The sequence below is a fragment of the Rhynchophorus ferrugineus genome, unplaced genomic scaffold, assembly GCF_030347505.1.
Source record: "Rhynchophorus ferrugineus isolate W39M unplaced genomic scaffold, kcgeb_rfMv2 rfM30, whole genome shotgun sequence".
NCBI classification, from domain to species: Eukaryota; Metazoa; Arthropoda; class Insecta; order Coleoptera; family Curculionidae; genus Rhynchophorus; species Rhynchophorus ferrugineus.
In genome coordinates, this window is record NW_027472609.1 from 638,924 (window position 1) to 782,382 (window position 143,459).

The 143,459-nt window shown below is 35.1% G+C and overlaps 6 protein-coding genes and 3 long non-coding RNA genes across 17 annotated transcripts; 1 reads left to right on the forward strand and 8 right to left on the reverse strand.

Moving 5' to 3' along the window:
• Positions 1-6,201: 6,201 nt before the first annotated feature.
• LOC143205881 (uncharacterized) lies at positions 6,202-75,322 on the reverse strand. 4 transcript variants are annotated; one of them, XR_013007952.1, is made up of 7 exons: positions 13,567-13,704; positions 10,584-10,685; positions 10,499-10,523; positions 10,219-10,429; positions 6,911-7,028; positions 6,509-6,848; positions 6,202-6,425 (listed from the first exon to the last, which is right to left on the reverse strand). XR_013007952.1 is itself a non-coding variant. In XM_076418921.1 (3 exons), the coding sequence occupies exons 1-3, from the start codon at positions 75,213-75,215 to the stop codon at positions 72,177-72,179; spliced, it is 333 nt and encodes a 110-aa protein (XP_076275036.1). In that variant the 5' UTR covers positions 75,216-75,322; the 3' UTR covers positions 71,370-72,176. The 4 variants fall into 4 exon arrangements, 1 of the variants encoding a protein (XP_076275036.1); XR_013007951.1 differs by having other exon boundaries at positions 10,499-10,532; XM_076418921.1 differs by lacking the exons at positions 6,202-6,425; positions 6,509-6,848; positions 6,911-7,028; ... (2 more) ...; positions 10,584-10,685; positions 13,567-13,704 and adding exons at positions 71,370-72,295; positions 74,514-74,676; positions 75,165-75,322.
• LOC143205880 (uncharacterized) lies at positions 10,739-11,413 on the forward strand. 2 transcript variants are annotated; one of them, XM_076418919.1, is made up of 3 exons: positions 10,739-10,959; positions 11,011-11,171; positions 11,226-11,413. In XM_076418919.1, the coding sequence occupies exons 1-3, from the start codon at positions 10,839-10,841 to the stop codon at positions 11,274-11,276; spliced, it is 333 nt and encodes a 110-aa protein (XP_076275034.1). In that variant the 5' UTR covers positions 10,739-10,838; the 3' UTR covers positions 11,277-11,413. The 2 variants fall into 2 exon arrangements, with proteins under 2 accessions (XP_076275034.1, XP_076275035.1); XM_076418920.1 differs by having other exon boundaries at positions 10,768-10,959; positions 11,029-11,171.
• LOC143205888 (uncharacterized) lies at positions 17,552-18,705 on the reverse strand. Its single transcript, XR_013007963.1, has 3 exons — positions 18,451-18,705; positions 18,051-18,209; positions 17,552-17,824 (listed from the first exon to the last, which is right to left on the reverse strand). It is a non-coding gene; the product is annotated as an uncharacterized LOC143205888 (long non-coding RNA).
• On the reverse strand, positions 40,702-57,452 carry LOC143205885 (uncharacterized). Of its 5 annotated transcripts, none has more exons than XR_013007955.1 (12): positions 57,261-57,452; positions 53,228-53,415; positions 52,838-52,986; positions 52,184-52,611; positions 48,617-48,820; positions 48,353-48,547; positions 45,231-45,415; positions 44,970-45,167; positions 41,688-41,805; positions 41,286-41,625; positions 41,001-41,204; positions 40,702-40,890 (listed from the first exon to the last, which is right to left on the reverse strand). It is a non-coding gene; the product is annotated as an uncharacterized LOC143205885 (long non-coding RNA). The 5 variants fall into 5 exon arrangements; XR_013007957.1 differs by lacking the exon at positions 40,702-40,890 and having other exon boundaries at positions 40,980-41,204; positions 41,286-41,568; positions 45,231-45,264; positions 45,316-45,415; XR_013007956.1 differs by lacking the exon at positions 40,702-40,890 and having other exon boundaries at positions 40,980-41,204; positions 41,286-41,568.
• Positions 61,449-63,497, reverse strand: LOC143205883 (homogentisate 1,2-dioxygenase-like). Its single transcript, XM_076418923.1, has 3 exons — positions 63,330-63,497; positions 63,036-63,264; positions 61,449-61,585 (listed from the first exon to the last, which is right to left on the reverse strand). Coding segments are annotated over exons 1-3 (276 nt in total). The 5' UTR covers positions 63,376-63,497; the 3' UTR covers positions 61,449-61,584.
• On the reverse strand, positions 67,880-70,766 carry LOC143205877 (histone-binding protein RBBP4-like). The gene is made up of 8 exons (XM_076418915.1): positions 70,652-70,766; positions 70,276-70,483; positions 70,028-70,224; positions 69,464-69,685; positions 69,199-69,399; positions 68,964-69,140; positions 68,206-68,289; positions 67,880-68,149 (listed from the first exon to the last, which is right to left on the reverse strand). Exons 1-8 carry the CDS (start codon positions 70,680-70,682, stop codon positions 68,049-68,051), a joined length of 1,221 nt encoding a protein of 406 aa, XP_076275030.1. The 5' UTR covers positions 70,683-70,766; the 3' UTR covers positions 67,880-68,048.
• A 14,953-nt stretch (positions 75,323-90,275) lies between the features above and the next one.
• LOC143205909 (uncharacterized) lies at positions 90,276-93,050 on the reverse strand. Its single transcript, XM_076418931.1, has 5 exons — positions 92,979-93,050; positions 92,810-92,912; positions 91,008-91,105; positions 90,462-90,596; positions 90,276-90,403 (listed from the first exon to the last, which is right to left on the reverse strand). The coding sequence occupies exons 1-5, from the start codon at positions 93,048-93,050 to the stop codon at positions 90,302-90,304; spliced, it is 510 nt and encodes a 169-aa protein (XP_076275046.1). The 3' UTR covers positions 90,276-90,301.
• Positions 93,051-93,909: 859 nt separating this feature from the next.
• Positions 93,910-96,701, reverse strand: LOC143205874 (chromatin assembly factor 1 p55 subunit-like). The gene is made up of 8 exons (XM_076418913.1): positions 96,539-96,701; positions 96,229-96,460; positions 95,981-96,177; positions 95,418-95,639; positions 95,153-95,353; positions 94,918-95,094; positions 94,209-94,292; positions 93,910-94,152 (listed from the first exon to the last, which is right to left on the reverse strand). The coding sequence occupies exons 1-8, from the start codon at positions 96,567-96,569 to the stop codon at positions 94,052-94,054; spliced, it is 1,245 nt and encodes a 414-aa protein (XP_076275028.1). The 5' UTR covers positions 96,570-96,701; the 3' UTR covers positions 93,910-94,051.
• A 19,956-nt stretch (positions 96,702-116,657) lies between these two features.
• Positions 116,658-126,349, reverse strand: LOC143205895 (uncharacterized). The gene is made up of 3 exons (XR_013007970.1): positions 126,303-126,349; positions 126,159-126,207; positions 116,658-116,774 (listed from the first exon to the last, which is right to left on the reverse strand). It is a non-coding gene; the product is annotated as an uncharacterized LOC143205895 (long non-coding RNA).
• Positions 126,350-143,459: the final 17,110 nt, after the last annotated feature.

Below are 143,459 nucleotides of genomic sequence, written 5' to 3' on the forward strand. Positions count from 1 at the left end.
ATAAACAGAAAATTGGCACAAATACAGCACGAAACAGACAAGAGAATAAAAATAATAGAATCCCTGTTGCAAGACAGGGAGTATTCTCCAGCAGCCCTTGCCAGGCCAGTGATGATGGATGTAAGCACGCCGACCGACATCAGCAAAAGAATCGAGATGACTACCATGGAGGTACAGACAGAAAATACATACAATATGATCTGTACGTACAATGAGGTCGCGGCAACAAAAAAAGAATAATGAAAATAAAACACTGTGAAACCACAAAAAGCCCAGTCAAAGGCACCGAAATCCACCAAACCTAATCTAGAATGGCAACCTCCGAAACAGATTCATAATAGATACGAAATTAAAATCAGAAAGGAAGAAGCAAGTGGCGCGGAGACATTAGCCGCCATCAGAGGCAAGCTAACCCATAAAGAGTTAGCAGGAGATGGTCTCAAACACGTAAGAGTACACAGACATGGACTCTCGAAAAGTCGTTGCAGAATGAGAAGCTCAGTAAAATCTAAATTGAATAACTTAGATGCTATACTGGAATTACAAAACAAGTAGATTTCACTGCCAGAGTGAGAAGCTCAGTATAATCTACTGTGACTTGTTACGTCGATATACTGTCTTAAATGTAAAACATACAGATTCATATAGACAGACAAAACCTGGATCCAAAATCTATTGATGAAGACCAATAACGGGGCCTGCCACCGGGATATAAATTGATTCCCTAATTATACTAGACACTATATGCATACTACTAACAGTATGCAGACGGATTAAAGGCCTCAATAATGGTGCAAGAGTATGTCAGTGATCGGGTACCAGGCGCAACTGTTAACTACACTGGCCTCGAACCTCACATGAGAAAAATTATGTACTAGCATACAAGGATGCTATGTTTACATTTAAATACTTTAACGAATGACACTTTAGCCATAGATTAAAGTCTGTAATTAATCCAGCAATAAAATTAAAAATAATTTAATCCCAGTTCTACATCTTATTCTCAACATGTTCATGGCGAATAGAGCTCTGGCAGACAATCTTCAACCAAGAACCGCCTTTAAACTACAAGCTTAAACGATGAAAAACAAACAGTTTTTGCGAACTTTTAACTATGAAAGTACCAGAGCAACCAATAAACAAGGATCCAAACGCTCAACCCAAATCTTATATCAACTTAGAGATCGATCAATAAACGTATAGAGACCAGAAATCATATATTAACACTTATCGAAAAATAATACTTTTAGGTATCAAGTACTATATATAATTTAAAACCAATACAGCACATTCCATTAACATAATATGACGTAGAATCTTCCCAAAAGTATAACACAAATTTACGGTTGTAGAACAAGAATTGTTTTTATGCGTCTAGTACTAATCCACAATTAATAAAGAGACAGTGCCAATTGACAAACTTTAACGATAAAATGTGAAGCAGACACAGCTGCAGCACACAATTTATCAGATATATTTATTTGTATGCAACTGGCATCGTATTAAAAGTGAAAAGCAGAATAATACCACCCGATGTTAACATAGAACTCTCTAAATTACCTTTAATAAAAATATCGAACCAAAACGAAAACCAATAAAAAAATAACCATCCAACGCCCCGACCCTGCATTCCAGCACAACTTTTCGGTTGCGGACGTGTCTGCGTTGGCTCCTCAAACTTCGCCCGAAATCCTAGAAAATCATGAAATTCCACGGTTTTCGCATCGAAAATAAACTAATTGTGCTGTTATCAGTGCTCCCTGCGATTCGCTAGTGTCCAGCTGGTGAAATTTCCCTTGAAAATCTTGTGAAAACCAAGAAAAGTGGTGCGTGCCTTATCATCGAGACAAGGTAGGGTTTCAATTTCCGTTATTACTGGTCTGAATTCAAAATAAATTTAAAATTCCCTTGACATAGCAACGGGCAGAATAGGTAGAATAATTCGTGAAATTCCTAGTTCTTTATAAGGAGTAGTTTTCAAAGTAATCGTGAAAACTCATAAAAACCGTTACATCAATAGGGGCGATAAACGCTGACTTCCTAACGGCTGTTTTTTGAGCGTGAAATATTCGGGAATATAATATATTTTGAATTCACAATAAAACACAATATATTCAGGGTGTATTTCTTTAACCTTAGAACAGATCTTCTGAATATATTTAGTATATATTCCAGTTATTTTAAATCTCCTTATTAGTAATTAGTAAGGTCATTCCCACAAATATATTGAATTAATTATTATCTCGATACAATTCCCATTAAAAAATTGTCCATATCTGTATATTGTCTAATAGGCATCTAATAATTATAATAGATAAATCTCTTAAATCGTCATCCAAAATAAATATCGACATTAGTAGCGAGAGCGGGTTGGGAACCACTGTGGCTGCTGAGGGAGCTCAAAAAGCTCTGTGGAATCTAGAAACAGCGTTCTAGATACTATAACGGAGAATATTAAAACAGTAGAGGCACATAGTACCATTGACTTCGAATTCTACAGACGAGGACTGTGCTGATTGAGTGCAACTGAATTGGTTGACGTCATGAAAGATCTGACTGAGCAAGTCAGACTCGCAATCAGGAGATATTGTCTAAAATATATTACATTTCGGTTCATCTCCACAGACATAACCCGCGTCGCGAATATTCAAAGAAAATAGACATAGTAGCAGAAGAGACGCTGAAAGCCAAATCCGCAGTCGTGATGACAAATACCACACAAGTCGAGAGCATCACGAATGAGGAAGCAATGGTGGAGGAGATAATAAACAGAAAATTGGCACAAATACAGCACGAAACAAACAAAAGAATACAAAGAACAGAATCTCTGTTGCAAGACAGGGAGTATTCTCCAGCAGTCTTCGCCAGGCCAGTGATGATGGATGTAAGCACGCGAACCGATATCTGCAGAAGAATCGAGATGACTACCGGGGAGGTAGAGATCGAAAATACATTCAATACGATCTGTACGTACAATGAGGTCGCGGCAACAAAAAAGAGCAATGAAAATAAAACACTGTCAAACCACAAAAAGCACAGTCAAAGGCACCGAAATCCACCAAACCTAATCTAGAATGGCACATCGACGAAAAAGTTGGGTTATCACAAACAAAACATGGATCCAATATCTATTGATAAAGATAGACATAGCGACTAAATGCCAAACAATCGGCAACTTCTAATACTTATTATTAGTATTAAATAAAAATATATATAATGGATAAATCCCTTAAATCGTCAATCAAAATAAATATCGACAATATGGTCGCAAATACTCGACAGCTCAGATCAAGGAGCATATCCATTAGTAGCGAGAGCGGGTTGGGGACCACTGTGGCTGCGCCTGCTAGAGTGAACGGGGGCAGGAGAGGGAGCGCAAGAAGCTCAGTGGAGTCTAGAAACAGCGTCCTAGATACTATAATGGAGAATACTAAAACAGTAGAGGCGCATAGTACCATTGACTTCGAATTCTACAGACGAGACCTGTGCGGATTAAGTGCAACTGAATTCGATGACGTCACGAAAGATCTGACCGAGTAAGTCAGACTCGCAGTCAGCAGATATCGCCTAAAATATAGGACATATTGGTTCATCTCCACAGACAGAACCCGCCTCGCAAATATTCTAATGAAAATAGATATAGTAGCAGAAGAGACGATGAAAGCCAAATCTGCAGTCGTGATAACAAATACCACACAAGCCGAGAGCACACGAATGCGGAAGCAATGGTGGAGGAGAGGATAAACAGAAAATTGGCACAAATACAGCACGAAACAGACAAGAGAATAAAAATAATAGAATCCCTGTTGCAAGACAGGGAGTATTCTCCAGCAGCCCTTGCCAGGCCAGTGATGATGGATGTAAGCACGCCGACCGACATCAGCAAAAGAATCGAGATGACTACCATGGAGGTACAGACAGAAAATACATACAATATGATCTGTACGTACAATGAGGTCGCGGCAACAAAAAAAGAATAATGAAAATAAAACACTGTGAAACCACAAAAAGCCCAGTCAAAGGCACCGAAATCCACCAAACCTAATCTAGAATGGCAACCTCCGAAACAGATTCATAATAGATACGAAATTAAAATCAGAAAGGAAGAAGCAAGTGGCGCGGAGACATTAGCCGCCATCAGAGGCAAGCTAACCCATAAAGAGTTAGCAGGAGATGGTCTCAAACACGTAAGAGTACACAGACATGGACTCTCGAAAAGTCGTTGCAGAATGAGAAGCTCAGTAAAATCTAAATTGAATAACTTAGATGCTATACTGGAATTACAAAACAAGTAGATTTCACTGCCAGAGTGAGAAGCTCAGTATAATCTACTGTGACTTGTTACGTCGATATACTGTCTTAAATGTAAAACATACAGATTCATATAGACAGACAAAACCTGGATCCAAAATCTATTGATGAAGACCAATAACGGGGCCTGCCACCGGGATATAAATTGATTCCCTAATTATACTAGACACTATATGCATACTACTAACAGTATGCAGACGGATTAAAGGCCTCAATAATGGTGCAAGAGTATGTCAGTGATCGGGTACCAGGCGCAACTGTTAACTACACTGGCCTCGAACCTCACATGAGAAAAATTATGTACTAGCATACAAGGATGCTATGTTTACATTTAAATACTTTAACGAATGACACTTTAGCCATAGATTAAAGTCTGCCATTAATCCAGCAAAGAAATTAAAAGTAATTTAATCCCAGTTCTACAACTTATTCTCAACATGTTCATGGCGAATAGAGCTCTGGCAAACAATCTTCAACCAAGAACCACCTTTAAACTACAAGCTTAAACGATGAAAAACAAACAGTTTTTGCGACCTTTTAACTATGAAACTACCAGAGCAACCAATAAACAAGGATCCAAACGCTCAACCTAAATCTTATATCAACTTAGAGATCGATCAATAAACCAGATAAAGACCAGAAGTCATATATTAACACTTATCGAAAAATAATACTTTTAGGTATCAAGTATTATATATAATTTAAAACCAATACAGCAAATTCCATTAACATAATATGACGTAGAATCTTCCCAAAAGCATAACACGAATTTACGGTTGTAGAACAAGAATTGCTTTTATGCGTCTAGTACTAATCCACAATTAATAAAGAGACAGTGCCAATTGACAAACTTTAACGATAAAATGTGAAGCAGACACAGCTGCAGCACACAATTTATCAGATATATTTATTTGTATGCAACTGGCATCGTATTAAAAGTGAAAAGCAGAAGTAATACCACCCGATGTTAACATAGAACTCTCTAAATTGCCTTTAATAAAAATATCGAACCAAAACGAAAACCAATAAAAAAATAACCATCCAACGCCCCGACCCTGCATTCCAGCACAACTTTTCGGTTATACCATAGACGTTAACACCATTTATGCAATTTTAGTAGTGTTAAGACTGATAACCAGTAGAACAGTTATCACCTACTAATGATCCAATAAACAAGACTTATTATGCACCTATACCACATTATAACTAGAAACCAATAGAGAATATACCACCGGACAAAATATAAATTTATTTATACCATGGAAACTGAATGATAAAGATTTTAAATCAATTTCGTATTGTAATTTAGAACCTGCAAAATATAGCCCAATAATGTTTCACTCAAGCACTACCTCAAAACATTTCCTTCGACATCAGTAGATAAGTTGAACCAGCAATTTTTTTTTATGTATTCAATGCCTTATTACAATTAAGAACCAATAGAGAATTCATCTAATGTAGTCACCTCAAGAGACAGACTGAAGCAAATATAGAAGTCCAAATTAGTAACATAGAAGCTGATTCATCATCTGAAATCATTAGGCTGAATAATCAGACTATACAAATCTGTACTCATTAACAGTTAATCAACAAATGACAATTTGTCGATTGCTAATCTAGAGACAGAAATTGATTACCTTCATAACCAGTTCAAATTTTTATATGTAATGATAGCACTTTTCACATAATTTGATTGGTAAAAATAGATTAATGATGAATCGCTCTATGTTAGTGAAAGAACAACCCTCTAAAAAGACCTTATTGATAGTCCCCGTGCAACTGCCGACGAGGACCTCCGTAGGTAGTCAGATCCTAGTTGTTTTTAGTTCGACGCTGAAAAATAATGAATCTTGAACTGCAAATTGGTCCCTATATTGGAATAAAACAACCCAAAAACAATAATTTTATTACCAGTAATAGTGCTAACATATTCTCTTTACATTCACTTTGAAAGAAATGTAAGGTCTCAATAACTACGCACATACAGCACCTTACAAACTTAATAAATGCTTCATCAAATATATGCAATTTGATTTGTTTCAATTTGTTACTGAGGATTTGGTGAATTTCAGTCTCCAGTAAAATTTAAAGGGTCATCTTGACCCGAATATCACCTAAAAAAGTAAATATAGGTTTAATTAGTTGTGCTCAGAAAATAGTAGTATTCAATGGTTTAAGTTTATTATAATCATTATACCTTAATCGTACTTCTGCTCCACATACATTTCAACCAAGATTTCAAGTAGGACAATCTTCATTTGTCTTGAGAAAAGAATACATGTAAATTGATGTAATCTAATAAAGTCTCCTTTGATTTTTATTGTATACCATTCCACTTGCAGACACATTGCTGCATTGGGCCTAGGAAACGGAAAATGGAAGCAAAAGTGTAAACCTATGTGGATTTGTCTTCTGGGATCAGTATTTTTTTATCAATAATTAACTAAGTTTTTTCTTTGATGAAACACTACCAGCCTTTTCTATAAATGTATCAATTTTTAACCAGAAATAATCCAAACCATCTTATCTAGGATCACCTAAATCAAATATAAAGATAGGATTCTAAAATAAAATAAATAAATATATTATTTGAAATTACCAATTATTCTCCAGTGTCTTTTCATTTTCGTTATGATTCTGCAATTGTCAAGGTCTGCAGCTTAAACACAATAGCAGAATAGCCCTGCCTAACAGGGTGGCTTTAATTGGTCTATCATCTAAAAAAAATTATAAAATACAAATTAAAATTCTTAGCTAGTGTCCGAGAGGCGAGTCTGAATTACTCGCATTTAATCATATGGTGAGTGCAAACATGAACGAACAGTATAATTCGATCTCTACGCAAGACCATGGGCGAACACTCGAGGAAAATTTGCCGAATGCCATTTGCGGTATTTTCTCGTGATCTAAATGAACTTGTGACGCATCAGGCTCTTTTTGGAAAGTATCGGACCCCAACAATCCTTCAACGATTTTCATCGTTTGTTTTGGAGACACGTATTCTTTTGTTCAGAACCATTTTTTCCACAATTACAACAAAATGGAATGTTTCGTCAATCACTTTTCGACGGTACGCGTTTTTAAAGAATATCAAATTATTAAGTATGGTCAGTAACATAATAAACAATGTTATGATAAGGAAGAAAATACCAATAAGATTGAAATCCAACTCGTTTGAAGATTATGATAAAAATATCTTCTTAAGGACTCTTAGAATATTTAAGAATTCTTATGTTCACACAACTTTAGTATTTATCGATTTTTATAGATAGATTTATAGATTCCTAAAGATATGAAACAATTACAATCCTGTAATGACTACAAAATAAACTAAAGTCATCAGAATATATTTTCAGCCCCAAGGGAAAAAACCTGTATATAAACATGTGGAAATTTCACTGAGGTAGACTTAATAAAACAATTAATTAAAAATATTACCTCTATTTGGCGACACAAAATGGATATATATTCAAGAAATTCACCCGTTAAAGATAGAGACAAGAATAGTATGGACAAGTACGAATTTATATCTACTGCATGGTGTATGGTTATATTCTAGTAATTTAATTATTTTCTTGAAGGTGACTCATGCGTTAATCGCGAAGAAATTATTTCAGGCACAAGTACTATGAAAATAATAACTGTTGACGAGTACAAGATGAGTTAGATCAAGAAGTCACAGTCCTTATTAGAAAATATTATAGTCGTATCTTTTAAAAAATAAACCTGCCAGCAAGCACATTTAGACAAATGTTGGAAAAATTGAAAGAGTAACATCTTCATACCGCAGTGTTATGATAACCACCTAAAGAATAACATATATAGGTAAGAGACTCTTTTCTAAAATTACTGTATTTAATGGGTTTTATTTATATTGTAGCTAGAAAATGTTGTACTCTCAATTGTTATGTGCAGTGTGGTTAACGGGTGGTTATTTTTACATGTGGAAGGGTTTGATACATTTTTAAAATGCGTGAGATACTGTACGAATTAAATGAAGTTAGTAGTAATTTGACATTATTATTTAAACTCTTTCATGCTATCGCTACTTCTAGTATTTGCACCACTTTCATGTATGCCCCAAACAATCATATATTGAAAAATAATGTTCTAACAACCCTTAGTAAACTAAATATTTTTGTTGTCAATAATTATTTTATGAGATTATTATTGAACATATTTTCCTCCGCAGCTTGTAAAATAGTCCTCCCATGTTATTTAACGTGTTTTGTGCTACAAAGGGTATCGATATGTATAAATACTTAACTTCATTATTGTTTCATCAATCATTATCCTTCTACCTTCATTATTCTTCATCGAAGAACAAGTAACGTAACCTTTACTTCTAAGACGTTATTTTAATTTTATAAATTTTAATTTTGTTGATAATTGCCATTTGCAAAGTATGAATCTACTAAGTTAAATATTATTATAGATTTCATGACAAAATTCTCCCATATACATGTTATTTTAATTTTTCAATTTTACTAATTTATCTCTGACACCCTGAACAGAAATGGCGACTCGTGCGAAAGCGTAACGGGAAAATTATATTGCAGAAATCCACTCCTAAATATATCTGATATATATTTGACAAATTGATAAGTTAATACTTCACCACTCTGCACATTTTCAGTGATTTCCATCAGATCGAAATGGATATTTGCCTATATTACGGATGCCACTTGGCCCTAACAAGCCCTAGGATTATTCCAACGAAGAAGAGATCATGCTTTGAAAAGAGTACAACAGCTTCATCGCTTAATCTTCTTTGACCATGAGATTGTTATGCATTTAATTATGCTATAGATGCATCATGCAATGGCCCCAATCTTACCTTAACTTAAATAAAATGCAATTGTACTGCAACAGAAAAACTTCAAGCAATAGTATGGACAACAAAATGTTTCACACCCCAATATTTCGAAAGAAAGTTCACACTAGCACTTGAAAATAAAATATTTCAAAACTTTAAGGATTGAAACATAGAGCCCAGAATGAAAAAAGAGAATAGAAACACGTTTCCAAGATCTTCATATGAATTGAATTGTAAATTAGAGAAATAAAAACTTGTTTGTATACTCTTTAGCTCACTGTGTAGCAGAAGATCTGAAAATGGAAAATGAAGGTGAAATTAATAATTAAGAAAATTGTACTACCTAATAAGCTGATTTATGAATGGATTATTTATGGAAAGCTCTATTCAAAATAACCAAATACATGAATTCAAAATAACATAACAAAACCAATGTTACCCCAATTAACCTGTAATATCTACAAACTTGATTGGCACCTGTTTATGCCATTTTGAAAAACCAAAGACAAATATATTATCTAATAACCAGTTTATATTTCCACAATATACTTTTATTGTAGTAAAAACAACACTAGACATATCGATAAGTCAGAAATGTATCTAAAACAAATAAACACAATTCTATTAACATTAACTTTTAGTAAGAACCCAAGATCTATACTTTTATATCTAGTAAACAATTTGGATAGATTTCTAAAACATTATAAAGTGAGTAATAATCAAAATAAAATAAACTAAAAATCTAAAAGACCAGTCCTGTTATTTTTAAAGATATTCAGGATAAAACCAAAATATTTATTCAAAAATCAGGTATTTTTTAAAGCAACCTCCACACATATAGTGAATAAGCCAAAATAGAAATACAGTTTATATTTTCCGGCAACTGAGATATTGCATAAAAGGCTTAGGGTTGATAGAATACAATAAAAGAATACATTTGTAAAAATCTGTTTCTAAATAAATATAACTAAAAGTAACTATCTTATTAAAATATTTATAACTTGTATGTATTTATAATTAGATTGCAACACTGAATAGATGATATACTAGCCGAGCGTAAATTTAATTATGAAAATGAAAATATAACTTACCAACTATTGTTACTTTAACTTTGCGGCAGATACATAACTTGAACGATATTTGGATCTCCACAATGTGTGACTTCTATCTTGACACGTGAACACATATCTTGACTCAAATTCTCACACCCATATAGATTAATGATACTGTTTAACAAAACCTGGAATATGTTATCATCTCTGGGTACATTTCTTGTAGAAGAATAGGTAGATAGATCGCCTTCTGTAAATTATATATATATATATATAATATTTTACTGCTGATTATCATTAAAATTATTTAGTTGCTTACCTTAATGGACTTTTCTTTCGGGTATCTTGGGTTTCTAGATTAGATCTAAGTTGTAATACATATTTACATAAAGAAATCTTATTACCTAGCATGTATTTAACATTTCCAGGTCTCCTTTGTTGTAGAAAACTCTCATTTCACTTCGTCATTTTTTTAACATATTCAGATAAATATTTTAAATCAAATCCTACAATAAAAACAACAATTATGCGAACGCCAACGAAGCAGGCCAGGGACTAATGGCGGGATTAGTTCAGATTAGCGTTGGGAACTGTCAATAAAAATAGCTACTGTCAAATACACGACTCGACTGTTTTTTCATTTGTGATGTCAGACGAAGATGTACAGTCTTGTCTGTATAAAATGTGAGATAGGAAAGGACGGAGATAGATGCTTGGACCAGTTAATTTTAAATGTCTTTATATTTTTTGTCATTGGATTTAAAATATGGAAGAACGGGGGTGAGTTCAAAATGTAGGGTTATATTTTTAAAAGGTATAAAATCCAAACAGTATTAATTTTATTTATAGAGGGAATGTTTGCTGCCAAATCTATAACAATATCGTTTTCGACGACATCGGATAACTATCAACATATGCCAAAACTTAATGATAATAAGAACAGGTCAGAAAATTATTCTTCTTGTGTTGGAAGTAGTCAAGTCATTAATGAGGTTTGTGGATCAAGAAGTGAGCGATCATAGTTGATCATATTTGGAGATTTTTAGGAGAACTTCACTGCTTTCATATATAGTGGGGGATTTTTCATTTGGTTTTAAATATATATTGGTTGGGTTTGATCTAAACGATTTTGGTCTTTTTTATGATATTGTTTATTTATATGATTTTCGGAGATTTTGGTAATTGTTCAAATATGTAAATTAATTCAAATATGGTGTTTTTGTAAAAATAGGAAGGCATATAGAAATTATTTTTATTATTTAATTTTATTCAATAATTTTTTAAATAAAATGTGATATTTCAAAAAATGTTCAATGTTTATTTCCCTCCTTATATATAGTTTCAACACCAAATCAATTGTTTATCAAATGTGTGTATATTTATTTATAAAAAATAATGATGTCTATATATGAAAATGTGTTGTTTCCAAAATTTTACCATTTTAATTTACCTCATGAACTTATTTAGCTGCTTTTATATATATATGTGTGTGTGTGTGTAATAATCACCATAAAAATATATAAGTAAATAAAGTATGTACGCATGCGACAAACTCCCATTATTCTGTTTTAAAATTAAATGGAGCTCAATATGCCCATACGATAAATCCACAGAAGACAGAGGAGTAATGTATCCTTATATAGGTCTAGGGTCTTAAAGTTTATCCACACTTTCAAATGTATCAAATACATCAAGTGTGGGCGTACCTTTAAGGATCATCTAATTGGAAGTGGTGGGATACCAGTAATAAACCATACAAAGCGGCAAATATAAGATAGATCCATAGAAAAAGAGAGATTTAACCTTACAGGAAATTTGGACTTATTGTTTTAATCGCTATGCATTGAGCCGCGATGGGATCCGATTGGTTCACTTCGTCTCTACAGCGCCTTTATTGTTTATTTGTTTCAGGTGCCATTCTTAGTAAAACAATTAGCACTTATCGAAAAAGGTTTCCCTAACGATTCGAATACTCGGTTCTCTGAAAATAAACTACATAACTTCGGTTACGATATTCAAAATTTCAAATATTTGATCAATATTATTTTGAATATGACGACGAAAATTATTGTCCAAATCCCGATGAAGGAGACAAAATAGTAAACTTAGAAAACTAAACTAACAAGTAAATACTATGCAAGTGTATCAAGTATCATACCTAGGAATTCACCATTCTGCATATGTTCAGTGACTTCCACCAGATCGAAATGGATATTTGCCTATATTACGCATGCCATTTGGCCCCAAGAAGCCCCAGGATTATTCCAACGAAGAAGAGATAACGCTCTGAAAGGAGTACAACAACTTCATCGCCTTAATCTTCTTTGACCATGAGATTGTTATGCATTTAATTATACTATAGACGCATCATTCATGGCCTATCATAGCTTAACTTAAATAAAATGCAATTGTACTGCAACAGAAAAACTTCAAGCAATAGTATGGACGACAAAATGTTTCACACCCCACTATTTCGAAAGAAAGTTCACACTAGCACTTGAAAATAAAATATTTCAAAACTTCAAAAACAAGGATTGAAGCATATAGCCCAGAATGAAAAAAGAGAATAAAAACACATTTCCAAGATTTTCTTATGAATTGAATTGTAAATTAGAGAAATAAAAACTTGCTTGTATACTCTTTAGCTCACTGTGTAGCAGATCTGAAAATGGAGAATGAATCTGAAATTAATAATTAAGAAAAATGTACTACCTGATTAAATAAAATCAAACGATAAGCTGATTTATGAATGGATTATTTACAAACTTGATTGGCAAGGTGTATGCCATTTTGAAAAACCGAAGACAAATATATTATCTAATAACCAGTTTATACCTCCACAATATACTTTTATTGGAATAAAAACAAAACTAGACATATCGATTAGTCAGAAATGTATCTAAAACAAACAAAAACAATTCTGTTAACATTAACTTTTAGTAAGAACCCAAAATCTATACTTTTATATTCAGTAAACAATTTGGATAGATTCCTAAAACATTACAAAGTGAGTAATAACCAAAATAAACACAATATCTAAAAGACCAGTCCTGTTTTTCTAAAGAATATTCAGGATAAAACCAAAATATGCATTCAAAAATCAGGTATTTTTTAAAGCAACCTCCACACATATATTGAATAAGCCAAAATAGAAATACAGTTTATATTTTCCCACAACTAAGATTTTACATAAAAGGCCCAGGGTCTGTAGAATACAGTAGAAAAAAATACATTTGTAAAAATCTGGTTCTAAATAAATATAAGTAAAAGCAACTATCTTATTAAAATATTTATAATTTGTATGTATTTATTATTAGATTGCATCACTGAATAGATGATATACTAGCCGAGCATAAATTTAATTATGAAAATGAAAATATAACTTACCAACTATTGTTACTTTAACTTTGCTGCAGATACATAATTTAAACGACATTTGGATCACCACCGTGTGTGAGTTCGAACACATATCGACTCAAATTTTCACATTCATATAGTTTAATGATACTGTTTAACAAAGCCTGGAATATGTTATCAACTCTGGGTACATTCGTGTAGAGGAATAGGTAGATATATCGCTCTCTGTAAATTATATAAATATATATAATTTTTTTTACTGCTGATTATCAATAAAATTCTTTAGTTGCTTACCTTAATGGACTTTTCTTTCAGGTATCTTGAGTTTCTGGATTAGATTCAAGTTGTAATACATATCTACATAAAGACATGTTATTACCTAGCATTTATTTAAAATTTCCAGGTCTCTTTTTTGTAGAAAACTCTCATTTCACTTCGTCATATTTTTTTTTCAACATATTCAGATAAATATTTTAAATAAAATCCTACAACACAAATAATAATTAAGCGAACGCCAACGAAGTTGGCCAGGGACTAATGGCGGGATTAGTTCAGATTAGCGTTGGGAACTGTCAAAAAAAAATAGCTACTGTCAAATATACGATTCAACTGTTTTTTCATTTGTGATGTCAGACGAAGATATACAAAATCTTGTCTGTATAAAATGTGAGATAGGAAAGGACGGAGATAGATGCTTGGACCAGTTAATTTTAAAAGTCTTTATATTTTCTAATGGTAGTGTAAACGAGACAGAGATTATATATTCATTCAACTGATTAATTTAAAAAAAGAATAGGAAAAATATACTAATTTCTATTTTCATGTAATAAATAATATAATTTTAAAGGAAGTGCTTTATTCACCTCTTTACGATTAATATTTTTAAAAGAAATTTAACAATTGCTCTGTAAAAAATTGTTTTGGATCTATGAAAATTCTGAAAGCTTCGGAACTTAATTTTAGTTTTCAAGATTTTAGGAAAAAAGTTTCGACAAACAAGAGGCTCGGACAAAATTCGTGAAAGTTTATCAATAAAGTATTACTCATCAGAGACTGAGTTAGCGCCGATGGCTCCTCCTAGCTATATACCTAGATTTAAGTTAACATAAAGACAAATTGTAGGTTAGACGGAAACGACTAGTAACAATGTATTAATTTAACTATTTGGTCATAAGGAATCCAACTATGGGGTACCGCTAGCAAATCTAATATATCCATCATTCAACGGTTCCAAAATAAAGTGTTGCGTGCCATTGTTAATGCTCCGTACTATATTTCAAATAAACGCGATATGATATTACTCTAGAACCTATAACGAGTGTAGTTCAACGTGTTTGTGTGAAGTACTTCAAAAGAATGTTGGTGCATCCCAATATACTCGCTAATCAGCTAAATATGCGACGTAGACTGAAACGTTTAACACCACCTGATCTGATTACTGGACATATATAAACTTTAGAATAAGACTAATTAATTAAGATATTTTATACAGAAGATCGCTTAATGAAGTGATTTTCTGCATGCCATGTAAATATAATATAGACATAAGAAATACTTATTGCCTATAGGGCAGATTGTGGAATCACAAAGAGAAAAAAAAAGTGCTGGTTGTGGCATTAGATCCAAAAAATGCTTTCAATACAGCAACACAAGTTACTGTATTAAATGAAATGATGAAAGCAGGGATTAAAGAGAACAAAATCCAGTTCGGAATAGAGAAGGGGCGGCTACAAGGATCGAGCATAGTCCCGACTCTACGGTTGATTAATATCAACTCCTGGTTCGATAAGATAGCTGAGATTAGCACACAACAGACACATGTGAGAGCACAAGCGTTCGCCGACGACCAAATCATCGCAATCAGCCATCGAAAACCTACTGAAATTAAACAAGAATGGAACAAATACTGACAATACTGAATGGGCAGAAGAATCAAGAGTACAATACAAGAAACACAACACAATACAAAGAAAAACCAGAAGTTATGATATATCCAAAGAAGGAGATCCCCTTTACGATGGAAGAATTGAAGAGAAGAAGAAATGACCGCAGTAGAGAAACCCCAGTAGTACCCAGAAGGTCCAGATTTCCGAAGATAAGAATTAAATTAAATGAAGAAATCATAACTTCTAAAGACCAGATGAGGTACCTAGGAGTGATATTGGATAGGAAAAACATATAAATTAACCATCTGAATGCCATCAAAGAAAAGGGTTAAACCGTCGTTGCCAAAATGGCGGGACCTATACGCTGGAAGTACGTAAATATGGCAAGGGACATAATGAAATATGTATACGAGAGAGTCGTGAAGCCAGCCATACTATACGGGTCCGAGACATGGGGAGGGTACGTAAATAAAGTATACACTCAGAGGAAGCTAAACGCGATTTAAAGATACGCCCTAATATTAATCACAGGCGCGTATAAAACAGCACCGACGAGCGCGCTACAATCGCAGGAGTAGTTCCTCTACCAATAGAAACCGAAGCAAGAGCATGGGCGGCAGAAAAATACGGTTATCCACTAGGCCCGCCAAGGCCGGAGCAAAAATACATGTGCTGGCCATGAGAAAAACTGTGGATTCGTTGGGGACCGAGCAGTACGAGATAGGAAGACACATAGTGAAGGTATGGACGGATGCTAGTGTGAAGCAGGAAAAAACAGGAGAAGGTATATTCATTCGCAGAGCAACGGGACAGAGGAAGTGGCATGCATCAGACTAGAAAATGAAATTAACAGCAGGGTAGCTGAATTTCTAGCCATACAAGAAGCCATAAGAATACTAGAAGAAAAACATGGCGATATGCATGCCGTAATCAAAACAGATAGCAGAGCGACTATCTAGTAGCTGGAGAACGACGAGACAAAGATCAGACCGGTAGCCGAAGTACAGAAGGTATTACGAGAACGAGCAGCCGGGGGTATCAAAGTGGAAATATCATGGGACAATACCACAACCGAATAAACAAAGGTCGACCAACTAGCCAAGGCCGCCACTGAGAAGAATCAGACAGACAAAGCCTGTCTGGGTTGGACCAGTAAAATCACAGCAAGAATAGAAAAGAAGAAATGGATTCTACGAAAATGGCAAAGATACTGGGCCAAATACACCAACGGCCGCAACGCTTACAAACACTGCAAAACACTAGGATTTGAAAGGTTAGAGCTAAACCGAAAAGCAGTGCAACTGATAACAAACCATGGAAACATGGAAGCATACATCAAGAGATTCAGACTGGAAATCACGGAAGGAGTATGCGGATGCAGCCAAGATCAAGAAGATAGTCATCATAAATGAATGCACAAACGCCGAAAGGTTGAGCGCCAGAGATCTTTATAAAATTCCGAATGATCAGATGGAAATGAGAAATGCACTCAACAAAACAAACAAGAAGAAAATTGAAATATTGAATGATTGGGCAAACAAAGTTATTAATGAAGAAGAAAATATCGCAGAAGTCCTGCGATCCCAGAATTGACAACTGATAATAACAAAAACAACAAGAAGAAATCAGTAATATAAACCCTCATTATTTTTATTATGATTAATTAAACCAATAAAGCACAATACAAATAATAGCTATGTCAAGATAACTCTTTATACATATAAGAGACGCCCCTTGAGAAACATAGAGATAGACACAGACAATTCCACAATCCCACAAATAGACATTCAAAATGATTAATATTAGGCATACTATTATTAGATGTTAGCGCTACTGCATGCAACTATTACATAGTTTTTTAATTCAAAACAATGGTTACTATAATCAGAGCATCATTAAGTAATTAATATAATAATAATAAGCAAGAAAAAAAGCCAAATTATAGGAACCATTAAACAATTAAAATAAGCTGACGATCCGGAACGACGAGCATGGGAGTATATGCTTCATTCATGTAAAATGGCATGGAGAAGATCGAGAGGTGCTGATGGTTTGCTTTAGTTTGAGCAATAGCACTACAGGTCCGCATCACATAATCAATCATAGGAGTCTTGTTGTGTCGCCCAACCTACCTAAAAATAAAGACAATAATCATCATCTCATATCGTCAAGGTCGTATCTATCTTCGCAAAATAACCTCCTCACAACCTTTGCATAAAACACAATCATCTAAAACAATCATTCAGAGGACAGAGACACACCTCATAAAACGAGACAAATAATACTCATCTTATAATATAGAAAACTAGCAAATTCACAGTATCAATAGTCCCAAAGTGCTTTGTCCAATCCACCAACTAGGACAAAATCAATTCCATCAAGTCTGTCAAAAAATCCCTAACCTAAAACATACAAAATCATAAATAAACTGCTGATATCCCGATGGGAGGATGATTGGCAATAAAAGAAGTTGAAAAATATGAAAGTCATTCACGAAGTTACTGCACCGACCCACAGGGTTGTAATCTCAATAGACCTCATACCTTGCAAATCAAAACACATAAGTCATCTAACTAATAAATTTCGAACAGATAAGTCTAATGAAAACAAATATAATATTCAACATACCCAAAAGTACTCAAGCAAAAGTAAAATCCTAATCTGATAGTGTTTAATCATCGAGTACAGAAGAGCTGCATGGTGCCACGGATAGCTTCGGATATATCATCTCCAAATAAATCACGGTCAATTCCACCAATTCTGCCAAAGAACCTGGACGCAGATAACCTAAAAAATACAAAGAAACATAAATACACTGCTGATATCTTGGTGGGAAAATAACTAGCAACAAAATAAAATAAAATAAAGGTAGTTAAACAACATCAAAACATATTTACGGCGTCACTTCACCGTCCCACGGAGTGGTAATCTCAGTGGACTTCATGCCTTACAAAATCAAAAAACAAGGGTCATCTAATTAATCAATTAAGAATAAGAAAAGGCGGATAAAGATAATATCTAAACTCACCCTGAAATAATACGCAATATTCATACAAAAGTACAATCCTAGTCTGGTGGTATTCAATCGTCAAGCACAAGCAAATTTTCTAGTGACACAGATTGTGTCCGACAAAACCACCAAGTGGTGCGAGGGGGTAAAACAAACAAGTCGTAGATCGCCAAATCACACACGATCAGTCTAATCCATAAGAAAACCTAAAAACACAACAATAATAAAATAAAGTAAACAAAACGTATAATCAGAACGAAGACATAACCTCCCATGCGCGTACGTCAATTCTTCTAAATGAGAGACGAAAACAATATCCAACGACATAAATTACGGGTAATTCTAATTTAATTAATAAAAGGAAAACATAGTAATTAAAACGGGAATATAAGAAATAATCCACAAAATCTACAAATTAATTGCGAAAATATTAACTAGAGAAAGAGAACAAGCGGCGCGCGGCATCTAGTAAGAATTAAGGCAATCAAAGGATAGGAATTTCAAATATGGAAAACCGTAATATTGTCAACAATATCATAAAAATTTTTTTTTGAAAATTATATTATATTCTATTATATTCTACTTTAAATTAATGAAATAAATTAAATGATTAATGAAAACAATTTTTGGGGTCGAAATAATAATCGAACCTCTTAAAAAATCGAACTTAATACCGCAATGCAAAAGATGCCAATCGCATGGACACACTCAGAAATTCAGGAGAAGAGAACCTAGCTGTGTAAAATGTTCAGGCAAACATATCACCACAGGGTGTAGAAAACCCAAAGAAGCTAGAAGCTGTAGAAGATATACATTTTATCATACCATACATCCAGTTAAGACCGCAAGAGGAGGAAGTGCAATAATAATAAAAAAGAACGTTTCCCACCATCAAGAACCTGGGCTCAGTACCGTAGAAAATCAGGTAACAGCAGTAACTGTTAAATCAAGCAGATACAGGGTTAAAATATCCGATATATATATATATATATATATATATATATATATATATATATATATATATATATATATATATATAGATACAATAAAGAAAAATTAAATAGAAAATTATTTCAATGTCCTAAGCAATCTGAGAGAAAAATGTATAATTGAAGGTGATTTCAATGCAAAAAATGCAAGATGGGGATGCAGAATGACAACAACTAAAGGCAGTGAACTGCATAAAGCAGCTGCTGAACTAAGATGAAAACCAACTTATTGGCCGACTGATTAACAGAAATCCTCAGACCCCAGTTGGATTTCTTCATAGTAGGAAACATAGCATCCAATTATATAAAATTCGAAGAACATTTTGAGCTAAGTTCAGATCATACGCCAGTGATTCTGACGATGAGCGAAAATATAATAAGAAAAGAAAGAAAATCAACGTTCACAAACAAGATACCAGACTGGGAAGGATTTGCTGAAGAAATGAATAAATAAACTCAACTAAATGTACCCCTCAAGACAACTGAATAATTAAATTTTGAAGCAGAAAAATTCGTAGTAGATATTCAACAAGCTGTTTGGAATAATACTCCAATAATTAAGAGTACAATTAAAGTAATTAATTATCCAAAGAAGTGAAGGAAATTGTAGATGAAAAACAAAAATTACGAAAAAAATGGCAACAAAGCAGAACACCTGAAAATAAAAATAGTTTAAACAATATAACCCAAAGACTGAAAAGGAAAATACTGGAAATTAAAAACAAAACAATAAATGACTATCTGAGAAATTTAACAGATGATAAAGAAACTGATTATTCACTCTGGAAAGCCACAAAAAACGGGCTCATGTCTACACAGTCCACCTATAAGAGACCTATGTGGGTCACCAAAAAGCAGAACCATTTGCTGAATATCTAGAAGAAACTTTCAAACCAAACGAAACTAATATTGAATATAATTTGCCGGACATAGAATCTGAAAATTCGATGATTGTCACGCCGAATGAGCTAACCAAGGTTGTTAAAACTGACATTAACCCCAGGAAATCACCAGGCTACGATAATTAATAACAGAATTACTGCAAAAACTACCAAGAAAGGGAATTTTAAAACTCACCAATTTGATCAATATAGCATTTAGATTAAAACGTGTCCCAGGCATTTGGAAGATTTTTTTTATTACTCTTCGTGAGTCCACAATCTGCCCTATTGGCAATAAGTATTTCTTCTGTTTATATTATATTATATACATGGCCTGTAGAAAATCACTTCATTAAGCAATCTTCTGTATAAAATATTATCTTAATTAATTAGTCTTATTCTAATGCTTATTCTAAACTCTACATATGTCCAGTAATCAGATCAGGTGGTATTAAACGTTTTAGTCTACGCACTTCACTATCACGTCGCATATTTAGCTGATTAGCGAGTACATTGGGATGCACTGACACTCTTTCGAAGTACTTCACACAAACACGTTGGATTACACTCGTTATAGGTTCTAGAGGAATATCGCGTTGTATCACTTTATTTGAAATATAGTACGCAGCATCAACAATGGCACGCAACACCTTATTTTGGAACCGTTGAATGATGGATATATTAGATTTGCTAGCGGTACCCCATAGTTGAATTCCATATGTCCAAATGGGCTTGAGTATTGACTCATACAGCAATACCTTGTTATCTAATGATAACTTGGATTTGCGCCCAATGAGCCAATACATTTGATATAATTTTAGTCCTAGTTGTTTCCGTTTAGAGAGTATGTGCTTCTTCCAGGTTAGGCGTCGATCTAAATGCATACCAAGATATTTAACATGCTCTGCTTGGGGGAGTTGACGATGATTGATATTTACTGGTGGACATGTTCTTCTACGCAGGGTAAACGTTATATGCGTGGATTTTGATTCATTGGCTTTAATGCGCCATGTCTTCAACCATAATTGTATTTGCTCCAGGTGGGTTTGTAGGTTTATTGATGCTGTGACTGGATCTTAATGGGATGCTAAGATTGCTGTATCGTCTGCATATGTTGCCACAGTAGTTATTTTTGTGGTGGGCAGATCAGCCGTATACAGAAGATACAGTACTGGACCCAGTACACTACCTTGCGGAACTCCTGAATATATGGGATTTAATTCGGTATGTTCATCGCCTTGATTTACAATAAAATGTCTGTCAGTGAGATACGATTTTAGTAGCTGATAGTCCGGATGAGGGAGAAGTTTCTTTAGTTTAACCTGCAAGCCCGTATGCCATACTTTGTCAAAAGCCTGAGATATGTCTAGGAAAGCAGCCGAACAATATCTTTTGGCATTTAGGTCAGCGTTTATTTGGTTTACAAGTCTATGCACTTGCTCTATAGTCCCATGCTTATTGCGAAAGCCAAACTGATGTTCTGGAATAATTTTTCTTTTTTCTATTATATAGTTTAGTTTTTTTAGGTATAATTTCTCGAAAACTTTCGAGATTATTGGTAATAAACTTATAGGTCGGTAGGAGGTCACATCTTCTGGTATTTTTCCTGGTTTAAGTATCATTAATATTTTAGCTACTTTCCAGATACTAGGGAAGTAATTAATTCGTAGCATAGCATTAAATATATATGTTAATAGTTTTATAGCCTTTTCTGATAGTTCTTTTAAAATTTTGCCAGTAATTAAGTCATAACCAGGAGCTTTATTAATATTAATCTCTCTCATTATTGTATGTTTAACTTTTTTGACCGTTAATTTCTCGTGCGGCAAATCCATTTGAAATGGCGAATCTAGAAAGCTAGTAATTTTATTTTCGTCATCTTTATGTAGCTGAGACTGGAAAGGTTTAAAAACATTTTTTAAGTGTTTTGAGAAAATGTCGACCTTCTCTTTATTGCTTCTCGCCCAATTATTTTTGCTTGTTTTAATAGGTGGGTTATGCTGCTGGGATCTCCTAAGCTTTTTTGTTGCTTTCCACAACGAATAGTCTGTAGCCTCAGTTGATGTCAAGTTTTCTAGGTATTCTTGAATGCCTTGGTTCTGTTCGATTTGGATTAGATCTCTCAGCTCTTTTATGGCCCTATTAAATGTTGCCAATTTCGTCGTAACTTTCTTCTTTCTGCTATCTTTTTCTGTATTGTACATGATATATGAGTATTTTTTCTTGGAAATGTTTCACTGTTGGGAGTCGCGGAATATGCTGCCTCCTGTATATTTTTTGTAAGATTTATTGCTGCTATTTCTATATCCATTTCAGTTTGTAACGGTAAGTTTAGAGAGATATTTTGGTCTAAGTTTTCTCTAAATGAGGGCCAGTTAGTTCTATTATTGCACAGAGAAGGGGGTTTATCTTTGATGGTAATTTTTAAAGAAATTGTTAGTATTATTGGTGAATGATCAGAAGACAGGTCGAAACATGATTCTGCCTGACACTTTTTTGGATCAATATTTTTTGTAATACAGAAATCTATTGTATCTGGTTTTTTATTTCTGTCTGAAGGCCAATATGTTGGTTCACCAGTAGAGATATGTTGTAAGTTATCTATCCTTATGGCTTTGAGCAGTTCTCTACCTTTTGAGGTTATTATTCTTGAACCCCACATTAAATGTCTTGCTTTATAATCTCCTCCTGCTATAAATCTATTACCTAGCGTACTGAAGAATTCTTGAAATTGTTCTGCCTTGTTGTTATGTTTGGGTGGGCAATAAATCGCAGAAATTGTTAATGGTCCATGGGCTTCCTCTATGGTTATACTGGTGGCTTGCAGGTAGTCTTTGCGGAATTTTTCTTTTTGGAAATGCTTTATATCATCTCGAATTATTATGGCTGTACCTCCATGTGCTTTATCATCAGGGTGATTTGTATGATAAAGCTTATATTTAGGAACTTCCAAATAATTTTTGTACGTAAAGTGTGTTTCGGAAACCATCATAACGTCAATATTTTGTTCAATTACGAACATTTTTAGTTCCCTGGCGTGTTGTTGGAGCCCATTGGCATTCCAGACAGCGATTTTGTAGCTATTGGTTTCAGGCATTAGGCAAGTTTGCTCACGACGGTTGTGAGTAGACCAAGCATCGTACTCATTTGATCCATTAGTTTGGCCATCATATTTTCTAATCTTGAGATGTTGCTAGTTTCAGTAGGTTGAGATATTGTCTCTCGTTTTTGCGCTGAACCATTTTCAACTATTTGGGCATAAGTTATGTCTGGTTGACTTGTTCTGGTTGGTAGTGGTAGATTGGTAGTAGTGGATTGTTTTTGTTGATGCCTTTTTTCCCTTAAGACCGGATAGAGTTTCTGCTGTAGTTGCTTGTGAACTGCGCAACCATTGTAGTTCGCTGGATGATTTACGTTACAGTTAACACATTTCACTTTTTCATCGCGAACTTTACGAGTACAATCTCCTGTCTTATGTTCTCCTGCACATTTTACGCATCTATATGATTTGCGACAGTAAGTCTTTGTGTGCCCGTGCGCTTGACACCTTGTGCATTGTGGTATAATTCTTTTTATATGTGGTGGTTCGCATTTAATAATATTATTTTCCAATTTGGTGATTTCATACACTGCCTTATTATTTCCATTAGGTTTTATATCTATATAAAACATAGGCAGGTTTTTTTGTCGTGTGATGTCGTATATTGTGAATATTTACGACCTCATGACCTTTTTCAGCTAGTGCTACCTTGATGGTGTTAAAGTCCGTCCCGTGATGTAAACCTTTTAACACGAATTTAAATGTTCTCTCGGATTTTGGCCTGAATGTATGGTATTGGGTGTTTCTTTCATCTAATTCTTTTATAAGAACTTTAAAGTGATCCGCTTCGAACAATTGGATTTTAATTGTTTCATAGCTCACTGTTTTAATTGTGTAGTTCGTAGTAATGGTTTTCAATAGGTCATGGATGTTTTTTATTATTCCTATCTTATAGACTGTTATTGGTGGTGGTTTGGGAACAACTTTTTCAGGGCTTGGTTGTATGTTCTCTTCAATTTCTTCAGGTTGCTGAAACTGTTTTTTGTCTCTATCGGTTTCTGTAACTAATAGTCACTGATTCTTGTTTGTTTCCTCGCGATTTCTTCTTCTGGACTTCTCAATCGTTTTTTGTTAATGACTGTAGTCCATTCTGATGGTGGAGTTTGCGTTATTGCTGTTTGTTCTAATCTTATATCAAAGTGTGCAGGTGATTTGGTTGAATCGCTATGGTTTGCCATTTTTTAATTTTTAATATTTTATTTAATTTACTACCAGAGGAGAAAAAAATAAAATAAATACATTGTTTATTTCACGCACTTAATTTTTCACTTACGTTATTTTAGCACTAGTTTTTGACCAAAAATACTATAAATCAATTTCAAAAGGACTGTTGTAAAATAAGATGAAATAATTTTAAAACACTAATAAAAATGAGATGCAGTCCTTTTGTCTGGTCACGTAAACACGTATTCACTACACTTTAGGTTCACTGAGAGACGGATAGCCGCATCTGTTATGCGTTTTTAACACTCACTTAAATAACCGTAATAAAATACTGGGTTTTTTTAACTGAGTTGGAAAATTAAAACGCTTAAAATCATCCCCTCTCATCTACGGTGAGGTAACAGTGGGAATTCTGACAAAAGAAATTAAATACTGTGAAGAACGACTAAAGAAGGACGGCAAATTGCTTGACAAGGAGGGTATAAGAAAAATGTGGACTAATAAGCTAACCGATTCTTGCGACGCCAAAGCTCTCGCTTTATCTAGTCAGAGTAAACATCAACATGACTGGATGGGTGATGACACGGGGTTCTTGTTGGGGATGGATTACGTGAACTCTGTAAGTTTACGTATTAACGCTTTTCTTTCCAAGGCGAAAACTGCCAGAGACAGAACAGAATACCGTTTCTGTCAAACCGGATGTGGCACTGTTGAAACACAAAACCATATTATGCAGCAGTGTCATCGAACATATGACGCGAGAATTAGAAGGCACGATAGTGTGGCACACTATGTATCGAAGGTTCTACGAGATCAGAACTACAATGTCACGGAAGAACAAAGGGTTATAGAATATAAAGCACACCCACAAATAATTTGTACATATAATAATGCAATTAGAATGCGCTACCTTTATCCTTTAAATACGACCACACCTTGCACTGGTCATCATTAATATGACTCTTAGGAAGAATTGTTAGTTGAAATAGAGAACTTCGACCACAATTCTGATCATTCGGCCAGTGTGTCAACACTAAGCGAAAATATAATATAAAGGATACCCTCATTAACAAAACCACTCATTGAGAAATTTTATGATGGACTTCTAATGCTACATCAATCTTATGATAAACCCCCAAGAATGTCTCGATTAACAGACCCACTACATCCTGGCTGGTAATTTCAATGCTCGAAATGTCTACGACGGCTCAAACTTTGACAACAACTAAACTCTTTAAACTCCTAAAAAAGTACCCAAGTCCTTGGCCATGATAGCCTTCCGATTACTTTATTCACAAACCTTCCACAAAGTACCCTATTACATATACGCAATTTATAATAATATTTAAACCACAAACATCCTTATCCTCATCCAAAAACCAACAAACCCCGCACCGTTAAACTATAGATCTATTTCAACCACTGATCATCTTTCAAAAATCATTAAACGAACCATTGTTGGAGACTAATTTGAATCTCAATATCAAAAATCCCATATATCTACCTACCAATATGCTTTTATACCTGAACGATTCACATCAGATCCCTAAGTGGATCCGGAACTTTGACTTTGGCAATCATCCTGTTCAAATCACATGCATGGTTTTTGAAAAGTTACATTTATAAATGTATATGCAATTTTCTCAAGAGAGAACATTGCAGATGAAAATCAGTAATCATCATTCCTCTTCTCACTCCCTCAAAAACGTTGTCCCTATCAAATTAAATATCAAATAACGAAGTTACTATTTTTTAAATAATATAAACAAGAAGCACGTTGTCAGTTAAGAAGAGCCTACCTAACACATAACATATTAGCTGTCATATGAGGCAAATTAAATCATAGAAATTTGACAATGGACAGACTAACGCATATAGAGACAATTAATGGGTGGATTAGTGATGTTAAGGTGCAAACGTCTAGCACAAAGGACCGATCTGCTCAAGAAAATTAAAAAAAAAGAATGACCGAATAATAAGAACATAATTTTCTAGTTAATAAAAAATGACCCACTTCCTAGAAAGTTCTCGAACTATTGAATTCACTCTCGATAAAATTCAAATTGCTACTCAAAGACTCGCTCTGGTGAACCATTATACTGATAAATGATATATGGTGAATTTAATATGTTGCAACGTAATTATATTTGAATTATTAATAAAGTTTTAATAAATGTAACGTTCATTTGTATCTGTTTATAATATTTGTGACATGGGAAAATAATTATGATTTTAGGTAATAAACAATATCGTATTGTATCGAATATTTGGTGGGACCAGGTCAAGGCATGTCACATTGGCTCGTTGTTGAGTGCTTCGGATATTGGCGGTGCAGGAACCAGTGGCAAACGGTCGATGTAACACATTAGTCCTGGTTGAAAACCCCTTACTGGGGCCACAGTCATAAAACTCAAATTGCTCAAACCATTGCCAAAACTCAACCACGTGAGAAGCTTTAGCTGGAAGAATTTTTCCCTCCCCAAAAGTTTGAACGCATCGGGATGTGGAAAGAGGTTTCTTGAACCATTCTCCTCAGTCACGAGTGTATGAAAGGAAAACAAGGTAATATAGGGAAATTCCGTATAGAAGAGGAATTCTGAAAATGAATTACTTAGTAAGACAAGTTACATAGAGAAAATAACTAAACCGCTCTCTAAGTGCATTCTTGGTGCTGAAAGGGCTACCACCACTTATGGTCAAGTACATAATATCAGAATATGCCAAAAGTACCACCATCACTTGCGACGTGAGCCAGAAGGACCCTATGTCCCATATGCTGTTTAGTTTTGTAATTGATGGCGTATTTCGGCGAGCGCCTAAAGAGATGGGGGTCAAGGTTAACGACTTGCCCCTGACTGTTCTAGCTTACATCGATGACTTGATCGGCGAGTGGCCTCCTTTCCGGTAGGGTTGCAATCGCAACTTGATACGACTGGAGAATAACCTCGAAATATAGGACTCTCAGTAAACGCTCTGATATTTCAGCCCTTAGCGGTAAAAGCAATGGGACACCAAACGGAAGTCGCTGGCGATCAACACTGTACCTTCGCACTCCTTCATCCAGCTCCCGTACCAACTCTCAAGAGGACAGATCCATATAGGTATCTTGGGATATCATTTAAAGCAGAGGGACGACTGAACATCAGCGTCTGCTCCAAAGTTAAAGAGAAGCCGTAAAAAGTATCATCCGCAGCTTTAAAGCCGAAACAACGGCAGTAGATCCTGAGAAACGTCCCAAACCCTTCTTTCTACCATTTAGTGACCTCGGGACCAGAAACGATAGACACGATACGTTCGGTAGACTGGGAGCTAAGTAGCTCCTTAAGGAAATGGTTGATTTCGTCGCATCGAGTCAAACCAAACATCAACATAATTGGATGGGCGAAGGTCTTTTCAGGAAGGCAAAAGAACGGTACTGTGATGTTGACCCCTGGGATATATATTATTTTGTACATATAAATAATTCGGTGGCGGCGCCTCCTTGGTGACGGCATCATGTGTATATGGTTGCATATAATAGATATTAAGTAACTACGCAGAGACATAAAATTGTATGAGTGCTACAGCGCGTCCGGGCTAAAGAGCATTCCTATAAAAGCCATCCGGGCCGCATGAAGATCCCACCATCTTGCTTCACTCCGCGATATACCTTTAACCGAGTTGTTTATAAAAAATAAATACTGGAAAACTCTGTTGAATCCGGCGTTTTAACTGTTCGTTACCTTCACCAAATGGGTTCTAACAAATCAGAATTAGGATAAAGAACAACGCGCTTACAGTGAATTATAGTGATTGTTCACAAGTAGTATTCATTGTGCAAACCGACACAAAATAAAATCTATGAGACGAACAAGGCAGTACAAACGAATATTATTAAACAACTTTTTTTTTAGATCAGTCTTCACAACGGCAGTTGATTATTTATTAGCAATTAATCATAATTATGAAAATAAAATAACGTAAACAAAATAACATTGGCGCTTACTCAAGCCAGAAAATAGCGTCAACAGGGGATGTGAAAAAATCTTCTCACATTCGTAAATAAGCCGACGTTTGACTTTCACAGAATGAAGACGTGTTCGGAGAGACGGTCAGTGATGAATAAAAACTGTTACATCAATAATCGTTGATTTTCTAACGCTCCTTTCTAACGGCTGTTTTTATTTGGGCGCGCAATTCCCGGGAATTTATTTTGAATTCACAATAAAACACAATATATTTAGGGTGTATTTCTTTATTATAGAATAGATATTTATCGTACACACTCAATCTTCCCAGCACTGCACACCTACGTATCAATTTAGATCCTAGAAATGTAGGTGTGGTGCATTACGAGTAATCATACATTCACATTGAATATACCAAGAAATATTAGATATATTAGGGTTTTGGAACAGATCTTTTGATACAGTTATATTATTTCTTAGGGAATTTTAGGTATTTCAAATCTCTTTATTAGTAATTGTTAGAGTAATTTCCACGAATATCTTGAATTAATTATTATCTCGATACATATTACTAACCTTTATTATTTATTACTATTTTTAACCTTTATTATTAGTATTGAGTAAATTTTTATATAATGGATAAATCTCTCAAAATCGTCAACAATATGGTCCCGACTACCCGACAGCTCAGATCAAGGAGCATATCCGTTAGTAGCGAGAGCGGGTTGGGGACCACTGGCTGCGCCTGCTAGAGGGAACGGGGGCAGGAGAGGGAGCGCAAGAAGCTCAGTGGAATCTAGAAACAGCGTTCTAGATACTATAATGGAGAATACTAAGATAGTAGAGACAGACAGTACCATTGACTTCGAATTTTACAGACGAGGACTGCGCGGATTAAGTGCAACTGAACTGGCTGACGTCATGAAAGATCTGAAAGAGCAAGTTAGGCTCGCAACCAGCAGATATTGCTTAAAATACAAGACATATCGGTTTATCTCCACAGACAGAACCCGCGTCGCGAATATCCTAATGAAAATGAATATAGTCACAGATCTTTTCTGAAGGTGCTGAAAGCCAAATCCGCAATCGTGATGACAAATACCACAAAAGTCGAGAGCATCACGAATGCGGAAGCAATGGTGAAGGAGATGATAAACAGAAGATTGACACAAATACAGCACGAAACAAACAAGGGAATACAAAGAATAGAATCCCTGTTGCAAGACAGGGAGTATTCTCCAGCAGTCCCCGCCAGGCCAGTGATGATGGATGTAAGCACGCGGATCGACATCAGCAATATATCCAATACGTATCAATATCTGTACGTGCCCAGTGCTGTGAATATCAAAGTGAAGAATTTCAAGCAAGCGCGGGTAAACGGCGGGAGTAACTATGACTCTCTTAAGGAGGGGCATCAGAGCGTAATACAGACCTCTAGTTAGGCCCTTCAGCTCGCCGCTCTAACCATCCCTACCTCCTCGTGGTGAGAGTCGGATGATCCTCTATGGGTCGGCACGTTCGTGGGGTGGTACTCTGAAGGTGAGAGTTTCGTAACTTCTAACTAGTTCGGTAAAACCGAAACGAAAGGATTTGACAAGGTTCTCAACATCAGGATTGGGCGAGAGCTCTGATTGAGCCACAGGCTATCAGGGTTTCTCAAAAAGCTCGAACTCCATCCAGAGAAAAATACCACTACCCCAGCGCATACGTGCTGAAACTGAGAGGATTAACACACAGGGCTATGGTGATATGTGGATCGTCGGGGCTACCTCCCCCTTCGATCCGAGAGTAAAATTCGGTGCAACTCGAAAAAACGTGCCTCGGATGAGCGTAGAGTCCTCCACTGACTCTACTACTCGAATTAGGGACGTAATGAGAGTTGAAGCCGGTCCCAGTCAGGGTTTCAAATGTGAACACCCAGACTGTAACAGGGTGTTCAGAACCAAGTCAGGGAGAGGGGTGCACTTAAATCACGCCCACAAAGACTGGAGCGATAGCCGCCTCCTAAAAGAATCATGTCCTAAAGCCAAAAAGTCCAGATGGACTGAGGAGGAAAAACGCCTCCTAGCTCGTCGCGTGGCCGCACTTACACTTGAGAGTGAAAGTAAAATATTGGCGATTAATCAAGCCCTGGCCCCCTTCTTCCCAGATAGAACTATTGAAGTCATAAAAGGCATGAGGAAGAAGGTAGAGCATCAAAGACTGGTTTCCGAGCTCTTCTACACTCGATACCTCCCAATCCGATCCAGAAATGGAACGGGTGGAGAAAAACAATTCTAAAGACCAAGAATTGGAAATTCGTACCTACATCCACTCATTGGCCGACATCGACATAGTCGGGATAAATGTAAAGGCTCTAAACGATATATGCAATAAGATCATGCACCTCGAAAAGCAAGCTTTGAGTGAGATGATAGAGATGTATGTTCGTGATATTTTACCACCTAACTATCGAAATAAGAACCAAAGAGAACATACAAGTACGAAACTATCGAGTAAAAAGATGAGATGTAAGAAGTACGCCCGCGTTCAGCATCTTAGGGCAAAAGATCGGACTCGGGCTTGGAAAGCAATTGATGCTGACCGGCTTGAGAAATCCGAAAAACTTATTCCGATTAACATCTTAGAGCCCTATTGGCGAGCACTTCTTACAACAGAAACCGATGCAATGCCAGAGGACCGTAAAAGTGAGAGCGTAAGGCATGATTTGTGGGATCCTATTTTGGAAATTGAATTAAGACGGGCCTTCCCACCTAATAAGTCCGCGCCCGGACCTGACGGAATCACTGTCAGGGAGATCAAACAAACACCGGTGTCAGTGCTCCACCGCATCTTTAATATCTTTATGGTACGCGGTGGTTTGCCAGAGTTTCTCCTAAAATCGAGAACTATATTCATTGACAAAAAGAAGGATCCCACTAGTCCTGCCGATTTAAGACCCATTTCCATCACACCGGTCTTAACAAGATACTTTCACGAGATTATCGCCAATCGTTTGCGAACAGTTGAGATCGACGAGCGACAAAGAGCCTTTACGAATGCCGACGGCTGCAGTGAGAACATCTGTCTTCTAGACGTGGCACTGCGGCATGCAAGAAGGACCCTTGGTTCAGTATACTTAGCATCAACTGATATTGCCAAGGCCTATGATTCGGTATCTTTCAAAGCGCTGGAGAGGACTATGCTTCTGAAGGGACTTCCGCCTTAATGGTTAGATACATCATATCTGGATATACCAAAAGTACCACCCAACTCCATTACAATGGGTGGACTTCCGACGCCATTCATCCGACCTGCGGCGTAAGGCAGGGGGACCCTATGTCCCCTATGCTATTCAATTTCATAATAGATGGTATATTCAAAAGAATCCCGGACGAGATAGGCATTAAAGTTGACACATTGCCCTTGACCGTCCTGGCTTTTGCAGATATAATGGCATCCTCTCGTGTCGGGTTGCAAACACAGCTAGATATGATTGGAGAATATCTTCAAAGTGTTGAGACTCAAAATCATATCATGCAGCAGTGTTACAGAACACATGACGCAAGAATTAAAAGGCATGACAGTGTGGCACATTATGTGTCGAAGGTTCTAAAAGACCAGAACTACACTGTCATCGACGAATCCAGATATAATACTAGTAGAGGTGTAAGGAAGCCGGACATCAAAGCTTCCAGGCAGAACAACACCTTCATACTTGACGTGCAAATAATCAGCGGTAAATATGATCTGGATCGTGCAAACAAGGAAAAGATTTCCAAATATGCAGACGATTCAGAACTGATGGAGCTGATTAAAAGCCAAGAGAGCACACAAAACCTCACAGTGCTCGGCGTCACGCTGAACAACCGCGGAGTATGGAATCTGCAAAGAACCTTCTCGCAAATGGACTCTAGAGGCAAAAGCACATGAAAGTACTCTCGTCTAGAACACTCATAGGCGGGTTAGCGGCTTGCAGTAAATTCAACCTCCGGTCCACCATGACCCCTGACAAAAGAAATAGAAAAGACAGAACGCCACGCCGTCTACTGCAACTGAAATATTCGGGAATATAATATATTTTGAATTCACAATAAAACACAATATAATCAGGGTGTATTTCTTTATTATATAATAGATATTTATCGTACACACTCAATCTTCCTAGCACTGCACACCTACGTACCAATTTAGGTCTTAGAACTGTAGGCGTGGTGCATTACGAGTGATCATACATTCACATTGAATATACCAAGAAATATTGGATATATTAGGGCTTTAGAACAGATCTCTTGAATATAGTTATATCATCTCCTAGAGAATTTTAGTTATTTTAAATCTCTTTATTAGTAATTAGTAAGGTCATTCCTATGAATATATTGATTTAATTATTATCTCGATACCTTTCAAATTAAAACAACTTATAAATTGTCCATATCGGTATATTGTCTAAAAGGCATTTTCTAATACTTATAATTATAATTAACCCTATTATTAGTACTGAATAAATATATATATATATATATACATATATATATATATATATATATATATATATATATATATATGTATATATAATATATATAATATATATAAGAATATATATATATATATATATATATATATATATATATATATATATAATGGATAAATCTCTTAAATCGTGATCCAAAATAAATATCGACAATATGTATATTGACATTAGTAGCAAGAGCGGGTTGAGGACCACTGTGGCTGCGCCTGCTAGAGTCAACGGGGAGAGGAGCAGGAGAGGGAGCTCAGGAAGCTCCGTGGAATCTAGAAACAGCGTTCTAGATACTATAACGGAGAATATTAAAAACAGTAGAGGCAGATAGTACCATTGACTTCGAATTCTACAGACGAGGACTGTGCTGATTGACTGCAACTGAATTGGTTGACGTCATGAAAGATCTGACTGAGCAAGTCAGACTCGCAGTCAGGAGATATTGCCTAAAATATAGGACATATTGGTTCATCTCCACAGACAGAACCCGCGTCGCGAATACTCTAATTAAAATAGACATAGTAGCAGAAGAGACCCTGAAAGCCAAATGCGCAGTCGTGATGACAAGTACCACAAAAGTCGAGAGCATCACGAATGCGGAAGCAATGGTGAAGGAGATGATAAACAGAAAATTGCCACGTGAAACCACAAAAAGCCCAGTCAAAGGTACCGAAATCCACCAAACCTAATCTAGAATGGCAACCTCCGAAACAGATTCATAATAGATACGAAATTAAAATCAGAAAGGAAGAAGCAAATGGCGCGGAGACATTAGCCGCCATCAGAGGCAAGCTAACCCATAAAGAGTTAGCAGGAGATGGTCTCAAACACGTAAGAGTACACAGACATGGACTCTCGAAAAGTCGTTGCAGAATGAGAAGCTCAGTAAAATCTAAATTGAATAACTTAGATGCTATACTGGAATTACAAAACAAGTAGATTTCACTGCCAGAGTGAGAAGCTCAGTATAATCTACTGTGACTTGTTACGTCGATATACTGTCTTAAATGTAAAACATACAGATTCATATAGACAGACAAAACCTGGATCCAAAATCTATTAATGAAGACCAATAACGGGGCCTGCCACCGGGATATATATTGATTCCCTAATTATACTAGACACTATATGCATACTACTAACAGTATACAGACGGATTAAAGGCCTCAATAATGGTGCAAGAGTATGTCAGTGATCGGGTACCAGGCGCAACTGTTAACTACACTGGCCTCGAACCTCACATGAGAAAAATTATGTACTAGCATACAAGGATGCTATGTTTACATTTAAATACTTTAACGAATGACACTTTAGCCATAGATTAAAGTCTGCCATTAATCCAGCAAAGAAATTAAAAATAATTTAATCCCAGTTCTACATCTTATTCTCAACATGTTCATGGCGAACAGAGCTCTGGCAAACAATCTTCAACCAAGAACCACCTTTAAACTACAAGCTTAAACGATGAAAAACAAACAGTTTTTGCGACCTTTTAACTATGAAACTACCAGAGCAACCAATAAACAAGGATCCAAACGCTCAACCTAAATCTTATATCAACTTAGAGATCGATCAATAAACCAGATAAAGACCAGAAGTCATATATTAACACTTATCGAAAAATAATACTTTTAGGTATCAAGTACTACATATAATTTAAATACAATACAGCACATTCCATTAACATAATATGACGTAGTATCTTCCCAAAAGTATAACACAAATTTACGGTTGTAGAACAAGAATTGTTTTTATGCGTCTAGTACTAATCCACAATTAATAAAGAGACAGTGCCAATTGACAAACTTTAACGATAAAATGTGAAGCAGACACAGCTGCAGCACACAATTTATCAGATATATTTATTTGTATGCAACTGGCATCGTATTAAAAGTGAAAAGCAGAATAATACCACCCGATGTTAACATAGAACTCTCTAAATTACCTTTAATAAAAATATCGAACCAAAACGAAAACCAATAAAAAAATAACCATCCAACGCCCCGACCCTGCATTCCAGCACAACTTTTCGGTTGCGGACGTGTCTGCGTTGGCTCCTCAAACTTCGCTCGAAATCCTAGAAAATCATAAAATTCCACGGTTTTCGCATCGAAAATAAACTAATTGTGCTGTTATCAGTGCTCCCTGCGATTCGCTAGTGTCCAGCTGGTGAAATTTCCCTTGAAAATCTTGTGAAAACCAAAAAAAGTGGTGCGTGCCTTATCATCGAGACAAGGTAGGGTTTCAATTTCCGTTATTACTGGTCTGAATTCAAAATAAATTTAAAATTCCCTTGACATAGCAACGGGCAGAATAGGTAGAATAATTCGTAAAATTCCTAGTTCTTTATAAGGAGTAGTTTTCAAAGTAATCGTGAAAATTCATAAAAACCGTTACATCAATAGGGGCGATAAACGCTGACTTCCTAACGGCTGTTTTTTGAGCGTGAAATATTCGGAAATATAATATATTTTGAATTCACAATAAAACACAATATATTCAGGGTGTATTTCTTTAACCTTAGAACAGATCTTCTGAATATAGTTATATCATCTCCTAGAGAATTCCAGTTATTTTAAATCTCTTTATTAGTAATTAGTAAGGTCATTCCCACAAATATATTGAATTAATTATTATCTCGATACAATTCCCATTAAAAAATTGTCCATATCGGTATATTGTCTAATAGGCATCTAATAATTATAATAGATAAATCTCTTAAATCGTCATCCAAAATAAATATCGACATTAGTAGCGAGAGCGGGTTGGGGACCACTGTGGCTGCTGAGGGAGCTCAAAAAGCTCTGTGGAATCTAGAAACAGCGTTCTAGATACTATAACGGAGAATATTAAAACAGTAGAGGCACATAGTACCATTGACTTCGAATTCTACAGACGAGGACTGTGCTGATTGAGTGCAACTGAATTGGTTGACGTCATGAAAGATCTGACTGAGCAAGTCAGACTCGCAATCAGGAGATATTGTCTAAAATATAGGACATTTCGGTTCATCTCCACAGACATAACCCGCGTCGCGAATATTCAAAGAAAATAGACATAGTAGCAGAAGAGACGCTGAAAGCCAAATCCGCAGTCGTGATGACAAATACCACACAAGTCGAGAGCATCACGAATGAGGAAGCAATGGTGGAGGAGATAATAAACAGAAAATTGGCACAAATACAGCACGAAACAAACAAAAGAATACAAAGAATAGAATCCCTGTTGCAAGACAGGGAGTATTCTCCAGCAGTCTTCGCCAGGCCAGTGATGATGGATGTAAGCACGCGAACCGATATCTGCAGAAGAATCGAGATGTCTACCGTGGAGGTAGAGATCGAAAATACATTCAATACGATCTGTACGTACAACGAGGTCGCGGCAACAAAAAAGAGCAATGAAAATAAAACACTGTGAAACCACAAAAAGCCCAGTCAAAGGCACCGAAATCCACCAAACCTAATCTAGAATGGCAACCTCCGAAACAGATTCATAATAGATACGAAATTAAAATCAGAAAGGAAGAAGCAAGTAGCGCGGAGACATTAGCCGCCATCAGAGGCAAGCTAACCCGTAAAGAGTTAGCAGGAGATGGTCTCAAACACGTAAGAGTACACAGGCATGGACTGGTATCACTGATCTCTAAAGACCAGATAGAAAAAATAAGCTCTGTACGTGGTATCAAAATCGATAAAACTGAAAAACGTCCCAAATTCAGAATCACGGGGGTATCCAGGGAGATCACAGAGGAACAAATGATAGAAGATCTAGCTGATCAAAACGAAGAGATTATGAACATCATCCAAGAAGAAAGAAAAAAGACTGGCAACAACGAAGAATTCATCAAGGTAGTGAATAAATATATATGTAAAAACCCAGAAAGAAACAACGTTACAATCGAAACAATTCCCAGCATACATAGAGCAGCGTTAAAAAAGGGCAAAGTCGTTGTAGGGTACTTGAGACAATTCGTTGATGACTTCAACGAAATTCTACAATGCTATAAATGCAGCAGATTCGGGCACAAGCAGATACATTGTAGAAGCGCACAGTGTTGTTATATATGTGCAGGACCGCACGGGATAAGGGACTGCAAGAGCAGCACCACGAAATGTGCGAACTGCAAGAGAGCAGGACCGGAGGTAAACACCAACCATAGAGCAAATGATAGAATCCGTCCAGTATACAAGAAAGGAAAAGGCCATCGAAGAAATGAAACAGAAATGGCTCTAAAAATCCTACAGATAAACATCGAAAAATGTATCCAGGCCAGCACGCTCATGAGAGCGAAAGCCGACAAAGAAAAATACGACATAATCTTGGTGCAAGAACCAGCAACAAGAACTAAAGCATGGACAGGATGGTCAATGAACAAAATAGGCACGAATGCTAGATCAGAAATCGTATTCAGGCTATGACGATAAGAGAAATGTCGGGACCGGACATAGTCGTAGTCAAACCATTAGACTACGATTTACTAATCACCAACGTATACGCGCACCCGACAGGAGACAACATCAATTGCTTAGAAGAAAAAGAACAATGGCAGAAATACCAGAACAAATGGATAGTAGCAGGTGATTTTAATGCCAAGCACACTTTATGGAGCGGCAATACAATAAACAACAGAGGTTCAAATCTGATAATCTGGACCATATCACACTGACTGGAGCTAGTGCAGAATGAACAAACAGCTCCCACCTTTGTCAGTATTAGGGGAAACAGCAAGTGAACGTGATCAACTGGAAGGTACAAGAAACTGAACAGACACTAAGCGACCACACACATCCACTTCGAAATAGAGGGCAAACCCAGAGAAACAAGACATCGACGAAAAAGTTTGATTATCACAAACAAAACATGGATCCAATATCTATTGATAAAGATGGACATAGCGACTAAATGCCAAACAATCGGCAACTTCTAATACTTATTATTAGTATTAAATAAAAATATATATAATGGATAAATCCCTTAAATCGTCAATCAAAATAAATATCGACAATATGGTCGCAAATACTCGACAGCTCAGATCAAGGAGCATATCCATTAGTAGCGAGAGCGGGTTGGGGACCACTGTGGCTGCGCCTGCTAGAGTGAACGGGGGCAGGAGAGGGAGCGCAAGAAGCTCAGTGGAATCTAGAAACAGCGTCCTAGATACTATAATGGAGAATACTAAAACAGTATAGGCACATAGTACCATTGACTTCGAATTCTACAGACGAGAACTGTGCGGATTAAGTGCAACTGAATTCGATGACGTCATGAAAGATCTGACTGAGCAAGTCAGACTCGCAGTCAGCAGATATCGCCTAAAATATAGGACATATTGGTTCATCTCCACAGACAGAACCCGCGTCGCGAATATTCTAATGAAAATAGACATAGTAGCAGAAGAGACGATGAAAGCCAAATCTGCAGTCGTGATAACAAATACCACACAAGCCGAGAGCATCACGAATGCGGAAGCAATGGTGGAGGAGATGATAAACAGAAAATTGGCACAAATACAGCACGAAACAGACAAGAGAATACAAATAATAGAATCCCTGTTGCAAGACAGGGAGTATTCTCCAACAGTCCTTGCCCGGCCAGTGACGATGGATGTAAGCACGCGGACCGACATCAGCAAAAGAATCGACATGACTACCATGGAGGTACAGACAGAAAATACATACAATACGATCTGTACGTACAATGAGGTCGCGGCAGCAAAAAAGAACAATGAAAATAAAACACTGTGAAACCACAAAAAGCCAAGTCAAAGGCACCGAAATCCACCAAACATAATCTAGAATGGCAACCTGCGAAACAGATTCATAATAGATACGAAATTAAAATCAGAAAGGAAGAAGCAAGTGGAGCGGAGACATTAGCCGCCATCAGAAGCAAGCTAACCCATAAAGAGTTAGCAGGAGATGGTCTCAAACACGTAAGAGTACACAGGCATGGACTCTAGAGAAGTCGTTGCAGAATGAGAAGCTCAGTAAAATCTAAATTGAATAACTTAGATGCTATACTGGAATTACAAAACAAGTAGATTTCACTGCCAGAGTGAGAAGCTCAGTATAATCTACTGTGACTTGTTACGTCGATATAGTGTCTTAAATGTAAAACATACAGATTCATTTAGACAGACAAAACCTGGATCCAAAATATTGATGAAGACCAATAACGGGGCCTGCCACCGGGATATATATTGATTCCCTAATTATACTAGACACTATATGCATACTACTAACAGTATGCAGACGGATTAAAGGCCTCAATAACGGTGCAAGAGTATGTCAGTGATCGGGTACCAGGCGCAACTGTTAACTACACTGGCCTCGAACCTCACATGAGAAAAATTATGTACTAGCATACAAGGATGCTATGTTTACATTTAAATACTTTAACGAATGACACTTTGGCCATAGATTAAAGTCTGCCATTAATCCAGCAATAAAATTAAAAATAATTTAATCCCAGTTCTACATCTTATTCTCAACATGTTCATGGCGAATAGAGCTCTGGCAGACAATCTTCAACCAAGAACCGCCTTTAAACTACAAGCTTAAACGATGAAAAACAAACAGTTTTTGCGAACTTTTAACTATGAAAGTACCAGAGCAACCAATAAACAAGGATCCAAACGCTCAACCCAAATCTTATATCAACTTAGAGATCGATCAATAAACGTATAGAGACCAGAAATCATATATTAACACTTATCGAAAAATAATACTTTTAGGTATCAAGTACTATATATAATTTAAAACCAATACAGCACATTCCATTAACATAAAATGACCCAAAAGTATAACACAAATTTACCGTTGTAGAACAAGAATTGTTTTTATGCGTCTAGTACTAATCCACAATTAATAGAGACAGTGCCAATTGACAAACTTTAACGATAAAATGTAAAGCAGACACAGCTGCAGCACACAATTTATCAGATATATTTATTTGTATGCAACTGGCATCGTATTAAAAGTGAAAAGCAGAATAATACCACCCGATGTTAACATAGAACTCTCTAAATTACCTTTAATAACAATATCGAACCAAAACGAAAACCAATAAAAAAATAACCATCCAACGCCCCGACCCTGCATTCCAGCACAACTTTTCGGTTATACCATAGACGTTAACACCATTTATGCAATTTTAGTAGTGTTAAGACTGATAACCAGTAGAACAGTTATCACCTACTAATGATCCAATAAACAAGAATTATTATGCACCTATACCACATTATAACTCGAAACCAATAGAGAATATACCACCGGACAAAATATAAATTTATTTATACCATGGAAACTGAACGATAAAGATTTTAAATCCATCTCGTATTGTAATTTAGAACCTGCAAAATATAGCCCAACAATGTTTCACTCAAGCATTACCTCAAAACATTTCCTTCGACATCAGTAGATAAGTTGAACCAGCAATTTTTTTTTATGTATTCAATGCCTTATTACAATTAAGAACCAATAGAGAATTCATCTAATGTAGTCACCTCAAGAGACAGACTGAAGCAAATATAGAAGTCCAAATTAGTAACATAGAAGCTGATTCATCATCTGAAATCATTAGGCTGAATAATCAGACTATACAAATCTGTACTCATTAACAGTTAATCAACAAATGAACAATTTGTCGATTGCTAATCTAGAGACAGAAATTGATTACCTTCATAACCAGTTCAAATTTTTATATGTAATGATAGCACTTTTCACATAATTTGATTGGTAAAAATAGATTAATGATGAATCGCTCTATGTTAGTGAAAGAACAACCCTCTAAAAAGACCTTATTGATAGTCCCCGTGCAACTGCCGACGAGGACCTCCGTAGGTAGTCAGATCCTAGTTGTTTTTAGTTCGACGCTGAAAAATAATGAATCATGCATTTATACAAGTTACAACTGATTTCATCTTGAACTGCAAATTGGTCCCTATATTGGAATAAAACAACCCAAAAACAATAATTTTATTACCAGTAATAGTGCTAACATATTCTCTTTACATTCACTTTGAAAGAAATGTAAGGTCTCAATAACTACGCACATACAGCACCTTACAAACTTAATAAATGCTTCAACAAATATATGCAATTTAATTTGTTTCAATTTGTTACTGAGGATTTGGTGAATTTCAGTACTCCAGTAAAATTTAAAGGGTCATCTTGACCTGAATATCACCTAAAAAAGTAAATACGTTTAATTAGTTGTGCTCAGAAAATAGTAGTATTCAATGGTTTAAGTTTATTATAATCATTATACCTTAATCATACTTCTGCTCCACATACATTTCAACCAAGATTTCAAGTAGGACAATCTTCATTTGTCTTGAGAAAAGAATACAGGTAAAATGATGTAATCTAATAAAGTCTCCTTTGATTTGTATTGTATACCATTCCACTTGCAGACACATTGCTGCATTGGGCCTAGGAAACGGAAAATGGAAGCAAAAGTGTAAACCTATGTGGATTTGTCCTCTGGGATCAGTATTTTTTTATCAATAATTAACTAAGTTTTTTCTTTGCTGAAACACTACCAGCCTTTTCTATAAATGTATCAATTTTTAATCAGAAATAATCCAAACCATTTTATCTAGGATCACCTAAATCAAATATAAAGATAGGTTTCTAAAATAAAATAAATAAATATATTATTTGAAATTACCAATTATTCTCCAGTGTCTTTTCCTTTTCGTTATGATTCCGCAATTGTCAAGGTCTGCACCTTAAACACAATAGCAGAATAGCCCTGCCTAATAGGGTGGCTTTAATTGGTCTATCATCTAAAAAAAATTATAAAATACAAATTAAAATTCTTAGCTAGTGTCCGAGAGGCGAGTCTGAATTACTCGCATTTAATCATATGGTGAGTACAGACATGAACGAACAGTATAATTCGATCTCTACGCAAGACCATGCGCGAACACTCGAAGAAAATTTGCCGAATGCCATTTGCGGTATTTTCTCGTGATCTAAATGAACTTGTGACGCATCAGGCTCTTTTTGGAAAGTATCGGACCCCAACAATCCTTCAACGATTTTCATCGTTTGTTTTGGAGACACGTATTCTTTTGTTCAGAACCATTTTTTCCACAATTACAACAAAATGGAATGTTTCGTCAATCACTTTTCGACGGTACGCGTTTTTAAAGAATATCAAATTATTAAGTATGGTCAGTAACATAATAAACAATGTTATGATAAGGAAGAAAATACCAATAAGATTGAAATCCAACTCGTTTGAAGATTATGATAAGAATATATTCTTAAGGACTCTTAGAATATTTAAGAATTCTTATGTTCACACAACTTTAGTATTTATCGATTTTTATAGATAGATTTATAGATTCCTAAAGATATGAAACAATTACAATTCTGTAATGACTACAAAATAAACTAAAGTCATCAGAATATATTTTCAGCCCCAAGGGAAAAAACCTGTATATAAACATGTGGAAATTTCACTGAGGTAGACTTAATAAAACAATTAATTAAAAATATTACCTCTATTTGGCGACACAAAATGGATATATATTCAAGAAATTCACCCGTTAAAGATAGAGACAAGAATTGTATGGACAAGTACGAATTTATATCTACTGCATGGTGTATGGTTATTATATTCTAGTAATTTAATTATTTTCTTGAAGGTGACACATGCGTTAATCGCGAAGAAATTATTTCAGGCACAAGTACTATGAAAATAATAACTGTTGACGAGTACAAGATGAGTTAGATCAAGAAGTCACAGTCCTTATTAGAAAATATTATAGTCGTATCTTTTAAAAAATAAACCTGCCAGCAAGCACATTTAGACAAATGTTGGAAAAATTGAAAGAGTAACATCTTCATACCGCAGTGTTATGATAACCACCTAAAGAATAACATATATAGGTAAGAGACTCTTTTCTAAAATTACTGTATTTAATGGGTTTTATTTATATTGTAGCTAGAAAATGTTGTACTCTCAATTGTTATGTGCAGTGTGGTTAACGGGTGGTTATTTTTACATGTGGAAGGGTTTGATACATTTTTAAAATGCGTGAGATATTGTACGAATTAAATAAAGTTAGTAGTAATTTGACATTATTATTTAAACTCTTTCATGCTATCGCTACTTCTAGTATTTGCACCACTTTCATGTATGCCCCAAACAATCATATATTGAAAAATAATGTTCTAACAACCCTTAGTAAACTAAATATTTTTGTTGTCAATAATTATTTTATGAGATAATTATTGAACATATTTTCCTCCGCAGCTTGTAAAATAGTCCTCCCATGTTATTTAACGTGTTTTGTGCTACAAAGGGTATCGATATGTATAAATACTTAACTTCATTATTGTTTCATCAATCATTATCCTTCTACCTTCATTATTCTTCATCCAAGAACAAGTAACATAACCTTTACTTTTAAGACGTTATTTTAATTTTATAAATTTTAATTTTGTTGATAATTGCCATTTGCAAAGTATGAATCTACTAAGTTAAATATTATTATAGATTTCATGACAAAATTCTCCCATATACATGTTATTTTAATTTTTCAATTTTACTCATTTATCTCCGACACCCTGAACAGAAATGGCGAATCGTGCGAAAGCGTAACGGGAAAATTATATTGCAGAAATCCATTCCTAAATATATCTGATATATATTTGACAAATTGATAAGTTAATACTTCACCACTCTGCACATTTTCAGTGATTTCCATCAGATCGAAATGGATATTTGCCTATATTACGGATGCCACTTGGCCCTAACAAGCCCTAGGATTATTCCAACGAAGAAGAGATCATGCTTTGAGAAGAGTACAACAGCTTCATCGCTTAATCTTCTTTGACCATGAGATTGTTATGCATTTAATTATGTTATAGACGCATCATGCGATGGCCTCAATCTTACCTTAACTTAAATAAAATACAACTGTACTGCAACAGAAAAACTTCAAGCAATAGTATGGACAACAAAATGTTTCACACCCCAATATTTCGAAAGAAAGTTCACACTAGCACTTGAAAATAAAATATTTCAAAACTTTAAGGATTGAAACATAGAGCCCAGAATGAAAAAAGAGAATAGAAACACGTTTCCAAGATCTTCATATGAATTGAATTGTAAATTAGAGAAATAAAAACTTGTTTGTATACTCTTTAGCTCACTGTGTAGCAGAAGATCTGAAAATGGAAAATGAAGGTGAAATTAATAATTAAGAAAATTGTACTACCTGATAAGCTGATTTATGAATGGATTATTTATGGAAAGCTCTATTCAAGATGACCAAATACATGAATTCAAAATAACATAACAAAACCAATGTTACCCCAATTAACCTGTAATATCTACAAACTTGATTGGCACCTGTTTAAGCCATTTTGAAAAAGTTTATATTTCCACAATATACTTTTATTGTAATAAAAACAACACTAGACATATCGATAAGTCAGAAATGTATCTAAAACAAATAAACACAATTCTGTTAACATTAACTTTTAGTAAGAACCCAAGAAGTATACTTTTATATCTAGTAAACAATTTGGATAGATTTCTAAAACATTATAAAGGGAGTAATAATCAAAATAAAATAAACTAAAAATCTAAAAGACCAGTCCTGTTATTTTTAAAGATATTCAGGATAAAACCAAAATATTTATTCAAAAATCAGGTATTTTTTAAAGCAACCTCCACACATATAGTGAATAAGCCAAAATAGAAAAACAGTTTATATTTTCCGGCAACTGAGATATTGCATAAAAGGCTTAGGGTTGATAGAATACAATAAAAGAAAACATTTGTAAAAATCTGGTTCTAAATAAATATAACTAAAAGTAACTATCTTATTAAAATATTTATAACTTGTATGTATTTATAATTAGATTGCAACACTGAATAGATGATATACTAGCCGAGCGTAAATTTAATTATGAAAATGAAAATATAACTTACCAACTATTGTTACTTTAACTTTGCGGCAGATACATAATTTGAACGATATCTGGATCTCCACAATGTGTGACTTCAAACACATATCTTGACTCAAATTCTCAGACACATGTAGATTAATGATACTGTTTAACAAAACCTGGAATATGTTATCATCTCTGGGTACATTTCTTGTAGATGAATAGGTAGATAGATCGCCTTCTGTAAATTATATATATATAATATTTTACTGCAGATTATCATTAAAATTATTTAGTTGCTTACCTTAATGGACTTTTCTTTCAGGTATCTTGGGTTTCTAGATTAGATCTAAGTTGTAATACATATTTACATAAAGACATGTTATTACCTAGCATGTATTTAACATTTCCAGGTCTCCTTTGTTGTAGAACTCTCATTTCACTTCGTCATTTTTTTAACATATTCAGATAAATATATTAAACCAAATCCTACAACACAAACAACAATTAAGCGAACGGCAACGAAGTAGGCCAGGGACTAATGGCGGGATTAGTTCAGATTAGCGTTGGGAACTGTCAAAAAAAAATAGCTACCGTCAAACACACGATTCGACTGTTTTTTCATTTGTGATGTCAGACGAAGATGTACAAAGTCTGTCTGTATAAAATGTGAGATAGGAAAGGACAGAGATAGATGCTTGGAACAGTTAATTTTAAATGTCTTTATATTTTTTGAGATTGGATTTAAAATATGGAAGAAGGGGGGTGAGTTCAAAATGTAGGGTTATATTTTTAAAAGGTATAAAATCCAAACAGCATTAATTTTATTTATAGAGGGAACGTTTGCTGCCAAATCTATAACAATATCGTTTTCGACGACATCGGATAGCTATCAACATATGCCAAAACTTAATGATAATAAGAACAGGTCAGAAAATTATTCTTCTTGTGTTGGAAGTAGTCAAGTCATTAATGAGGTTTGTGGATCAAGAAGTGAGCGATCATAGTTGATCATATTTGGAGATTTTTAGGAGAACTTCCCTGCTTTCATATATAGTGGGGTCTTTTTCATTTGGTTTTAAATATATATTGGTTGGGTTTGATCTAAACGATTTTGGTCTTTTTTATGGTATTGTCTATTTATATGATTTTCGGAGATCTTGATAATTGTTCAAATATGTAAATTAATTCAAATATGGTGTTTTGTAAAAATAGAAAGGCATATAGAAATTATTTTTATTATTTAATTTTATTCAATAATTTTTTAAATAAAATGTGATATTTCAAAAAATGCTCAATGTTTATTTCCCTCCTTATATATAGCTTCAACACCAAATCAATTGTTTATCAAATGTGTGTATATTTATTTATAAAAAATAATGATGTCTATATATGAAAATGTGTTTCCAAAATTATACCATTTTTATTTACCTCATGAACTTATTTAGCTGCTTATATATATATATATACACATATATATATATATATATATATATATATATATATGTGTGTGTGTGTGTGTGTGTGTGTGTGTGTGTGTGTGTAATAATCACCATAAAAATATATAAGTAAATAAAGCTGTATGTACGCATGCGACAAACTCCCATTATTCTGTTTTAAAATTAAATGGAGCTCAATATGCCCATGCGAAAAATCCACAGAAGACAGAGGAGTAACGTATCCTTATATAGGTCTAGGGTCTTAAAGTTTATCCACACTTTCAAATGTATCAAATACATCAAGTGTGGGCGTACCTTTAAGGATCATCTAATTGGAAGTGGTGGGATACCAGTAATAAACCATACAAAGCGGCAAATATAAGATAGATCCATAGAAAAAGAGAGATTTAACCTTACAGGAAATTTGGACTTATTGTTTTAATCGCTATGCATTGAGCCGCGATGGGATCCGATTGGTTCACTTCGTCTCTACAGCGCCTTTATTGTTTATTTGTTTCAGGTGCCATTCTTAGTAAAACAATTAGCACTTATCGAAAAAGGTCTCCCTAACGATTCAAATACTAGGTTCTCTGAAAATAAACTACATAACTTCGGTTACGATATTCAAAATTTCAAATATTTGATCAATATTATTTTGAATATGACGACGAAAATTATTGTCCAAATCCCGATGAAGGAGACAAAATAGTAAACTTAGAAAACTAAACTAACAAGTAAATACAACGCAAGTGTATCAAGTATCATACCTAGGAATTCACCACTCTGTATATTTTCAGTGATTTCCACCAGATCGAAATGGATATTTGCCTATATTACGCATGCCATTTGGCCCCAAGAATCCCCAGGATTATTCCAACGAAGAAGAGATAATGCTCTGAGAGGAGTACAACAACTTCATCGCCTTAATCTTCTTTGACCATGAGATTGTTATGCATTTAATTATAGTATAGACGCATCATTCATGGCCTATCATAGCTTAACTTAAATAAAATGCAATTGTACTGTAACAGAAAAACTTGAAGCAATAGTATGGACAACAAAATGTTTCACACCCCCGTATTTCGAAAGAAAGTTCACACTAGCACTTGAAAATAAAATATTTCAAAACTTGAAGGATTGAAGCATATAGCCCAGAATGAAAAGAGAATAAAAACACATTTCCAAGATTTTCTTATGAAATGAATTGTAAATTAGAGAAATAAAAACTTGTTTGTATACTCTTTGGCTCACTGTGTAGCAGATCTGAAAATGGAGAATGAATCTGAAATTAATAATTAAGAAAAATGTACTACCTGATTAAATAAAATCAAACGATAAGCTGATTTATGAATGGATTATTTACAAACTTGATTGGCACGGTGTATGCCATTTTGAAAAACCAAAGACAAATATATTATCTAATAACCAGTTTATACCTCCACAATATACTTTTATTGGAATAAAAACAAAACTAGACATATCGATTAGTCAGAAATGTATCTAAAACAAACAAAAACAATTCTGTTAACATTAACTTTTAGTAAGAACCCAAAATCTATACTTTTATATCCAGTAAACAATTTGGATTGATTCCTAAAACATTACAAAGTGAGTAATAACCAAAATAAACACAATATCTAAAAGACCAGTCCTGTTTTTCTAAAGAATATTCAGGATAAAACCAAAAGATGCATTCAAAAATCAGGTATTTTTAAAGCAACCTTCACACATATATTGAATAAGCCAAAATAGAAATACAGTTTATATTTTCCCACAACTAAGATATTACATAAAAGGCCCAGGGTCTGTAGAATACAATAGAAAAAAATACATTTGTAAAAATCTGGTTCTAAATAAATATAAGTAAAAGCAACTATCTTATTAAAATATTTATAATTTGTATGTATTTATTATTAGATTGCATCACTGAATAGATGATATACTATCCGAGCATAAATTTAATTATGAAAATGAAAATATAACTTACCAACTATTGTTACTTTAACTTTGCTGCAGATACATAATTTAAACGACATTTGGATCACCACCGTGTGTGAGTTCGAACACATATCGACTCAAATTTTCACGTTCATATAGTTTAATGATACTGTTTAACAAAGCCTGGAATATGTTATCAACTCTGGGTACATTCGTGTAGAGGAATAGGTAGATATATCGCTCTCTGTAAATTATATAAATATATATAATTTTTTTTACTGCTGATTATCAATAAAATTCTTTAGTTGCTTACCTTAATGGACTTTTCTTTCAGGTATCTTGAGTTTCTGGATTAGATTCAAGTTGTAATACATATCTTCATAAAGACATGTTATTACCTAGCATTTATTTAAAATTTCCAGGTCTCTTTTTTTGTAGAAAACTCTCATTTCACTTCGTCATATTTTTCAGCATATTTTTTTTTCGACATATTCAGATAAATATTTTAAATCAAACCCTACAACACAAATAATAATTAAGCGAACGCCAACGAAGTTGGCCAGGGACTAATGGCGGGATTAGTTCAGATTAGCGTTGGGAACTGTCAAAAAAATAGCTACTGTCAAATACACTATTCGACTGTTTTTTCATTTGTGATGTCAGACGAAGATGTACAAAGTCTTGCCTGTACAAAATGTGAGATAGGAAAGAGATAGATGCTTGGACCAGTTAATTTTAAATGTCTTTATATTTTCTAATGGTAGTGTAAGCGAGACAGAGATTATATAATCATTCAACTGATTAACTTAAAAAAAGAATAGGAAAAATATACTAATTTCTATTTTCATGTAATAAATAATATAATTTTAAAGGAAGTGCTTTATTCACCTCTTTACGATTAATATTTTTAAAAGAAATTTAACAATTGCTCTGTAAAAAATTGTTTTGGATCTATGAAAATTCTGAAAGCTTCGGAACTTAATTTTAGTTTTCAAGATTTTAGGAAAAAAGTTTCGACAAACAAGAGGCTCAGACAAAATTCGTGAAAATTTATCAATAAAGTATTACTCATCAGAGACTGAGTTAGCGCCGATGGGTCCTCCTAGTTATATATGTAGATTTAAGTTAACATAAAGACAAATTGTAGGTTAGACGGAAACGACTAGTAACAATGTATTAATTTAACTATTTGGTCATACGGAATCCAACTATGGGGTACCGCTAGCAAATCTAATCCATCATTCAACGGTTCCAAAATAAAGTGTTGCGTGCCATTGTTAATGCTCCGTACTAAATTTCAAATAAAGTGATACAACGCGATATTCCTCTAGAACCTATAACGAGTGTAGTTCAACGTGTTTGTGTGAAGTACTTCGAAAGGATGTTGGTGCATCCCAATATACTCGCTAATCAGCTAAATATGCGACGTGAAGTGCGTAGACTGAAACGTTTAACACCCCCTGATCTGATTACTGGACATATATAAATTTTAGAATAAGACTAATTAATTAAGATATATTATACAGAAGATCGCTTAATGAAGTGATTTTCTGCATGCCATGTAAATATAATATAGACATAAGAAATACTTATTGCCTATAGGGCAGATTGTGGAATCACAAAGAGAAAAAAAAAGTGCTGGTTGTGGCATTAGATCCAAAAAATGCTTTCAATACAGCAACACAAGTTACTGTATTAAATGAAATGATGAAAGCAGGGATTAATGAGAACAAAATCCAGTTCGGAATAAAGAAGGGGCGGCTACAAGGATCGAGCATAGTCCCGACTCTACGGTTGATTAATATCAACTCCTGGTTCGATAAGATAGCTGAGATTAGCACACAACAGACACATGTGAGAGCACAAGCGTTCGCCGATGACCAAATCATCGCAATCAGCCATCGAAAACCTACTGAAATTAAACAAGAATGGAACAAATACTGACAATACTGAATGGGCAGAAGAATCAAGAGTACAATACAAGAAACACAACACAATACAAAGAAAAACCAGAAGTTATGATATATCCAAAGAAGGAGATCCCCTTTATGATGGAAGAATTGAAGAAAATAAGGAATGACCGCAGGAGAGAAACCACTGTAGAACCCAGAAGGTCCAGATTTCCGAAGATAGGAATTAAATTAAATGAAGACATCATAACTTCTAAAGACCAGATGAGGTACCTGGGAGTGATATTGGATAGGAAAAACATATAAATTAACCATACAATAATAACCGCATATCTGAATGCGGTCAAAGAAAAGGGTTAAACCGTCGTTGCCAAAATGGCGGGACCTATACGCCGGAAGTACGGAAATATGACAAGGGACATAATGAAAAATGTATACGAGAGAGTCGTGAAGCCAGCCATACTATACGGGTCCGAGACATGGGGAGGGTACCTAAATAAAGTACACACTCAGAGGAAGCTAAACGCGATTCAAAGATACGCCCTAATATTAATCACAGGCGCATATAAAACAGCACCGACGAGCGCGCTACAATCGCAGGAGTAGTTCTTCTACCAATAGAAACCGAAGCAAGAGCATGGGCGGCAGAAAAATACGGTTATCCACTAGGCCCGCCAAGGCCGGAGCAAAAATACATGTGCTGGCCATGGGAAAAACCGTGGGGATCGAGCAGAACGAGATAGGAAGACACATAATGAAGGTATGGACGGATGCTAGTGTGAAGCAGGAAAAAGCAGGAGCAGGTATATTCATTCGCAGAGCGACGGGACAGAGGAAGTGGCATGCATCAGACTAGAAAATGAAATTAACAGCAGGGTAGCTGAATTTCTAGCCATACAAGAAGCCATAAGAATACTAGAAGAAAAACATGGCGATATGCATGCCGTCATCAAAACAGATAGCAGAGCGACTATCTAGCAGCTGGAGAACGACGAGACAAAGATCAGACCGGTAGCCAAAGTACAGAAGGTATTGCGAGAGCGAGCAGCCGGGGATATCAAAGCGGAAATATCATGGGACAATACCACAACGAAATAAACAAAGGTCGACCAACTAGCCAAGGCCGCCACTGAGAAGAATCAGACAGACAAAGCCGGTCTGGGTTGGACCAGTAAAATCACAGCAAGAAAAGAAAAGAAGAAATGGATTCTACGAAAATAGCAAAGATACTGGGATGAATGCACCAACGGCCGCAACACTTACAAACACTGCAAAACACTAGGATTTGAAAGGTTAGAGCTAAACCGAAAAGCAGTGCAACTGATAACAAACCATAGAAACATGGAACCATACATCAAGAGATTCAGACTGAAAATCACGGAAGCAGTACGCGGATGCAGCCAGGATAGTCATCATGAATGAATGCACAAAGGCCGAAAGGTTGAGCGCCAGAGATCTTTATAAAATTCCCAATGATCAGATGGAAATGAGAAATGCACACAACAAAACAAACAAGAAGAAAATTGAAATATTGAATGATTGGGCAAACAAAGTTATTAATGAAGAAGAAAATATCGCAGAAGTCCTGCGATCCCAGAATTGACAACTGATAATAACAAAAACAACAAGAAGAAATCAGTAATATAAACCCTCATTATTAATTAAACCAATAAAGCACAATACGAATAATAGCTATGTCAAGATAACTCTCTATATATAAGAGATGCCCCTTGAGAAACATAGAGATAGGCACAGACAATTCCACAATCCCACAAATAGACATTCAAAATGATTAATATTAGGCATACTATTATTAGATGTTAGCGTTACTGCATGCAACTATTACATAGTTTTTTAATTCAAAACAATGGTTACTATAATCAGAGCATCATTAAGTAATTAATATAATAATAATAAGCAAGAAAAAAAGCCAAATTATAGGAACCATTAAACAATTAAAATAAGCTGACCATTCGGAACGACGAGCATGGGAGAATATGCTTCAATCATGTAAAATGGCATGGAGAAGATCGAGAGGTGCTGATGGTTTGCTTTAGTTTGAGCAATAGCACTACAGGTCCGCATCACATAATCAATCATAGGAGTCTTGTTGTGTCGCCCAACCTACCTAAAAATAAAGACAATAATCATCATCTCATATCGTCAAGGTCGTATCTATCTTCGCAAAATAACCTCCTCACAACCTTTGCATAAAACACAATCATCTAAAACAATCATTCAAACGTCAGAGACACACCTCATAAAACGAGACAAATAATACTCATCTTATAATATAGAAAACTAGCAAATTCACAGTATCAATAGTCCCAAAGTGCTTTGTCCAATCCACCAACTAGGACAAAATCAATTCCATCAAGTCTGTCAAAAAATCCATAACCTAAAACATAAAAAATCATAAATAAACTGTTGATATCCCGATGGGAGGATGATTGGCAATAAAAGAAGTTGAACAATATGAAAGACATTCACGAAGTTACTGCACCGACCCACGGGGTTGTAATCTCAATAGACCTCATACCTTGCAAATCAAAACACATAAGTCATCTAACTAATAAATTTCGAACAGATAAGTCTAATGAAAACAAATATAATATTCAACATACCCAAAAGTACTCAAGCAAAAGTAAAATCCTAATCTGATAGTGTTTAATCGTCGAGTACAGAAGAGCTGCATGGTACCACGGATATATCATCTCCATATAAATCACGGTCAATTCCACCAATTCTGCCAAAGAACCTGGACGCAGATAACCTAAAAAATACAAAGAAACATAAATTCACTGTTGATATCTTGGTGGGAAAATAACTAGCAACAAAATAAAATAAAATAAAGGTAGTTAAACAACATCAAAACATATTTACGGCGTCACTTCACCGTCCCACGGAGTAGCAATCTCAGTGGACTTCATGCCTTACAAAATCAAAAAACAAGGGTCATCTAATTAATCAATTAAGAATAAGAAAAGGCGGATAAAGATAATATCTAAACTCACCCTGAAATAATACCAAATATTCATACAAAAGTACAATCCTACTCTGGTGGTATTCAATCGTCAAGCACAAGCAAATTTTCTAGTGACAAAGATTGTGTCCGACAAAACCACCAAGTGGTGTGAGGGGGTAAAACAAACAAGTCGTAGATCGCCAAATCACACACGATCAGTCTAATCCATAAGAAAACCTAAAAACACAACAATAATAAAATAAAGTAAACAAAACGTATAATCAGAACGAAGACATAACCTCCCATGCGCGTACGTCAATTCTTCTAAATGAGAGACGAAAACAATATCCAACGACATAAATTACGGGTAATTCTAATTTAATTAAAAGGAAAAGTTAGTAATTAAAACGGGAATATAAGAAATAATCCACAAAATCTACAAATTAATTGCGAACATATTAACTAGAGAAAGAGAACAAGCGGCGCGCGGCATCTAGTAAGAACTAAGGCAATCAAAGGATAGGAATTTCAAATATGGAAAACCGTAATATTGTCAACAATATCATAATTTTTTTTTTTTTGAAAATTATATTATATTCTACTTTAAATTAATGAAATAAATTAAATGATAGCCTTTGAACAAGACACGGGCGCAAAAACAATTTTTGGGGTCGAAATAATAATCGAACCTCTTAAAAAATCGAACTTAATACCGCAATGCAAAAGATGCCAATCGCATGGACACACTCAGAAATTCAGGAGAAGAGAACCTAGCTGTGTAAAATGTTCAGGCAAACATATCACCACAGGGTGTAGAAAACCCAAAGAAGCTAGAAGCTGTAGAAGATATACATTTTATCATACCATACATCCAGTTAAGACCGCAAGAGGAGGAAGTGCAATAATAATAAAAAAGAACGTTTCCCACCATCAAGAACCTGGGCTCAGTACCGTAGAAAATCAGGTAACAGCAGTAACTGTTAAATCAAGCAGATACAGGGTTAAAATATCCGATATATATATATATATATATATATATATATATATATATATATATATATATATATATATATATATATATATATATATATATATATATATATATAAGATACAATAAAAAAAATTAAATCGAAAATTATTTCAATGTCCTAAGCAACCTGGGAGAAAAATGTATAATTGAAGGTGATTTCAATGCAAAAAATACAACATGGGGATGCAGAATGACAACAACTAAAGGCAGTGAACTGCATAAAGCAGCTGCTGAACTAAGATGAAAACCAACTTATTGGCCGACTGATTAACAGAAATCCTCAGACCCCATTTGGATTTCTTCATAGTAGGAAACATAGCATCCAATTATATAAAATTCGAAGAATATTTTGAGCTAAGTTCAGATCATACGCCAGTGATTCTGACGTTGAGCGAAAATATAATAAGAAAAGAAGGAAAATCAACGTTCACAAACAAGATACCAGACTGGGAAGGATTTGCTGAAGAAATGAATAAACAAACTCAACTAAATGTATCCCTCAAGACAACTGAACAATTAAATTTTGAAGCAGAAAAATTCGTAGTAGACATTCAACAAGCTGCTTGGAATAATATTCCAGTAACTAAGAGTACAATTAAAGTAATTAATTATCCAAAGAAGTGAAGGAAATTGTAGATGAAAAACAAAAATTACGAAAAAAATGGCAACAAAGCAGAACACCTGAAAATAAAAATAGTTTAAACAATATAACCCAAAGACTGAAAAGGAAAATACTGGAAATTAAAAACAAAACAATAAATGACTATCTGAGAAATTTAACAGATGATAAAGAAACTGATTATTCACTCTGGAAAGCCACAAAAAACGGGCTCATGTCTACACAGTCCACCTATAAGAGACCTATGTGGGTCACCAAAAAGCAGAACCATTTGCTGAATATCTAGAAGAAACTTTCAAACCAAACAAAACTAATATTGAATATAATTTGCCGGACATAGAATCTGAAAATTCGATGATTATCACGCCGAAAGAGCTAACCAAGGTTATTAAAACTGACATTAACCCCAGGAAATCACCAGGCTACGATAATTAATAACAGAATTACTGCAAAAAGTACCAAGAATGGGGATTATAAAACTCACCAACTTGATCAATATAGCATTTAGATTAAAACGTGTCCCAGGCATTTGGAAGATGGCGGAAATTATAATGATCCCAAAACCTGGGATGACATCAAACGAAATAAAAGCCTATAGACCTATATCATTGCTGCCAGTAATATCTAAGGTTTTTGAAAAACTCCTGTTGAAAAGAATAAAACCGATCATAGAGAGAAAAAACCTAATATCAACACACCAGTTTGGGTTTATTAACAAGCACTCAACAATTGACCAGATTCACAGAATAACAGATGTTACTGAAAAAGCCTACGAATAGGTTTGGCATGAAGGCCTTGTTCATAAACTACAGAAAATGCTACCAAAACAACACACCGAACTATTAAAATCATGCATTACAACCAGAATGCTTAGAGTCAAACAAGAATAAGTTTACTTTATAATAAACCAAGCTAAAGCAGGTGTACCATAAAGAAGTGTAGTGGGACCAATGTTTTATCTACTCTACACTTGTGATATACCACAAATGGAGAATATTACGATGGCTACATTTGCTGATGATACTGCGATTATAGCTGTCGAAGACAATAGTGAAAAAACCTCACGAAAATTACAAAAGGCAAGTGACAATATAAATAATTGGACACAAGCTTGGAAAATAAGAATTGATAAAACTAAATCTGTACGTGTGCAGTTCACCTATAAACAGACCGTACAAGCACCCATAATACTATCATTCATCATAATAATACTCATTCCATATAGTCCGCTGTCTCTGCAAGGTGAATTGGAGGCGTGATGGACACGTCAAGACCGATCCTAGTTAGGGTTACAAATGTGAACACCCAGAATGCAACGGAGTGTTCAAAACAAAATCAGGGAGCGCAGTGCACCAAAATCGCGCTTATAAAGACTGGAGGGACAGCCGCGTCCTTGCGGATTCATGTCCTAAAATCAGAAAGTCCAGATGGACTGCAGAGGAAAAACGCCTGCTAGCACGCCGTGAAGTCACGCTTACGTAAAATATTAGCAATGAACTAGGCTCTGGCGCCCTTCTTCCCAGAAAGATCCCTTTAAGTTATCAAAAGCATGAGGAAGAAGGTCGAACATCAAAAATTGGTTTCCGATATCATTAATGACATTAAGAATGCACATAACTTAGCTGAACCTCTTCTTTCTCTTGAGACCTCCCAATCCGATCTAGTAATAGAACGGGCGGAGGAGTTCTGAAGACCAAGAGCTCAACATTCGTACTTATATCCACTCGCTACCCGACAGAGACATCGTCGGAATAAACGTAAAACCTTTGAATGAAATGTGCAACAATATCATGCACTAGATAAACAAGCTTTGAGTGAGATGATAGTTATTTACGTTCGAGATATCCTACCACCAAGATATCACACACTATCCAAAAGGAATGTAAAAGTACGAAAATCTCGAGAAAGAATGTGAGAGGTAGCAAGTACGCTCACATACATCTAGGTGACAAAGATCAGACTCGGACATGGAGCAAATATAGAAGTCCAAATTAGGAACATAGAAACTGATTCATCATCTGAAATCATTAGGCTGAATAATCAGACTATACAAATCTGTACTCATTAACAGTTAATCAACAAATAAACAATTTGTCGATTGCTAATCTAGAGACAGAAATTGATTACCTTCATAACCAGTTCAAATTTTTATATGTAATGATAGCACTTTTCACATAATTTGATTGGTAAAAATAGATTAATGATGAATCGCTCTATGTTAGTGAAAGAACAACCCTCTAAAAAGACCTTATTGATAGTCCCCGTGCAACTGCCGACGAGGACCTCTGTAGGTAGTCAGATCCTAGTTGTTTTTAGTTCGACGCTGAAAAATAATGAATCATGCATTTATACAAGTTACAACTGATTTCATCTTGAACTGCAAATTGGTCCCTATATTGGAATAAAACAACCCAAAAACAATAATTTTATTACCAGTAATAGTGCTAACATATTCTCTTTACATTCACTTTGAAAGAAATGTAAGGTCTCAATAACTACGCACATACAGGACCTTACAAACTTAATAAATGCTTCAACAAATATATGCAATTTGATTTGTTTCAATTTGTTACTGAGGATTTGGTGAATTTCAGTCTCCAGTAAAATTTAAAGGGTCATCTTGACCCGAATATCACCTAAAAAAGTAAATATAGGTTTAATTAGTTGTGCTCAGAAAATAGTAGTATTCAATGGTTTAAGTTTATTATAATCGTTATACCTTAATCATACTTCTGCTCCACATACATTTCAACCAAGATTTCAAGTAGGACAATCTTCATTTGTCTTGAGAAAAGAATACATGTAAAATGATGTAATCTAATAAAGTCTCCTTTGATTTGTATTGATTTGTATACCATTCCACTTGCAGGCACATTAATGCATTGGGATTAGGAAACGGAAAATGGAAGCAAAAATGCAAACCTATGTGGATTTGTCGTCTGGGATCACTATTTTTTTATCAATAATTAACTAAGTTTTTTCTTTGATGAAACATTAGCAAAAATGGAATGTTTCGTCAATCACTTTTCGACGGTACGCGTTTTTAGAGAATATCAAATTATTAAGTATGGTCAGTAACATAATAAACAATGTTATGATAAGGAAGAAAATACCAATAAGATTGAAATCCAACTCGTTTGAAGATTATGATAAGAATATCTTCTTAAGGACTCTTAGAATATTTAAGAATTCTTATGTTCATACAACTTTAGTATTTATCGATTTTTATAGATAGATTTATAGATTCCTAAAGATATGAAACAATTACAATTCTGTAATGACTACTGAGGTAGACTTAGTAAAATAATTAATTAAAAATATTACCTCTATTTGGCGACACAAAATGGATATATATTCAAGAAACTCACCCCTTAAGGATAGAGACAAGAATTTTATGGACAAGTACGAATTTATATTTACTGCATGGTGTATGGTTATATTCTAGTAATTTAATTATTTTCTTGAAGGTGAGACATAACCACCTAAAGAATAACATATATAGGTAAGAGAGAATATTTTTGTTGTCAATAATTATTTTATGAGATTATTATTGAACATATTTTCCTCCGCAGCTTGTAAAATAGTCCTCCCATGTTATTTAACGTGTTTTGTGCTACAAAGGGTATCGATATGTATAAATACTTAACTTCATTATTGTTTCATCAATCATTATCCTTCTACCTTCATTATACTTCATCGAAGAACAAGTAACATAACCTTTACTTTTAAGACGTTATTTTAATTTTATAAATTTTAATTTTGTTAATAATTGCCATTTGCAAAGTACGAATCTACTAAATTAAATATTATTATAGATTTCATGACAAAATTCTCCCATATACAGTTATTTTAATTTTTCATGTTTTTTATATAATTATATGTGTTATTACTAACTATTAATATGTATTAAACACATATTTATCATTTAAAAACATCTTTGTAATAATAATTAAAAAACAAGGCAAAAAAAACAGCGTTATTTTCTTGAAACCAAAACTTATGTCATTCATAATCCCATCAGTTTTCCCCTCTCGCCCAAATTTTTTCGGTCGAATGGCGGCTCCTGGATAAGATTCCATTCGTCGCCGTCGATATTCCATAGTCATTCAATATATTATAGTTCTTCCTGCTGGAAACAGGAATGGGTTATTAACCCTTCGGTTTGTTTAAACTCGATCAGACGCATTGAAAAAGAAATTCACACATGACGGAATCATCAGAAAATTAACAGCTTAGTTATTCACTTGAAACTTTCTGAAAATCGGACTATGATTCAATACTAACAATTTCCAAGACAGGGTGATGAGAGCGGAAACAACTAAAGGTGAATATATAATTAATATACTAGAACTACAGGAAATATTATTGAAAAATGTGAAATATATATGTGCACAGATATGTGTGTAATTGTTTATAATATACATGAGCATTTAGTTAAAATGTACGATGAGAGAATGACTACTAAATATTTTGCAGAAATGGCAAATGCATTAGGAAGAGCGCAATGATTAAATCTAGATTTATCAAGAAAGATGTATACAGGTAGTAACAGAACAAAATAAGAAGAAATATAGTGACATCAAAATTACTTTACAAGGAAATAGCGCACCAAAAAAAGCACTAAGCGTAAAAGTATGCTCTAATGACAACAAAATATAATACTTGGATATACATTTGTTAATTATATGGATTAGGCCTCCAGGAAATACCACTACATAAAAACACGCCTGGAACTTTGATAGGTAGTATGGAAAAAATGTAATACAAATATAATAAAACACAACCCTAACCTACAAACTATTATAACTGCATAATTAATCGTAGTTTTAAGTCCTTCAATAATATACGCATTAGAGGTACTGCCATATTAAAATAAATTATATTTTATAACGATGGTTTTTATTTTTATGTTGTATGTCAAAGCTAAAACAAACTAAAACTCAGAGTTGATGCGGCAACATTGTGACATTTTGACGTCATAAAATCAGATGACGTGAGTTCACTGTTTTATTGAACAGACTATAAATTAGTTCCATGGGTAATCGCTATATTTCTTGAAATAAAAGTAAACTGTACCTTAATTACGTATATTATAATTGTAATTACAGTTACATTCAAATACCCTATAGTAAGATAGTTTCTTCGGTCATACTTGGTTATACTTTCTTTATGACGTGAATGGAATGTGATTATGGCATGTATGTTACGCCTACTCAGAAAGCATACTAAATCCACTCCTAAATATATCTGATATATATTTGACAAATTGATAAGTTAATACTTCACCACTCTGTACATTTTCAGTGATTTCCACCAGATCGAAATGGATATTTGCCTATATTACGGATGCCACTTGGCCCTAACAAGCCCTAGGATTATTCCAACGAAGAAGAGATAATGCTTTGAGAGGAGTACAGCAGCTTCATCGCTTAATCTTCTTTGACCATGAGATTGTTATGCATTTAATTATGTTATAGACGCATCATGCAATGGCCTATCATACCTTAACTTAAATAAAATGCAATTGTACTAGAACAGAAAAATTTTAAGCAATAGTATGGACAACAAAATGTTTCACACCCCAGTATTTCGAAAGAAAGTTCACACTAGCACTTGAAAAATATTTCAAAACTTTAAGGATTGAAGCATAGAGCCCAGAATGAAAAAAGAGAATAGAAACACATTTACAAGATATTCATATGAATTGAATTGTAAATTAGAGATATAAAAACTTGTTTGTATACTATTTAGCTCACTGTGTAATAGAAGATCTGAAAATGGAGAATGAAGGTGAAATTAATAATTAAGAAAATTGTACTACCTGATAAGCTGATTTATGAATGGATTATTTATGGAAAGCTCTATTCAAGATGACCAAATACATGAATTCAAAATAACATAACAAAACCAATGTTATCCCAATTAACCTGTAATATCTACAAACTTGATTGGCACGGTGTATGCCATTTTGAAAAGCCAAAGACAAATATATTATCTAATAACCAGTTTATATTTCCACAATATACTTTTATTGGAATAAAAACAACACTAGACATATCGATAAGTCAGAAATGTATCTAAAACAAATAAACACAATTCTGTTAATATTAACTTTTAGTAAGAACCCAAGATCTATACTTTTATATCTAGTAAACAATTTGGATAGATTCCTAAAACCTTATAAAGTGAGTAATAATCAAAATAAACAAAAAATCTAAAAGACCAGTCCTGTTTTTTTTTTAAAGATATTCAGGATAAAACCAAAATATGTAATCAAAAATCAGGTATTTTTTAAAGCAACCTCCACACATATATTGAATAAGCCAAAATAGAAATACAGTTTATATTTTCCCACAATTGAGATATTGAATAAAAGGCCCAGGGTCGGAGAATACAATAAAAAATACATTTGTAAAAATCTGGTTCTAAATAAATATAACTAAAAGTAACTATCTTATTAAAATATTTATAATTTGTATGTATTTATTATTAGATTGCATCACTGAATAGATGATATACTATCCGAGCATAAATTTAATTATATAAATGAAAATATAACTTACCAACTATAGTTACTTTAACTTTGCAGCAGATACATAATTTAAACGACATTTGGATCACCACCGTGTGTGAGTTCGAACACATATCTTGACTCAAATTCTCACATCCATATAGTTTAATGATACTGTTTAACAAAACCTGGAATATGTTATCTTCTTTGGGCACATTTCGTGTAGAATAGGTAGATAGATCGCTCTCTGTAAATTATATATATAAAAAATCTTTTGGATCTATGCAATTTCTGAAACCTTTGGAACCTAATTTTAGTTTTCAAGATTTTAGGAAAAAAGTTTCGACAAACAAGACACTTGGACAAAAATCGTGAAAGTTTGTCAAAAGTGTGAAAGTATTACCTATTATACTAGTCAAAATTATCTTACTATTTATCATTTACAATTTAATTTTTTTGCCCTCGAAAACTAGCGTTCCAAAATGCTGCTATATTAATTTACAATATATAGTTATTCACAAGCAAATTACAAAAAAAAAACATAAAACCACATATATTACATATAAATCTATATAAGCATACATTCGGCGCATTACTTGCACGCATTTGAAAATAGTAACTAAACGTAAATGACTGAAACAGCCGATAGTATATAGTAATAAGATCAGTCGGACCGAAAATAACGACTGAAAACAGTCATAGAAAAAAAAAAGTCAGAAAGGAAAAAGCAAGTGGCGCGGAGACATTAGCCGCCATCAGAGGCAAGCTAACCCGTAAAGAGTTAGCAGGAGATGGCTTCAAACACGTAAGAGTACACAGACATGGACTGGTATCACTGATCTGTAAAGACCAGACACGCAAGAAAGACCTGATAGAAAAAATGAGCTCTGCATGTGGTATCAGTTCAGCTCTGGCGAACATGACAAAATTGAGAAATGTGTTATATCGTTATTTGCATTGTCTAATTTGTTAGGAGGTTTTATTAACATATTGTCATGTTGAGCGATCGTACACCATTTTGGAATTCCTAAATAACGGGAAAAATAAATTATTTTCTTTCACATATTTTAAAGTCTCCTTTTACTAACTATGGGTTTATCTGGGCTAGACCTACTATTTAATGTGGGCTCCGAACCACGGTCCTTGGCATTAAGCCTACTGACTGGCGAGTGACCAATTTAGAAATAATCCCGGAAGACATCCGTTCTTACCCAGCCTGGTTATTGGCGTGACTGGGATCATTTTCCTTGTCGGATTTTACACTCTTGCCTAGGACAATCACAATCATAAATTTACGACCATGCCCCAGCAGGATTCGAACCCGCGGCTATTGCAACAGTAGGAGGACCGTCCTGTTGCTTTTACCACTGCGCCACCAAGCCGGCTAATAAATTATTTTAATACTTTGCATCTTAACTTTTATGGTTTATTTACATAGAAGTGACGTCAAACGACACCGATCAGCCGTGAATTTAACATTTTTAAGTCTATTTCCGCAATAATAGCATGTTTTTGGTGCATGATTTAGAGTATTATTAAATATTTTTCAAAAAAGCCGTAATGTCTATTATCAACGTTGCAAAAATGTAAAATATGTACAGCAATGAAAAAAGAAAGAAAATGTGGAATCAAGCCATAGGTCAATTTGGCTTGCAATTATTGACACTGTATATAGAAAGAAATAAGTTCTGACTCACCAAGCTACTGGAGTGAGAAAATGTCTAGGATCCGCTAAACCATTCGCTCCTATAGGACCCAAATCCGGCAACGTGAAATGCCTACCAAACACTTCGAGTATATAACCGCGAGATGCCATTGTTATATCGACACTGAAACGTATTCCTTGTGACACGACGCATATTTCATTGGTAGCGACTTCCATTTTTCCGAATTCGGTCGTTATTAAAAGAACTCCAAGTTGAGGGACTGCAAAATGATTGAATTTTATTAAGAATACTTTATAGTTTGTTGAAATAAAGGTAACGTTTTACCAATAAGCAAGTCACCGTGGGCATCGTAAAAAGCCCTGTTCTTCATTGAAGTGTTGCAGCTGTAAACGTGAATGGCCAGTCCGTGTTTCGTTTTGGGGTCACCTCAGTCGTATATGGTGTTCAAACTTTCGATGAAATCGACATTTTTAATCGGGTTCGGTAAATCAAAAGGTTTCCATTTCATCTAAAATATACTGGTTTCAGTTAATAACGCAAGTATTATTTTTAATTTATAACAACCGCATTTTCTGCACAAATTCGTGGCATTTTTCTCGATAGATTGTGCCAGTTCAGCAACATAGATTACAGTGATACCACTAGAAGTTCGGAAGATGATATTTTGAGTATATAAACCAGATTACCAGGAAATGCACATTCTATATGTTTGACTGTTTTTCGAAGATAAAAGATGCAAAGTACTTATGCCAATGACAATAACATTGAATCAATTGTGCCAGAAGAGTGGAAAAAGAGAATACTGTCTGGATCTACTGAAACTTTTTGAAGAAACCACTCGTGAAATGAGCATCTCTTAGGCACTCATATCATCTGTGATTCCTATCATTCAAATGTTTTTAAAAAAATGAGACTTTTTAACAATAGAACCAGGTAGTGATGCTACTCGGTTGGCAGTCTTTAATCTGAAATCCCAATTATCTGCGAAAATGCCTTCTCTAGAAGATAACAACTTATATACAATTTCAACATATTTAGATCCTCGTGATATAAGCATACATTTTTCAAACCAGTCACTGAAGAAAAAATAAAAGATGAAATATTAAAGATGGTTAATAACTCTGTCCCCATTGGTTCTCCTATTATATCACCAGAAAGCAAATTTGGAAAAAACAAAAAGAAGAATAATGAGCGATTCCTTCGATAGTGAACCAGAAAACACCAGTGTGGATAAGAAGACTTGGTTAAAAAGCGATATTACCATGACTCATAGAGTTAAGGTGAAGGTGAACCTAAAAACAGAACCCCCACCCCTATGATTCAGATGAAAATTCACTTGATTGGTGGAAAGTTAAACATTATGAGCTTAAAACTCTTTCCAAATTCGCACGGATATATGTATCACCTTCACCAGCCAGCTTTCCCAACGAACAACTATTTAGTGGATATATGGACTGAAAAGTCCCGGGCCTAACACATAAAACTCTAAAGAAAGCTGTTAAAATTTCATGATATTTTACTCATAAGTTGGTGAGTTCTTCTGCTAAGAGTAACACTACTTTTATTATTTTTAAAACGATGGATCATTTTACATAATTTTACACTGCTTCTTGATAGGAAAAATACCGTTCAAGCGAAGCAATGGCTTGAAAAGTGTTATAAGGACTCCGCTCAATCAGAAACAATAATAAAACGTTGGTTTGCTGACTTCAAACGTGGTCGTAGAGATACCGATAATGCGGAACGCAACGGACGTCCAAATGAGGTTGTAACACCAAAAAAATCCGTAAAATTCCACACGTTTTAAATGATGGAAAAGTGAAGTTGCCCGAGTTAGCTAACGTCGTAAAGATATAAAAAAACGTGTTGGTTTTATATTGCATGACTGTTTGACTATGAGAAAGCTCTGTTCAAAGTGGGTGCCGCGTTTTCCCACTGTTAACCAAATACAAGAACGTATTGATGATCCTGAACAGTGTTTGACCATGTTTAAACGTGACAAACCGGAATTTTTGTGTCGATATGTGACAATAGATGAAATATGGATCCAACATTGGTGACAGGCCTATTTTGAGGCAAAACGTGAATCTTTCTACAGAAATGAACTGACCATTTTAAATAACGTGTTTTCTCTTAAGTTTTTCTTTCATTTAAGTTGCACATGAAAAACTATTTTTGAACGTTTTCTTCATATGATAAAATAAAATATTCTATTTTAAAATGAACTAAAATTAATATAAAAAATGTAAATTATATGATACATATCAGGCATTATATAACCTATTTTAAGTTATTCATACATAAACAATCACATTCTAAATATTCTATTATTATAATAAATGTATAATATCAGGTTGTCGAACCTAACAGAAATTATGTGTCAACTTTATGAAAACCTTATGTATTACGGGTAAGTTCATTACGTCGTCGTTAAGCCGCATCCGAGTAATCTTGATTTCTACTTCGACAATCTTAAATCTGGAACACAATCTAAATCCCGCTCGACTCAGTCAATGTGGTTTACAATATTCTGCCCCAAAACCAAAACAGACCAACCTGGTAGACTTGCAGGGCTCTTCTATTGTGTAGATTAAACAGAATAAGAGACCGAACATTCTGATATTGAGCACTTTTCCTTTTCTTCATTGCCATGCCACATTTTATGTTTCTCATGCTCCCACCAGACCACAGACACAATTAAAGTTAAATCTTGTCTTCTGCACTCACTCTCAGAACATTACCTATGTTTTGTCACCCAACACAAAAAATAATATATCTGTTTTAATTTATTAAAAGGTAAATAATAAGTAGTTTCCAAAGATTCAGTTTAAAAAATACCAGTAATTTGTTTTCGTTACAGTCCACATTGGTTCTATAGTTGGAGTCAGCCTTTAATAAACAAAAGTTGGGCGCAGAATCTCATACATCAGAAATGAAAACGAAATGAATAGATTTTTATAGCAAGAATAAATTAAAATGATTTCGAATTCGTTCGGGCCACATTCCATTGTATGGATATTTAACTGTACATAAATATTACATCATTTTATTTAATCAATAAATATGCTTAAAACATATTTGTTGTAAATGAAACACACGATCATTACTCATTAAATTAAGTAGGCATTAGGTTGAAAACCAAAAATTCAACGAATTAAGAACTTTTATTTTAGTTTGTACCAGTGCTTTTTGCAAATTTCACTATTTCAAGTAACAATCCCCTAGATACTGCCCCTTCATAGCGTTATATATATTATATATATATATATATATATATATATATATATATATATATATATGTATATATATATATATATATATATGTTATATATATGTATATATATGTTATTTGGTATTCTAGCTCTCGGAAAACTCCTGCTACTGCAGTACATATTTGGTTTATTAGAAATAACATCTGTTGATCTATATTTAATGCGAGCTGACTAAGCTGTATTAGGTATTACAATAAACTAGATTTTAGGGCTTCACCACTACTTTCAAATCATATCATATTATTTATCAAAAATATCAATATTAATAGTTGTAAAAAGGTATAAATGCGATATAAATTTTCTTACATTCATTCCTGTTAAATACTTTAACTTTCTTTTGAGACACCTTGTGATGAACCAAGTTAGTAAAAGTATAATTGCCTTTTGTATTACATACTACTGTAATCAAAAAATAGCAAAAACTTTTGAAATAAAACATATACTGATTATTTATTTCACATAAATTCTCTCGGACACAAGACATTTCATTCTACCTCTTTTCCCTTACAGCTGTCTGTTTTTTTTTTCAGTTTAATGACTAGAAGAATTTTACGTTAATAAACTAGGAGAATAAGACGCAATGACGTATGTTAAGTTTTTGACGAAAAGTTGCAAAAAATGTCTGGCTGGTCCATTATCCAGCTTCAGTGATGACACTTGCAATAATTTCTGCAATTTTTGCAAAAAAACAGCTTTCTTTTAATTTTCATTGAAATTACCTATTAACTGTTAAACCATCTTCAGTTTTTGAATTTTTAAGAACCGCTTCAGTGTTGAGAAACATTGTTTAGCCTCTGATGCTGTCATGGCATTTGTTACAAAAATTGCTAATGATTCTCCTATATAATTCAAAGTATCTCCTACAATGTCCTATAACAATTTCTTAAATAAATAACTAACAATTTTGTTAATAATTATCTGGAAGTTAAATGGAACATATAGAAGCGAGTTCACATTCAGTAATTTTGTCACAAATACCTTAAGTATTCAGAAAACAGTGAAGAAATATAAACATTTTTTTAGCATAATTTATAACATCGCCATACGTTTTCGTTTAATTCTCTAGTGACGATTATAACAATCTATTTGACACTAGATTTTAAATTAAAAGATCTACAACAGTTAAAATAATTTGGAGGTTCTGTCACCACTGTCTAGTCCATATCAAACAGCCCATAGAGCAGAAAACCATTATTGAAACTACTTTATACCTTTTTTGATCACAGTAGTATCAAATATTTTATAATGATTTTCTAATAGATTTTTTTCTCTTATAGAGAACTCATCGCAATCTTCGAGCGACAAAACAATCATGGCCACTTACAAACATGAAATGCCCACCGTTGTTAGATTTCTGGGAGAAGTCGCAATCAAATATGTTGTGAATTACATTGTACAAATAGTCATTGCTTTTGGTATGTTTCTGATGAAAACAAAACCACTAGCAGGTTTTTTATATATATTCCTTATATGGAGACATTATAAATTTCTAACTGGTATTATTCAGCAAATGGTTTCATTTTTTGAGTAAATAAAGTCAATAATTTTCTTTTAGTTTAACGTTAGTTAACTATACATAACAACATTCAATAACTTGGCTGGTAATATGAAAAAATTTATTAAACCTAATTTTTCATATAAAAACGACAAAAAAAACAAATTTAATACCGACAAAAACTTGGAAGGTATTTTACACGAACAAATCAATAAAAAAATAACGGCTAATCTAAGAACCAGGTGTTTCTGGATCCGGAGTGTGCTGTTCGGGTTCTTAATCATTATAGATACACTCAATCATTTGCCACACTTGCATTATATTATCCTCTGATACAGAGCAGATCACCCAAGGTTCATTTCGATTCCAACTGAAATCTAGATAAAAACGAATAATGAAATAATTGTTTGAATGTTAGTCGCTTTGGTTTTACCGGAAATATTGGCTGTGTGGCCTCTATGACTGAACAACAATTCTGGTGGCCCATCTTCAGCATCCTCGGCACTTTGTTTTTCCACTAATCAAATAATGTAATCAATTGTATTGATTTTAAAAACCACAAAAACGTCTATAATATTTTTTAACACAAGACATGACAAGATTTTATATTCTAACACAAAATTAAGTGATTTATATCAATAACGGGTTATTCAATAAGCTTCGTTAATAAAGAACGACAATACGATTTTTTTCCAATATTTCCCTTATGTTAAGTTGTATAACATTATTATTTATCGGAAAACGGTATAAACGAAAAACAACATTTTACAAAAAATATATAGATATTTTTAAGAGAAAATAAAAATAGTAAAATATTAGGTTAAAAAGATGTATATTTTTTCTAAATATTTTAAAAAGTAGTGATATTTTTGGTGGACCTTTGAAATTAAGTATCAAAATTCAGCAAACCCTTATAATCAATATATTTTAAAAATAGAATAACAATCTCTTAGTAATAAACGTAAGAGCTGAAGAATTTTTTCATTGGGCACATAGAAGACAGCCAGACAATAAGACAGTTAGACAATAGGACAGACAGAAAAGTAAAAAAAACAATACTTATAGGCATAAATCGTTAAATGTTGATATGTTATTAGATTTTTTGCATTTTGATGTATTAAATATTCGCTGGAATAGTTTTATCTACTCCCTGAAAATTATCGAGCTAACTAGTTTATAATATTAACTTACCAATTTTACGCAAATCCCATACATGAAGCCTTCTATCAGTTCCTGAAGAAGCCAAGATTGTTTTGTTATGGGGTGACCATTGAACTTGGAAAATTTCGTCCTTGTGCGACTCCAAACTATGCAATTTCAACTTGAGATTGCGAAGATCCCACAATGCCACCGTTTTATCAGAAGATCCTAATAGTTAACCGTTATTTGCTATTAGTAAGCACAAAAACCGAAAAACTGCACTGACCTGTAGCCAAAATGTACTCCGAATATGGACTAAAACTTAAACAGTTAACTTCCGCTGTATGAGCATCTACAGTAATAGCAGGTTTCCTGGTATTATTACATCTGATATCCCAAAACATCAATTTTTGGTCATCCGCAACAGATCCGAATAAACTCTCATGTAACAGATGCCATGCAACATCCTCTACCGCGCCAGTATGACCTTCAAAATAATTTCAATTAGTACATCCTATCAGAGAGAAATAAAATACCTGCAATACCAGTACCTGTGAAGATTGTTTTGGCGTCAATAACCCTATTTTCTTTTGGTGTGGCATTAATATCCCACAAGCAAATTGTGTGATCATGACTAGCAGATAGCAAGTAACCATTACGGTTTGGATTCCAAGATAAACCATAGCCTTCCTTCTGGTGTCCTCGAAGGCGTAAATCGGGGTTGCATTCCCCACTGGGGTCTGGTTTGGAAGTATGTTTGGTATAGTCAAATACTGGAAATAGATAACAACACCAATTATAAATAGGCCAATTATATTAGCTAGCATTGGGAAATATGGAATAAACTGATTCTAGTCTTCATTTTTTATCAGTTTTGTAATTACTAATTTTTGGTATTCACCAGTGGTCTTGCATGGAGAATTTTTGGTTGGAAAAAACCAATTTCCCTTTTTTCATCTTCAAAAATTCTCAAAAAAAAAGTCAAAATTTGTTGAAACACCTCCATTTTGAAATCATGGTCTATACAACTGCTAACAAATGTAATTGTAATTTTTATTTTCACTTAACTACTCGACGACTTGACAACTATCAAATGCTCATTAAAGTTTACATACCTAACACATCACTTGACGGAGTTTTGGTTGCAACAACAGGAGGATTTTGAGGCATGTATCTGGCTCGATTCACTTCACCTTCATGATTTATCTTAATTTCGATTTTCAAAGAAACAGAACCGAAATCACAAAATTCCCCCTTTTCAATTTCATAATGAGATGGATCAAATTGGGCATCCTTATTCGGTACTAAAACACTGAAAACACAAAACTAATAAACTAAGAACAATATTAAATCAATGAATTACCTAGCGATTAAAAGGTGATTTTGTTCTTCGCTAGTGTGAGTGCCTAAAATCAATCTATGTAACGAATGATCCTTTCCCTCAGGACGTGTGACATCTGGTAACCATTGTGCTGTTAGAGAAGGCCACTCTAACACATGAGCCAGTACCAAGTCGTAAAGAAATACGGCATTGCGTTCCCATATTTTGTATTCTTTCTTGATAATTCGCTCTTCAAGGGCATAATATATATATATATATATATATATATATATATATATATATATATATATATATATATATATATATATATATATATATATATATATATATATTATCGATATAAATCGGTATAAATCGATTTCGTTAAGTACAAATTACGATAAAGAATTATGCTAACCGGCGTCACCTTTATCTCCTCCGGTTACCATGTTAAACAAACAGGGTATAAAGTAGCTCGGCAAAAATGATATAAAAAGGTAAACAACACCGATATAAAGGTTTTGACGCCTAAGCTGTCCCGCCAATAAAGCAACCTTTCAAATTATGAAGCTCAGTACTACCAATTACAAAATGACATAAAAAATATATTTGCTATATATTTGTAGATAATATATATTCATTTATTAGATTATGGATACAATATATTCAATAATGCAAACAAGAATGCCTCAAAATCAAAGTAGTAACTAAACAGTAACAAAATAGTACTTGAATTGAACTTAACATAATTTTTACTAGCGTTGAGAACTATCGACTGAAAACAGTCGATAGTCGCAAAACAGTCGATGGTCAAAAAAATTGTAATACTATATATACTATACGGAATAGTAATTACTATTTTCAATTAAATGCACGATTCGACTTTTTTTCCTTTGGTGATGTCAGACAAAGATGTACGAATTCTAGTCGGTATAAAATGTGAGATAGGAACGGACGGAGATAAATGCTTGGAGCAGTTAATTTTAAATGTCTTTATATTCTCTAATGGTGGTATAAGCGAGACAGACGTGTATAAATATTCATTCCCTAGATAACTTTAAAAAAGAAGAAGTAGGATTACTTTTATATGAATGGATCTGTGAATGTGTAAAAAGGAATGGAATAAGAACACTACAAATGTTTTATCTTTTTTTAATATATTAATTGCTATTTTTAAATAACATAGCATAATAAATATAAATAGTACAATACAACATAAATAAAACCTAAAAACTAAAGATTTTCAATAACCATAACTACTATATAAAATGTAAACATATACCTAATCATTGAAAAATCTAAACCATGATGAACCTAAAAATGATCGTATATGATCAATAACTACCAAACCCTTTTGAAATAAAAGTTTTTTTTATTTTTGAACGGAAATATTTTTAAATGTGCAACTTTTCTCCCGTGAGGCTATTTGTTCGATCGTTAATTATTTGCCCGGATTTTGAAACAACTCGTTCCCAGGGGACAGATGTTGCGGGTATAGAGGAATATTTTACGTGTAACTGATATAATTCAAGTAGTTCCATTTTATGGGTTTGCCAAAATTCAAAGGGTTTTCTAAACGCCCAATAAATGGAATTTCCAAATATTGCTAAATCTATAAAGTTGCTGCAGTACTTGGAGTAATTACTTCTTTCATTCTATCCATTTTTTCATCAAAAATATCCCCAGATGTCAATACATTCTTGGTCACTAGCTTTGTCTTGAATTTTGAGTTGTAGAAATATATTTGTATTTTTTGAAGTTAGAATAGAAGATATCTATTTTGTGATAACTTTTTGTATCGCCTCAGCATTATTTGCAATACCAAATCCTGCTTTTTTATATCTAGGACCTAAAAATGTGGTCGCGCATATCGTATTTATTTCTCAAATAGCCAGTCTTTTATTGATTACATCTAATAGACAATTTTGCCATTTTTTCCCCATTCACTTGTTAAAATCCTGGATTTGATGGATTGTTGCAGTCCTCTTATTAACCGTATAATTTAAGACATTGTTGGGATATCTTTCACCAGATAACTCGGTGGCAATTATTTCAATGGGCTCTAAAAGTTCAACACATTTTGTTAAGATAGTCCATTCGTTAACAAATAAAAACCGTGGTGCTCTTCTTAATAGCCAACAAAATAAATTGTTAAATATTAAAGTAGAGTTTTCCTATCAGAAAATGTATTTATTACAAATATTTAATATACTTTATTCACCTCTTTAGAGTTAATATTTTTAAAAGAAATTTAACACCTGCTACTGTAAAAAATTCTTCAAATCTTTTGGATCAATGCAATTTCTGAAACCTTTGGAACCTAATTTTAGTTTTCAAGATTTTAGGAAAAAAGTTTCAACAAACAAGACACTTGGACAAAAATCGTGAAAGTTTATCAAAAAAGTATTACCTATTCCAAACAAAAACATAATCCAAAACAAGAGGAGGGAGAAAAAGAACAACATGTAAGGATCATGACAAGGGTCACCAATGGAGAATGGAGCAAACAAGAAGAAGGCAAAGAAGAAATACAAGAAGCTGAACTAGACTGGGTCATAATGAACTTAAAAAACAAGGCAAGGACAATATTCCGCAAGAAGTAGTGAAAAGAACCTGGGAGATAAAGAAACAAAAATTGTTGACACTCTACAGAAATTGCTACAACGCGGGATACTTTCCCAAGGTATGGAAAACAGCAAAACTTTGCTGATTAAGGAAGAAGTCCAGAGGACAAAGGCCAATCAGCCTACTGCCACATAATAGCATACACCAACCAATGCAGTATGGATTCAGAAGAGGTAAGATCACCATAGAAGCCATACGAGACCTAAAAGAACTGGGTCGAGTCGGAACAAAAGAACGCAAGACATGTGCTGGTTGTGGCTTTAGATCTAAAAAATGTTTTCAATACAGCAACACAAGTTACTGTATTAAATGGAATAAAAGCAGATATTAACAAGAAAATGATACGTTCAGTTGCAAGTTTCCTAACTGAAAGATCGGTAATCAGCAACAAAATCGAGTTCGGAATAGAGAAGAGGTGCCCACAAAGATCGAGCAAAGGCCCGACTCTATAGTTGATTAATATAAACTCCTGGTTCGATAACATAGCTGAGATAGGCACACAACAGACACATGTGAGAGCACAAGTGTTCGCGCTACAAGTAATCGCAGGAGTAGTTCCTCTACCAATAGAAGCCAAAGCAAGAGCATGAGCGACAGAAACTAGACTAGACACTAGGCACGCCAAGGCAGCAGGCCTAGGCCATCTAGCAGCTGGAGAACGACGAAACAAAGATCAGACCGGTAGCCGAAGTACAGAAGGTATCGCGAGAGCGAGCAGCCAGAGGTATCAAAACGGAAATATCATGGGAAAAAAGGCTTACCACAACGGAATCAACAAAGGTCGACCAACTAGCTAAGGCTGCCACTAAGAAGAATCAAACAGACAAAGACGGAATGAGTTGGACCGGTAAAATCACAGCAAGAAATGAAGAGAAGAAATGGATTCTACGAAAATGGCAAAGATACTGGGACGAATGCACCAACGGCCGCAACACTTACAAACACTGCAAAACACTAGGATTTGAAAGGTTAGAGCTAAACCGAAAAGCAGTGCAACTGATAACAAACCATGGAAACATGGAAGCATACATCAAGAGATTCAGACTGGAAATCACGGAAGGAGTATGCGGATGCAGCCAAGATCAAGAAGATAGTCATCATAAATGAATGCACAAACGCCGAAAGGTTGAGCGCCAGAGATCTTTATAAAATTCCGAATGATCAGATGGAAATGAGAAATGCACTCAACAAAACAAACAAGAAGAAAATTGAAATATTGAATGATTGGGCAAACAAAGTTATTAATGAAGAAGAAAATATCGCAGAAGTCCAGCAATCCCGGAACTGAGCTGATAATAACAAAAACAACAAGAAGAAATCAGTAATATAAACCCTCATTATTAATTAAACCAATAAAGCACAATACAAATAATAGCTATGTCAAGATAACTCTCTATACATATAAGAGATGCCCCTTGAGAAACATAGAGATAGGCACAGACAATTCCACAATCCCACAAATACACATTCAAAATGATTAGTATTAGGCATACTATTATTAGATGTTAGCGCTACTGCATGCAACTATTACATAGTTTTTTAAGTCAAAATAATGGCTGCTATAATCAGAGCATCATTAAGTAATTAATATAATAATAATAAGCAAGAAAAAAAGCCAAATTATAGGAACCATTAAACAATTAAAATAAGCTGACCATTCGGAACGACGAGCATGGGAGAATATGCTTCAATCATGTAAAATGGCATGGAGAAGATCGAGAGGTGCTGATGGTTTGCTTTAGTTTGAGCAATAGCACTACAGGTCCGCATCTTCATCACATAAACAACATAGGAGTATTCTTGTGTAGCCCAATCTACCTAAAAATAAAGACAATAATCATCATCTCATATCGTCAAGGTCGTATCTATCTTCGCAAAATAATCTCCTCACAACCTTTGCATAAAACACAATCATCTAAAACAATCATTCAAAGGACAGAGACACACCTCATAAAACAAGACAAATAACACTCATCTTATGGTGTAGAAAACTAGCAAATTCATAGTATCAATAGTCCCAAAATGCTTTCCACCACTAGGACACAATCAATTCCATCAACTCTGCCAAAGAATTCCTAACCTAAAACATAAAAAATCATAAATAAACTGTTGATATCCCGATGGGAGGATGATTGGCAACAAAAGTAGTTGAACAATATGAAACACATTCACGAAGTTACTGCACCGACCCACGGGGTTGTAATCTCAATAGACCTCATACCTTGCAAATCAAAACACATAAGTCATCTAACTAATAAATTTCGAACAGATAAGTCTAATAAAAATAAATACAATATTCAACATACCCGAAAGTACCCAAGCAAAAGTAAAATCCTAATCTGATAGCGTTTAATCATCGAGTACAGAAGGGCTGCATGGTGCCACGGATAGCTTCGGATATATTATCTCCAAATAAATCATGGTCAATTCTGCCAAAGAATCTGGACGCAGATAACCTAAAAAATACAAAAAACATAAATACACTGCTGATATCTTGGTGGGAAAATAACTAGCAACAAAATAAAATAAAGGTAGTTAAACAACATCAAAACATATTTACGGCGTCACTTCACCGACCCACGGAGTGGTAATCTCAGTGGACTTCATGCCTTACAAAATCAAAAAACAAGGGTCATCTAATTAATCAATTAAGAATAAGAAAAGGCGGATAAAGATAATATCTAAACTCACCCTGAAATAATACCAAATATTCATACAAAAGTACAATCCTAGTCTGGTGGTATTCAATCGTCAAGCACAAGCAAATTTCCTAGTGACACAGATTGTGTCCGACAAAACCACCAAGTGGTACGAGGGGGTAAAACAAACAAGTCGTAGATCGCCAAATCACATAAGATCAGTCTAATTCATAAGAAAACCTAAAAACACAACAATAATAAAATAAAGTAAACAAAACGTATAATCAGAACGAAGACATAACCTCCCATGCGCGTACGTCAATTCTTCTAAATGAGAGACGAAAACAATATCCAACGACTTAAATTACGGGTAATTCTAATTTAATTAATAAAAGGAAAAGATAGTAATTAAAACGGGAATATAAGAAATAATCCACAAAATCTACAAATTAATTGCGAAAATATTAACTAGAGAAAGAGAACAAGCGGCGCGCGGCATCTAGTAAGAACTAAGGCAATCTAAGGATAGGAATTTCAAATATAGAAAACCGTAATATTGTCAACAATATCATAAAAAAAAATTTTTTGAAAATTATATTATATTCTATTATATTCTACTCTAAATTAATGAAATAAATTAAATGATAGCCTTTGAACAAGACACGGGCGCAAAAACAATTTTTGGGGTCGAAATAATAATCGAACCTCTTAAAAAATCGAACTTAATACCTCAATGCAAAAGATGCCAATCGCATGGACACACTCAGAAATTTAGGAGAAGAGAACCTAGCTGTGTAAAATGTTCCGGCAAACATATCACCACAGGGTGTAGAAAACCCAAAGAAGCTAGAAGCTGTAGAAGATATACATTTTATCATACCATACATCCAGTTAAGACCGCAAGAGGAGGAAGTGCAATAATAATAAAAAAGAACGTTTCCCACCATCAAGAACCTGGGCTCAGTACCGTAGAAAATCAGGTAACAGCAGTAACTGTTAAATCAAGCAGATACAGGGTTAAAATATCCGATATATATATATATATATATATATATATATATATATATATATATATATATATATATATATATATATAAGATACAATAAAAAAAATTAAATCGAAAATTATTTCAATGTCCTAAGCAATCTGGGAGAAAAATGTATAATTGAAGGTGATTTCAATGCAAAAAATGCAAGATGGGGATGCAGAATGACAACAACTAAAGGCAGTGAACTGCATAAAGCAGCTGCTAAACTAAGATGTAGTTACATGTCAACTGGAAAACCAACTTATTGGCCGACTGATTAACAGAAATCCCCAGACCCCAGTAAGATTTCTTCATAGTGAGAAACATAACATCCAACTATATAAAATTCTAAGAAAATTTTGAGTTCAGATCATACGCATTATGGTAATGTTCATTTATATGATTTTCGGAGATCTTGTTAATTGTTCAAATATGTATATTAATTTAAATATGGTATTTTTGTAAAAATAGAAAGGCATATCGAAATTGTTTTTATTATTTCACTTTATTCAATAATTTTTTAAATAAAATGTGTTATTTCAAAAAATATTCAATGTTAATAATATGTAGGTAAATAAATTATGTAGGTAAATAAAGCTGTATGTACGCATGCGACAAACTCGGATCATTCTGTTTTAAAATTAAATAGAGCTCGGGATACGCGCCAAATCCGCAGAGGAGTAACGTATCCTTATAAAGGTCTAAGGTCTTAAGGTTTATTCACACTTTCAAATGTATCACATACATTAAGTGTGGGCGTACCTTTAAGTATCATCTAATTGGAAGTGTTGGGACACCAGTAATAATCTATACAAAGCTGGAAATATAAGATAGATCCATAGAGAAAGAGACATTTAACCTTATAGGAAATTTGGACTTTTGTTTTAATCGCTATGCTATGAGCCGCGATAGGATCCGATTGGTTCACTTCGTCTCTAGAGCGCCTTTACTGTTTATTTGTTTTTGGTACCATAATTAGTAAAACAATTAACACTTATCGAAAAAGGTCTCCTTAATGATTCGAATACCCGGTTCTCTGAAAAAACTACATAACTTCCGTTACGATGTTCAAAATTTCAAATATTAGATCAATATTATTTTGAATACGACGACGAAAATTATTGTCCAAATCTCGACGAAGGAGACAAAATAGTAAACCTAGAAAACCAAACTAACAAGCAAATACTATGCAAGTGTATCAAGTATCATACCTAGGAATTCAAAACCACAGGAACATTATTCAAATACTGTCTAATGCATACATGACCATTTTATTCCATTTTCGTAACGATGTAGAAACCGTCACAAATGAAGTACCCCCTTTATTAATCAAGGTGACAGGACGGTCTTGTCCTACTGATGCGATAATCCGTGACCCATGGTTGTAGATTTATGTTATTGATCGTTTATAAATACGATTATGCGAAAGGCAAAAGTGGCAAAACTGACAAGAAAAATAAGGCAAAGCCGGGTGTCTTCTGGGATGATTTTTAAAATAGGTCACTCGCCAGTCGCTAGCACGATGACAGAGGTTAAGACAATGAAAGCGCACTTTAAGCAGTGGGCCCAGTCCAGATAAACTCTAGATCGTAAAAAGGAGTTTTTAAAATATAATAAAAAAAACGAACACCCCGAAACTTAGTCTAATCAATGAAAATGAATTGCGTTATTTTGAAATTGAATAAAAGTTAATTGAAATAATGACAATCTAATAAGAACGAACCAATAGAAATTGCTGAACTACCTGATGTAATGTATAAAATAATATTCAGAATGCTGGTTTAATAAGGTTAATAAATAAGTCATAACCCGCGTATCTAGCTCCATTAATGAATGGCTCTTTTGTTTGTCAATTCTATACATCTTAAAGGGCCAAGTTGAATTACTTTATGTAATTTATAAAATAATAATCGGACACTCGTTTAGTAGGGTTAATTAATACATCGAAAGACATCAGTGATTCACGAAACTGAAACTGAACAGTGAACTCACGTCATCAATATGTATAATGTATTGGCTGTTGCAAATTGTAAATTCGTCTTAGAGTCAAACGATATTTCCCTTATCATTTTGTTCTATTTAAAAAGAGATAGAATGTTGTCTGATAGGTTCCAACAAATAAACGAATCAGCCTGCAAATGTCATTCGGTTGTCAAACGTCTGCAAAATTCTTCAAAATATTAATTATAGTAACTATAGATTATAAACCATCAAATGTTGTTTGGCTTTTTTTGGCATGTTTCAAGGCTTTGCTTGTTTTGATGCTTTTTAATTAGCTAATTACTATGATTCTAATTGAAAATGCCGAAGGTCCAGACAATAGAGATTAAGCCTCTAATCAACTGATTCAACTGACAATGGCAATCAACTGACAAGTAACTACTTGGACAGGAACGAGATATTGGAAGCATTCGTTAGAGAGTTAAGCATTTTTAGTGTTAAATATTAAGTTGCTGCGGTTTTTATTAAAAAAATTTTTAGCGTGTTGCAGATGCACTGAATATTAGTATAGGCACGGTCACCGAAAAATCTCAAAAAATAAAAAATATAATCTTGAATTCACCGAAAAGAGACCATCTTTCAAGTTTTTCTGTACATCAGAGATCAAAAATATGAAATATATAAAAACAGTGAGTAGTGCTTTCAGTAAAAACACAATTTAATACAATTATTTCAGAGGAAACTGTAAATCTGAAAAGTATCCCTAGAAAGCTTAGAGATATGCAGCTCTTAGAGCTAATCTAGGATTTAAATGGTGTAAAGACAACCCCTGAAGAGGTCTAATGGAACTTCTAACGTCGTTTTGAAAAGATACAATTTTTAAAAGCATATAATAAAATCAGAAGACTTATTATTACAATATGTGTATCTAGATGAGACTTATTCAGAACTATATTTCAATATTTCGGAATGGTACCAATATACCCAATGGTCACTCATGGTTAGACAATAAAAATAGCGTTAAGAGAACAAACGTTGACGGAAAAGGTTAAATGTTGGCATAGGAATTGATTATATTTTATTAGACATAGCATTTATTTATAATTCTTTGCAGATATTCTATAGTTATTCGATATATTATAGTTGTTCCTGCTGGAAACAGGAATAGGTTATTAACCCTTCGGTCTGTATAAACTCGATCAGACGCATTGAAAATGAAATTCACACATGACGGAATCATCAGAAAATTAACAGCTTAGTTATTCACTTGAAACTTTCTGAAAATCGGACTATGATTCAATACTAACAATTTCCAAGACAGGGTGATGAGAGTGGAATCAACTAAAGGTAAACGTATAATTAATATACTAGAACTATAGGAAGTCTTATTGAAAAATGTGAAAGATATATGTGCACAGATATGTGTGTAATTGTTCATAATATACATGAGTATTTCGTTAAAATGTACGCTGATAGAATGACTACTAAATAGTTTACAGATATGGCAAATGCATTAGGAAGAGCGCAATGATTAAATCTAGATTTATCAAGAAAGATGTATACAGGTAGTAACAGAACAAAATAAGAAGAAATACAGTGATATCAAAATTACTCAGAGTTGATGCGACAATATTGTAACATTTTGACGTCATAAAATCAGATGACGTGAGTTCATTGTGTTATTGAACATACTATAAATTAGTTCCAAGGATATTCACTATATTTCTTGAAATAAAAGTAAACTGTGACTTAGCTACGTATATTATAATTGTAATTACAGTTACGTGAATAATGCATGTTTGTTACGCCTACTCAGAAAGCATACTATAATTGCCAATTATCTTTCCTTCTAACCAATAACCAATGATAAGGGTTTTGCCCTGTTCTAAATAAGCTAGCATTATTAACAATTTTACTAATTTATCTCTGATACCCTGAACAGAAATGGCGACTCGTGCGAAAGCGGAACGGGAAAATTATATTGCAGAAATCCACTCCTAAATATATCTGATATATATTTGACAAATTGATAAGTTAATACTTCCCCACTTTGAACATTTTCAGTGATTTCCACCAGATCGAAATGGATATTTGCCTATATTACGGATGCCACTTGGCCCTAACAAGCCCCAGGATTATTTCAACGAAGAAGAGATAACGCTTTGAGAGGAGTACAACAGCTTCATCGCTTAATCTTCTTTGACCATGAGATTGTTATGCATTTAATTATGCTATAGACGCATCATGCAATGGCCTATCATAGCTTAACTTAAATAAAATGCAATTGTACTGCAACAGAAAACCTTCAAGCAATAGTATGGATAACAAAATGTTTCACACCCCCGTATTTCAAAATAAAGTTCACACTATCACTTGAAAATAAAATATTTCAAAACTTTAAGGATTGAAGCATACAGCACAGAATGAGAAAAGAGAATAAAAACACATTTCCAATATCTTCATATGAATTGAATTGTAAATTAGAGAAATAAAAACTTGTTTATATACTCTTTAGCTCACTGTGTAGGAGAAGATCTGAAAATGGAGAATGAAGGTGAAATTAATAATTAAGAAAATTGTACTACCTGATAAGCTGATTTATGAATGGATTATTTATGGAAAGCTCTATTCAAGATGACCAAATACATGAATTCAAAATAACGTAACAAAACCAATGTTACCTCATTTAACCTGTAATATCTACAAACTTGATTGGCACGGTGTATGCCATTTTGAAAAACCAAAGACAAATATATTATCTAATAACCAGTTTAGATCTTCACAATATACTTTTATTGGAATAAAAACAACACTAGACATATCAATTAGTCAGAAATGTATCTAAAACCAGTAAAAACAATTCTGTTAACATTAATGTTTAGTAAGAACCCAAGATCTATACTTTTATATCTAGTAAACGATTTGGATAGATTCCTAAAACATTATAAAGTGAGTAATAATCAAAATAAACAAAAAATCTAAAAGACCCTGTTTTTTAAAGAATATTCAAGATAAAACCAAAATATGCCTTCAAAAATCACGTAATCTTTAAAGCACCCTCCACACATATATTGAATAAGCCAAAATAGAAATACAGTTTATATTTTCCCGCAACTGAGATATTGCATAAAAGGCCTAGGTTTGGTAGAATACATTAATAAAAATACATTTATAAAAATTTGGTTCTAAATAAATATATCTAAAAGTAACTATCTTATTAAAATATTTATAATTTGTATGTATTTATTATTAGATTGCATCACTGAATAGATGATATACTAGCCGAGTGTAAATTTAATTATGAAAATGGAAATATAACTTACCAACTATTGTTACTTTAACTTTGCTGCAGATACATAATTTAAACGACATTTGGATCGTCAATTATTTTATCAAAATTAATTGAAAAAAACAATTAAACAACTGTTCTTTTCAATGGAAACGATCACTATATATATGAAGGAAATCACTCAAATAGCCGTTATTTATATCAGGCGTACAAGCTCCACCCACTTGCACCACTTGAAAATAATTCTAATTTATAGAAAATATCTTTGGTAGTTTAACAAAAATTGAATAATTAACCTACGCATATATTTATTTACTCACCTTTCGTCCTTTATCAATTTTTCAAGCCCTTCTTTTTATCCTTACCAGTTTCTTCTGTAAGATTCTAGAGTACATATACAAGCCCGGTCTAAAAAACTACTTATAAACAAATGAGAATAACTTTTCCAATAATCACGATATATATAAAGAAAATCACCCAAATAGCCCAACTACAATCTACAATCAGGCTGCCAGCAAGAGAGTGCCAACCAACCGGCTACCACCACGAGAGAGTTTTAGATAGATGCTTACAAGCAGGTTTCGACTACGGGCGACAATAGCAGCCGCGAGAACTATATAAATGTCGATAGTCAGTACTCCATCACAGGGGATACATGTAATCAGACTAATAAGAAGAATGGGTGAAAGCAATCAGATAGAGGTCTGCAGGTAGTGCATCATCGCAGGAGCACCCTCAACCGGTCCACTAACACGGAATAGATATGGCCATAGCGACTAAATATAATCTATCAGGCCACCATTAAAATGAGTATTAATATCAAGGTCTATAAGACGAATATCTGTAATTAGGCAGCAACCCTAATGAATATTAATAGCCATGCCAATCATAAGGGTTTCCTCTCGTGTTAGTCTTCAAACACAACTCGGACTGATTGAAATCGGCCTCTAAAATCGCAGCTCAATGTTATCAAAGAAAAATTCACGTTGTCAAACACTACAGCTTCAGACTCTATATATTATATTATTTTTATTATATTATTTTATTTTTATTATGTCTTATACTCCAGCTAGTTCACCAATACACTGTATAAACATGTGCACGAAAATTGTTAAGAAAGCTAGCGATTACGTTACGTTAAGTTTAATCAAGCGAACCAGGGCTCCATATATATTATGCATTCAATACGGTCGATCAGACCTCTTCATCTCCTTTATGTGGAATATAAACTGGGTTGAAGGAAAACCTTTTTGTTGACAGGTCAAATATCATTACATCGTCATGGTATCGCACGTGTACACAAACAATTAAATTATTATATGTAGAAATAAAATTGTTGAGAAACTTGATTTCACATCACTCGGTATGAAAAATGACGTTTACAGGCGATATGAAAAAAGTATATGGAGATTATCCATCATCTAAAGCAGTATGGCATCAGGAGGTGAAAAGCACAAGTCTCACAAATTGGGCAGAAGTGAAGCAGGCAAGCGCCAAGCACGTACTGGCAGATGTCCTAATTAAGAATATATTTGAGACCTTCCTAATGTGCACCCTGAACTCTGGTACCCGTAATCATCCGTATTCCTCCAGATCCACAAGCCGCGGAGACTTTTTACATTTTCAAGGGCGGACTAGTCTCATTATGCATCTTCCTCCGGTTGTTTCACCCGGTTCATTGAGGATGACGCTGAAGGCAATCTCGACCGCTTTATCAAAACTAACAAATTAAATACTATCCCTACCCTTTCTTACATAAAAAACTCATCCCCATATTTTTAACTCAGACTGCAAATAATCCATAAAACTCTCTCAGGGCTATGCATTATGGATGAATATGGAACCGATATGAAAATTATCGCCTCTACCCTCCGCGATCTGCTTTCCAAATTCCGCTGACTCTGCAAGTCGGACTGGGGGCGTGATGGACACGTTGAGACCGGCCCTAGTCAGGATTACAGATACGAACACTCATAATGCAACAGAGTGTTCAAAACAAAATCAGGGAGGGGAGTGCATCAAAATCGCGCTTATAAAGACTGGAAGGACAGAGTCCTTGAAGATTCATGTCCCAAAACTAGAAAGTTCAGATGGACTGAAGAGAAAAAGGTCTGCTAGCACGCCGTGAAGCCACGCTTACACTAGCGAGTACTAGTAAAATATTAGCAATGAATCAGGCTCTGGCGCCCTATTTTCCAGAAAGATCCCTTGAAGCTATCAAAAGCTTGAGGAAGAAGGCCGAACATCAAGAATTGCTTTCCGATATCATTACTGACATTAAAAATGCACATAACAAAGCTGAATCTCTTCTTTCTCTTGAGATCTCCCAATCCGATGTAGTAACGGAACGGGAGGAAAAGAGTTCTGAAAACCAAGAACTCAAGATTCGTACTTATATCCACTCACTACCCGACATTGACATCGTCGGAATAAAAGTAAAAATATTTGCATGAAACGTGCAACAACGTCACGCACTAGATAAACAAGCTTTGAGTGAGATGATAGTTATTTACGTTCGAGATATCCTACCACCAAGATATCACACACTATCCAAAATGAATGTAAAAGTACGAAACTCTCGAGAAAGAATGTGAGACGTAGCAAGTACGTTCACATACAACATCTATGGGCCAAAGATCTGACTCGGTCATGGAAAGCCATTGATGTTGGCTAACTCGAGAAATCCGAAAAACTAATACCTATTAACATCCTGGAGCCCTGTTGGCGAGCCCTTCTTACGAGAGAAACCGATGCAACGCCATCGCCCAGGACCATGAATGTGAAAATAATACGAGGTATGATTTGTGGGATCCGATTTTGGATATAGAATTGAGGAGGACTTTTACACCTAATAAGTCCGCCGCGGGACCTGACGGTATCACCGTCAGAGAACTTAAACAAATTCCGGTGTCAGTGCTCAACCGTTTCTTTAACATTTTTATGGTGTGCGCTAGTCTGCCAGGTTTTCTCTTAAGATCGAGAACAATTTTCATAGACAAAAAGAAAGGTCCCACAAGTCCCGCTGATCTAAGACCAATTTCTATCACGCCGGTCTTAACAAGATGCTTTCATAAGGTCATCGCTAATCGTTTACGTTTAGTTTACGATTAGTTGGGATCGACGAGAGACAAAGAGCTTTCACGAACGCCGACGACTGCAGTGAGGATATCAGTCTTTTAGACATGGCACTGTGGCACGCAAGGAGGACCCTTGGTTCAGTATACGTTGCATCGACGGATATTGCGAAGGCCTACGATTCGGTGTCCTTTAGCTGCTTTAGGGCCTTTTATGGTCAAATATATCATTTCTGGATATGCAAAAAATACCAACCAATTTCATTATAATGGATGGACTTCGGGCGCCATTCATTCAACATGTGGGGTAAGGCAGGGGTCCCTATATCCCCAATGCTATTTAGTTTTGTTATAAATGGCATATTCAGAGGAATTCCTGAAGAGATAGGGATTAAAGTTGATATTTGGCCCTTGACTGTCTTGGCTTTCGCTGATGATTTGATCATGATGGCATACTCTCGTGTTGGGCTGCAAACTCAGTTAGACAGGATTAGAGACTACCTTCAGAGCGTGGGACTTTCTGTGAATGCGCTGAAGTCACAAACCATCACGATAAAAGCTCTCGGTCATCAAAAGAAAATCGTAGTTGATCCAAGCGGTAGTTTCAAACTCCTAGGCTATGCAATACCAGCTCTCAAAAGGTCGGACGAATTTAGGTATCTAGGTATACCATTTAAGGCTGCAGGAGGCCTGAACAACAACGGCCGATCAATAGTCCGAGAGAAGCTGGGGAAATTAACAGCCCTACCTTTGAAGCCACAACAATGGCACTGGATCCTGCAAATGTCCTTATATCACCATTCTATCATTTAATTACATCAAAACCAGAAACTATATACGTAGCGCTGTTAGAACTTGGCTACGTCTGCCAAAGGACTGCCCTAATGCATATTTCCACACTGAAATCTCCGATGGTGGCCTGGGAATTTCCACTCAGGTACCAAACTCCACTGCTGAGAGTTGTAAAATTAAAACGCTTAAAATCCTCCCCTTTCATCTACGGTGAGGCAGCATTGGGGAATTCTAATAAAAGAGATTTAAGAGCGTGAAGAACGACTAAAGGAGGACGGCAAATTGCTTGACAAGGAGGGTGTAAGGAAAATGTGGACTAAGAAGCTAACTGATTCTTGAGACGGCAAAACTCTCTCTTCATCGAGTCAGACCAAATATCAACATAACTGATTGGGTGATGGCACGCGGTTCTTGGTGGGGAGGGTTTACGTGAGTTCTCTAAGATTACGCATTAATGCTTTTCCTTCCAAGGCGAAAACTGCCAGAGGTAGCACAGAATACCGGTTGTGCCGAACCGGATGTGGCACTGTTGAGTCATAAAACCATATTATGCAGCGATGTCGTCGAACATATGACGCGAGAATTAGAAAGCACGATAGTGTGACACACTATGTGTCGAAGGTTCTACCACATCAGAACCACCCTGTCACGGAAGAACCAAAGTATAAAACTAGTAGAGGCGTAAGGAAGCTGGAAATCAAGGCTTCCAAGCAGAGTAAGACCTTCAAACTCGACGTTCAAGTAATCAGTGACAAATATGGTCCGGATCGCGCAAACGAATAAAAGATTTCTAAGTATGCAAACGATTTGGCCCTCATGAAATTGATCAAGTACGAAGAAAGCACCCAAGACCTCATCGTATCTGCAAATTCCGTCCTTGCAAATGGACTATTAAGGTATAAACTCTTAAAAATAATAGCATCCAGAACTCTCATAGGCGGAGTAGCTGAGCATAAAAACTAACAGATACTTTATATACACATAATGGAGAATGTTTAATGTACACTGAATATAATTGTTCTTAGGAAGAATCGTTAGTTAATATATATACCGACTAAAAAGACATAATCAGTATTGATATTTATAATTATAAAAATATTCTTTGCAGAAAAATAAAATAAAAGGCAAATTATTAACAAGTGGTCATAAAATATAAAGGACACCCAGAAAGAATCTGTACATATAATGATGCAATAAGAGTGCGCTACCTTTAACCATTAAATACGACCACATCTTGCACTTGTCATCAGTAATATCATGACTCTTAGGAATTTTCTGATCATTAGGCCCTTGTGTCAACACTAAGCGAAAATACTATTAAAAAAACATTTACAAAATTATACATTAAAAAAACCACTCATATATAAACCCATCAGCCTCTTGGGCTATTTAAGGCAAGTTACAATGACACATTAGGCGCTATAAGAACATCAACAGCATACAATATTGCACAGCAAATTATAAATAATAGAATATATATACTATAAAATAGAAGGTCCCATTCTAATTGGGTCAACTGCCTATTTAGGCCTTTCTATAAACTTTGGCATATTTTTTGCTGAACAGTTCATTTAACCCGATTGATTCCTCTTCCCTACTTACCAGGTTGCCGGCTCTTTCATTAACAGATATTCCCTTATGGGAGGGGACCCAAGGGTATGTTATTCGTACATCCCTAAATTGTAGCTTTGTCTGTATCTCTCTGATGGATGTGACCAGAGGGTGGACTGTTCTTACCGACCTTAGGCTCTCTAGAGAACTCATAGAATCCGATACGATTAGTATCGATTCGCTAATCTGTGATTCTTCCAAGGCAGATAGGGCCATATAGATAGCCAGCAGCTCCACGGTGAAAACGCTAGTCAATGATGGAAGACAAAAGTGTCTCTCAAGTAGAATAGACGTATAAGCGGCACCCACAAAGTTCTCGTTTTGAACCATCTGTATTGATAACAAGATAATTCGGATAGTTCTCTTCAATTATCTGTTTAAAATAAGTTTTTATTGTAGAAGGACTATTTGTTTCCTTGTGCAGAGCCTTCATAGCATACATATATATTCTTGAGAACTGTCATGGTGGTATAGTAGTGATTCTACAATTCGCATCTGGGATCACAATCATTATTCGTTTGCATATCCTCTGGAAAACTAATGAAGGGCTTAAGTGCCTCTTCCTTATATTGGTCCAGTCTCTCTTCGGTGGGAAAAAGGTAGTGAACTGGTCCCATTCTGGATGAAATTTAAAGGAACTTGCATAGTTTAGAAGCAGGAGCTCTCGCCGTGACTCGAATGATTTCTTTCTTACTCGAGCTTTCAACTGGACTAGTGCAGAATGCTCCCGTATGATTCTCATAGCGGCGTTTTGGATGGGATTAAGTTTGTTCACATATGATGGGAGTGCGGTAATATAGCACTGGCTTCCATAGTCTAATTTGCTTCTTATCAGCGCCTTATATATATTGCTCAACGATTCTATGTGCTCTCCAATTAATGTTGGAAAGGGTCTTCAGTAGACCTATGTCTGCCAAGCATTTATCCTTGATATAATTTATGTGTGGAAGCCAGTTGAGCTTGTGATCAAACAGCAAGCCAAGGAATTTGTGTTCTGGTTCATTTATCAGTTTCTTACACTCCATCATTAGTGTTGCTATTCGCGAGCAGTTAATCCGTCTACAAAAATGAACACTGACGGTCTTCTCTGTTGAGAACTTCAACACATTTCGTCCGGCCCACACAGGTTGTTCATCGAGGCAATTCTGTAATAGGGATTGGCTATACTTATGGTTTGTAAGTTTGTGGTGCATAACCACGTCATCCGTATAGATTCTGGCGTTGATATAAGTGGGAATGACTTCGTTAATGGAGTTCATGGCTATTATGAATAGTAATGGACTAATACATGAGCCCTGAGGTACACCGTTGGTTTGATGATATGTTGTTGATATTACTCCATTAACCCTGACCCGAAAGCTTCTGTTAGTCAAGAAGGATGCAATGAAATCGAACACTTTGCCCCCTATTTCCCAGTTAGATAGTTGTTCAGGATGTTATCAATATTGATGGAGTCAAAGGCCTTTTCTAAGTCAAGAAAAACTGCAGTCACATGTTGTCCCGTATTAAAGGCCTCACAAAGGTCCTCCTGAAACCCGATCAAGTGATCAAGTGTAGGGTATCTTCTAATGAAGCCTTTCTGACGATTATTTAGTAGTCTTTTCAATCACATATATCAACCTATGACAGACCATGCGCTCAAGTAATTTACATAGGTGACTGGTTAGCGCGATAGGCCTGTAGCATTTCAAAAATCTCAAAAAATTAAAAATAAAAACTTGAATTCACCGAAAACAGACCATCTTTCAAGTTTTTCTGTGTATCAAAGATCAAAAATATGAAATATATAAAACAGTGAGCTATATAAGCATAAATTCGGCGCATTACTTTCAAGGTCGCGGCTAGGACGGAAGGCCAGAACGTTAAAAAATCAGTCGAATGAACTAGTAGAACCGAAAATAGTAATTAAAACTAAGCCACTGAAAACAGGTACTAGTAAAAACAGTCGAACCAAAAATAGCGACTGAAATAGTCGATAATAAAAAGTAGTCAAAAGATAGTCAATTTCGGTCGATTGTTTCCAACACTACTCAACATACAAATTTTGAAGCGTTAATTTTATAGGTTAAGTTTAAGGTCTTTAAATTTTAATATATTTAGCAAGCATAGAGTAGAGTTTGCAATATAATAAAATGTTAGCAACCATTGCTCAGGTCTGTACTCGCCATAATGTTATATATAAAAATTCGAAGTAAAAAAAAAACGCATTAGCTTAATTAAAAATTTATCCGACATAATCTTCAAGGTATAATTTTAAGTGGAAAAATGTTATTAACCATATAAAACAAACGCTTGTTTATTAAGTTACGTCAGTCTTAATTTTCATTTTGATTTGTTTTGTGAAATTTTGATGAATTATTTTAATAGTACGAGAGCAACAAATCATTCAGTTATTAGACAGTTGTGATCTTTCGTGTTATATATTTAATAAATCTCATTATAGATTTATACTTAATATCAGTAAATTATATTTCATATACAGAATAGTAGATCTAAATCTTTGCATTTGGAAATTTCGCTTTATATATTTATGTGTGCAAAATTCAAAAAATAGTAGATGCATTGAACTAACATTTTTGCACACTGTATTCATAGAAAAACATGTATTTTGGCAGAAGAGAGTTTTTATGTAGTTTCTATTTAGAAGTTCCGACAGAAACGAAAAGTTTTAAGCGTTTTAGTTATTTGTATAATATACCATATTTGAGTTGCTATGCTAACAGAATATAACCACCATTATGGAATAAGTTATTATTAGAACTCCAATTTAGTTATAATCTTAATATTTTTATACTCAAATTTAGCTTCTGTATATTTATGTCGAAAAATAGTTGTTGAAATTTGTGATCTATACGTTTTGCTAGCTTGGATACATAATTTGGAGAAACAAATTGATTAAAAATTGTTTTTTATGCTTAATACCCATGAAATCTTGTTATATTTGACAAATAACTATACATGTTCTTGAAAATAAAATTAATCTGAGATAACTTCATACAGGATGTTGTATTCAGTAGTGTAAAGTACCACAGTTATGTTTTTTTTATTTTGGGCCAGTAAAATGGCTGTTCAGCCTTCCCAGCATTTATAATACTCAGAATAGAGTTTTTCTGATATTTCCAAACCCCATTTAGTTACTGTTAATCCTAGACAACTTTCAAACATAAACGCCTAAAATATCAATTTAATACATAAATATTTGCAAACATATTTTATTGCAACTACAAACCTGAGTGCCTACAGCCACTTTGTAAGCTTTGAGTGCCTCACTGGACGCCTCTTCAAAACATTTCTTATCCGGACCATGGGGTGTCATAATACAGTGTAACGTAGCACCGCCTAGTACAAATCCACCCTTTTTAGCCTGAAAATTGTATTAATTTATATGACCATGTTTAAACGCAACAAACCAGAATTTTTGTGTCGATATGTGACAATAGTTGAAATATGGATCCAACATTAGTGACAGACCTATTTTGAGGCAAAAACTGAATCTTTCTACAGATATGAACTGTCCATTTTAAATAACGTGTTTTCTTTGGTGAAAAAAAAGACGGGAAGCAATTACCGATACACCTAGTATACCAGCATATTAATAACGTTACCTGATTGGGATCAGGTTTCTCATCATTCCAGTTATGAGTTATATTGGCGCCATCAAATGTTGTAAAAGGTAAAGTCCAAAAGATGGTTTAATTTTATATAACCAGTTACGCTTAGAAATTAGTTGCCACATATTGAGAGCTCCCGTAAAAATAATCGAAAAACTACTCACAAATTCTGATTCCTCGCCATAGTGAGCGCTGTTCCAAGATAACTGCTGAGCGTAAAGCCCGTAAGGGCATTTTTGTGGATTGTTCTGATCCAAATCCACTTAAATACTACAATATAATAATGTATAGAAATAATATAAATGAATTTACTATTAGAATAATATCATTTTGAATAGATTATTAAAATAATGTATAATAAATAAGACAATATATTATAAACATATTTTTTTAGATAGAATCTCGACTGTTGAAAAACAATATAAACTCGTTGGTTTTTATACACATATGTTGTTTATATTATGTAGAAGGTTCTTATATAAAAAGTCCAACAAGAATAAATCGTAAACAAATTAACTCTTACGATATTCATATTAGTTATTTTCTGTTTACTTGTATATTAATTAAATGTTAATATAAAAATAAAACGTACAATAAAAATATTAATGAGTCAATATCTTGTTTTGCACAATTTAAAAATTATTATTGTACTATGAATTTAGATTTAAGTTAGTTAGACATGAAATAACTATTTTTGAACGTTTTCTTCATATGATAAAACAAAATATTCTATTTTAAAATGAACCAAAATTATTATGTAAATTATATGATACATATCAGGCATTATATAATCTATTTTAAGTTATTCGTACATAAACACATTCATTCTAAATATCTCATCACATTCTAAATATTTTATTATTATAATAAACGTATATCAGGTTGTCGAACCTAAGAGAAATTATGTGTCAACTTTATGAAAACCTTATGTATTACGGGTAAGTTCATTACGTCGTCGTTAAGCCGCATCCGAGTAATCTTGATTTCTACTTCGACAATCTTAAATCTGGAACACAATCTAAATCCCGCTCGACTCAGTCAATGTGGTTTGCAATATTCTGTCCCAAAACCAAAACAGACCAACCTGGTAGACTTGCAGGGCTCTTCTATTATGTAGATTAAACAGAATAAGAGACCGAACATACTGATATTGAGCACTTTTCCTTTTCTTCATTGCCATGCCACATTTTATGTTTCTCATGCTCCCACCAAACCACAGAACACAACTAAAGTTAAGTCTTGTCTTCTGCAGTCACTCTCAGAACATTACCTATGTTTTGTCACCCAACACAAAAAATAATATATCTATTTTAATTTATTAAAAGATAAATAATAGGTAGTTTCCAAAGATTCAGTTTAAAAAATAACAGTAATTTATTTTCGCTACAGTCCACATTGGTTCTATAGTTAGAGTAAGCCTTTAATAAACAAAAGTTGGGCGCAGAATCTCATACATCAGAAAATGAACCAATGTTGATACACCATTTTCTAGATATATTCAATTTTCACCAATCCTAAAGGTTTAAGTTACAAGCTTCAAATATAATATATTGAATTAAGTTTGTATATTTATATATTTGATTATTTTATATATAATATTCCTAATTTTGTTTTCTCATTAGATTTTTTATAGCAAGAATAAATTAAAATGATTTCGAATTCGTTCGGGCCACATTCCATTGTATGGATATTTAACTGTACATAAATATTACATCATTTTATTTAATCAATAAATATGCTTAAAACATATTTGTTGTAAATGAAACACACGATCATTACTCATAAAATTAAGTAGGCATTATGTTGAAAACCAAGAATTCAACCAATTATGAACTTTTATTTTAGTTTGTACCAGTGCTTTTTGCAAATTTCACTGAAAGTTTATATTTGTTCAAATTACTTAAACACGACAAATTCGACGATATAGGGAGATATGTTATTTGGTATTCTAGCTCTCAAACAACACCTGCTACTGCAGTACATATTTGGTTTATTAGAAATAACATCTGTTGATCGGTATTTAATGCGAGTCCATTATCCAGCTTCAGTGACGACACTTGCAATAATTTCTGCAATTTTTGCAAAAAAACAGCTTTCTTTTAATTTTCATTGAAATTACCTATTAACTGTTAAACCATCTTCAGTTTTTGAATTTTTAAGAACCGCTTCAGTGTTGAAAAATATTGTTCAGCCTCTGATGCTGTCATGGCATTTGTTACTAAAATTGCTAATGATTCTCCTATATAATTCAAAGTATCTCCTACAATGTCCCATAATAATAACTTAAATAAATAACTAACAGTTTTGTTAATAATTATCTGGAAGTTAAATGGAACATATGGAAGCGAGTTCACACTCAGTAATTTTGTCACAATATACCTTAAGTATTCAGAAAACAGTGAAGAAATATAAACATTTTTTTTGCATAATTTATAACATCGCCATACGTTTTCGTTTAATTCTCTAGTGACTATTATAACAATATATTTGACAGTAAATTTTGAATTAAAAGATCTACAACAGTTAAAATAATTTAGAGGTTCTGTCACCACTGTCTAGTCCATATCAAACAGCCCATAGAGCAGAAGAGCATTATTGAAACTACTTTACACCTTTTTTGATCACAGTAGTATCAAATATTTTATAATGATTTTCTAATAGATTTTTTTCTCTTATAGAGAACTCATCGCAATCTTCGACCGACAAAACAATCATGGCCACCTACAAATATGAAATACCCGCCGTTGTTAAATTTCTGGGAGAAGTCGCAGTCAAATATGCTGTGAATTACATTGTACAAATAGTCATTACTTTTGGTATGTTTCTGATGAAAACAAAACCACTAGCAGGTTTTTCATATATATTCCTTATATGGAGACATTATAAATTTCTAACTGGTATTATTCAGCAAATGGTTTCATTTTTTGAGTAAATAAAGTCAATAGTTTTCTTTTAGTTTAAAATAACCCTAATTAAATCAGTTACCCAGAAGTTAACGTTAGTTAACTATACATAACAACATTCAATAACTTGGCTAGTAATATGAAAAAATTTATTAAACCTAGTTTTTCATATAGAAACGACAAAAAAAAACAAATTTAATACCGACAAAAACTTGGAAGGTATTTTACACGAACAAATCAATAAAAAAATGACGGCTAATCTAAGAAGCGGGTGTTTCTGGATCCGAAGTGTGCTGTTCGGGTCCTTAATCATTATAGATACACTCAGTCATTTGCCACACTTGCATTATATTATCCTCTGATACAGAGCAGATCACCCGAGGTTCATTTGGATTCCAACTGAAGTCTAGATAAAAACGAATATTGAAATAATTGTTTGAATGTTAGTCGCTTTGGTTTTACCAGAAATATTGGCTGTGTGACCTCTATGACTGAACAACAATTCTGGTGGCCCATCTTCAGCATCCTCGGCACTTTGTTCTTTCCCTAATTTAACACAAGACATGACAAGATTTTATATTCTACACAAAATCAAGTGATTTATATCAATACCGGGTTATTCAATAAACTTCGTTAATAAAGAACGACAATACGATTTTTTTCCAGTATTTCCCTTATGTTAAGTTGTATAACATCATTATTTATCGCGAAAGCGGTATAAACAAAAAACGACATTTTACAAAATATATATCGATATTTTTAAGAGAAAATAAAAATAGTAAAATATTAGGTTAAAAAGATGTATATTTTTTCTAAATATTTTAAAAAATAGTGATATTTTTGTGGACCTTTGAAATTAAGTATCAAATTTCAGCAAACCCTTATAATCAATATATTTTAAAAATAGAATAACAATCTCTTAGTAATAAACGTAAGAGCTGAAGAATTTTTTCATTGGGCACATAGAAGACAGCCAGACAATAAGACAGTTAGACAATAGGACAGACAGAAAAATAAAAAAAAACAATAACTATAGACATAAAGGTTAAATGTTGATCTGTTATTAGATTTTTTGCGTTTTGATGTATTAAATATTCGCTGGAATAGTTTTATCTACTCCTTAAAAATTATCGAGCTGCCTAGATTTAGCTAGATTATAATATTAACTTACCAATTTTACGCAAATCCCATACATGAAGCCTTCTATCAGTTCCTGAAGAAGCCAAGATTGTTTTGTTATGGGGTGACCATTGAACTTGGAAAATTTCGTCCTTGTGCGACTCCAAACTATGCAATTTCAACTTGAGCTTGCGCAGATCCCACAATGCCACCGTTTTATCAGAAGATCCTAATAGTTAACCGTTATTTGCTATTAGTAAGCACAAAAACCGAAAAACTGCACTGACCTGTAGCCAAAATGTACTCCGAATATGGACTAAAACTTAAACAGTTAACTTCTGCTGTATGAGCATCTACAGTAAGAGAAGGTTTGCTGGTATTATTACATCTGGTATCCCAAAACATAAATTTTTGGTCATCCGCAACAGATCCGAATAAACTCTCATATAATAGATGCCATGCAACATCCTCTACCACGGCAGTATGACCTTCAAAATAATTTCAGTTAGTACATCCTATCAGAGAGAAATAAAATACCTGCAATACCAGTACCTGTGAAGATTGTTTTGGCGTCAATAACCCTATTTTCTTTTGGTGTGGCATTAATATCCCATAAGCAAATCGTGTGATCATGACTGGCAGATAGCAAGTACCCATTACGGTTTGGATTCCAGGATAAACCATAGCCTTCCTTCTGGTGTCCTCGAAGGCGTAAATCGGGGTTGCATTCCCCACTGGGATCGGGTTTGGAAGTATGTTTGGTATAGTCAAATACTGGAAATAGATAACAGCACCAATTATAAATAGGCCAATTATATTAGCTAGCATTGGGAAATATGGAATAAACTCATTCTAGTCTTCATTTTTTATCAGTTTTGTAATTACTAATTTTTGGTATTCACCAGTGGTCTTGTATGGAGAATTTTGGGTTGGAAAAAACCAATTTCTGTTTTTTCATTTTCAAAAATTCTCAAAAAAAAGTCAAAATTTGTTGAAACACCTCCATTTTGAAATCATGGTCTATACAACTGCCAACAAATATAATAGTAATTTTTATTTTCATTTAAGTACTCGACGATTTGACAACTATCAAATGCTCATTAAAGTGTACATACCTAACACATCACTTGACGGAGTCTTGGTTGCAATAACAGAAGGATTTTGAGGCATGTATCTGGCTCGATTGACTTCACCTTCATGATTTATCTTAATTTCGATTTTCAAAGAAACAGAACCGAAATCACAAAATTCCCCCTTTTCAATTTCATAATGAGATGGATCAAATTGGGCATCCTTATTCGGTACTAAAACTCTGAAAACACAAAACTAATAAACTAAGAACAATATTAAATCAATGAATTACCTAGCAATTAAAAGGTGGTTTTGTCCCTCGCTAGTGTGAGTGCCTAAAATCAATCTATGTAACGAATGATCCTTTCCCTCAGGACGTGTGACATCTGGTAACCATTGTGCTGTTAGAGAAGGCCACTCTAACACATGAGCCAGTACCAAGTCGTAAAGTAATATGGCATTGCTATTCCATATTTTGTATTCTTCCTTGATAATTCCCTCTTCAAGGGCATCATCAAAAGTTTCTATAACACGTAGTTAGTGTATGGACCGGTATAAATCGATATCGTTAAGTACAAATTACGATAAAGAATTATACTAACCGGCCTCACATTTATTTCCTGCAGTTGCCATGTTAAACAGACAGGGTATAAAGCATGTATAAAGTAGTTCCGCAAAAATGATATAAGAAGGTACACAATACCGATATAAAAATTTTGAGGCCTCAGGTGTCCCGCCAAGAAAGCAACCTTTCAAATTATGAAGCTCAGTACTACCAATTACAAAATGACATAAGAAAATATATTTGCTATATATTCGTAGATTATATATATATTCATTTCGTAGATTATGGATACAATATATTCAATAATGCAAACAAGAATGCCTCAAAATCAAAGTAGTAACTAAACAGTAACAAAATAGTACTTGAATTGAACTTAACATAATTTTTACTAGCGTTGGGAACTATCGACTGAAAACAGTCGATAGTCGCAAAACAGATGGTCAAAAAAATTGTAATACTATATATACTATACGAAATAGTAATTACTATTTTCAATTAAATGCACGGTTCGACTTTTTTTCCATTGGTGATGTCAGACGAAGATGTACGAATTCTAGTCTGTATAAAATGTGAGATAGGAACGGACGGAGATAAATGCTTGGAGCAGTTAATTTTAAATGTCTTTATATTCTCTAATGGTGGTATAAGCGAAACAGACGTGTATAAATATTCATTCCCTAGATAACTTTAAAAAAGAAGAAGTAGGATTACTTTTATATGAATGGATCTGTGGATGTGTAAAAAGGAATGGAATAAGAACACTACAAATGTTTTATCGTTTTTTAATATATTAATTGCTATTTTTAAATAACATAGCATAATAAATATAAATAGTACAATACAACTTAAATAAAACCTAATAACTAAAGATTTTCAATAACCATAACTACTATATAAAATGTAAACATATACCTAATCATGGAAAAATCTAAACCATGATGAACCTAAAAATGATCGTACAATAACTACCAAACCCTTTTGAAATAAAATTTTTTTTATTTTTGAACGGAAATATTTTTAAATTACTATGAATATTATCACGTGCAACTTTTCGTTAATTATTAACTTCAACGTTAATTATTTGCCCGGATTTTGAAACAACTCGTTCCCAGGGGACAGACATTGCGGGTATAGAGGAATATTTTACGTGTAACTGACATAATTCAGGTAGTTCCATTTTATGGGTTTGCCAAAATTCAATGGATTTTCTAAACGGCCAATAAATGGAATTTCCAAATATTGCTAAATCTGTAAAGTTGCTGCAGTACTTGGAGTAATTATTTCTTTCATTCTAGCCATTTTTTTATCAAAAATATCTCCAGATGTCAATACATTCTTGGTCAGTAGCTTTGTCTTGAATTTCGAGTTATGAAACTATATTTGTATTTTTTGAAGTTAGAACAGAAGAAATCTATTTTGTGATAACTTTTTGTATCGCCTCAGCATTATTTGCAATACCAAATCCTGCTTTTTTATATCTAGGACCTAAAAATGTGGACTTCGCGCATATCGTATTTATTTCTCAAATAGCCAGTCTTTTATTGATGACATCTAATAGACAATTTTACCATTTTTTCCCCATTAACTTGTTAAAATCCTGGATTTGATGGAATGTTGCAGTCCTTTTATTAACCGTATAATTAAAGACATCGTTGGGATATCTTTCACCAGATAACCCGGTGGCAATTATTTCAATGGGCTCTAAAAGTTGAACACATTCTGTTAAGATAGTCCATTCGTTAACAAATAAAAACCGTGGTGTTCTTCTTAATAGCCAACAAAATAAAATCTGTTGAATATTAAAGTAGAGTTTTCCTATCAGAAAATGTATTTATTACAAATATTTAATATACTTTATTCACCTCTTTACAGTTAATATTTTTAAAGGAAATTTAACATCTGCTACTGTAAAAAATTCTTCAAATCTTTTGGATCTATACAATTTCTGAAACCTTTGGAACCTAATTTTAGTTTTGAAGATTTTAGGAAAAAAGTTTCGACAAACAAGACACTTGGACAAAAATCGTGAAAAAAGTATTACCTATTATACCAGTCCAAACAAAGTATTACCTATTATACTAGTCAAAAGTATCTTACTATTTATCATTTACAATTTAAATTTATTGCCCTCGAAACCTAGCGTTCCAAAATGCTGCTACATTAATTTACAATATATAGTTATTCACAAGCAAATTAAAAAAAAACATAAAACCACATATATTACATATAAATCTATATAAGCATAAATTCGGCGCATTACTTTCATGCATTTGAAAATAGTAACTAGACATAAATGACTGAAACAGCCGATAGTAAATAGTAATAAAATCAGTCGGACCGAAAATAACGACTGAAAACAGTCGAACCAAAAATAGCGGACTAAAATGTCGATAGTAAAAAGTAGTCATTTACTGAACAGTCGATAGTCGATTATTCCCAATACTAGCAGTAACATATCCTTAGAACTGTAGGTGTGGTGCATTACGAGTGATCATAGATTCACATTGAATATACCAAGAAATATTGAATATTTAGAGCTTTAGAACAGATCTTGTTATATTATTTCTTAGTGAATTTTAGGTATTTATAATCTCTTTATTAGTAATTGTTAGAGTAATTTCCAGGAATATATTGAATTAATTATTATCTCGAAACGTATTTCATCGAAACAGCTTATAAATTGTCCAAATCGGTATATCGACTAATAGGCATCTTCTAATACTTATAACTATTATTAACCTTTATTATTAATATTTAATAAATTTATATATAATGGATAAAACTATCAAAATCGTCATCGAAAGAAATATCGACAATAGGGTCACAACTACTCGACAGCTCAGATCAAGGAGCATATCCGTTAGTAGCGAGAGCGGGTTGGGGAACATTGTGGCCGCTCCTGCTAAAGTGAACGGGGACAGGAGCAGGAGAGGGAGCGCAAGAAGCTCAGTGGAATCTAGAGACAGCGTTCTAGACACTATAATGGAGAATACTAAGATAGTAGAAACAGACAGTACCATTGACTTCGAATTCTACAGACGAGGACTGCGCGGATTGAGTGCAACTGAACTGGCTGACGTCATGAAAGATGTGACTGAGCAAGTTAGGCTCGTAACCAGCAGATATTGTCTAAAATATAAGACATATCGATTCATCTCCACAGCCAGAACCCGCGTCGCGAATATTCTAATGAAAATGTACATAGTAACAGAAAAGGTGCTGAAAGCCAAATCCGCAGTCGTGATGCCAAACACTATACAAGTCCAGAGCATTACGAATGCGGAAGCAATGGTGGAGGAGATGATAAACAGAAAATTGGGACAAATACAGCACGAAACAGACAAGAGAATACAAAAAATAGGATCCTTATTGCAAGAGAGTATTCTCCAGCAGTCCTCGCCAGGCCAGTGATGATGGATGTGCACGCAGACCGACATCAGCAGAAGAATCGAGATGACTACCGTGGAGTTACAGACCGAAAATACATCCAATACGATCTGTACGTACAATGAGGTCGCGGCGACAAAAAGAATAATGAAAATAAAACACTGCCAAACCCACAAAAAGCCCAGTCAAAGGCATCGAAATCCACCAGACCTAATCTAGAATGGCAAAATCCGAAACAGATTAATAATATATACGAAATTAAAATCAGAAAGGAAAAAGCAAGTGGCGCGGAGACATTAGCCGCCACCAGAGGCAAGCTAACCCGTAAAGAGTTAGCAGGAGATGGCCTCAAACACGTAAGAGTACACAGACATGGACTGTGGACTGGAAATAAGCTATGTACATGGTATCAAAATCGATAATAGTGAAAAACGTCCCAAATTCAGAATCACAGGGGTATCCAGGGAGATCACAGACGAACAAATAATAAAAGATCTGGCTGATCAAAACGAAGAAAATATGAACATCATCCAAGAAGAAAGAAAAAAGACTGACAACAACGAAGAACCAGAAGAAATCATCAAGGTAGTAAAGAAATATATATGCAAAAACCCAGAAAGAAACAACGTTATAATCGAAACAATTCCCAGCATATACAGAGCAGTGTTAAAAAAGGGCAAAGTCTCTGTAGGGTACTTGAGACAATTCGTTGATGATTTCAACGCAATTCTACTATGCTATAAATGCAGCAGTTTCGGGCACAAGCAGATAAATTGTAGAAGCGCACAGTGTTGTTAAATATATGCAGGACCGCACGGGGGAAGGGACTGCAAGAGTAGCACCACGAATTGTGCGAACTGCAAAAGAGCAGGAGCACCGGAGGTAAACTCAAACAATAGAGTAAATGATAGGACCTGTCCAATATACAAGAAAAGAAAAGAAGAAGCCATCGAAGAAATGAAACAGAAATGGCTCTAAAAATCCTACAGATAAACATCGAAAAAGGCATCCAGGCCAGCAAGCTCATGAGAGCGAAAGCCGACAAAGAAAAATATGACATAATCTTGGTGCGAGAACCAGCAACAAGAACTAAGAAATGTCGGGACCGGTCAAAGTCATAGTCAAACTATTAGACTACGATTTACTAATAACCAACGTATACGCGCATCCGACAGGAGACAACATAAATTGCTTAGAAGAAAAAGAAGAACAATGGCAGAAATACAAGAAGAAATGGATAGTCGCTGGTGATTTTAATGCCAAGCACACTTTATGTTTATTGTATAACAACAAAGGTTCAAATCTGATAATCTGGACCATATCATACCGACTGGAATTAGTGCAGAATGAACAAACAGCTCCCACCTTTATCAGTAGTAGGGGAAACAGCAACATTGATGAGTGACCAGAAGTGAACGTGATTAACTGGACGGTACGAAGAAACTGAAGAGACACTAAGCGACCACAAACCTTAGAAATAGAAGGTAAACCCCAGAGAAATAAGACATCGAAGAAAAAATTTGATTATCACGGCACCAGCTGGCAAAGAGTCACTGACGGGTTGCTAGTCGCGAGCACAGAAATAAGGGCGACGATGCAAATAGACGAAATTGAAAAACAAGCGGAGCAAATGCAAGCAGCTTTCAAGAAATCTACTAAACTGTTAAAAACAACCACCATCATAATAAAACAAGACAACGAATGATGGGATGGAGAACGCCAACAGAAGAAATTGGAACTTAGAAGAAAAGCCGATTCGATCAGACGAGAAGACGGGGATAAGACCGACCTCGTGAGGGAATATGGAGTAATGAAGCGAGCATTCAAGAAGCTTGTCAAAGAAAAGAAGAAGAAGCATGTAGAAGAAATAATTATAAATAGAAAACACATTCGACATTGAACCATGGCATAGAGTCTGCAAAATAATAAAGACTCTAGGAGTCAGCAGGGGGAAAATAGTTGAAATAATGGAAGATGTAGAACCGGGCAATATGTATAACCTGGAGAAAGAAAAGGTAGAAAAATATCATCCAAAACAAGAGGAGGAAGAAAAAGAACAACTTGTAAGGATCATGACAAGGGTCACCAATGGAGAATGGAGCAAACAAGAAGAAGACGAAGAAGAAATACAAGAAGCTGAACTAGACTGAGTCATAATGAACTTAAAAAACAACAAGTAATCAGCAACAAAATCGAGTTCGGAATAGAGAAGGGGTGCCCACAAGGGTCGAGCATAGGCCCGACTCTATGGTTGATTAATATCAACTCCTGGTTCGATAAGATAGCTGATATTGACACACAACAGACACATGTGAGAGCACAAACGTTCGCCGACGACCAAATCATCGCAATCAGCCATCGAACACCTACTGAAATTAAAGAAGAATGGAACAAATGCTGGCGCAAATGCTTAGAATGGAAAGAATATTCAAGAGCACATTACAATATAGAAAAATCGGAAGCTATGATATATCCAAAGGAGATCCCCTTTACGATGGAAGAATTGAAGAAAAGAAGAAATGACCGCAAGAGATAAATCCCAGTAGTACCCAGGAGGACCAGATTTCTGAAGATAGGAATTAAATTAAACGAAGAAATCATAACTCCTAAAGACCAGATGAGGTAATTGGGAGTAATATTGGATAAGACAAAAATATACATTAACCATCTGAATGCGATTAAAGAAAAGGTCGAAACCGTCGTCGCCAAAACGGCGGGATCCATAAGCAGGAAGTACGGAAATAAGGTAAGGGACATAATTAAAAATGTATACGAGAGAGTCGTAAAGCCAGCCATATTATAAGGTTCCGAGAAATGGGGACGGTACGTAAATAAAGTACACACTCAGAGGAAGCTAAACGCGATTCAAAGATACGCCCCAATACTAATCACCGGCGCGTTTAAAACAGCACCGACGAGCGCGCTACAAGTAATCGCAGGAGTAGTTCCTCTACCAATAGAAGCCGAACCAAGAGCATGAGCGGCAGAAAAATGCGGTTATAGACAAGGCCCGCCAAGGGCGGAGTAAAAGTACATGTGCTGGCCATGAGAAAAACCGTGGATTCGTTGGGGACCGAGCAGTACGAGATAGGAAGACACATAGCGAAGGTATGGATGGATGCTAATGTGAAGCAGGAAAAAGCAGGAGCGACGGGACGGAGGAAGAGGCATGCATCAGGCTAGAAGAAAATGGAATTAACAGAGAGTAGCTGAATTTCTAGCCGTACAAGAAGCCATAAGAATACTAGAAGAAAAACATGGCGATATGCATGCCGTCAACACTTACAAGCACTGCAAAACAGTAGGGTTTGAAAGTTTAGAGCTAAACCGAAAAGCAGTGCAACTGATAACAAACCATGGAAACATGGAAGCATACATCAAGAGATTCAGACTGGAAATCACGGAAGGAGTATGCGGATGCAGCCAAGATCAAGAAGATAGTCATCATAAATTAATGCACAAACGCCGAAAGGTTGAGCGCCAGAGATCTTTATAAAATTCCGAATGATCAGATGGAAATGAGAAATGCACTCAACAAAACAAACAAGAAGAAAATTGAAATATTGAATGATTGGGCAAACAAAGTTATTAATGAAGAAAATATCGCTGAAGTCCAGCAATCCCAGAACTGACAACTGATAATAACAAAAACAACAAGAAGAAATCAGTAATATAAACCCTCATTATTAATTAAACCAATAAAGCACAATACGAATAATAGCTATGTCAAGATAACTCTCTATACATATAAGAGATGCCCCTTGAGAAACATAGAGATAGGCACAGACAATTCCACAATCCCACAAATAGACATTCAAAATGATTAATATTAGGCATACTATTATTAGATGTTAGTGCTACTGCATGCAACTATTACATAGTTTTTTAAGTCAAAATAATGGTTGCTATAATAAAAGCATCATTAAGTAATTAATATAATAATAATAAGCAAGAAAAAAAAGCCAAATTATAGGAACCATTAAACAATTAAAATAAGCTGACCATCCGGAATGACGAGCATGGGAGAATATGCTTCAATCATGTAAAATGGCATGGAGAAGATCGAGAGGTGCTGATGGTTTGCTTTAGTGTGAGCAATAGCACTACAGATCCGCACCTTCATCACATACACAATCATAGTAGTCTCGTTTTGTCGCCCAACCTACCTAAAAATAAAGAGAATAAGTAAATGGGGTTAAGGACTGCTCAAATAGACAAATAATATCAAAATCCATGAAGATATACAAATTTTCTAATTTACCAAATGAGATGGCATAAATTCATATCATCTCATATCGTCAAGGTCGTATCTATCTTCGCAAAATAACCTCCTAACAACCTTTGCATAAAACACAATCATCTAAAACAATCATTCAAAGGACAGAGACACACCTCATAAAACAAGACAAATAATACTCATCTTATGGTGTAGAAAACTAGCAAATTCATAGTATCAATAGTCCCAAAATGCTTTCCACCACTAGGACACAATCAATTCCATCAACTCTGCCAAAGAATTCCTAACCTAAAACATAAAAAATCATAAATAAACTGTTGATATCCCTATGGGAGGATGATTGGCAATAAAAGTAGTTGAACAATATGAAACACATTCACGAAGTTACTGCACCGACCCACGGGGTTGTAATCTCAATAGACCTCATACCTTGCAAATCAAAACACATAAGTCATCTAATTAATACATTTTCGAACAGATAAGTCTAATAAAAACAAATATAATATTCAACATACCCGAAAGTACCCAAGCAAAAGTAAAATCCTAATCTGATAGCGTTTAATCATCGAGTACAGAAGGGCTGCATGGTGCCACGGATAGCTTCGGATATATCATCTCCAAATAAATCACGGTCAATTCTGCCAAAGAATCTGGACGCAGATAACCTAAAAAATAGAAAAAACATAAATACACTGCTGATATCCTGGTGGGAAAATAACTAGCAAGAAAATAAAATAAAACAAAGGTAGTTAAACAACATCAAAACATATTGACGGCGTCACTTCACCGTCCCACGGAGTGGTAATCTCAGTGGACTTCATGCCTTACAAAATCAAAACACAAGGGTCATCTAATTAATCAATTCCGAATAAGAAAAGGCGGATAAAGATGATATCTAAACTCACCCTGAAATAATACCAAATATTCATAAAAAAAGTACAATCCTAGTCTGGTGGTATTCAATCGTCAAGCACAAGCAAATTTCCTAGTGACACAGATGGTGTCCGACAAAATCTCCAAGTGGTGTGAGGGGGTAAAACAAACAAGTCGTAGGTCGCCAAATCACACAAGATCGGTCTAATCCATAAGAAAACCTAAAAACACAACAATAATAAAATAAAATAAACAAAACGTATAAACAGAACGAAGACATAACCTCCCATGCGGGTACGTCAATTCTCCTGAATGAGAGACGAAAACAATATCCAACAACATAAATTACGGGTAATTCTAATTTAATTAATAAAAGGAAAAGATAGTAATCAAAACGGGAATATAAGAAATAATCTACAAAATCTACAAATTAATTGCGAAAATATTAACTAGAGAAAGAGAATGTGGCGACCGCCACGACCCTTTAGGCCACCACCAATTCACCATCAACAACTACAAAGGTTGGCAACGCCGGTGGATTGGTACCATGCAGTTCTGGAGTATAAAAGGCCATCACGACGACGTCTCGCTCTCTTTTCTTATCACCGTCCCCCTGTAACAGTACTACTTCCACAGCGCTACCGTACTTCCTTCACCTTAACCTAATATCCTGTCCATTCTCCCATCGACCACATGTATCAATCGTAAGTTAGAATAAACAACTTTGATTCAATCAGTGTTTTTAGTTCCCGTGCAAATTCCTTCCAAAGATAGTAGTGAGTGTTCTGATAAATGATCGCAGCGGCAGCCACACATTTCGACCGACCGACCGACCCGACGAACATCCCTACAATTGGTGACCCCGACGTGATCAAAGTGCCTAACAGGTAAATCAACTCAACATAAGCCACTCGACAGGTGCTTGACACGTGCATGGAGGGATAGCACGAGGAACGGAACTCATCAACATCACGTGGTCGACGACATCCCACGAGACTAGCCTGATGGACGAAAACCACAGAAGCCCATCATGTATACCAGCAACACATGAGCACCCTCGCATCACGAAACGGGACATGTAAGACATTTACAGGTACCCTCAAACAAAGCTAAACGCCTCAAGACGAACGACGTCCTGCTACAGCTCCGATGGCAGCTGATCCCGTAAAACTCCTCGCTCAGGTTGGGATCCCCATCTCATCAGCAGTCCCCGGGCGTTTGTTTGCGTGATTGCGGGTGCATTCCGGAACTTGCACCACATATAGGTACGTTCCACGGCTGTTCCACTAGGAGGGGAGTTATGTGGCGACCGCCACGACCCTTTAGGCCACCACCAATTCACCATCAACAACTACAAAGGTTGGCAACGCCGGTGGATTGGTACCATGCAGTTCTGGAGTATAAAAGGCCATCACGACGACGTCTCGCTCTCTTTTCTTATCACCGTCCCCCTGTAACAGTACTACTTCCACAGCGCTACCGTACTTCCTTCACCTTAACCTAATATCCTGTCCATTCTCCCATCGACCACATGTATCAATCGTAAGTTAGAATAAACAACTTTGATTCAATCAGTGTTTTTAGTTCCCGTGCAAATTCCTTCCAAAGATAGTAGTGAGTGTTCTGATAAATGATCGCAGCGGCAGCCACACATTTCGACCGACCGACCGACCCGACGAACATTCCTACAAGAACAAGCGGCGCGCGACATCTAGCATGAACTTAAGCAATCAAAGGATAGGAATTTCAAAAGTGGAAAACCGTAAAATTGTCATCAATATCTTTAAAAAAATATTTTAAAAATTATATTATATTCTACTATATTCTACTCTAAATTAATGAAATAAATTAATGTTCTTTTTTATAACATCTTTATTAGATACGCTTAGTACAATCTTAATTATTATTATTATTACAATTAATTTATTACTACTTTTCCTATGTGCTTGGATTAATTAGCAAGCAAGACGAGTGCGAGAAAATACATCAGTATGTATTCATCAATTATAAAATTACAATTATTTATTAATTATTAACTTATAGCTATAGTTTACACTAATAATACACACTAAATGTTCACACAAGTTCGTATGGTTTTGTTCGTTTCAATCTCTTGACATCCTGTGCGCTGTCCAGCAGTTGTATTGCTTCCACGTTAGAATGATTTAGTAATCTTCCTTCGTGTTTCAAGGCGAAATCCTGCACAACTTCGCAAATCCATTTGATTTCCAGGTCATCGTGCAGTTCTTCATTGGTTACATAGCGATAGGCATTGGTAATCAATCGAAGAATCTTGTTTTGACAGCGCTGTATGACTAACTGATTTGAATTTTTAGTGCAACCCCATATTTGCACCCCATAGGTCCAAATTGGCTTTATAATTGTATTATAGATCAACCTCTTTGATTTTAGATCAAGTTGAGAGTATCTTCCGACTAACCAGTATAGTTGTTTTATTTTGGTTCTAATGTGTTTTGCTTTTTGTCTAACGTGATGCTTCCAATTTAATCTACCGTCAAGATGATTTCGCCTTAATGCAAAATTAACGTGGATAGATTTGGAGCTATTAAGTTGAATTTTCCAATCTTTTGTCCATTTGTAGATTTTGTTGACTGCCACTTGCACTTTTTCTATTGCCCTAGGCAGAGATATATCTTTTGCCATAATAACTGTGTCATCAGCAAAGGTTCCAAGAAGTGTTTCTTTTGTTGTTGGAATGTCAGCAGTGTAGAGCAGATACAGGAGAGGGCCTAAGACGCTACCTTGTGGAACTCCAGCCGAGATATTTTTAAATGTCGAGAACGCCATTTCGTGCGATACTCTAAATTTTCTTCCGAATAAATATGACTCCAGCAATTGACAATAGTTACGCGGTAACAATTTGCTCATCTTACAGATTAATCCCAAATGCCAAACCCGATCAAAAGCTTGTGAGACATCCAGGAATATTGCAGGGCAGTATTTCTTTTCTTCAAACGCTCTTTCAATAGACGCAGTTACTCTGTGCACTTGATCGATAGTTGAATGGTGATTTCGAAAACCAAACTGGAAATCTGGTATTGTTACCAAGTGTTTAACACGTTTATATATCAGCTTCTCAAATAGCTTTGATATAGCATGTAGTAGCGAAATAGGCCTGTAAGATTCGACTTGTTCTGCAGGTTTGTCAGGTTTTTTGAGCATAATTATTTGTGCAACTTTAAAGCATTCCGGGACATGCTTCAGCTTTAAACAGGCATTAAATATATATATCAACATGATGATTGCTTTTCGTGGCAGTTCTTTCAATAATCCAGGTGAAATGTCATCTATACCAGGTGCTTTTTAGGATTGAGGTTATCAATTTCAGTGGCAACTTCCAGTGGAGAAATTAGATTTAGATCTACATCGGGTTGATAAATAGGAGATGTATCCATGGTAGATTATATATCATTAGGCCGAAAAATGTTAGCTAAATATTCTGCGAACAATTCTGCTTTTTCATTGTCGCGTCGAACCCATTCATTTCGATCATTTTTAATAGGCGGTACTCGAATAATTGGTCTTTTAAATCTTCGAGTTGCTTTCCATAGCGAATAATCTTTGTCTGCTTGTGGGCTTAATTCACTTAAATAGTTTTGAAAGCAATTCTGTTTATATTCTTTGATCTTTTGATTTGTCTGATTACTAATTCTATTAAACGTGGTTTTGTCAGCAGCATTTCTGGTCCTGTGCCATACTCTTCTAGCTTTTCGTATTTCTTTTATCATTTCTCTAATTTCGAGGGGGTAAAGTACTTCATATTCTGATTTCTCTCTTGCAATTGGGGTAGCATCTTTTGCAGCTAACCGAATTTGTTCAGTTATATGTTTGGTTTGTTGCTCAAGATCATCTATAGTTTTAAGTCTTACTTTTAAACTGATTTGTTCCTGCAGTATTAATCTGAATTTGTCCCAGTCAGTATATTTGTTGGTAAGATTAGGCTTTTTTGCTTTTCTTAGGATTGTCGCGCCCAGTGTTAACAATACTGGAGAGTGATCAGATGTTAGATCGCACAAGCTTTCTGTACTAATTTGATTTAATGAGATGCCTTTTGTAATGTAGAAATCCAGCAGGTCTGGGACTTTATTACTGTCTGTGGGCCAGTAAGTGGGTTCGCGCCCTGAATGATAATTACAATTTGTAAGGTTAATGACTTCGAGTAATTCGTTTCCTTTTCCAGGTATTATTATTCGTGAACCCCAAGCTGTATGTTTAACATTAAAGTCTCCACCAATAATAAACCGTGGGCCTAATTTTGAAAAGATATCTTTATATTGTTGTTGTGTCATTTTATGTCTCGGTGGACAATATATAGCGCCAATATTTATTTCAGCCCCGTTTTTTTCGATACTAATTATCGTAGCTTGTATTTCTTCATTTTTTATCTCTTCTTGTTAGAAATGTTGTATATTTTGTTTAATTATTAAAGCTGTTCCGCCTCGAGCTCGTTCACTGGGGTGTAGTGTCCAGTAAGCATCATAACCCCGTATTTTAATGTAGTTTTTTTTAGAAAAATGTGTTTCCGATATGAGAGCTATATCTATTTTCCACCCTGTCTGCTAACTGACTGAATTTCTGTCTCATTTCGGTCTGGAATTCTTTGAGCAATTTCATCATGTCGACGATAGTTGGCTCGTTGGCCGCAGCAGAGTTTTTGACTTTGTCAATTTATCTTAAGCGTTGTTCTGCTGTAATTTTCTTTGGCTGGAGTTCTTTTTTTTTTTGATATACTGCACATCCTTTATAATTGGCAGGGTGACCTTTTTCATTGCACAACACGCATGTCGCTACACTATTGCGTTGTTTTCTGCACTGAGTTGTGTGATGTTTACCGGCACATTTCACACATCTTGGTTCCCTACTGCAAACATTTTTAGTGTGTCCAAGATTTTGACAGTTTGTGCATTGTGGTATATTATTACTTTTCTTCGGAGGTTCCACTTTTATCCTACAGTCTAGTAAATAATTTATGTCGTATATATTTTTATTATTTTCCTTTTGTGTCATGTCTACATAGAACAACGGAAAAGTTTTAATTTGTTTTTCGCCATTTACATTTGTTGTCTTTTTCGCTATAGGCGTGACGGTCACTACTTCGTGCCCGCAAGCCCGCAATTCCGATTTAATATCGTCCTGATCTGTTGTGGACGGTAATCCTCTAATGACTACTCTATACCACTTATCACTTTTTAACTGATAAGTGTGATATTCGAGTTTATTGAATGAATTGTTTTTCTTCATCTCAATGAGATGCTTTTTTACATTCCTATAGTCTGTTTCATTGTTAAGGGTTACGTTAATATCATTGTTAGACAAAGCTTTAAACTGCACTCGGTCAGAGGCTACTCCTTTTATTTCTGATCTAAATAAATTAAAATTGCCAACATTGCTTACCTTGATCGGAGGGGGCAGAGGGATTTTGTTTTCTTGCTTCTTTTTTTTAATATTTATACCACTTTTTGCGATTGGCGATGGCGTCATCTGAGACTTCTTCCTCTTTTTATCCTTCTTGTTTGTTACTTCGGTCCAGTCAGACTGTTCCCCTACCTCTAATACTAGTTCGTCTTCATCCGTGTAGTAGTCTTCTGCATAATTAGTATACCTTTTTGGTGTATCTTGCGTGTGACCTTGCAGTTGCAAACGGATATCAGCCATATCCTTAGATAATTGCAACAGTTGTTGGTTCAGACGCTCATTATTCATTCTTAATTCCTTGTTTTCTTTCAATAATATATTCAAATCCATGTTGTTGTCCATGATGTTATAATTAAATGTTTTTTTCACTAACTTCCACTTTTTCCCTTTTCTGGAAAACGTAGAACGTCTTTTGTTTGAGAGTTTGAGTCTTTTATTTCCTTCACGTTGGGTTGGCCGTTTCACCCTATACTGTACCTGGGAGTTCTTTGAAACCGTTAACAGAAATTGACCGTAAAGAATATATAGATATATTTTTATTTGATATTTACGGAGACTCGTTTTCGGGAAAGAAAAAACACGTCTTGACTCTATGAAGGTCGGGACCGAACTGAATTTTAATATAAATTAAATGATAGACTTTGAACAAGACATCTGACTGAGCAAGTTAGGCTCGTAGCAACAGATATTGTCTAAAATATAAGACATATCGATTCATCTCCACAGACAGAAACCGCGTCGCGAATATTTTAATGAAAATGGACATAGTAACAGAAAAGGTGCTGAAAGCCAAATCCGCAGTCGTGATACCAAATACTATATAAGTCCAGAGCATCACGAATGCGGAAGCAATGGTGGAGGAGATGATAAACAGAAAATTGGGACAAATACAGCACGAAACAGATAAGAGAATACAAAAAATTGAATCCCTATTGCAAGAGAGTATTCTCCAGCAGTCCTTGCCAGGCCAGTGATGATGGATGTAAGCACGCAGACCGACATCAGCAGAAGAATCGAGATGACTACCGTGGAGTTACAGACCGAAAGTACATCCAATACGATCTGTACGTACAATGAGGTCGCGGCGACAAAATAGAATAATGAAAATAAAACACTGTCGAAGCCACAAAAAGCCCAGTCAAAGGCATCGAAATCCACCACACCTAATCTAGAATGGCAAAATCCGAAACAGATTAATAATATATACGAAATTAAAATCAGAAAGGAAAAAGCAAGTGGCGCGGAGACATTAGCCGCCATCAGAGGCAAGCTAACCCGTAAAGAGTTAGCAGGAGATGGCCTCAAACACGTAAGAGTACACAGACATGGACTGGTATCACTGATCTGTAAAGACCAGAAACAAAAGAAAGACCTGATAGAAAAAATAAGCTCTGTACATGCTATCAAAATCGATAATAGTGAAAAACGTCCCAAATTCAGAATCACAGAGGTATCCAGGGAGATCACAGACGAACAAATAATAGAAGATCTGGCTGATCAAAACGAAGAGAATATGAACATCATCCAAGAAGAAAGAAAAAAGACTGACAACAACGAAGAACCAGAAGAAATCATCAAGGTAGTAAAGAAATATATATGCAAAAATTCAGAAAGAAACAACGTTATAATCGAAACAATTCCCAGCATATACAGAGCAGTGTTAAAAAAGGGCAAAGTCTTTGTAGGGTACTTGAGACAATTCGTTGATGATTTCAACGCAATTCTACTATGCTATAAATGCAGCAGATTCGGGCACAAGCAGATACATTGTAGAAGCGCACAGTGTTGTTATATATGTGCAGGACCGCACGGGGGAAGGGACTGCAAGAGTAGCACCACGAATTGTGCGAACTGCAAATGAGCAGGAGCACCGGAGGTAAACTCCAACAATAGAGTAAATGATAGAACCTGTCCAATATACAAGAAAGAAAAGAAGAAGCCATCGAAGAAATGAAACAGAAATGGCTCTAAAAATCCTACAGATAAACATCGAAAAAGGCATCCAGGCCAGCACGCTCATGAGAGCGAAAGCCGACAAAGAAAAATACAACATAATCTTGGTGCGAGAACCAGCAACAAGAACTAAGAAATGTCGGGACCGGACAAAGTCATAGTCAAACTATTAGACTGCGATTTACTAATCACCAACGTATACGCGCAGCAGACAGGAGACAACATAAATTGCTTAGAAGAAAAAGAAGAACGATGGCAGAAATACTAGAAGAAATGGATAGTAGCTGGTGATTTTAATGCCAACGACACTATGTTTATTGTATAACAACAAAGGTTCAAATCTGATAATCTAGACCATATCATACCGACTGGAATTAGTGCAGAATGAACAAACAGCTCCCACCTTTATCAGTAGTAGGGGAAACAGCAACATTGATGAGTGACGAGAAGTGAACGTGATCAACTGGACGGTACAAAAAACTGAAGAGACACTAAGCGACCACAAACACATCCTCTTCGAAATAGAGGGTAAACCCCAGAGAAATAAGACATCGAAGAAAAAGTTTGATTATCACGGGAGCAGCTGGCAAAGAGTCACTGACGGGTTGCTAGTCGCGAGCATAGAAATAAGGGCGACGATGCAAATAGACGAAATTGAAAAACAAGCGGAGCAAATGCAAGCAGCTTTCAAGAAATCTACTAAACTGTTAAAGACAACCACCATCATAATAAAACAAGACAACGAATGATGGGATGGAGAACGCCAACAGAAGAAATTGGAACTTAGAAGAAAAGCTGATTCGATCAGACGAGAAGACGGGGATAAGACCGACCTCGTGATTCCCTCACTCCCTATGGAGTAATCAAGCGAGCATTCAAGAAGCTTGTCAAAGAAAAGAAGAAGAAGCATGTAGAAGAAATAATTATAAATAGAAAACACATTCGACATTGAACCATGGCATAGAGTCTGGAAAATAAATAAAGACTCTAGGAGTCAGCAGGGGGAAAATAGTTGAAATAATGGAAGATGCCGAACCGGGCAATATGTATAACCTGGAGAAAGAAAAGGTAGAAAAATATCATCCAAAACAAGAGGAGGAAGAAAAAGAACAACTTGTAAGGATCACGACAAGGGTCACCAATGGAGAATGGAGCAAACAAGAAGAAGACGAAGAAGAAATACAAGAAGCTGAACTAGACTGGGTCATAATGAACTTAAAAAACAACAGGTAATCAGCAACAAAATCGAGTTCGGAATAGAGAAGGGGTGCCCACAAGGGTCGAGCATAGGCCCGACCCTATGGTTGATTAATATCAACTCCTGGTCCGATAAGATAGCTGATATTGACACACAACAGACACATGTGAGAGCACAAACGTTCGCCGACGACCAAATCATCGCAATCAGCCATCGAACACCTACTGAAATTAAAGAAGAATGGAACAAATGCTGGCGCAAATGCTTAGAATGGAAAGAATATTCAAGAGCACATTGCAATATAGAAAAATCGGAAGCTATGATATATCCAAAGGAGATCCCCTTTACGATGGAAGAATTGAAGAAAAGAAGAAATGACCGCAAGAGATAAATCCCAATAGTACTCAGAAGGACCAGATTTCCGAAGATAGGAATTAAATTAAACGAAGAAATCATAACTCCTAAAGACCAGATGAGGTAATTGGGAGTAATATTGGATAAAACAAAAATATACATTAACCATCTGAATGCGATTAAAGAAAAGGTCGAAACCGTCGTCGCCAAAACGGCGGGACCCATAAGCAGGAAGTACGGAATTAAGGTAAGGGACATAATTAAAAATGTATACGAGAGAGTCGTAAAGCCAGCCATATTATAAGAGTCCGAGAAATGGGGACGGTACGTAAATAAAGTACACACTCAGAGGAAGCTAAACGCGATTCAAAGATACGCCCCAATACTAATCACCGGCGCGTTTAAAACAGCACCGACGAGCGCGCTACAAGTAATCGCAGGAGTAGTTCCTCTACCAATAGAAGCCGAAGCAAGAGCATGAGCGGCAGAAAAATGCGGTTATACACCAGGCCCGCCAAGGCCGGAGTAAAAATACATGTGCTGGCCATGAGAAAAACTGTGGATTCGTTGGGGACCGAGCAGTACGAGATAGGAAGACACATAGCGAAGGTATAGATGGATGCTAATGTGAAGCAGGAAAAAGCAGGAGCGACGGGACGGAGGAAGAGGCATGCATCGGGCTAGAAGAAAATGGAATTAACAGAGAGTAGCTGAATTTCTAGCCGTACAAGAAGCCATAAGAATACTAGAAGAAAAACATGGCGATATGCATGCCGTCAACACTTACAAGCACTGCAAAACAGTAGGGTTTGAAAGTTTAGAGCTAAACCGAAAAGTAGTGCAATTGATAACAAACCATGGAAACATGGAAGCATACATCAAGAGATTCAGACTGGAAATCACGGAAGAAGTATGCGGATGCAGCCAAGATCAAAAAGATAGTCATCATAAATGAATACACAAACGCCGAAAGGTTGAGCGCCAGAGATCTTTATAAAATTCCGAATGATCAGATGGAAATGAGAAATGCACTCAACAAAACAAACAAGAAGAAAATTGAAATATTGAATGATTGGGCAAACAAAGTTATTAATGAAGAAGAAAATATCGCTGAAGTCCAGCAATCCCAGAACTGACAACTGATAATAACAAAAACAACAAGAAGAAATCAGTAATATAAACCCTCATTATTAATTAAACCAATAAAGCACAATACGAATAATAGCTATGTCAAGATAACTCTCTATACATATAAGAGATGCCCCTTGAGAAACATAGAGATAGGCACAGACAATTCCACAATCCAACAAATAGACATTCAAAATGATTAATATTAGGCATACTATTATTAGATGTTAGCGCTACTGCATGCAACTATTACATAGTTTTTTAAGTCAAAATAATGGTTGCTATAATAAAAGCATCATTAAGTAATTAATATAATAATAATAAGCAAGAAAAAAAAGCCAAATTATAGGAACCATTAAACAATTAAAATAAGCTGACCATCCGGAACGACGAGCATGGGAGAATATGCTTCAATCATGTAAAATGGCATGGAGAAGATCGAGAGGTGCTGATGGTTTGCTTTAGTGTGAGCAATAGCACTACAGATCCGCACCTTCATCACATACACAATCATAGGAGTCTCGTTTTGTCGCCCAACCTACCTAAAAATAAAGAGAATAAGTAAATGGGGTTAAGGATTGCTCAAATAGACAAATAATATCAAAATCCATGAAGAAATACAAATTTTCTAATTTACCAAATGAGATGGCATAAATTCATATCATCTCATATCGTCAAGGTCGTATCTATCTTCGCAAAATAACCTCCTAACAACCTTTGCATAAAACACAATCATTTAAAACAATCATTCAAAGGACAGAGACACACCTCATAAAACAAGACAAATAATACTCATCTTATGGTGTAGAAAACTAGCAAATTCATAGTATCAATAGTCCCAAAATGCTTTCCACCACTAGGACACAATCAATTCCATCAACTCTGCCAAAGAATTCCTAACCTAAAACATAAAAAATCATAAATAAACTGTTGATATCCCTATGGGAGGATGATTGGCAATAAAAGTAGTTGAACAATATGAAACACATTCACGAAGTTACTGCACCGACCCACGGGGTTGTAATCTCAATAGACCTCATACCTTGCAAATCAAAACACATAAGTCATCTAATTAATACATTTTCGAACAGATAAGTCTAATAAAAACAAATATAATATTCAACATACCCGAAAGTACCCAAGCAAAAGTAAAATCCTAATCTGATAGCGTTTAATCATCGAGTACAGAAGGGCTGCATGGTGCCACGGATAGCTTCGGATATATCATCTCCAAATAAATCACGGTCAATTCTGGCAAAGAATCTGGACGCAGATAATCTAAAAAATAGAAAAAACATAAATACACTGCTGATATCCTGGTGGGAAAATAACAAGCAAGAAAATAAAATAAAACAAAGGTAGTTAAACAACATCAAAACATATTTACGGCGTCACTTCACCGTCCCACGGAGTGGTAATCTCAGTGGACTTCATGCCTTACAAAATCAAAACACAAGGGTCATCTAATTAATCAATTCCGAATAAGAAAAGGCGGATAAAGATGATATCTAAACTCACCCTGAAATAATACCAAATATTCATAAAAAAAGTACAATCCTAGTCTGGTGGTATTCAATCGTCAAGCACAAGCAAATTTCCTAGTGACACAGATGGTGTCCGACAAAATCTCCAAGTGGTGTGAGGAGGTAAAACAAACAAGTCGTAGGTCGCCAAATCACACAAGATCGGCCTAATCCATAAGAAAACCTAAAAACACAACAATAATAAAATAAAATAAACAAAACGTATAAACAGAACGAAGACATAACCTCCCATGCGGGTATGTCAATTCTCCTGAATGGGAGACGAAAACAATATCCAACAACATAAATTACGGGTAATCTAATTTAATTAATAAAAGGAAAAGATAGTAATCAAAACGGGAATATAAGAAATAATCTACAAAATCTACAAATTAATTGCGAAAATATTAACTAGAGAAAGAGAACAACAAGTGGCGCGCGACATCTAGCATGAACTTAAGCAATCAAAGGATAGGAATTTCAAAAGTGGAAAACCGTAAAATTGTTAACAATATCTTTGAAAAAATATTTTAAAAATTATATTATATTCTACTCTAAATTAATGAAATAAATTTAATTTTTTTTATAACATCTTTATTAGATACGCTTAGTACAATCTTAATTGTTATTATTATTACAATTAATTTATTACTACTTTTCCTATGTGCTTGGATTAATTAGCAAGCAAGACGAGTGCGAGAAAATATATCAGTATGTATTCCTCAATTATAAAATTACAATTATTTATTAATTATTAACTTATAGCTATAGTTTACACTAATAATACACACTAAATATTCACACAAGTTCGTATGGTTTTGTTCGTTTCAATCTCTTGACATCCTGTGCGCTGTCCAGCACTTGTATTGCTTCCACGTTAGAATGATTTAGTAATCTTCTTTCGTGTTTCAAGGCGAAATCCTGCACAACTTCGCAAATCCATTTGATTTCCAGGTCATCGTGCAGTTCTTCATTGGTTACATAGCGATAGGCATTGGTAATCAATCGAAGAATCTTGTTTTGACAGCGCTGTATGACTAACTGATTTGAATTTTTAGTGCAACCCCATAGGTCCAAATTGGCTTTATAATTGTATTATAGATCAACCTCTTTGATTTTAGATCAAGTTGAGAGTATCTTTCGACTAACCAGTACAGTTGTTTTATTTTGGTTCTAATGTGTTTTGCTTTTTGTCTAACGTAATGCTTCCAATTTATCTACCGTCAAGATGGATTCCAAGGTATTTTGCTGATTCTGCTTGAGGAATCGGGCATCCATTGAGTGATATAATTAAGTTTTTATTATTTCGCCTTCATGCAATTTTAACGTGGACAGATTTGGAGCTATTAAGTTGAATTTTCCAATCTTTTGTCCATTTGTAGATTTTGTTGACTGCCACTTGCACTTTTTCTATTGCCCTAGGCAGAGATATATCTTTTGCCATAATAACTGTGTCATCAAGGTTCCAAGAAGTGTTTCTTTTGTTGTTGGAATGTCAGCAGTGTAAAGCAGATACAGGAGAGGTCCTAAGACGCTACCTTGTGGAACTCCAGCCGAGATATTTTTAAATGTCGAGAACGCCATTTCGTGCGATACTCTAAATTTTCTTCCGAATAAATATGACTCCAGCAATTGACAATAGTTACGCGGTAACAATTTGCTCATCTTACAGATTAACCAAAATGCCAAACCCGATCAAAAGCTTGTGAGACATCCAGGAATATTGCAGGGCAGTATTTCTTTTCTTCAAACGCTCTTTCAATAGCCGCAGTTACTCTGTGCACTTGATCGATAGTTGAATGGTGATGTCGAAAACCAAACTGGAAATCTGGTATTGTTACCAAGTGTTTAACACGTTTATATATCAGCTTCTCAAATAGCTTTGATATTGCAGGTAGTAGCGAAACAGGCCTGTAAGATTCGACTTGTCGACTTGCAGGTTTGTCAGGTTTTTTGAGCATAATTATTTGTGCAACTTTAAAGCATTCCGGGACATGCTTCAGCCTTAAACAGGCATTAAATATATATGTCAACATGATGATTGCTTTTCGTGGCAGTTCTTTCAATAATCCAGGTGAAATGTCATCAATACCAGGTGCCTTTTTAGGATTGAGGTTATCAATTTCAGTGGCAACTTCCAGTGGAGAAATTAGATTTAGATCTATATCGGGTTGATAAATAGGAGATGTATCCATGGTATATTATATATCATTTGGCCGAAAAATGTTAGCTAAATATTCTGCGAACAATTCAGCTTTTTCATTGTCGCGTCGAACCCATTCATTTCGATTATTTTTAATAGGCGGTACTCGAATAATTGGTCTTTTAAATCTTCGAGTTGCTTTCCATAGCGAATAATCTTTGTCTGCTTGTGGGCTTAATTCACTTAAATACTTTTGAAAGCAATTCTGTTTATATTCTTTGATCTTTTGATTTGTCTGATTACTAATTCTATTAAACGTGGTTTTGTCAGCAGCATTTCTGGTACTGTGCTATACTCTTCTAGCTTTTCGTCTTTCTTTTATCATTTCTCTAATTTCGAGGGGGTAAAGTACTTCATATTCTGATTTCTCTCTTGCAATTGGGGTAGCATCTTTTGCAGCTGACCGAATTTGTTTCGGTTATATGTTTGGTTTGTTGCTCAAGATCATCTATAGTTTTAAGTCTTACTTTTGAACTGATTTGTTCCTGCAGTATTAATCTGAATTTGTCCCAGTCAGTATATTTGTTGGTAAGATTAGGCTTTTTTGCTTTTCTTAGGATTGTCGCGCCCAGTGTTAACAATACTGGAGTGTGATCAGATGTTAGATCGCACAAGCTTTCTGTACTAATATGATTTAATGAGATGCCTTTTGTAATGTAGAAATCCAGCAGGTCTGGGACTTTATTACTGTCTGTGGGCCAGTAAGTGGGTTCGCGCCCTGAATGATAATTACAATTTGTAAGGTTAATGGCTTCGAGTAATTCGTTTCCTTTTCCAGGTGTTATTATTCGTGAACCCCAAGCTGTACGTTTAACATTAAAGTCTCCACCAATAATAAACCGTGGGCCTAATTTTGAAAAGATATCTTTATATTGTTGTTGTGTCATTTTATGTCTCGGTGGACAATATATAGCGCCAATATTTATTTCAGCCCCGTTTTTTTCGATACTAATTATCGTAGCTTGTATTTCTTCATTTTTTATCTCTTCTTGTTCGAAATGTTGTATATTTTGTTTAATTATTAAAGCTGTTCCGCCCCGAGCTCGTTCACTGGGGTGTAGTGTCCAGTAAGCATCATAACCCCGTATTTTAATGTAGTTTTTTTTAGAAAAATGTGTTTCCGATATGAGAGCTATATCTATGTTATATGTTTTTAAGAATAATTCTAGTTCTCGGACTCTTTGATTTAGTCCGTTTGCGTTCCAAGTTATAATTCTTAAAAAAGAATTACTCATTTTGATTTCTCTTTAGCTTGTTTTGGGTAGATTTCCCCAATTCGGATTTCTCCAATTTTTCCACCCTGTCTGCTAACTGACTGAATTTCTGTCTCATTTCGGTCTGGAATTCTTTGAGCAATTTCATCATGTCGACGATAGTTGGCTCGTTGGCCGCAGCGTTCTGCGGTTTCGTATCAATTTGTTTATAATTTGATATTTTGACGTTTATATTTTTGACCGATGGTCTTACGGTTACATAGGTTTTTTTATTTTCAACGGTAGATGTTGTTTCAGAGTTTTTGACTTTGTCAATTTGTCTTAAGCGTTGTTCTGCTGTAATTTTCTTTGGCTGGAGTCCTTTTTTTTTGATATACTGCACATCCTTTATAATTGGCAGGGTGACCTTTTTCATTGCACAACACGCATGTCGCTACACTATTGCGTTGTTTTCTGCACTGAGTTGTGTGATGTTTACCGGCACATTTCATACATCTTGGTTCCCTACTGCAAAAATTTTAGTGTGTCCAAGATTTTGACAGTTTGTGCATTGTGGTATATTATTATTTTTCTTCGGAGGTTCCACTTTTATCCTACAGTCTAGTAAATAATTTATGTCGTATATATTTTTATTATTTTCCTTTTGTGTCATGTCTACATAGAACAACGGAAAAGTTTTAATTTGTTTTTCGCCATTTACATTTGTTGTCTTTTTCTTTATAGTCTTTTTCGCTATAGGCGTGACGTGCCCGCAAACCCGTAATTCCGATTTAATATCGTCCTGATCTGTTGTGGACGGTAATCCTCTAATGACTACTTTATACCACTTATCACTTTTTAACTGATAAGTGTGATATTCGAGTTTATTGAATGAATTGTTTTTCTTCATCTCAATGAGATGCTTTTTTATATTCCTATAGTCTGTTTCATTGTTAAGGGTTACGTTAATATCATTGTTAGACAAAGCTTTAAACTGCACTCGGTCAGAGGCTACTCCCTTTATTTCTGATCTAAATAAATTAAAATTGCCAACATTGCTTACCTTGATCGGAGGGGTCAGAGGGATTTTGTTTTCTTGCTTCTTTTTTTTAATATTTATACCAGTTTTTGCGATTGGCGATGGCATCATCTGAGACTTCTTCCTCTTTTTATCCTTCTTGTTTGTTACTTCGGTCCAGTCAGACTGTTCCCCTACCTCTAATGCTAGTTCGTCTTCATCCGTGTAGTAGTCTTCTGCATAATTAGTATGCCTTTTTGGTGTATCTTGCGTGTGACCTTGCAGTTGCAAACGGATAGCAGCCATATCCTTAGATAATTGCAACAGTTGTTGGTTCAGACGCTCATTATTCATTCTTAATTCCTTGTTTTCTTTCAATAATATATTCAAATCCATGTTGTTGTCCATGATGTTATAATTAAATGTTTTTTTCACTAACTTTCACTTTTTCCCTTTTCTGGAAAACGTAGAACGTCTTTTGTTTGAGAGTTTGAGTCTTTTATTTCCTTCACGTTGGGTTGGCCGTTTCACCGTATCCCGAACCTGGGAGTTCTTTGAAACCCTTAACAGAAATTGACCGTAGAAAATATATAGATATATTTTTATTTGATATTTACGGAGACTCGTTTTCGGGAAAGAAAAAACACGTCTTGACTCTATGAAGGTCGGGACCGAACTGAATTTTAATATAAATTAAATGATAGACTTTGAACAAAACATCTGACTGAGCAAGTTAGGCTCGTAACCAACAGATATTGTCTAAAATATAAGACATATCGATTCATCTCCACAGACAGAAACCGCGTCGCGAATATTTTAATGAAAATGGACATAGTAACAGAAAAGGTGCTGAAAGCCAAATCCGCAGTCGTGATGCCAAATACTATATAAGTCCAGAGCATCACGAATGCGGAAGCAATGGTGGAGGAGATGATAAACAGAAAATTGGGACAAATACAGCATGAAACAGATAAGAGAATACAAAAAATAGAATCCCTATTGCAAGAGAGTATTCTCCAGCAGTCCTCGCCAGGCCAGTGATGATGGATGTAAGCACGCAGACCGACATCAGCAGAAGAATCGAGATGACTACCGTGGAGTTACAGACCGAAAGTACATCCAATACGATCTGTACGTACAATGAGGTCGCGGCGACAAAAAAGAATAATGAAAATAAAACACTGTCGAAGCCACAAAAAGCCCAGTCAAAGGCATCGAAATCCACCAGACCTAATCTAGAATGGCAAAATCCGAAACAGATTAATAATATATACGAAATTAAAATCAGAAAGGAAAAAGCAAGTGGCGCGGAGACATTAGCCGCCATCAGAGGCAAGCTAACCCGTAAAGAGTTAGCAGGAGATGGCCTCAAACACGTAAGAGTACACAGACATGGACTGGTATCACTGATCTGTAAAGACCAGAAACAAAAGAAAGACCTGATAGAAAAAATAAGCTCTGTACATGGTATCAAAATCGATAATAGTGAAAAACGTCCCAAATTCAGAATCCCAGGGGTATCCAGGGATATCACAGACGAACAAATAATAGAAGATCTGGCTGATCAAAACGAAGAGAATATGAACATCATCCAAGAAGAAAGAAAAAAGACTGACAACAACGAAGAACCAGAAGAAATCATCAAGGTAGTAAAGAAATATATATGCAAAAACCCAGAAAGAAACAACGTTATAATCGAAACAATTCCCAGCATATACAGAGCAGTGTTAAAAAAGGGCAAAGTCTTTGTAGGGTACTTGAGACAATTCGTTGATGATTTCAACGCAATTCTACTATGCTATAAATGCAGCAGATTCGGGCACAAGCAGATACATTGTAGAAGCGCACAGTGTTGTTTTATATGTGCAGGACCGCACGGGGGAAGGGACTGCAAGAGTAGCACCACGAATTGTGCGAACTGCAAATGAGCAGGAGCACCGGAGGTAAACTCCGACAATAGAGTAAATGATAGAACCTGTCCAATATACAAGAAAAGAAAAGAAGAAGCCATCGAAGAAATGAAACAGAAATGGCTCTAAAAATCCTACAGATAAACATCGAAAAAGGCATCCAGGCCAGCACGCTCATGAGAGCGAAAGCCGACAAAGAAAAATACGACATAATCTTGGTGCGAGAACCAGCAACAAGAACTAAGAAATGTCGGGACCGGACAAAGTCATAGTCAAACTATTAGACTGCGATTTACTAATCACCAACGTATACGCGCATCAGACAGGAGACAACATAAATTGCTTAGAAGAAAAAGAAGAACAATGGCAGAAATACCAGAAGAAATGGATATTAGCTGGTGATTTTAATGCCAAGCACACTTTATGTTTATTGTATAACAACAAAGGTTCAAATCTGATAATCTAGACCATATCATACCGACTGGAATTAGTGCAGAATGAACAAACAGCTCCCACCTTTATCAGTAGTAGTGGAAACAGCAACATTGATGAGTGACGAGAAGTGAACGTGATCAACTGGACGGTACAAGAAACTGAAGAGACACTAAGCGACCACAAACCTTAGAAATAGAGGGTAAACCCCAGAGAAATAAGACATCGAAGAAAGAGTTTGATTATCACGGGACCAGCTGGCAAAGAGTCACTGACGGGTTGCTAGTCGCGAGCACAGAAATATGGGCGACGATGCAAATAGACGAAATTGAAAAACAAGCGGAGCAAATGCAAGCAACTTTCAAGAAATCTACTAAACTGTTAAAAACAACCAAGACAACGAATGATGGGATGGAGAACGCCAACAGAAGAAATTGGAACTTAGAAGAAAAGCCGATTCGATCAGACGAGAAGACGGTGATAAGACCGACCTCGTGATTCCCTCACTCCCTATGGAGTAATGAAGCGAGCATTCAAGAAGCTTGTCAAAGAAAAGAAGAAGAAGCATGTAGAAGAAATAATTATAAATAGAAAACACATTCGACATTGAACCATGGCATAGAGTCTGGAAAATAATAAAGACTCTAGGAGTCAGCAGGGGGAAAATAGTTGAAATAATGGAAGATGCCGAACCGGGCAATATGTATAACCTGGAGAAAGAAAAGGTAGAAAAGAGGAGGAAGAAAAAGAACAACTTGTAAGGATCATGACAAGGGTCACCAATGGAGAATGGAACAAACAAGAAGAAGACGAAGAAGAAATACAAGAAGCTGAACTAGACTGGGCCATAATGAACTTAAAAAACAACAGGTAATCAGCAACAAAATCGAGTTCGGAATAGAGAAGGGGTGCCCACAAGGGTCGAGCATAGGCCCGACTCTATGGTTGATTAATATCAACTCCTGGTTCGATAAGATAGCTGATATTGACACACAACAGACACATGTGAGAGCACAAACGTTCGCCGACGACCAAATCATCGCAATCAGCCATCGAACACCTACTGAAAATTAAAGAAGAATGGAACAAATGCTGGCGCAAATGCTTAGAATGGAAAGAATATTCAAGAGCACATTACAATATAGAAAAATCGGAAGCTATGATATATCCAAAGGAGATCCCCTTTACGATGGAAGAATTGAAGAAAAGAAGAAATGACCGCAAGAGATAAATCCCAGTAGTACCCAGGAGGACCAGATTTCCGAAGATAGGAATTAAATTAAACGAAGAAATCATAACTCCTAAAGACCATATGGGGTAATTGGGAGTAATATTGGATAAGACAAAAATATACATTAACCACCTGAATGCGATTAAAGAAAAGGTCGAAACTGTCGTCGCCAAAACGGTGGGACCTATAAGCAGGAAGTACGGAAATAAGGTAAGGGACATAATGAAAAATGTATACGAGAGAGTCGTAAAGCCAGCCATATTATAAGGGTCCGAGAAATGGGGACGGTACGTAAATAAAGTACACACTCAGAGGAAGCTAAACGCGATTCAAAGATACGCCCCAATACTAATCACCGGCGCGTTTAAAACAGCACCGACGAGCGCGCTACAAGTAATCGCAGGAGTAGTTCCTCTACCAATAGAAGCCGAACCAAGAGCATGAGCGGCAGAAAAATGCGGTTATAGACAAGGCCCGCCAAGGGCGGAGTAAAAATACATGTGCTGGCCATGAGAAAAACCGTGGATTCGTTGGGGACCGAGCAGTACGAGATAGGAAGACACATAGCGAAGGTATGGATGGATGCTAATGTGAAGCAAGAAAAAGCAGGAGCGACGGGACGGAGGAAGAGGCATGCATCAGGCTAGAAGAAAATGGAATTAACAGAGAGTAGCTGAATTTCTAGCCGTACAAGAAGCCATAAGAATACTAGAAGAAAAACATGGCGATATGCATGCCGTCAACACTTACAAGCACTGCAAAACAGTAGGGTTTGAAAGTTTAGAGGTAAACCGAAAAGCAGTGCAACTGATAACAAACCATGGAAACATGGAAGCATACATCAAGAGATTCATACTGGAAATCACGTAAGGAGTATGCGGATGCAGCCAAGATCAAGAAGATAGTCATCATAAATTAATGCACAAACGCCGAAAGGTTGAGCGCCAGAGATCTTTATAAAATTCCGAATGATCAGATGGAAATGAGAAATGAACTCAACAAAACAAACAAGAAGAAAATTGAAATATTGAATGATTGGGCAAACAAAGTTATTAATGAAGAAAATATCGCTGAAGTCCAGCAATCCCAGAACTGACAACTGATAATAACAAAAACAACAAGAAGAAATCAGTAATATAAACCCTCATTATTAATTAAACCAATAAAGCACAATACGAATAATAGCTATGTCAAGATAACTCTCTATACATATAAGAGATGCCCCTTGAGAAACATAGAGATAGGCACAGACAATTCCACAATCCCACAAATAGACATTCAAAATGATTAATATTAGGCATACTATTATTAGATGTTAGCGCTACTGCATGCAACTATTACATAGTTTTTTAAGTCAAAATAATGGTTGCTATAATAAAAGCATCATTAAGTAATTAATATAATAATAATAAGCAAGAAAAAAAAGCCAAATTATAGGAACCATTAAACAATTAAAATAAGCTGACCATCCGGAACGACGAGCATGGGAGAATATGCTTCAATCATGTAAAATGGCATGGAGAAGATCGAGAGGTGCTGATGGTTTGCTTTAGTGTGAGCAATAGCACTACAGATCCGCACCTTCATCACATACACAATCATAGGAGTCTCGTTTTGTCGCCCAACCTACCTAAAAATAAAGAGAATAAGTAAATGGGGTTAAGGACTGCTCAAATAGACAAATAATATCAAAATCCATGAAGAAATACAAATTTTCTAATTTACCAAATGAGATGGCATAAATTCATATCATCTCATATCGTCAAGGTCGTATCTATCTTCGCAAAATAACCTCCTAACAACCTTTGCATAAAACACAATCATTTAAAACAATCATTCAAAGGACAGAGACACACCTCATAAAACAAGACAAATAATACTCATCTTATGGTGTAGAAAACTAGCAAATTCATAGTATCAATAGTCCCAAAATGCTTTCCACCACTAGGACACAATCAATTCCATCAACTCTGCCAAAGAATCCCTAACCTAAAACAAAAAAAATCATAAATAAACTGTTGATATCCCTATGGGAGGATGATTGGCAATAAAAGTAGTTGAACAATATGAAACACATTCACGAAGTTACTGCACCGACCCACGGGGTTGTAATCTCAATAGACCTCATACCTTGCAAATCAAAACACATAAGTCATCTAATTAATACATTTTCGAACAGATAAGTCTAATAAAAACAAATATAATATTCAACATACCCGAAAGTACCCAAGCAAAAGTAAAATCCTAATCTGATAGCGTTTAATCATCGAGTACAGAAGGGCTGCATGGTGCCACGGATAGCTTCGGATATATCATCTCCAAATAAATCACGGTCTGCCAAAGAATCTGGACGCAGATAATCTAAAAAATAGAAAAAACATAAATACACTGCTGATATCCTGGTGGGAAAATAACTAGCAAGAAAATAAAATAAAACAAAGGTAGTTAAACAACATCAAAACATATTTACGGCGTCACTTCACCGTCCCACGGAGTGGTAATCTCAGTGGACTTCATGCCTTACAAAATCAAAACACAAGGGTCATCTAGTTAATCAATTCCGAATAAGAAAAGGCGGATAAAGATGATATCTAAACTCACCCTGAAATAATACCAAATATTCATAAAAAAGTACAATCCTAGTCTGGTGGTATTCAATCGTCAAGCACAAGCAAATTTCCTAGTGACACAGATGGTGTCCGACAAAATCTCCAAGTGGTGTGAGGGGGTAAAACAAACAAGTCGTAGGTCGCCAAATCACACAAGATCGACCTAATCCATAAGAAAACCTAAAAACACAACAATAATAAAATAAAATAAACAAAACCTATAAACAGAACGAAGACATAACCTCCCATGCGGGTACGTCAATTCTCCTGAATGGGAGACGAAAACAATATCCAACAACATAAATTACGGGTAATTCTAATTTAATTAATAAAAGGAAAAGATAGTAATCAAAACGGGAATATAAGAAATAATCTACAAAATCTACAAATTAATTGCGAAAATATTAACTAGAGAAAGAGAACAAGCGGCGCGCGACATCTAGCATGAACTTAAGCAATCAAAGAATAGGAATTTCAAAAGTGTAAAACCGTAAAATTGTCAACAATATCTTTAAAAAAATATTTTAAAAATTATATTATATTCTACTCTAAATTAATGAAATAAATTTAATTTTTTTTATAACATCTTTATTAGATACGCTTAGTACAATCTTAATTGTTGTTATTATTATTACAATTAATTTATTACTACTTTTCCTATGTGCTTGGATTAATTAGCAAGCAAGACGAGTGCGAGAAAATACATCAGTATGTATTCCTCAATTATAAAATTACAATTATTTATTAATTATTAACTTATAGCTATAGTTTACACTAATAATACACACTAAATATTCATACAAGTTCGTATGGTTTTGTTCGTTTCAATCTCTTGACATCCTGTGCGCTGTCCAGCACTTGTATTGCTTCCACGTTAGAATGATTTAGTAATCTTCTTTCGTGTTTCAAGGCGAAATCCTGCACAACTTCGCAAATCCATTTGATTTCCAGGTCATCGTGCAGTTCTTCATTGGTTACATAGCGATAGGCATTGGTAATCAATCGGTATGACTAACTGATTTGAATTTTCAAGTTGAGAGTATCTTCCGACTAACCAGTATGGTTGTTTTATTTTGGTTCTAATGTGTTTTGCTTTTTGTCTAACGTGATGCTTCCAATTTAATCTACCGTCAAGATGGATTCCAAGGTATTTTGCTGATTCTGCTTGAGGAATCGGGCATCCATTGAGTGATATAATTAAGTTTTTATTATTTCGCCTTCATGCAATTTTAACGTGGACAGATTTGGAGCTATTAAGTTGAATTTTCCAATCTTTTGTCCATTTGTAGATTTTGTTGACTGCCACTTGCACTTTTTCTATTGCCCTAGGCAGAGATATATCTTTTGCCATAATAACTGTGTCATCAGCAAAGGTTCCAAGAAGTGTTTCTTTTGTTGTTGGAATGTCAGCAGTGTAGAGCAGATACAGGAGAGGTCCTAAGACGCTACCTTGTGGAACTCCAGCCGAAATAGTTTTAAATGTCGAAAGTCCAGCAATTCACAATAGTTACGCGGTAACAATTTGCTCATCTTACAGATTAATCCAAAATGCCAAACCCGATCAAAAGCTTGTGAGACATCCAGGAATATTGCCGGGCAGTATTTCTTTTCTTCAAACGCTCTTTCAATAGCCGCAGTTACTCTGTGCACTTGATCGATAGTTGAATGGTGATTTCGAAAACCAAATTGGAAATCTGGTATTGTTACCAAGTGTTTAACACGTTTATATATCAGCTTCTCAAATAGCTTTGATATAGCAGGTAGTAGCGAAATAGGCCTGTAAGATTCGACTTGTTCTGCAGGTTTGTCAGGTTTTTTGAGCATAATTATTTGTGCAACTTTAAAGCATTCCGGGACATGCTTCAGCTTTAAACAGGCATTAAATATATATGTCAACATGATGATTGCTTTTCGTGGCAGTTCTTTCAATAATCCAGGTGAAATGTCATCTATACCAGGTGCTTTTTAGGATTGAGGTTATCAATTTCAGTGGCAACTTCCAGTGGAGAAATTAGATTTAGATCTACATCGGGTTGATAAATAGGAGATGTATCCATGGTAGATTATATATCATTAGGCCGAAAAATGTTACCTAAATATTCTGCGAACAATTCAGCTTTTTCATTGTCGCGTCGAACCCATTCATTTCGATCATTTTTAATAGGCGGTACTCGAATAATTGGTCTTTTAAATCTTCGAGTTGCTTTCCATAGCGAATAATCTTTGTCTGCTTGTGGGCTTAATTCACTTAAATACTTGAAAGCAATTCTGTTTATATTACTAATTCTATTAAACGTGGTTTTGTCAGCAGCATTTCTGGTCCTGTGCCATACTCTTCTAGATTTTCGTCTTTCTTTTATCATTTCTCTAATTTCGAGGGGGTTAAGTACTTCATATTCTGATTTCTCTCTTGCAATTGGGGTAGCATCTTTTGCAGCTGACCAAATTTGTTTCGGTTATATGTTTGGTTTGTTGCTCAAGATCATCTATAGTTTTAAGTCTTACTTTTAAACTGATTTGTTCCTGCAGTATTAATCTGAATTTGTCCCAGTCAGTATATTTGTTGGTAAGATTAGGCTTTTTTGCTTTTCTTAGGATTGTCGCGCCCAGTGTTAACAATACTGGAGTGTGATCAGATGTTAGATCGCACAAGATTTCTGTACTAATTTGATTTAATGAGATGCCTTTTGTAATGTAGAAATCCAGCAGGTCTGGGACTTTATTACTGTCTGTGGGCCAGTAAGTGGGTTCGCGCCCTGAATGATAATTACAATTTGTAAGGTTAATGGCTTCGAGTAATTCGTTTCCTTTTCCAGGTGTTATTATTCGTGAACCCCAAGCAGTATGTTTAACATTAAAGTCTCCACCAATAATAAACCGTGGGCCTAATTTTGAAAAGATATCTTTATATTGTTGTTGTGTCATTTTATGTCTCGGTGGACAATATATAGCGCCAATATTTATTTTAGCCCCGTTTTTTCCGATACTAATTATCGTAGCTTGTATTTCTTCATTTTTTATCTCTTCTTGTTCGAAATGTTGTATATTTTGTTTAATTATTAAAGCTGTTCCGCCTCGAGCTCGTTCACTGGGGTGTAGTGTCCAGTAAGCATCATAACCCCGTATTTTAATGTAGTTTTTTTTAGAAAAATGTGTTTCCGATATGAGAGCTATATCTATGTTATTTGTTTTTAAGAATAATTCTAGTTCCCGGACTCTTTGATTTAGTCCGTTTGCGTTCCAAGTTATAATTCTTAAAAAAGAATTACTCATTTTGATTTCTCTTTAGCTTGTTTTGGGTAGATTTCCCCAATCCGGATTTCTCCAATTTTTCCACCCTGTCTGCTAACTGACTGAATTTCTGTCTCATTTCGGTCTGGAATTCTTTGAGCAATTTCATCATGTCGACGATAGTTGGCTCGTTGGCCGCAGCTTTCTGCGGTTTCGTATCAATTTGTTTATCATTTGATATTTTGACGTTTATATTTTTGACCGATGGTCTTACGGTTTCATGAGTTTTTTTATTTTCAACGGTAGATGTTGTTTGAGTTTTTGAGTTTGTCAATTTGTCTTAAGCGTTGTTCTGCTGTAATTTTCTTTGGCTGGAGTTCTTTTTTTTTTGATATACTGCACATCCTTTATAATTGGCAGGGTGACCTTTTTCATTGCACAACACGCATGTCGCTACACTATTGCGTTGTTTTCTGCACTGAGTTGTGTGATGTTTACCGGCACATTTCACATATCTTGGTTCCCTACTGCAAACATTTTTAGTGTGTCCAAGATTTTGACAGTTTGTGCATTGTGGTATATTATTATTTTTCTTCGGAGGTTCCACTTTTATCCTACAGTCTAGTAAATAATTTATGTCGTATATATTTTTATTATTTTCCTTTTGTGTCATGTCTACATAGAACAACGGAAAAGTTTTAATTTGTTTTTCGCCATTTACATTTGTTGTCTTTTTCGCTATAGGCGTGACGGTCACTACTTCGTGCCCGCAAGCCCGTAATTCCGATTTAATATCGTCCTGATCTGTTGTGGACGGTAATCCTCTAATGACTACTCTATACCACTTATCACTTTTTAACTGATAAGTGTGATATTCGAGTTTATTGAATGAATTGTTTTTCTTCATCTCAATGAGATGCTTTTTTACATTCCTATAGTCTGTTTCATTGTTAAGGGTTACGTTAATATCATTGTTAGACAAAGCTTTAAACTGCACTCGGTCAGAGGCTACTCCCTGTATTTCTGATCTAAATAAATTAAAATTGCCAACATTGCTTACCTTGATCGGAGGGGGCAGAGGGATTTTGTTTTCTTGCTTCTTTTTTTTAATATTTATACCACTTTTTGCGATTGGCGATGGCGTCATCTGAGACTTCTTCCTCTTTTTATCCTTCTTGTTTGTTACTTCGGTCCAGTCAGACTGTTACCCTACCTCTAATGCTAGTTCGTTTTCATCCGTGTAGTAGTCTTCTGCATAATTAGTATGCCTTTTTGGTGTATCTTGCGTGTGACCTTGCAGTTGCAAACGGATAGCAGCCATATCCTTAGATAATTGCAACAGTTGTTGGTTCAGACGCTCATTATTCATTCTTAATTCCTTGTTTTCTTTCAATAATATATTCAAATCCATGTTGTTGTCCATGATGTTATAATTAAATGTTTTTTTCACTAACTTTCACTTTTTCCCTTTTCTGGAAAACGTAGAAGGTCTTTTGTTTGAGTCTTTTATTTCCTTCACTTTGGGTTGGCCGTTTCACCGTATCCCGTACCTGGGAGTTCTTTGAAAACGTTAACAGAAATTGACTGTAAAAAATATATAGATATATTTTTATTTGATATTTACGGAGACTCGTTTTCGGGAAAGAAAAAACACGTCTTGACTCTATGAAGGTCGGGACCGAACTGAATTTTAATATAAATTAAATGATAGACTTTGAACAAGACAAGAAGATCCAGGAATATTGCCGGGCAGTATTTCTTTTCTTCAAACGCTCTTTCAATAGCCGCAGTTACTCTGTGCACTTGATCGATAGTTGAATGGTGATTTCGAAAACCAAATTGGAAATCTGGTATTGTTACCAAGTGTTTAACACGTTTATATATCAGCTTCTCAAATAGCTTTGATATAGCAGGTAGTAGCGAAATAGGCCTGTAAGATTCGACTTGTTCTGCAGGTTTGTCAGGTTTTTTGAGCATAATTATTTGTGCAATTTTAAAGCATTCCGGGACATGCTTCAGCTTTAAACAGGCATTAAATATATATGTCAACATGATGATTGCTTTTCGTGGCAGTTCTTTCAATAATCCAGGTGAAATGTCATCTATACCAGGTGCTTTTTAGGATTGAGGTTATCAATTTCAGTGGCAACTTCCAGTGGAGAAATTAGATTTAGATCTACATCGGGTTGATAAATAGGAGATGTATCCATGGTAGATTATATATCATTAGGCCGAAAAATGTTACCTAAATATTCTGCGAACAATTCAGCTTTTTCATTGTCGCGTCGAACCCATTCATTTCGATCATTTTTAATAGGCGGTACTCGAATAATTGGTCTTTTAAATCTTCGAGTTGCTTTCCATAGCGAATAATCTTTGTCTGCTTGTGGGCTTAATTCACTTAAATACTTGAAAGCAATTCTGTTTATATTACTAATTCTATTAAACGTGGTTTTGTCAGCAGCATTTCTGGTCCTGTGCCATACTCTTCTAGATTTTCGTCTTTCTTTTATCATTTCTCTAATTTCGAGGGGGTTAAGTACTTCATATTCTGATTTCTCTCTTGCAATTGGGGTAGCATCTTTTGCAGCTGAATAAATTTGTTTCGGTTATATGTTTGGTTTGTTGCTCAAGATCATCTATAGTTTTAAGTCTTACTTTTAAACTGATTTGTTCCTGCAGTATTAATCTGAATTTGTCCCAGTCAGTATATTTGTTGGTAAGATTAGGCTTTTTTGCTTTTCTTAGGATTGTCGCGCCCAGTGTTAACAATACTGGAGTGTGATCAGATGTTAGATCGCACAAGATTTCTGTACTAATTTGATTTAATGAGATGCCTTTTGTAATGTAGAAATCCAGCAGGTCTGGGACTTTATTACTGTCTGTGGGCCAGTAAGTGGGTTCGCGCCCTGAATGATAATTACAATTTGTAAGGTTAATGGCTTCGAGTAATTCGTTTCCTTTTCCAGGTGTTATTATTCGTGAACCCCAAGCAGTATGTTTAACATTAAAGTCTCCACCAATAATAAACCGTGGGCCTAATTTTGAAAAGATATCTTTATATTGTTGTTGTGTCATTTTATGTCTCGGTGGACAATATATAGCGCCAATATTTATTTTAGCCCCGTTTTTTCCGATACTAATTATCGTAGCTTGTATTTCTTCATTTTTTATCTCTTCTTGTTCGAAATGTTGTATATTTTGTTTAATTATTAAAGCTGTTCCGCCTCGAGCTCGTTCACTGGGGTGTAGTGTCCAGTAAGCATCATAACCCCGTATTTTAATGTAGTTTTTTTTAGAAAAATGTGTTTCCGATATGAGAGCTATATCTATGTTATTTGTTTTTAAGAATAATTCTAGTTCCCGGACTCTTTGATTTAGTCCGTTTGCGTTCCAAGTTATAATTCTTAAAAAAGAATTACTCATTTTGATTTCTCTTTAGCTTGTTTTGGGTAGATTTCCCCAATCCGGATTTCTCCAATTTTTCCACCCTGTCTGCTAACTGACTGAATTTCTGTCTCATTTCGGTCTGGAATTCTTTGAGCAATTTCATCATGTCGACGATAGTTGGCTCGTTGGCCGCAGCTTTCTGCGGTTTCGTATCAATTTGTTTATCATTTGATATTTTGACGTTTATATTTTTGACCGATGGTCTTACGGTTTCATGAGTTTTTTTATTTTCAACGGTAGATGTTGTTTGAGTTTTTGAGTTTGTCAATTTGTCTTAAGCGTTGTTCTGCTGTAATTTTCTTTGGCTGGAGTTCTTTTTTTTTTGATATACTGCACATCCTTTATAATTGGCAGGGTGACCTTTTTCATTGCACAACACGCATGTCGCTACACTATTGCGTTGTTTTCTGCACTGAGTTGTGTGATGTTTACCGGCACATTTCACATATCTTGGTTCCCTACTGCAAACATTTTTAGTGTGTCCAAGATTTTGACAGTTTGTGCATTGTGGTATATTATTATTTTTCTTCGGAGGTTCCACTTTTATCCTACAGTCTAGTAAATAATTTATGTCGTATATATTTTTATTATTTTCCTTTTGTGTCATGTCTACATAGAACAACGGAAAAGTTTTAATTTGTTTTTCGCCATTTACATTTGTTGTCTTTTTCGCTATAGGCGTGACGGTCACTACTTCGTGCCCGCAAGCCCGTAATTCCGATTTAATATCGTCCTGATCTGTTGTGGACGGTAATCCTCTAATGACTACTCTATACCACTTATCACTTTTTAACTGATAAGTGTGATATTCGAGTTTATTGAATGAATTGTTTTTCTTCATCTCAATGAGATGCTTTTTTACATTCCTATAGTCTGTTTCATTGTTAAGGGTTACGTTAATATCATTGTTAGACAAAGCTTTAAACTGCACTCGGTCAGAGGCTACTCCCTGTATTTCTGATCTAAATAAATTAAAATTGCCAACATTGCTTACCTTGATCGGAGGGGGCAGAGGGATTTTGTTTTCTTGCTTCTTTTTTTTAATATTTATACCACTTTTTGCGATTGGCGATGGCGTCATCTGAGACTTCTTCCTCTTTTTATCCTTCTTGTTTGTTACTTCGGTCCAGTCAGACTGTTACCCTACCTCTAATGCTAGTTCGTTTTCATCCGTGTAGTAGTCTTCTGCATAATTAGTATGCCTTTTTGGTGTATCTTGCGTGTGACCTTGCAGTTGCAAACGGATAGCAGCCATATCCTTAGATAATTGCAACAGTTGTTGGTTCAGACGCTCATTATTCATTCTTAATTCCTTGTTTTCTTTCAATAATATATTCAAATCCATGTTGTTGTCCATGATGTTATAATTAAATGTTTTTTTCACTAACTTTCACTTTTTCCCTTTTCTGGAAAACGTAGAAGGTCTTTTGTTTGAGTGTTTTATTTCCTTCACTTTGGGTTGGCCGTTTCACCGTATCCCGTACCTGGGAGTTCTTTGAAAACGTTAACAGAAATTGGCCGTAAAAAATATATAGATATATTTTTATTTGATATTTACGGAGATTCGTTTTCGGGAAAGAAAAAACACGTCTTGACTCTATGAAGGTCGGGACCGAACTGAATTTTAATATAAATTAAATGATAGACTTTGAACAAGACATCTGACTGAGCAAGTTAGGCTCGTAACCAACAGATATTGTCTAAAATATAAGACATATCGATTCATCTCCACAGACAGAAACCGCGTCGCGAATATTTTAATGAAAATGGACATAGTAACAGAAAAGGTGCTGAAAGCCAAATCCGCAGTCGTGATACCAAATACTATATAAGTCCAGAGCATCACGAATGCGGAAGCAATGGTGGAGGAGATGATAAACAGAAAATTGGGACAAATACAGCACGAAACAGATAAGAGAATACAAAAAATAGAATCCCTATTGCAAGAGAGTATTCTCCAGCAGTCCTCGCCAGGCCAGTGATGATGGATGTAAGCACGCAGACCGACATCAGCAGAAGAATCGAGATGACTACCGTGGAGTTACAGACCGAAAGTACATCCAATACGATATGTACGTACAATGAGGTCGCGGCGACAAAAAAGAATAATGAAAATAAAACACTGTCGAAGCCACAAAAAGCCCAGTCAAAGGCATCGAAATCCACCACACCTAATCTAGAATGCCAAAATCGGAAACAGATTAATAATATATACGAAATTAAAATCAGAAAGGGAAAAGCAAGTGGCGCGGAGACATTAGCCGCCATCAGAGGCAAGCTAACCCGTAAAGAGTTAGCAGGAGATGGCCTGAAACACGTAAGAGTACACAGACATGGACTGGTATCACTGATCTGTAAAGACCAGAAACAAAAGAAAGACCTGATAGAAAAAATAAGCTCTGTACATGGTATCAAAATCGATAATAGTGAAAAACGTCCCAAATTCAGAATCACAGGGGTATCCAGGGAGATCACAGACGAACAAATAATAGAAGATCTGGCTGATCAAAATGAAGAGAATATGAACATCATCCAAGAAGAAAGAAAAAAGACTGACAACAACGAAGAACCAGAAGAAATCATCAAGGTAGTAAAGAAATATATATGCAAAAACCCAGAAAGAAACAACGTTATAATCGAAACAATTCCCAGCATATACAGAGCAGTGTTAAAAAGGGCAAAGTCTTTGTAGGGTACTTGAGACAATTCGTTGATGATTTCAACGCAATTCTACTATGCTATAAATGCAGCAGATTCGGGCACAAGCAGATACATTGTAGAAGCGCACAGTGTTGTTATATATGTGCAGAACCGCACGGGGGAAGGGACTGCAAGAGTAGCACCACGAATTGTGCGAACTGCAAAAGAGCAGGAGCACCGGAGGTAAACTCCAACAATAGAGTAAATGATAGAACCTGTCCAATATACAAGAAAAGAAAAGAAGAAGCCATCGAAGAAATGAAACAGAAATGGCTCTAAAAATCCTACAGATAAACATCGAAAAATGCATCCAGGCCAGCACGCTCATGAGAGCGAAAGCCGACAAAGAAAAATACGACATAATCTTGGTGCGAGAACCAGCAACAAGAACTAAGAAATGTCGGGACCGGACAAAGTCATAGACAAACTATTAGACTGCGATTTAGTAATCACCAACGCATACGCGCATCAGACAGGAGACAACATAAATTGCTTAGAAGAAAAAGAAGAACAATGGCAGAAATACCAGAAGAAATGGATAGTAGCTGGTGATTTTAATGCCAAGCACGCTTTATGTTTATTGTATAACAACAAAGGTTCAAATCTGATAATCTAGACCATATCATACCGACTGGAATTAGTGCAGAATGAACAAACAGCTCCCACCTTTATCAGTAGTAGGGGAAACAGCAACATTGATGAGTGACGAGAAGTGAACGTGATCAACTGGACGGTACAAAAACCTGAAGAGACACTAAGCGACCACAAATACATCCTCTTCGAAATAGAGGGTAAACCCCAGAGAAATAAGACATCGAAGAAAAAGTTTGATTATCACGGGACCAGCTGGCAAAGAGTCACTGACGGGTTGCTAGTCGCGAGCATAGAAATAAGGGCGACGATGCAAATAGACGAAATTGAAAAACAAGCGGAGCAAATGCAAGCAGCTTTCAAGAAATCTACTAAACTGTTAAAGACAACCACCATCATAATAAAACAAGACAACGAATGATGGGATGGAGAACGCCAACAGAAGAAATTGGAACTTAGAAGAAAAGCCGATTCGATCAGACGAGAAGACGGGGATAAGACCGACCTCGTGATTCCCTCACTCCCTATGGAGTAATGAAGCGAGCATTCAAGAAGCTTGTCAAAGAAAAGAAGAAGAAGCATGTAGAAGAAATAATTATAAATAGAAAACACATTCGACATTGAACCATGGCATAGAGTCTGGAAAATAATAAAGACTCTAGGAGTCAGCATGGGGAAAATAGTTGAAATAATGGAAGATGCCCAACCGGGCAATATGTATAACCTGGAGAAAGGAAAGGTAGAAAAATATCATCCAAAACAAGAGGAGGAAGAAAAAGAACAACTTGTAAGGATCATGACAAGGGTCACCAATGGAGAATGGAGCAAACAAGAAGAAGACGAAGAAGAAATACAAGAAGCTGAACTAGACTGGGTCATAATGAACTTAAAAAACAACAGGTAATCAGCAACAAAATCGAGTTCGGAATAGAGAAGGGGTGCCCACAAGGGTCGAGCATAGACCCGACTCTATGGTTGATTAATATCAACTCCTGGTTCGATAAGATAGCTGATATTGACACACAACAGACACATGTGAGAGCACAAACGTTCGCCGACGACTAAATCATCGCAATCAGCCATCGAACACCTACTGAAATTAAAGAAGAATGGAACAAATGCTGGCGCAAATGCTTAGAATGGAAAGAATATTCAAGAGCACATTGCAATATAGAAAAATCGGAAGCTATGATATATCCAAAGGAGATCCCCTTTACGATGGAAGAATTGAAGAAAAGAAGAAATGACCGCAAGAGATAAATCCCAATAGTACCCAGAAGGACCAGATTTCCGAAGGTAATGGGGAGTAATATTGGATAAAACAAAAATATACATTAACCATCTGAATGCGATTAAAGAAAAGGTCGAAACCGTCGTCGCCAAAACGGCGGGACCCATAAGCAGGAAGTACGGAATTAAGGTAAGGGACATAATTAAAAATGTATACGAGAGAGTCGTAAAGCCAGCCATATTATAAGGGTCCGAGAAATGGGGACGGTACGTAAATAAAGTACACACTCAGAGGAAGCTAAACGCGATTCAAAGATACGCCCCAATACTAATCACCGGCGCGTTTAAAACAGCACCGACGAGCGCGCTACAAGTAATCGCAGGAGTAGTTCCTCTACCAATAGAAGCCGAAGCAAGAGCATGAGCGGCAGAAAAATGCGGTTATACACCAGGCCCGCCAAGGCCGGAGTAAAAATACATGTGCTGGCCATGAGAAAAACTGTGGATTCGTTGGGGACCGAGCAGTACGAGATAGGAAGACACATAGCGAAGGTATGGATGGATGCTAATGTGAAGCAGGAAAAAGCAGGAGCGACGGGACGGAGGAAGAGGCATGCATCGGGCTAGAAGAAAATGGAATTAACAGAGAGTAGCTGAATTTCTAGCCGTACAAGAAGCCATAAGAATACTAGAAGAAAAACATGGCGATATGCATGCCGTCAACACTTACAAGCACTGCAAAACAGTAGGGTTTGAAAGTTTAGAGCTAAACCGAAAAGTAGTGCAATTGATAACAAACCATGGAAACATGGAAGCATACATCAAGAGATTCAGACTGGAAATCACGGAAGAAGTATGCGGATGCAGCCAAGATCAAAAAGATAGTCATCATAAATGAATGCACAAACGCCGAAAGGTTGAGCGCCAGAGATCTTTATAAAATTCCGAATGATCAGATGGAAATGAGAAATGCACTCAACAAAACAAACAAGAAGAAAATTGAAATATTGAATGATTGGGCAAACAAAGTTATTAATGAAGAAGAAAATATCGCTGAAGTCCAGCAATCCCAGAACTGACAACTGATAATAACAAAAACAACAAGAAGAAATCAGTAATATAAACCCTCATTATTAATTAAACCAATAAAGCACAATACGAATAATAGCTATGTCAAGATAACTCTCTATACATATAAGAGATGCCCATTGAGAAACATAGAGATAGGCACAGACAATTCCACAATCCCACAAATAGACATTCAAAATGATTAATATTAGGCATACTATTATTAGATGTTAGCGCTACTGCATGCAACTATTACATAGTTTTTTAAGTCAAAATAATGGTTACTATAATAAAAGCATCATTAAGTAATTAATATAATAATAATAAGCAAGAAAAAAAAGCCAAATTATAGGAACCATTGAACAATTAAAATAAGCTGACCATCCGGAACGACGAGCATGGGAGAATATGCTTCAATCATGTAAAATGGCATGGAGAAGATCGAGAGGTGCTGATGGTTTGCTTTAGTTTGAGCAATAGCACTACAGATCCGCACCTTCATCACATACACAATCATAGGAGTCTCGTTTTGTCGCCCAACCTACCTAAAAATAAAGAGAATAAGTAAATGGGGTTAAGGACTGCTCAAATAGACAAATAATATCAAAATCCATGAAGAAATACAAATTTTCTAATTTACCAAATGAGATGGCATAAATTCATATCATCTCATATCGTCAAGGTCGTATCTATCTTCGCAAAATAACCTCCTAACAACCTTTGCATAAAACACAATCATTTAAAACAATCATTCAAAGGACAGAGACACACCTCATAAAACAAGACAAATAATACTCATCTTATGGTGTAGAAAACTAGCAAATTCATAGTATCAATAGTCCCAAAATGCTTTCCACCACTAGGACACAATCAATTCCATCAACTCTACCAAAGAATCCCTAACCTAAAACATAAAAAATCATAAATAAACTGTTGATATCCCTATGGGAGGATGATTGGCAATAAAAGTAGTTGAACAATATGAAACACATTCACGAAGTTACTGCACCGACCCACGGGGTTGTAATCTCAATAGACCTCATACCTTGCAAATCAAAACATGCAAATCAAAGTCATCTAATTAATAAATTTTCGAACAGATAAGTCTAATAAAAACAAATATAATATTCAACATACCCGAAAGTACCCAAGCAAAAGTAAAATCCTAATCTGATAGCGTTTAATCATCGAGTACAGAAGGGCTGCATGGTGCCACGGATAGCTTCGGATATATCATCTCCAAATAAATCACGGTCAGTTCTGGCAAAGAATCTGGACGCAGATAATCTAAAAAATAGAAAAAACATAAATACACTGCTGATATCCTGGTGGGAAAATAACTAGCAAGAAAATAAAATAAAACAAAGGTAGTTAAACAACATCAAAACATATTTACGGCGTCACTTCACCGTCCCACGGAGTGGTAATCTCAGTGGACTTCATGCCTTACAAAATCAAAACACAAGGGTCATCTAATTAATCAATTCCGAATAAGAAAAGGCGGATAAAGATGATATCTAAACTCACCCTGAAATAATACCAAATATTCATAAAAAAGTACAATCCTAGTCTGGTGGTATTCAATCGTCAAGCACAAGCAAATTTCCTAGTGACACAGATGGTGTCCGACAAAATCTCCAAGTGGTGTGAGGAGGTAAAACAAACAAGTCGTAGGTCGCCAAATCACACAAGATCGGCCTAATCCATAAGAAAACCTAAAAACACAACAATAATAAAATAAAATAAACAAAACGTATAAACAGAACGAAGACATAACCTCCCATGAGGGTATGTCAATCCTCCTGAATGGGAGACGAAAACAATATCCAACAACATAAATTACGGGTAATTCTAATTTAATTAATAAAAGGAAAAGATAGTAATCAAAACGGGAATATAAGAAATAATCTACAAAATCTACAAATTAATTGCGAAAATATTAACTAGAGAAAGAGAACAAGTGGCGCGCGACATCTAGCATGAACTTAAGCAATCAAAGGATAGGAATTTCAAAAGTGGAAAACCGTAAAATTGTCAACAATATCTTTAAAAAAATATTTTAAAAATTATATTATATTCTACTCTAAATTAATGAAATAAATTTAATTTTTTTTATAACATCTTTATTAGATACGCTTAGTACAATCTTAATTGTTATTATTATTACAATTAATTTATTACTACTTTTCCTATGTGCTTGGATTAATTAGCAAGCAAGACGAGTGTACAATTATTTATTAATTATTAACTTATAGCTATAGTTTACACTAATAATACACACTAAATATTCACACAAGTTCGTATGGTTTTGTTCGTTTCAATCTCTTGACATCCTGTGCGCTGTCCAGCACTTGTATTGCTTCCACGTTAGAATGATTTAGTAATCTTCTTTCGTGTTTCAAGGCGAAATCCTGCACAACTTCGCAAATCCATTTGATTTCCAGGTCATCGTGCAGTTCTTCATTGGTTACATAGCGATAGGCATTGGTAATCAATCGAAGAATCTTGTTTTGACAGCGCTGTATGACTAACTGATTTGAATTTTTAGTGCAACCCCATAGGTCCAAATTGGCTTTATAATTGTATTATAGATCAACCTCTTTGATTTTAGATCAAGTTGAGAGTATCTTCCGACTAACCAGTACAGTTGTTTTATTTTGGTTCTAATGTGTTTTGCTTTTTGTCTAACGTAATGCTTCCAATTTAATCTACCGTCAAGATGGATTCCAAGGTATTTTGCTGATTCTGCTTGAGGAATCGGGCATCCATTGAGTGATATAATTAAGTTTTTATTATTTCGCCTTCATGCAATTTTAACGTGGACAGATTTGGAGCTATTAAGTTGAATTTTCCAATCTTTTGTCCATTTGTAGATTTTGTTGACTGCCACTTGCACTTTTTCTATTGCCCTAGGCAGAGATATATCTTTTGCCATAATAACTGTGTCATCAGCAAAGGTTCCAAGAAGTGTTTCTTTTGTTGTTGGAATGTCAGCAGTGTAAAGCAGATACAGGAGAGGTCCTAAGACGCTACCTTGTGGAACTCCAGCCGAGATATTTTTAAATGTCGAGAACGCCATTTCGTGCGATACTCTAAATTTTCTTCCGAATAAATATGACTCCAGCAATTGACAATAGTTACGCGGTAACAATTTGCTCATCTTACAGATTAACCAAAATGCCAAACCCGATCAAAAGCTTGTGAGACATCCAGGAATATTGCAGGGCAGTATTTCTTTTCTTCAAACGCTCTTTCAATAGCCGCAGTTACTCTGTGCACTTGATCGATAGTTGAATGGTGATGTCGAAAACCAAACTGGAAATCTGGTATTGTTACCAAGTGTTTAACACGTTTATATATCAGCTTCTCAAATAGCTTTGATATTGCAGGTAGTAGCGAAACAGGCCTGTAAGATTCGACTTGTCGACTTGCAGGTTTGTCAGGTTTTTTGAGCATAATTATTTGTGCAACTTTAAAGCATTCCGGGACATGCTTCAGCCTTAAACAGGCATTAAATATATATGTCAACATGATGATTGCTTTTCGTGGCAGTTCTTTCAATAATCCAGGTGAAATGTCATCAATACCAGGTGCCTTTTTAGGATTGAGGTTATCAATTTCAGTGGCAACTTCCAGTGGAGAAATTAGATTTAGATCTATATCGGGTTGATAAATAGGAGATGTATCCATGGTATATTATATATCATTTGGCCGAAAAATGTTAGCTAAATATTCTGCGAACAATTCAGCTTTTTCATTGTCGCGTCGAACCCATTCATTTCGATTATTTTTAATAGGCGGTACTCGAATAATTGGTCTTTTAAATCTTCGAGTTGCTTTCCATAGCGAATAATCTTTGTCTGCTTGTGGGCTTAATTCACTTAAATACTTTTGAAAGCAATTCTGTTTATATTCTTTGATCTTTTGATTTGTCTGATTACTAATTCTATTAAACGTGGTTTTGTCAGCAGCATTTCTGGTCCTGTGCCATACTCTTCTAGCT

What these genes read in the sequence shown, in the direction of transcription:
- LOC143205880 (XM_076418919.1), top strand. Translation starts at nt 10,839, where the DNA reads ATGTACAGTCTTGTCTGTATAAAATGTGAGATAGGAAAGGACGGAGAT. An exon ending in TAAAATATGGAAGAACGGGG is followed by an intron (nt 10,960 to 11,010) that starts GTGAGTTCAAAA and finishes AAATCCAAACAG; the next exon opens with TATTAATTTTATTTATAGAG. An exon ending in GTAGTCAAGTCATTAATGAG is followed by an intron (nt 11,172 to 11,225) that starts GTTTGTGGATCA and finishes GGAGATTTTTAG; the next exon opens with GAGAACTTCACTGCTTTCAT.
- LOC143205883 (XM_076418923.1), bottom strand. Translation starts at nt 63,375, where the DNA reads ATGAAGAACAGGGCTTTTTACGATGCCCACGGTGACTTGCTTATTG. An exon ending in CCACGGTGACTTGCTTATTG is followed by an intron (nt 63,265 to 63,329) that starts GTAAAACGTTAC and finishes ATCATTTTGCAG; the next exon opens with TCCCTCAACTTGGAGTTCTT.
- LOC143205877 (XM_076418915.1), bottom strand. Translation starts at nt 70,682, where the DNA reads ATGGTAACCGGAGGAGATAAAGGTGACGCCG. An exon ending in AGGAGATAAAGGTGACGCCG is followed by an intron (nt 70,484 to 70,651) that starts GTTAGCATAATT and finishes ATGCCCTTGAAG; the next exon opens with AGCGAATTATCAAGAAAGAA. An exon ending in CCACACAGCCAATATTTCCG is followed by an intron (nt 68,150 to 68,205) that starts GTAAAACCAAAG and finishes GTTTTTATCTAG; the next exon opens with ATTTCAGTTGGAATCGAAAT.
- LOC143205881 (XM_076418921.1), bottom strand. Translation starts at nt 75,215, where the DNA reads ATGATTAAACGCTATCAGATTAGGATTTTACTTTTGCTTGGGTACTTT. An exon ending in TTTTGCTTGGGTACTTTCGG is followed by an intron (nt 74,677 to 75,164) that starts GTATGTTGAATA and finishes CTTTATTTTTAG; the next exon opens with GTAGATTGGGCTACACAAGA. An exon ending in CATGCTCGTCGTTCCGAATG is followed by an intron (nt 72,296 to 74,513) that starts GTCAGCTTATTT and finishes TTGAACTTTTAG; the next exon opens with AGCCCATTGAAATAATTGCC.
- LOC143205909 (XM_076418931.1), bottom strand. Translation starts at nt 93,050, where the DNA reads ATGACAGCATCAGAGGCTGAACAATATTTTTCAACACTGAAGCGGTTC. An exon ending in AAATTCAAAAACTGAAGATG is followed by an intron (nt 92,913 to 92,978) that starts GTTTAACAGTTA and finishes CAAAAATTGCAG; the next exon opens with AAATTATTGCAAGTGTCGTC. An exon ending in AAGTGGCTGTAGGCACTCAG is followed by an intron (nt 90,404 to 90,461) that starts GTTTGTAGTTGC and finishes TTGATATTTTAG; the next exon opens with GCGTTTATGTTTGAAAGTTG.
- LOC143205874 (XM_076418913.1), bottom strand. Translation starts at nt 96,569, where the DNA reads ATGGCAACTGCAGGAAATAAATGTGAGGCCG. An exon ending in CGCCAAAACAATCTTCACAG is followed by an intron (nt 95,354 to 95,417) that starts GTACTGGTATTG and finishes ATTATTTTGAAG; the next exon opens with GTCATACTGCCGTGGTAGAG. An exon ending in GGAGTACATTTTGGCTACAG is followed by an intron (nt 95,095 to 95,152) that starts GTCAGTGCAGTT and finishes GTTAACTATTAG; the next exon opens with GATCTTCTGATAAAACGGTG.